At 57.8% G+C, this 134190-nt stretch overlaps 8 protein-coding genes across 8 annotated transcripts in view; 2 read left to right on the top strand and 6 right to left on the bottom strand.

Annotated features, from left to right (window-relative positions):
- Window positions 1-13599: 13599 nt before the first annotated feature.
- LOC128898921 (translation initiation factor IF-2-like) lies at window positions 13600-15223 on the bottom strand. The gene is made up of 2 exons (XM_054176565.1): window positions 14641-15223; window positions 13600-14292 (listed from the first exon to the last, which is right to left on the bottom strand). Exons 1-2 carry the CDS (start codon window positions 15209-15211, stop codon window positions 14150-14152), a joined length of 714 nt encoding a protein of 237 aa, XP_054032540.1. The 5' UTR covers window positions 15212-15223; the 3' UTR covers window positions 13600-14149.
- Window positions 15224-16359: 1136 nt separating this feature from the next.
- On the bottom strand, window positions 16360-21843 carry PI16 (peptidase inhibitor 16). Its single transcript, XM_054176296.1, has 6 exons — window positions 21620-21843; window positions 19032-19250; window positions 18152-18261; window positions 16929-17017; window positions 16466-16536; window positions 16360-16377 (listed from the first exon to the last, which is right to left on the bottom strand). Exons 1-6 carry the CDS (start codon window positions 21770-21772, stop codon window positions 16360-16362), a joined length of 660 nt encoding a protein of 219 aa, XP_054032271.1. The 5' UTR covers window positions 21773-21843.
- Window positions 21844-29244: 7401 nt separating this feature from the next.
- Window positions 29245-55129, bottom strand: C35H6orf89 (chromosome 35 C6orf89 homolog). The gene is made up of 8 exons (XM_054176579.1): window positions 55021-55129; window positions 49351-49558; window positions 46831-46996; window positions 33105-33259; window positions 32680-32801; window positions 31643-31769; window positions 30962-31085; window positions 29245-29692 (listed from the first exon to the last, which is right to left on the bottom strand). Exons 2-8 carry the CDS (start codon window positions 49537-49539, stop codon window positions 29607-29609), a joined length of 969 nt encoding a protein of 322 aa, XP_054032554.1. The 5' UTR covers window positions 49540-49558; window positions 55021-55129; the 3' UTR covers window positions 29245-29606.
- An 804-nt stretch (window positions 55130-55933) lies between these two features.
- Window positions 55934-74113, bottom strand: RAB44 (RAB44, member RAS oncogene family). Its single transcript, XM_054176297.1, has 16 exons — window positions 73904-74113; window positions 73240-73364; window positions 72841-72984; window positions 72450-72540; window positions 72222-72317; window positions 71405-71592; window positions 70591-70639; window positions 69790-69875; window positions 68717-68894; window positions 67066-67936; window positions 65827-66465; window positions 65213-65294; window positions 63487-63601; window positions 62120-62221; window positions 61712-61788; window positions 55934-56006 (listed from the first exon to the last, which is right to left on the bottom strand). Exons 1-16 carry the CDS (start codon window positions 74111-74113, stop codon window positions 55934-55936), a joined length of 3126 nt encoding a protein of 1041 aa, XP_054032272.1.
- A 4483-nt stretch (window positions 74114-78596) lies between these two features.
- CDKN1A (cyclin dependent kinase inhibitor 1A) lies at window positions 78597-82392 on the bottom strand. Its single transcript, XM_054176571.1, has 3 exons — window positions 82323-82392; window positions 79850-80239; window positions 78597-79369 (listed from the first exon to the last, which is right to left on the bottom strand). The coding sequence occupies exons 2-3, from the start codon at window positions 80229-80231 to the stop codon at window positions 79305-79307; spliced, it is 447 nt and encodes a 148-aa protein (XP_054032546.1). The 5' UTR covers window positions 80232-80239; window positions 82323-82392; the 3' UTR covers window positions 78597-79304.
- Window positions 82393-97913: 15521 nt separating this feature from the next.
- SRSF3 (serine and arginine rich splicing factor 3) lies at window positions 97914-104654 on the bottom strand. Its single transcript, XM_054176570.1, has 6 exons — window positions 104540-104654; window positions 103557-103764; window positions 102932-103066; window positions 100385-100423; window positions 99075-99161; window positions 97914-98824 (listed from the first exon to the last, which is right to left on the bottom strand). Exons 2-6 carry the CDS (start codon window positions 103760-103762, stop codon window positions 98797-98799), a joined length of 495 nt encoding a protein of 164 aa, XP_054032545.1. The 5' UTR covers window positions 103763-103764; window positions 104540-104654; the 3' UTR covers window positions 97914-98796.
- Window positions 104655-112839: 8185 nt separating this feature from the next.
- On the top strand, window positions 112840-114554 carry LOC128898890 (parathyroid hormone 4-like). The gene is made up of 2 exons (XM_054176298.1): window positions 112840-112928; window positions 114164-114554. Exons 1-2 carry the CDS (start codon window positions 112840-112842, stop codon window positions 114552-114554), a joined length of 480 nt encoding a protein of 159 aa, XP_054032273.1.
- A 3462-nt stretch (window positions 114555-118016) lies between these two features.
- STK38 (serine/threonine kinase 38) overlaps window positions 118017-134190 on the top strand; it is a 22412-nt gene continuing 6238 nt past the window's right edge. The window contains exons 1-9 of the mRNA XM_054176578.1: window positions 118017-118134; window positions 121655-121787; window positions 126323-126374; window positions 126529-126651; window positions 127832-127915; window positions 128747-128870; window positions 130562-130716; window positions 131863-131965; window positions 132867-132928. Coding sequence (XP_054032553.1) covers window positions 121657-121787; window positions 126323-126374; window positions 126529-126651; window positions 127832-127915; window positions 128747-128870; window positions 130562-130716; window positions 131863-131965; window positions 132867-132928 — 834 coding nt within the window. The 5' untranslated portion in view covers window positions 118017-118134; window positions 121655-121656. The remainder of the gene's footprint in view (window positions 118135-121654; window positions 121788-126322; window positions 126375-126528; window positions 126652-127831; window positions 127916-128746; window positions 128871-130561; window positions 130717-131862; window positions 131966-132866; window positions 132929-134190) is intronic.

The following is a 134190-nucleotide window of genomic DNA, read 5'->3' on the forward strand; positions in this document are numbered from 1 at the left end:
TTTTTAAGTGATTCTGCATTTCCTTCGGTAGCTTGGATGTCTTAGTTGCCACGTCTCTTCGTTCGTGGACGCTCGGAGGAGAGCAGATCTCCGTCCCGGTGGCACAGGGTGGGGATCGGGCTCTGATTGCCGTCGGTGTCGGGGGGGTGATCGTCCTGCCTTTCCTGGACGTCTGGTGAGAAGGAGACTCTCGGAGAGAGGAGCTGGGAAGGAGAGCAGAAAGAGGTGAAATCGCTTTTCTGGCACGGAAAGGTATTTGCCTCCATATCTGCTTGGCTTGCTTACGAATGGACAATGGAGCGGATTGCATGGGCGACGGTGGTCCCGGCGCCGGGGCGGCGTGTGTGGGCGCTGGGCGGGTGGTTGACATTGCAAATTAGATGGTTTTGATTTTTAGCCTAAATCTACCTTAGAGGTGGAGGTTACCTGCACACCTTTCATGAGCAGTGTTTGAACTGACCCTTGAGATGAAAAAAAAAACCCGTATTAATAGAAGAGTTTTTTTCGGGGGTATTGCAGCAAAAGGTCTTCTGTCTATAGGGTGTTGAGTTAGCCTATGGGATGGATATGGAGCAGGTAAATATAAACCAGGAAGATTTGGTGGTGTTTATATTTTTTTTCCCCCCCCTCTCACATTTCTTGATTCTTAATGTTGTGGAAATTCTGATAATACCAATAGTCCCTGGTTTATGACCCAAAAAAATCTGGGATTTTTTTTCCCCCTCTTCAAGGGAGGACCTGACCTAGTGTGAGGTGTCCCTGCCCATGGCAGAGGGGTTGGAACTGGATGATCCTTGAGGTCCCTTCCAACCCTAACAATTCTATGGCAAATTCTATGCTAATTTCCAGGGAAAACACACAACTATTTCCAAAACCCATTACCTTTGTGGCCACCTTTACTAACTGTTAATAAAAGACAACGGTGTAACAAGCAGGTTGCAGCTGCCTGTGCTAACAGAGAACGATACCCTCTTCCTTAATGACGATCCAGATGTTCCCAAACATCTGATAGGACTCCAGGCAGCCTCTCAGCTCTGCATTAAAATACCTGCTAATTGTTTAATAAGAAAGAAATGCCACAACAATGCCACCTACGTCACTCCAAGAGCATGGAGGAAAAGCATCGCTGAGAGACGGGGGCTGTCGCAGGAACGAGCTTTAAGCACCTTCTGGGGTTTTGTTTGCTTCCATTTCCCTTTCCCTATCCACAGCAGCACCTTTGAATTAACTCTTTGGCTGTGTGATCCGGATCAGGTGTCTGGGAGGACGGTTGGCTTTGCTTTGCCCAGAGGGTCGCCTGGTGTGTGGGAGAAGTTAAGAGCCAGTTGTCCTCATGGCTAGTTTGGGAAGTGTCATCGTTTGCTCGGTTGAGGTTTTTATTTTTTGGCTCTCCAGTGGCACCAGCTGTGTCAAGGATGGTATTTTTGGGCTGTTTACTGCTTTTTCCGGGAGCGGGTTCCTCGCCGCCAGTCGCCTGGCTCCGAGCGCTGAAGTAGGTTTGCTGCGCCCCGTCGACGCTGGGTGGCTACGGGAAACCTTCCCCCCCCCTCCCACCCCGTTTGGTTTCATTTGGGCTTAGTTTGGGGTTTGTTTTGGGGTGGGGGTTTTTTGTTGGTTTGCTTTTTTTGCTGTTTCTCCAGTCCAGCAACATGGCGAGGCGAGGCCCCGAGGTCGCTGCCAGCTCCTCTACAGGCAAAGCTAAGGGAACAAAATGGCCGACGGTCAGCCATTTTGTGCCAGCGCAGCCGGCTGGCTGCGCGCAGGCAGCATCTTGCCTGGAGCTGGTTCTACCCCAGCCCAGCCCCTGCTCCAGGAGGCTGAAAAGCCTCTCAGAGGCTCAGGGCCCTGATTTCCCGCTGGGAAGCCCTGCCTGTCCCCAGCACATTTTGGCACCGACGCACGGGACTGCGGCTATACAAAGGCTGAAAGCAGTGTCTGCTTTTAAAGGAGTGACTGTGTTGTTTTATGGTTTCCTCCTCCCTCCGTCCCCCCCCCCCCCCTCCATTTCATTCAGTGCTCCTTAATAAACCAGATCAGCTCCTCAAAGCTTCAGAGCCTTTCCGGCTACTCTCCAAGGCGGGCTTCGTGCCTCCGGGTTTCCAAGGCAGAGACTTGGCCGTGCTCAGGGCTCCTTGGTCTGTAGAGGCTTCAAAATGTGGGGGTACAGCAGCTTGGGTTGTCTGCTGGGCAGACAGTCTGCTGGTCATTACCAGCCTCCCTCAGCCCTGCTAACTGAGGAACAGTTGTAGGCCACTTCCCCCTCCCAAGACTGAGTCTGAAAGCCAGGCTGGAAATGCCATTGGTTTCTTTTTGCCAGCCTGGAGCATCTTGCTGGGAAGAAACACAAACACAAGAATCCTTTACCTGCCAGTTTGCCTCACCCCTCCAAGCACCTCTCGACAGCAGGGCTGTGGTGTGGCACACAGGACATGTAGGGCCACCTCTTGAAGTCTCTCATAGAGACTTAACTGAGCCTTCCCCCCCCCAAAAAAAAACCCTAATAATCAATTTTGGCTAATTTGGAAGGATTGTACGAATCTGGAAGGAGAAAACTGCAGTACCTTAAGGTCTGCACAGAGAATGGTGGCTTATCAAATGGGGTCCAGTTCTTAGCAGTCAGATAGCCTTCAAACCCCAGCTTTAAATAACTTGAAAAGCCGTGGGAAGCTTGGGGGTTTAAACTCTTGACTCCCACAGGCCCTGCTGGCTCTTTAATCCAGAATTCTGCAGGGCCACAGCACATCCAGGCTCTTGTAAGCCTAACCCTTCAGCAGGGATGTGCTGGAAGGGCAGGCTTGGTGTCTGGAAGGCAGAGTCTGGTGTCTGGAAGGATGTGCTGGAAGGGCAGAGCTGGAGCGCAGCTGACTTTGGTGATTGCTGTGGGATTTTTGCTGAGAATCTCAGAGTTTGCACAAATCTTCTGATTTATGACTAATTCATGATGCCTCTTTGTGAAGCCCCAGTGGGGTTTTGCCATTGAGCTGTTACCCAGCCTGTGTTATCAGCTCTCTCCCAGGACCTCTGATTCTCCTGCAGAGATTAGGACAGCACTTTCCCCCTCTCAGTCAGTCAGGAGAGTGAAATATCGACCTGGCCTAACCTGATTAGGCTGGTCCAGGTAAACCATTGCCCTGGCAGTGAGACTGAAGCAAGGCTACTTTCTGTGCCAGCCTCACCACGGGCTTGCTGAGTGACCTTTGGCAAATTTGGTCACCTCTCTGCTGCTGCTTCTTCTTCTTCTGGTCCCATCTTTTGTCTTGATGGTTTAGACTACAAGCCATCCAGGAGAGCACCCAGCACAAAGCAGTGTGAGAGCAATACTAAGGGTAGGATGGTCATAGTGACCCTCACCAGGCATTGATCCCCCAGCCCTAGGATGGTTTGGGTTGGAAAGGACCATAGAGATCATCCACTTCCAACCCCCTGCCATGGGCAGGGACGCCTCCCACTAAGGTTGCTCAAGGTCCTGTCCAACCTGGCCTTCAACACCTCCAGGGATGAAGCCTGGAGGTTGCCCTCGTGGATCCCAGCAAGAACAGGATTGCAGAGTCAGCAGCTGGGTATTGCTGAAACCTATCCTCATTAAGACAATTATTGAATCTCCTGTTTTCAAGATTCCACATGGAAGCCAGAAGGGATTTTAATCTGGTTTTTTTTTTTGGTCTCCTCTCCATGTGTAATTAGATCTATGTGAACTAGGAGTTATTTAATGTCATTTCCACCCACAGTTTGAGATTGGCCCAAAAGCCTCTTCTCTGCAATGTGAGGATCTTGGAAACGCCTGGCCTGGCTTCTGTGCTTAAAATAAGCCAGCAGGCAGGGAATTGCTCCTCTAGGTCAACTGCCAAGAGTCTCCTTGTGAGATGAGTGTCCTCTGCTATAGCCATCACCTGATGTGATCATCCAGGCCACCCAGCAACCCAGTCCTCTGCTGCTGCAGCAGCAGAATCACAGAATGGTAGGAGTTGGAAGGGACCTCTTGAGATCACCTAGCCCAATCCCCCTGCTTTGCAGCTTTGCCTGGGCTGCACAGGCTTTCCATGCCAACAGAACAGGAAAGAGATTTCCCACCAGAAGGCCATTGGGGATGCAAGGTGCTCGGCACTGTGCATGGACTGGGTACTTAAATGCTGCAGGGATCAGCCCTGCAACTTTGATTTGTTGACAGTGTTTGGACCCTGCTGTGGCACTAGGAAAGGTGTGGGCCACATGGCCTGGCACAGCAGGACGTCCCTTCTGATGGGTGAGACTGGCAAAGGAAGTGAAGAGAATTACCTGGGCTGTGTTGAGGTGGAGGGAGGTGAATCTTCCCCTCTACTCCACACCTGGAGCAGTGTGTCCAGTTCTGGAGCCTCTATTACAAGAAGGATCTGGAGGTGCTGGAAGGTGTCCAGAGAAGGGCCACGAGGAGGAGCAGAGGGCTGGAGCTGCTCTCCTATGAGGACAGCCTGAGAGAGTTGGGGTTGTGCAGGATGGAGAGGAGAAGGCTCCCAGGAGACCTTCTTGTGGCCTTCCAGGAGCTGCAGGGGGCTACAAGAAAGCTGGGGAGGGACTTTTGAGGGTGTCAGGGAGGGATAGGTCTGGGGGGATGGAGCAAAACTAGAAGTGGGGAGATTGAGATTGGCTGTGAGGAAGAAGTTGTTGGCCAGGAGGGTGGTGAGAGCCTGGCACAGGCTGCCCAGGGAGGTGGTGGAAGCCTCCTGCCTGGAGGTGTTTGCAGCCAGGCTGGAGGTGGCTGTGAGCAACCTGCTGTGGTGTGAGGTGTCCCTGCCCATGGCAGGGGCTTGGGGCTGGCTGAGCCTGGAGCTCCCTTCCAGCCCTGACAGTTCTATAAGTCTGTGAATGCCAGGGAGAAGGATCCCTGGGCTGCTCTGCAATGGAACAGGGCCACTGCCCAAACCCTGCTTCAAGAGATCCTTGTACCCAGCCCATCCTAAACTCTCATCTCAAGGGTCCCAGCTACAAACCTTAGGGAATCTCACTCATTTAGGTGGTTGCCTGTCAGCTGTGGAAGCAGAAAGCATTCAACAGCCTTTGTCTCTTTGGGGACTTCTGCCTTAGCTCGTGTCTCTCCCACCACAGCACTCAGCAGATCCTCAGGGAGGCTGGGGACCTCTCCTGCTGGGGCCCTCCTGGGAAGCCCTCCTTTGGGTCTCTGCTGAGCTGCACAAGCAGCCTGCTTAATGTGCTGCTGCTGGTGGCTTCCTTTTCATTACAGCTTGCTTTCATCTCCAAGGGGAATTCTTTCTCGTTGCAACAGAGCCTTGCAGGTTTCTTTTCAACTACCAGCTTAATACCTTGCATCTGTAGTTGGGTGTGCAGAGAATGGGGGGGGGGGGTGGGGGTGGAAGGAAAAGTCTCAGAAGGTGAGCCAAGGGCTTGGGGGGAAGCCAACGTGTCTCAGATCCACAGTAACGCTGCCTGGCTCTGCTGGAAGCACTAAAGGGCCACGGAGCCTGCGTGTTGCACTCATTTGTTTAGGAAATGAGATCTGCCTTGATGTACTCAATACCATTACAGCTGCAGCCTAAAAGCTTCCTTGTACTCGCTTATTTCTAATCTGCTCAATTCCCTGGAGCAGCTGAATTGATGGATTCTCTTATCTGGTCTGGCAGGTTTGTTCTAGATATGCTGTGTGCTCAGGAGGTGAGGTCAGCCCTGGCTGCACGGTGCTGCTGCTCCTGCAGCTTCAGCAGAGCTGCCTCAGCTGGGCTGCATGGGGCCTGTGTGCACCAGGGCAGGGCTTCTGCCTCCTGCCACCAGCCCTTGGCTGCACAGTGTCTGTGGCCGGTGGCGTTGCCAAGTGGACTGGAGGAGGCTTGAAGAAGGAAAGGCAGCTTCAGGACAAGGTTGGGTGTGAGACTGCTTTCTCCTAGCATCTGGGGCTGTTCAGCCTGGAGAAGGGGAAGCTCAGGAGAGATCTTCTGGCTCTCTACGGCTCCCTGAGAAAAGGCTGGAGGGAGGTGGGGGTTGGTCTCTGTTTTTCAAGTCATAAGGCAAGAGGAAATGGCCTCAGGTTGGGCCAAGGCAGGTTTAGGCTGGACATGAGAAACAATTTCTTCCTTGAAAGAGTTGTCCAGGCTTGGCTGCCCAGGCAGTGGTGGAGTCCCTATCCCTGAAGGGGTTTCAAAGCCCTGGAGATGTGGTGCTGAGGGATGTGGTTTAGTGGTGGGCTGGCAGTTGAGGGTTGGACTCAATGATCTTAAAGGTCTCTTCCAGCCTGAAGGCTTCTGTGATTCTCTGAAGTCTGTTGAACTTTGCTGCATTTCTCTCCACAGGAGCTGCAGAGCAGCCAGTGCCTGGATAAAGATCAGCTCACTGCCTTCAGCTGCCATGGTCCCAAGCTGTCCTTGAGGCTGAGGTAGTAGATTGAATAGTTGTGGAGTCCAATCCTCCCTTTGAGCTAACTATACAATCTACTGTCTTTCCTAAGGAGACAGTAAGGTCTTCAGCCTTTGTCATCTGCTTCAACACAAGCATGGAGGCAGGTGGTGGTCATGAGTCAGGCAAGCCCTCTGCTCTGCTCTGCTCTGCTCTGTGGAGGTGAGGTAGTAGGTTGTATAGTTTGGTGGGAGGGATTTTATCCCATTTCAGGTGATAACTATACAGTCTATTGCCTTCCTTAAAGAGCAGCAAAACCTCTGGAGAACTGGCCCAGCCACAGAGCCTCTGAGGCATCCTCTCTTCCCGCTGAGTGATCCCAAAGCACAGCCCAGGGGTGCTGAAGAGCTCAGTGGCTCTTCTCTTACAGCATCCAGCACTGCATTCTTCCAGGAACCTCTCCATGCCTCACTCAAATGCACAGGGATCCACCTGCTTGCAGAAAAGCTACCTCTGCTGCATGGGGGCAAGAGAAAATGGCATGAGCTGGGCTGCTCCAGCTCCTGGTGTTCAGCTCCAGGCTTGGTGTTTGGGGTTTTTTTTGCAGGAGATGGGCTCCAGTTGTAAAAGGTTTAAGTTTTCTTCTGGTCTGGCCTGGAGTCTGGAGGGGGCTGGGTGCCAGAGGCACTAAGGGGATGGATCTGAGCTTGTGATTTAAGTTTGCTGTGCCTTATTCTGAAGTTTGGCTTAAGAACCAGATCCAAGGCTGTGGACTCAAAGCCCTGGGAGCTGATTGGATTTGGCTGCTTGGCCCCTGCTCAGGAAGTGCTTTCTGCTCTGGACAGCTTCCCAGCTGTCCCCCAGTGCAGAGCTAGAGGCTGGTTCTTTCTTGCTGCTGTGCCAATCCATATCAACCCAGCTCACCTCTGTGCACAGCCTGGGGAGGAGAGCAGGGCTCCTGTGTGTTCACACAGAACAAACCCACAGCTCAGACTAGGGGAAAGGGGGAGATGTGAGCCTAAGGGAGCAAGCCCTAATCCTTCAGGGTTCTCCAGGCTGGCAGCACTCTCATCTGACAGCAGCCATGAGAAGACAGCATCCTCCAGAGCTCTGGCACTCGACAAGGGACAGGGCATTGCTGCCTTCTCCTCCTTCGGAGCAGCTGGGGACTGTCCCTCTGCTGTGCTCCAAAGTAAGCAGGATCTGTAACAGGATCAGGGCTGCAGCAATTCTCCAGGCCATCTCAGGCCATTATCACTGCCAGGGAGAGCTGAGCCCCTGGGGAGCGAGGGCAAGCAGGGGACACCTTCTCAGATGAAGTGGGAGGAAGAGAGCAGCAGAAAGAAATCAGAGCCTTGCAATTTCACCCCGAACAAGTGCTCAGGGAGACCCAGGCCTGGCTGCCTGGACCGTGGGAGTCCCCAGGCTGAAGCAGCTGGTTCAAGGCACCTCTGCTCCTTGGGCTGGGGCGTAGCTGCAGCAGGGCTGGGACGTGACTTCCTCAGGCTGGGCCACAGCTGCTGGGTGGGGATGCTGCAGCGTCTGGCAGTGAAGGAATGCAGCCCTCTCACCATAAATCTGGTTCTCCAGCAGCCCTGGCCACTTGCTGTGCAAAACTACAGCTTGGACCTCTCAGATGCATGATTATCCTCTCTAGCTGCCTGCTGAGGGGCAGGGCTCCTGCCCACAAATTGCTTGGAGGTTACCAAAATAGCCCCAGGAGCATGGGAACAGAGCAGCAGATCTGTGTTTCCGAGGTATCCTCCAGATAAGGACTAATCCTGCCTGTCCCAGCTGAAATTGGTTCTGTTCCCCTCCACTGCATCGATGTGGATGTGGAGATTCTCAAGCAGGGAAGCTGTGAGCTGGAAGCCATGAATAAAACATCAGGGAGATGTTCTCCTGTGAAAATAAACTTGCTTTGGCTTTTCTCACAGCGTCTGCTCTTTTTTTCCCCCTGCCCTGGAGCCAGCTTGCCAGCTGCATTTGGGACCTCTAGAAGGGTGGCCCACAGCCCTGACTCTGTCTCACTGGCCAGCTTCTCTGTCTGACCACAATCCTGAGCATGAAAGGGAAGCCACAGCCAGGACACCGTGAGGATGTGGGATAGACTGAGTCGGCAGAGCAGCTGAGTCCGTGTCCTCTGGCTGTCAGGAGGTGCTTGTGCTCTCCTGGGCTTCCCCATCATGAAGCCCTAACCTGCTTCCTTGCCCTGGGTCTGCTCAAGGGCTACAGGTTGTGCTCTTGTGGCCCAGGAGGAGGATGGTCTCCTGGGCTGCATCAAGAAGAGTGTGGCCAGCAGGGCAAGTGAGGTTCTCCTGCCCCTCCACTCTGCTCTATTCAGGCCACATCTGCAGTACTGGGTCCAGTTCTAACCTTACAAGAGAGACAGGGAACTGCTGGAGAGCATCCAGTTGAGGGCCACAAAGATGCTGAGGGGCCTGGAGCAGCTCTGTGAGGAGCAAAGGCTGAGAGCCTAGAGAAGAGCAGCCCCAGAGGGGAGCTAAGCAATGCTCAGCAAGGGCTAAAGGCTTGGGGGCAAGAAGCTGGGGCCAGACAAGGGGCAGTGGGCACAAACTGATTCCACCTGAACAGGAGGAGAAACTTCTTTGGTGTGAGGCTGCTGGAGCCTGGAGCAGGCTGCCCAGAGAGGTTGTGGAGTCTCCTTCTGTGGAGAGCTTCCAATCCTCCCCTGGCCATTGTGCTCCTGGGCAAGCTGCTGTTGGTGCCCTGCTGGAGCAGGGGGGGTTGGACTGGATGACCTCCAGAGGTTCCTTCCAACCTCCACCATGCTGGAATGCTGGGGTTCTCTCTGCCTTGGATAGCCCTCGCTAGAAGCATGCTTGTGACTCCCTTATCAGCAACAGGAGAAGATGGAGACTTCCAGGCTCCACAAACCCATAGTCTCCTCTCTGATAAATCACAACTGGGGCTCAGAAACCAGCCAAGACAATATTTACTTTCTCTAATGCTTCCTGGTGTAAGAGAAAGGGCACCTCTGCCCAGCAGGAGGGCTGGCTGCCCAGCTGAGCTCATGGGCATGGACATTTAGGGCCACCTGGCTAACTCCTGGCCAGGGTCCCACACCACATCTCAGGGGGGCAGCCACACTGTGCCAGCAATGCCCCCCCTGGCTGCAGTGGTAAAGAGGGGCAGGTACCTCCCTGAAGCAAAAAGCAGCCAGGAGGCAAGATGAAGCTAGGTGAGTCCCCAGCAGTACCCCCAGGGGCATGTGGGACAAGAGCTCTTCCAGCCCAAACACTGAAGGAATATTTCCAGCCAGCTGGATCCACCAGCAGAGCAGCCCTGGCTACAACTCCCCTGTGCATGGGGGACAGGCTTACCCCAACCCTTCTGACTCAGTGTGCTCAGGAGAGCTTCAGGAGGCCAAGCAGCCTCCTTTTGCTCAACCAGCACCAGACTCCTCTCCCTGCCCCAGGGATGGGGGGAAAGCAAGCAGGTGGGGCTGATGCAGCAACCAGACCTTATAAACACCACAACCCCTTCATCTGACCTCAGCTGCCCACAGCTGATGCTTCATGCCCTGCCCTCCTCCCCACCACACATGGCCACGGGGCTGCCAGCAGCAGGCCAGATCTTTGCTGGGCTCTTGGCTTCTTTTGACCTCTTCAAAGGCTCTCTCAGTGGGATGAGCATCCTTCATGCTAAGCCCAGGAACAGAGTGGAAATGCTGGAAAAGTCTCTCCCTTGGATCTTTTACATCCTCCCCTTGCCACGTGCTCACCCTCCCTCCTTCCCTGACACCTCCTCTAATGTAGAATTAAACCAAACCACCCCAAATGCCCCTGCTGGCAGGGCTCAGCCTTACTGGCAGGGCTCAGCCTTACTGTCCTGGGGTGAGGGAGGGGAAGAGGAGCAGGGATTTGCTTGCTGGGCTTGAATGCTCTGTTAGGAGGCTCTCTACAAACAGGTCCTTGCACAGCTGCCTGGCTCCAGGAGCCAAAACCTTCAGGAAAAGGGGGGGGGGAAAAACAACCCCTCAGTGTTTTCACAAGGGCTCAGGAGCTCTCCAAATCTTTTCCAACTGAAACAATTCAGTGATGCTATAAAATATTTAAATCCTGGAATTCTTTTGAAAGGCTTCTGCTAACCCTGGTAATGGAGCTCCATTGCTCCCAGCTCCATGATGGCCCTCAGCAGGGGGTGGGGGTGGGTCCAGCATTGCAATAAATCAGCTATTAACCAAAAGAAATGCTTTTCCTCCTCCTTCTATAGCTCATGGGGAATGAATGCTGCAGTTTCCTCCACCCAGATGGAAGAAAAAGGGAAAAAAAGTTAAATATATTCCCCCCCTCCCCTCCCCCTTCACCCAGATGGAAAAATATCACAGTCCTGCAAAGCTCCACCCCTGCCTGAGCCCTCTCCCCCTGCAGCAGACGAAGGGACTCCATCATCTGTCTCCAGCCCAAGGCTGGGTTGGGTTATCAGGAAGAAGTTCTTCACAGAGAGGATGGTGAGACCCTGGAACAGGTTGCTCAGGGAGGTCATGGAGGAAAGAAAGCTCCAGGGAGGCCTTGGGGCTGCTTTCCAGTACCTGAAGGGGCTCCAGGAGAACTGGGCAGGGACTTTTGACAAGGGCTGAGAGTGCCAGGACAAGGGGAAATGGCTTTGAGCTGGAAGAGGGGAGCCTGAAGCTGGAGATGAGGAAGAAATCCTTGGCAGTGAGGCTGGGGAGAGCCTGGCACAGGCTGCCCAGGGAGGCTGTGGCTGCCTCCTCCCTGGAGGTGCTCAAGGCCAGGCTGGATGAGACCTTGAGCAGCCTGGGCCGGTGGGAGGTGTGCCTGCCCATGGCACGGGGTTGGAGCTGGATGGTCTTTAAGCTCCCTTCCACCCCAAACCTTTCCATGGTTCCCCGAGTCTCTGATTCCCCGACAGCAGCTCAGCCGCGGGAGCTCAGCCCGCAGCGCACAGCAGCACCTGGCTGGGAGCTTTATTTTTAACCTGATTCTTAACTACGTCTGCTGCTCGTCATTAAATACAGCCCCGCAGGGCTCCGCAGGGCTCCGCGCAGCTAGCTGCGGAGCTGCCCGCAGCGCCTCCGAGCCTCCCCCACTGCCATCTGCCGGCCGCCGGCCACCGCTCCCCGCTCCGAGCCCGGCTCCGGCTCCGGCCCCGGCCCCGGCCTGAGAAAACGCCGCGAGGAGCTCCTGCTGCTGGGCTTCTGCTGCTAGGCTGTGGGGGAGAAGGGAAAGGCAGAGCCACAGGGCAGGAGACAACGGATTGAAGCTTGAGGAGGGCAGAGCTAGACTGGAGCACAAACTCGAGCAGAGGAAGTTCCATCTAAACGTGAGGAGGGTGAGAGGGATGGGAGCTGTTCAGCCTGGAGAAGGATCCAGGGAGACCACAGAGCAGCCTGCCAGTGGCTGAAGGGTCTGCAGGAGAGCTGGGGAGGGACTTTTGGCAAGGGAGTGCCAGGATGAAGGGCGATGGATTTGAGCTGGAAGAGGGGAGGCTGGGACTGGAGATGAGGCTGGGACTGGAGATGAGGTTGGGACTGGAGATGAGGAAGAAATTCTTGGCAGTGAGGGTGGGGAGACACTGGCACAGGCTGCCCAGGGAGGCTGTGGCTGCCTCCTCCCTGGAGGTGTTCAAGGCCAGGCTGGCTTAAGCCTTGAGCAACCTGGGAGGTGTCCCTGCCCTGCACTCAGCTGGGTGCTTGGGGAATTTCCTCTGTGTCATCCTCCATCTCCTGCAGCTTCTGCACAGCCTTAAAAGCCTGCAGTTGCAAACCCTGCAAAAACCAGCACCCAGATGCTTTTGTCACAGGCTGGTTTGGGTGGGAAGGGTCCTTTAAAGCTGCAGGGACATCCCCAACCAGAGCAGGTTGCTCACAGCCCCAAACAACCTGACCTGCACTGGTGCCAGGCATGGGGCAGCTCCCAGCTCTCTGGGCAGCCTGGGACAGGCTCTCCCCACCCTCAGTGTCAAACATTTCTCCCTTCTCTCCACTCTGAATCTGCCTCTTTTAGATCCAAACCATCACCCCCTGGTCCTGTCACATCAAGCCCTGCCCAAAAGTCTGTCCCCAGCTTTCTGCTTGCTCCCTTGAAGCACTGAAGGGCCATCAGAAGGTGTCCCTGGAGCCTTTTCTTCTCCAGGCTGAATGACTCCAATTCTCTCAGCCTGGCCTCACAGCAGAGGGCTTCCATCCCTCCCCCATCATTGCTGTGGCTCCCTCTTGGCCTGCTGGACAAGGCTGATGCCCTTCTCGTGCTGAGGGCTCCAGGGCAAGCCCCAAAGCCCCTTCAGCACCCCCCCAGGAGCTTCATTGTCTTTCAGTGATTCTCCTTTAGCACCCAGTCAAGAGCATTTTACAGACACAACAAGCAGGCCCCCGGCTTCCAGCCCCCCGCAGGAGACACTGCACACCCCAGCCTGGGCTTTCACAAGAGGATTTATTCAGTGCATGCTCCGGGGTTGCACAGCACACAGCAGCATGGAACACTAACAGGGGCCCTCAGCTCATTCTCCATTTCATCTGTTGATGAACTCCAAGGCTGCAACAACCTGAGAAGGGTGTGGGGAGGACTGGGGACTCCCAGTCCCTTCCAGCAGTCTGCAAAGCTTGTCAGGTATTGAACACACCTCGCTGGGAATCCTCAGGTGAAGGGAGCAGAGACCCAGGGGAATAAAACACACAGAGTCCCAGGTGTCCTACAGCAAGTCCTGGGAGCACAGTGACCTCCAACAGCTCTCACTTGGCTCTCCTGAGCTCAAGCTGTACCAGCACACGTGATGGTTTGCTTCTCCTGGACCAAGCTCCAGCACAGCCACAGTAAATGCCAGCCAGGACCTGTATCTAAGTTCCAATACACTGAAGCTATGCAAAGAAGGAAGCCATGCAGAGGAAAGCTGATGGAGCAGCTGGAGGCTCCTCTTGAGCACTGCAGGATTTTCTTCTGTGCAAGCACAGGGTGCAGGCACAGGCGTAAGGCAGGGCCAGGGACTAACTGTGGAGTGGGTGCATGCAGTAGGGAGCAGGGTGGGGAGGAGAGAGGCCAGGGCTGCAGAGGTGTGAGGAGGAGGAAGGGGGAACAGCTGGGGGTCCTGGCCACAGCTGTGCCAGAACCAGGAAGGAATCAGAAATCCTTGTGGGAAAATACAAAGCCTCTCTTTGGGGGCAAGGAGGGAAGAGCTGAAACTTCTCCCAGACTGGGGCACACAGACACAGTGATGGGGAGGGAGAAAGAACATTGCTGCTGGAAACTCCTCCTGAGGAACACCAACTCAGCCATCACATCTCATCTGCAGACAGACACCAAAGCCAGCCACCAAATCTCATCCACAGACACCAAAGCCAGCCACCAAATCTCATCCACAGACACCAAAGCCAGCCACCAAATCTCATCCACAGACACCAAAGCCAGCCACCAAATCTCATCCACAGACAAACCCCAAACCCAGCCACCAAGCCTCATCACCACTCAGGCTTCCAGGTCACTCTGCTTCCCCTGGGGACTCGGTGTAGCAGGGCCTGCCAACCACACAGGTCCTGGGATAGGTCATCACTTCCACCCTGGAGATGGCCCAGAAGCCCAGGAGGGCTGGGGAGAAAGGAGAAGCGTCCAAGGTCACCAGCATTATGGCAGACACCTTCCTGCCCTTGGGTCTCCTCAGGAAGGGGACCAAGTTCCCACAGGACTGCCAGCTGCCCTTGGCTCATGGGGGCTGGAGCAGGTAAGGCAGCATAAGAAGAGAGCATCAACCTGAATTGTCCATGGTGCTTCCCAAGCCTACCAGGGTCGTGGAACAACCACTGCTGAAGAAAGCCTTGGTGCCTGGGACAGGGACAGCTGGGAAAGACCATTCAAAGCAGGAGGCCCACCAGGATGAGACTGGGGAGGAGGAAGAGTGAAAGGCCCAGGCAGGCACTGGGGGCTCCAGCTGTGGGACCATCCATGCTTGTCTGGTCTGAGTTTGTCTCCAGTTCCTCAATGTCCAGGGCACCTGCTGGCAGAAGAGAAAGAAAGGTGGAGTCAGAAGGGGAGGGGTGGCCGAAAGAGAAGCTCCCACCCATGCAGGGCCATCAGTGACGTGCAGCGGGGCGCCGGGCAGCCGGCGCAGGCAGGGCACGGCCGGGGGGTTAGTGAGGAGCAGGCTGTAGACAAACTCATGCTGCACAGAGGAGACATCCAACCAGCCCCTCCAGGTTAGAGGCAAGAGTGAGGAGAAGGCTTTGGTGCCACATACAACAGGAGGATCCAAAGGACCAGTCTGATGCTGGTTCCTCCCAAGCGCTCTCCATGCTGCTTGGGGATCACTGAAGAGCTGCCAGGGCAGACCCCGCAGGTACCTTACCTGAGAGGGAGCTCTGGAAAGCAGGGCTCTGCCCTCTCTTGTCTTTGGAGGGTGATGTTAAGCGCAAGAAGGTTGGCTCCTCGGGGCTGAAAACCACTGACTTGGAGGGGGTCATGGGCTCAGCCTTGTTGAACCCTAACCTGAGCTCTGGAACAACTGGGCTGAGGGCTGGAGGTGGAGTGGAAAAGGCTGAGGTCTCTTTGCCATCCTCTTCCCCACCTTGAGCGGCTCCTGAGGCTGCTCTGGGGCTGAAGGCTGTGCCCATGCTCTCTAGCAGGGAGGGATCCTCTGTAGCTGAGAGGCTAAGGGGCTCTCCAGTGTCTACCTCTGCTTCTGGAGATACTTTATCACCCAGGTCTGATGTGGGCTCAAAGAACGGAGTCAGCCCAGCTGCCTCGGTGGCACCTGGGCCTTCTGTGGCAGCAGGCTCTGGCTTGCTGGTGTTGGTGGCAGCTTGTGGTTGTGTCTTTGCTGTTGTGGTTGGTGCTGCTGCTGTGCTGGAGAGCTTTGCCTGTGCTGATGCTGTAGTGGCAGGTGGTGGCTTAGCTGTGGTGGCTGCTGGCTTGGCCATTGGTGTGGTGGGGGTGGGCTTGGGGGAAGTGGTGGATGCAGGTGTGGTGGATGCAGGCTTGGATCTTGTGGTGGCTGTGGTGGTGGCTGTGGTGGTGGCTGTGGTGGGTGCAGGCTTGGCTGTTGTGGTGGCTGTGGTGGTGGCTGTGGTGGGTGCAGGTGTGGTGGCTGTAGGCTTGGCTGTTGTGGCTGTGGTGGATGCAGGTGTGGTGGCTGTAGGCTTGGCTGTTGTGGCTGTGGTGGATGCAGGTGTGGTGGATGCAGGCTTGGCTGTTGTGGTGGCTGTGGTGGGTGCAGGTGTGGTGGATGTAGGCTTGGCTGTTGTGGTGGCTGTGGTGGGTGCAGGCTTGGCTGTTGTGGTGGCTGTGGTGGGTGCAGGTGTGGTGGATGCAGGCTTGGCTGTGGTGGGTGCAGGTGTGGTGGGGGCAGGCTTGGCTGTTGTGGTGGCTGTGGTGGCTGTGGTGGGTGCAGGCTTGGCTGTTGTGGTGGCTGTGGTGGGTGCAGGTGTGGTGGATGTTGGCTCAGTGGCAGTGGTGAGCTTTGGTGTGGTGAGCTTTGGCTCTGCAGTGGTGGTGTTGGCTGCTGGCATTGCAGGTTTTCCCTTGGCTGGGGTTGCTGGGAGGATGGTGGCAAGTTTTGGCATGGCTGCTGTGCTGGGTGCTAGTGTAGGGAATTTGGGCTTGGCTGTGGTTGGAAGTGAAGCTGTGGGTGGTGGCTTGGCTGTGGTTGGGAGGGTAGTTGGTGGTGGTTTGGCTGTGGTGGGAGGCTTGGGTGTGGCTGTGGTTGGAAGTGTGGTTTTGGCTGTGGCTGTGGTGGGCACCGGGGTGGAGGGCACTGGTTTGGCTGTGGTGGGCACTGGGGTTGTGTGTCCTGGTTTGGCTGCGCTGGACACTGGTGTGGAGGGCACTGGTTTGGCTGTGGTGGGCACTGGGGTTGAGGGCACTGGTTTGGCTGTGGTGGGCACTGGGGTCGAGGGCACTGGGATGGCTGTGGTGGGCACTGGGGTGGAGGGCACTGGTTTGGCTGTGGTGGGCACTGGTGTGGAGGGCACTGGTTTGGCTGTGGTGGGCACTGGGGTCGAGGGCACTGGGGTGGCTGTGGTGGGCACTGGGGTGGAGGGCACTGGTTTGGCTGTGGTAGGTACTGGGGTCATGGGCACTGGTGTGGCTGTGGATGTGGTGGGCACTGGGGTCGAGGGCACTGGTGTGGCTGTGGCTGTGGTGGGCACTGGTGTGGCTGTGGCTGTGGTGGGCACTGGTGTGGCTGGGGTGGGTGGGCTTGCCTTTGTTGTCACAGGGGCTGGAGTGGTCTCCTCTACAGTGGGCTCTGGTAAGAGATGAAAAGTGCCATGGGTTAGGGCTGAGCTCTGCTGGCCTCCAGAGATCCCTGCAGGGAGCAGAGCCAGCAGAAGGCAGCAGGGGCAGAGCCCTCTGAGGTCGCTCTGGGCCATGTTCCCAACCTGCAGATCTCTCCTCTCCCTCACACAGCCTCCTGCACCTCAAAGAGCATCTCCATGGGGCTGGCTGAGGGGCTAGGAGGTCCTCGTCCGCCCCTCCTCATCTCAGGGCTGCTGCTGCACCTCAAGTCTCTCGGTCCAGCCATGGAACTGCTGCTCCAGGCCTTCCTGGTAACTCCAGGAGGGATCAGAGCTTGGAGCCCAAGTCATGTGTGAGTCCCAACAGCCTGTCAAGGGACACATAACCCTGTGCTGCACTCACCACACAAGGAGTTGACGCAGACTCTGCCCTCAGGACACTGGGAGCATGAAGGTCCTTCCTTGTATGGCTTCCGCCCTTTCATGTTCCCCCTGGAAGCAGCAGACACCAAGAAAGAGAGGGGCAGGGTGAGGGAGAGCCCAGGGGGGACCTGATTCAAGGGGAACATCCCAGCCCAGACTAAACTCAGGACTAAGCACACAGCAGCCCTTGCTCTTCTGCCACTGGCTGTCAGTGCTCTTCGCTTCATGACCTCAGGGCTGCTCAAGCCAGGGGAGACTCCTCCAGGGACCAGAGCCTTCTCCACCCCTCGCAGCAGATCAGTCCATGGACATCTGGAGGTGTCTCCCTTCTGCTCAGGGCTGCTAAGGTGGTCTGCAGTGCCCACCCACTCTGCTTGGTCTTGCCAGCTCCAAGCAAGTGGTCTGCAAGGCTACTCCAGGGCTTTGCAAGTGGGCTCCTACCTCTCCTCCTATGCCCAAACCCTTCCTGCTGGTGCAAAAGTGCTTCCCCACCCAGGTGGCCACTGCTGCTGGTGGGCAAGAACAAGGCACAGACCAGGGAGCTGTTGCTTGAACCCTCAGCTGCAGCAGCACCAGCCTTGGGCAGGAATAGCACAGGATAGAATTAACCAGGCTGAAAAAGACCTCAGAGATCACCAAGTCCAACCTCTCCCCCAGCACCATCTGATCAACTCAACCATGGCACCAAGGGCCTCAGCCAGGCTCTTCCTAAACCCCTCCAGGGATGGGGACTCCACCACCTCCCTGGGCAGCACATCCCCAGGGCCAATCTCTCTTGCTGGGAAGAATTTTCTCCTCCCCTCCAGCCTAACCCTCCCCTGGCACAGCTTGAGACTGTGTCCTCTTGTTCTGGTGCTGCTTGCTTGGGAGAAGAGCCCAACCCCCACCTGGCTCCAACCTCCCTTCAGGGAGTTGCAGAGAGCAAGAAGGTCTCCCCTGAGCCTCCTCTGCTGCAGGCTAAGCAACCCCAGCTCCCTCAGCCTCTCCTCTCGTAGGGCTGAAGGTCCCTCCCAGGGCTGTGGCAATCAGGGGCAGGGACCAGCAGGCAACGCTTCCTTCCTGAGTGACCAACCCAGGGCCACAAAGACCTCTCTTGCTGCTATTCCTGCACAAGCTCAGCTCCTGCTGTGCCCTGGGGAGCCAGAGGAAGGCCATGTGCCGGCCGGGGAGGCGCCCAGGCGCAGGCAGGGCTGGCAGGCTTACGGTGGGTAGTAGTTGCAGACCAGGAGGTGCATGCCCTGCGTCTCCAGGCCTTCGATCTTCTCGCAGAACTTGGCCCCGCAGCCGACCTGGTGAGTGCTGGCCCACACCACCTAAGGCAAAGGGCAAGGGGAAGGTGGCTGCTGGAAGGCAAATGCCCTGTTGGCAGCCTGGCACCGCACCAACGTCCTCTCCAGATCCCACGGCCCCAGCTTGCAGGATCCTGCCCCTTGCCCGTCTCTGGGACCCTGAGGTCCTTGTCCAACCCTCCTCATCTCGAGGCGGTCCTAGGGGCTGCTGTTGTACCTCGTGGCTCATGGTCCAGCTGTGGAACTGCTGCTCCAGAGCATCCTGGTAGCTCCAGGAGGAGTCAGAGCTTGGACCACAAGCCTGAGTCCCCACAGCCTGTCAAGGGACACTTAAGACTGGCACTGCTGCCCACTCATCCAACCAGGCAGAGAACCATCACAGAACCACAGACTGCTTTGGGTTGGAAGGGGCCTTTAAAGGTCACTTAGTCCAACCCTCCAAGCATCTTTGTTTTGGTCTTGGAACCCTCCATCCATCCATCCTCACATTTCCCTCCTCCTCCATCCTCACACCCTCCACCACCATCTCTGCTGCTCCTTGCTCCCACCCAAGCTGTGAAGAAACACTCAGACCTCACATCCCTGCCTAAGCCAAGCTGGAACCCAGCTCTGCAGAGGAGCCAGACAGAGTTTCTTTAAAGCAGGGCTTCTCCAAAGGCTGCCCATGGCTGGCACCATACCCAGGTCCCTCATCGCTGGGGCTCCTGCCTGCTTCCCCACCCCTTCTGCAGGGGAGGCGCTGGGGCACAGCTCCTTTCTCCCAGCCCCATCTCTCCAGCCCATCAGCCTGGTACCTGGGTGTAGTGGCCACACATCTGCCCAGGCACGCAGCTGGAGGCTGTCAGGTTGTAGTACTTCTCCTCCCCGTTCCAGTCCTCCACGGCGAAGTCGAGGTCCAGGGTCGGGGCCATAGCAAAGAGGTTCTCCCCCCTCCGGCCCCGCTCCTTGTTGTGGTCCCAGATGCACTTCTCGGCATAGGCTTGGGCAAAGGCCTCCAGCTCCGGGTCCCAGCTCTGCAAGGAGCTCGGTGTCAGCACACAGAGAGGGGCACCAGGCCCTCTGGCACAGGCAAGGACACGTGCCGAGGGCCCCTGGGCTTCCTGACCACAGCTGCCCTGTTCCTGAGTGAAATTCAAGCCTCGAATCCCTACCCAAGGCAGAGGGGAGCTCCACTGTCAGTCCCAGCACAACCCAGACCTTGGCTCAGGGAAGGTCACTGCATCAGCACAACCCTCACAACCGTGCCTGGAGCATCCTCAGGTCAGCATGGAGAAGCTGGATGGAGGAAGGTGGGAAGCTCCCCCTGGGTCACATCAGGGGGCCTGGGGACAGTCCTCTTTGACAAGGGTGGGGATGGGAGGAGGAGACACTTCCCCCAGCAGCTGCACAGAGCCTGGGAGCTCCTGGGAGGCATCATCTGTTTGCCTGGATCTGAGACGTGCCAGGCTGCCTGCCAGGAGTCCTTCTGCAGCAGCAGCCTCCCCACCAGCTGAGCCCCCTGCCCCACCGTCCCCTCTGGCCACACTGACATGCAGGAGGAGGGGGAGAGCTCTCCTCCCAGGGAGGGACCCCCACTCCACAGCTGTTTGGATTGTCCATGTGCCATTTGAGGGAGCCAGCAGCTCTGGGCTGGAAGGCAGCCCAGCAAACAGGGAGAACCTTCCTGGTGGGAGCTCAGGGGCCAGAGCGTGGCCCTGACACAGGGCAGGTCACCACTGGAGTGTTGAGGGGATGTGGATGGACCCCTGAAGAGCAGCTCTGAGGGGCCAGGGGGAAAGGACACTGAAATAGCTGGGTGGGGGCACAGAGTGTTGGTTGCCCTCCCACCGTGGCCCCAAGCCAGGCTGAGAGTGGTGTCTGGGAGCCCAGTTTGGGGAGCTGCTGCTGCTCCCCTCTGGCATGGAGCTGGGCTCCACACACAGGGGCTTGCACCTGCAGGCTTTGCCTCATTAAACAAGAGGCTTCAGGCAGTGTGACCCCCCCAGATCACCCAGCTATTGCCACAGCAACCAGCCCTGTCCCAAACAGAAGCGTGGGGTGAGCTCAGCCAGGCACAGTGCCACAGCAGCAGGTGAGCTTGGAGCAAAGACATCCCAGGAGGGAGGAGAGGAAGAGGCTCCCATGGAAAACCTCCACCAGGACATCGTCAGGGCTGCTGCTAGCTAAACATTTGTTGTGCTTCAAAGGGGAGGAAAGAAAAAAGCCTTTGGCTGGGGACTGGAGCAGGCCCTGTGTGTTTAAGCAGAAGCAAAGCAGCTCTGTGGAGGGGAGCATCTCACAGCCCAGCATCTGCAAGCAAAGCTTCAGGGGGAGCAGCAGCCTCTGCTTTGTAACTGCTGCTGACTTAAGGACCCCCAGAGACTCTTCCCCTCAGGTTTTCTCTAGACTTTGTCTCCAAACCCCTTACTCTCCAAGTTTTCCCTGCCTTGCCTTGGTGAGTGTCCCTAGAATTGTGATGCTCAGGGTTCTGGCTCTGTTCCCTCAGAGTCTAAAGTCTCTGGTCAGATCTCCTAGCACTAAACACAGCTTTTTGCTTCATTTTCTCATTAAACTCCCATTTTCCAACCCAGAAAAGGTTTAATTCAGCCTGGGCAACTTTGGGGCCAGGCAAGGAGGCCTCCTACAAGCACAGTGGGACCAAACCAGCAGAGCACTCTGACCATCCCTGGCAATCAGTTGTCCTCCTCCTCCTCCTCTAGCACAATGCAAACAGTAAGACAGCAACAAAACTTCAGTGAGAAGGCAACAAAACCTCAGTGAGAAAGCAACAAACCCTCATGTGGTGCAAGATAAACCACAAGAGCCAAGTGTTAATCAAACCAAGGGGTTAGAGACGACGAAGAGCAGCAGCTTGAGAGGTTGAGTTGGCTCCTGCTGCAGCCCCAGGTGATGGGGGGCACCTGGCAAGCAAAATGGGGATCCCTCACCTCCAAACCAGCCATGCACAAGTTGTGGTGGGGAATCAGGAGTGTGATGGAAAGCTCAGACCTGGTTGTCGTGGTTGAAGTCGGTGTTGCCTCCTGCAGCTAACAGCTCATTCACCTGAGAGGCTCAAAGCATCCCCACAGAGCAGGATCCCCCCTCCAGCGTGGGGCACCTGCCCATGGCACTCCCCAGCCTGAGGAGCTCTAGTGGCCACTCACACGAGCAAGAGCATCAGGGGACTCAGACCACACTTGGGAACTTCCAGGAATGATCAAAGACAACTCCTCAGGTGAAAGGAAGCCTCTTTGGAGGCAACCTCAGCATCCCCTCCACTGCTACCTAGTTGTAGCCCTACACAAGGATTGCTCTGCAGAACCCCCTGGTCCCTCCCAGCACCGAGCTCAAGGCTTGCACTCCACAAACCTTCTCCCATCCCCCTGTGACCAAAGCCACTCACCATTTTCAGCATGTCCATAGCAGGAGGAGACACCTGGGAGCGGTATTTGTTGTGCCCATCCAAGATGATCTTCTTCTCCTCATCGCTCAGGGACCAGCTGAGCTCCAGCACCGTCAGCAACAGGACCAGAGGAGGAAGACCTGAGCTCAGCATCGTGCAGCCAGCTTCTGCTCTTAGCAGCCCACGGCTCTGGCAGTCAAGATTTAAAGCACCTCCCCAAAGCAAGGAACACCCAACAGCTCCGAGCTCGGGGAGGAAACATTGCTTGATGAGAGCAGCGTGCCGGAGCCCTACAGCACACACCCAGCCCGCAGCTCAGCCTGCACGGACGCAGGGACCCCTCCCCAGGACACCTCTGTCCCCGAGTGCTCATCCCTGGGCTGGCAGCTTCGGCCAAGCGTCTGAAACTCTGACATCCCCTTTGCCCTCAGCTGTGGCTCTCCTGTCTCTTTTCTTCCGAAGGATAAGGACAAGCCCAGGCTGACACCGAGGTGCTGCCCTGTCCCTCGTAGGCAGCTGTGTCTAGAGACGATGGCAACAAGATGCAGCTGGGAGCAGTTGGCAGCACAGGAACTGCCCAGCCCCGGGCCAGAGCCCACCACGGCCAGCCCCGTGTCCATGCACTGGCTGTGCCGGGGGGAAATCAGCAGCCCCCTGGGGCTCCCTTAGCCTGCTGGGGACAGGGATAAGCAGAGGAACACGTCCCTTGGCTGTGCCACCGGGAGAAAGGTGAGCAGGAGAGGAAGAAGAGCATACAGAGCTGAAATTGCCCGCACAAAGGAGCAGCTGAGGGCTCCAGCTGCCTTCGGGGCTGGTGGAAATCATCAGCCAGCAGCTCTGCCGTGACAGGCTGGGGTCCCCCCACAGGCAGACACCTGGAGGCTCGACAGCAGGTCGTCCATCAGACACCTTCCAGTTTGTCTGCAGCTTCTTCCTCCCCGTCTGTGGTCGCGCCACGGCCCCGGCCCTGCTCCAGGAGGTGCCCCGGGAGCTGCCGGCGCTCAGAGCGGCTCCGCGGGTGGGCAGCGCCGGCCGGCGGAGCGGAGTCACTGCCGCTGCCGGCTCGGCTCCCGCTCTCCCCTCCCGGCTTCCCCCGCAGTGCTGCACCGCTTTCCTTTTTGCTCTGGACCCCGCTGAGCATCTTCCCTGCCCCACAAGCTCTCCTGCTGCCTCCCTAACCTCTCACCTTCTCCCTCATTAGGTCCAGGGTCTACAAACTCTCAACAGCCCAAAGAGTTCCTTCCACCAGCAGGGGCTGAGGCTGACGTCTCTGCAGGGTATCTTCAGCTCAGCTGCTCGGACCAGCGGTGTCCATTTAGTGCTAAGAGCTGGAAGGCTGCAGGCCTGGAGTCTGGGTCAGGACAAACTTGTCTCCATCAAGAGACACCTCAAAAGCTCTGCTGCATCTCCAGAGACGTGGAGAAACTGCTGGGAAGCAGAGAATTGTTCTGGCTGGCAAAGCCCTCCGAGGTCATTGACTGCAACCAGCAACCCAACCCCACCGTGGCCACCACACCATGGCCCCAGCTGCCATGGCAGCAGCTTGCTTGAACCCCTCCAGCCATGGGGACTCCACCACCTCCCTGGGCAGCCTCTGCCAGGCCCTGACCACTCTTGCAGCAAAGACATTTTGCCTCCTCTCCAACCTCAGCCTCCCCTGGCACAATTTCAGGGCATTTTGTCTTGTTCTGTCACCTGATAGCAGGGAGAAGAGGCCTGCTGAGCCTAGCTGGGAGGTGTCCCTGCCCATGGCAGGGAGGTTGGAGCAGATGATCTCTAAGGTCCCTTCCATCCAATTCACAGCTCCCTGCAGTCCTCAGCCTAACCTAACCCTCCCCTGGCACAATCTCAGGCCATTTCCTCTCCTCCTATCACCTGAGACTAGGGAGACCAACCCCCACCTGGCTCCAGTCTCCTTTCAGGGAGCAGTAGAGAGCAATGAGGTCTCCTCTCAGCCTCTTCTCCAGGCTGAAACACCCCAGTTCCCTCAGCTGCTCCTCCCCAGCCCTGCTCTCCAGACCCTTCCCCAGCCTGGTTGCCCTTCTCTGGAGCCACTCCAGCCCCTCAGTGTCCTGGTTTTGGAGCAGGGCTCAGTGTCAGTGATCCAGGGCAGAATGCTGGTGGCCTGGGCACAGCTCAGCTCATCCTCATGCTGCTGTCACCCAGCACCCCCAGGTCCTTTTCTGTTGGGCAGGTTCCAGCCACTCTGCCCCCAGCCTGGAGCATTCATGGGGTGGCTGTGACCCACGTGCAGGACCTGGCCCTTGGCAGCCCTGGCTCCAGCTCTTGTTGGCAGCTCATCACAGCCTGGCTCATGAGGAACGCAGCAGTGTCCTGGTCCACAGGGCCTGTGGCACTACAGCATCCTTCCTGAGCCTGCCAGGAGAGTGCCCAGCAGCAGGGATTAAGGCAAAGAGGACACAGGGAGATTGTGGGGAAGAGCAAACAGCCCTGGAGGAGTCACACCCAGGGCACACACCTGAGGGGGAAGTGCCAGCAGGAGCTGCTGGGTTTGGCTGGCAGAGGGGGTGCAGGACCTCTGCTCAGCTCCCCAGCCTGCTCTGTCTGGAGCCAAGGTAGGTCTGAAGCATGGAGATTAGCTCTCCCCTCAGGCTGCTCTTTTCCAACCTAAAAAGCCCCAAGTTCTCTCAGCCTCTCCACAGCCTTCTTCTGCACCCTCTCCAACAAGTCCCTGTCCTTGCTGAACCTTAAGGAAAAACTGTCCCTGTGAGGCTGCTGGAGCCTGGAGCAGGCTGCCCAGAGAGGTTGTGGAGTCTCCTTCTCTGGAGCCTTTCCAGCCCCATCTGGATGTGTTCTGTGTGACCTGAGCTGGATTGTATGGTCCTGCTCTGGCAGGAGGGGGTTGGAGTGGATGATCTGTACTCAGCACTGGTTACTGGTTAGGCCACACCTTGAGTCCTGTTTCCAGTTCTGGGCCCCTCAATTTAAGAAGGACATTGAGAGACTTAAAGGTGTCCAGAGAAGGGCAACAAGGCTGGGGAGGGGTCTGGGGCACAGCCCTGGGAGGAGAGGCTGAGGGAGCTGGGGTTGCTTAGCCTGCAGGAGAGGAGGCTCAGGGGAGACCTTCTTGCTCTCTGCAACTGCCTGCAGGGAGGTTGGAGCCAGGTGGGGGTTGGGCTCTTCTCCCAGGCACCCAGCAGCAGAACAAGAGGACACAGTCTCAAGCTGTGCCAGGGGAGGTTCAGGCTGGAGGTGAGGAGAAAGTTCTTCCCTGAGAGAGTGGTTGGCCATTGGAATATGCTGCCCAGGGAGGTGGTGGAGTCCCCATCCCTGGAGGTGTTCAAGAGGGGCTTGGATGTGGCACTGGGAGCCAGGGTTTAGCAGTCAGGAGGTGTTGGGTGACAGCTTGGACTTGATGGTCTCTGAGGTCTCTTCTAACCTTGTTGCCTCTCTGATCTCTTTGGGTCCCTTCCAACCCCTGACATCCTGGGACCTTTTTACTCAGCATCCCTTCCACTTAGCACAAACAAAACCCCCCCCACTGCCCTGGAGAGGATTAAATCCCTCCCCCCCAGCAGCAGCTGGCAGGCCCCAGGAGAATGACTCAGGAGAGGGGCAGAGGTGCAGGAACATTTCTCTTTAATTGCAAAAAGTAAAAACTTTTGGGGTTCTGTTGTTTGGTTTTGGTTTCTTCTTCTTCCATACAAATCTCCATTTATTTACACACTTTACAGCTTCCCCTCCCCCACCCCCCGCCCCCCCCCCAAGGTATTTACAAAGGTTTCAATATATTAAATTAGGATCCCCCCCTCCCCAGCAGTCTGCAGGGAGTGCATATTTACATTCTTCTTTTGTTGCTTGTTTACCCACCAAGGACTGGAGAAGTGTTCAGCACTCAAACAGTCTTGAGGCAGACAAAAGCTTCCCTCCCCAGCACCCCCTGAGCCTGCCTGCCACAACCTCCTCCCTGCAGCCACACAGAGAGAGAACCCTCAAAAGAAATCACCTGCCACTTGTTTGACCCTCCAGAGCAAAGGGGGAAAGCTCAGCAGGAGAGTGAAACTACCCTGTGCAAGGAGGAGGTTCCTGAAGAGGAGAGGAGATTGTTCTGCCCTAAAACAAGAACTTACAAAGAGGAGGAAAGTTTGGTTTGGAGGGAGCAAAAAGCTCTTTGTGCAGCCACCACGAGGCTCAGTGGAATGGCTTCACCCCACTGGAGAGGTCTCCCCCCACTGAAGGGGTCTCACCCCACTGAAGGGGTCTCCCCCCACCAAGTGCTTGGTGCTGCTGAGGGCCCTGAGGCTAACCACTCACCAGAGCCCAGGACTGGGCAGATGCTGCCACCCTCCCTCCCTGCAGCAGGGCTCCTGCTGTGCCTCTGGGGTTTGGAGGCAGGAGGATCTCCTTCCCTCCCTGCTGGAGGCTCTAGAGCTCATCTCTCTAGCAAGGAACTGCTCTCTTGCTCCTCAGCTTCTCTTGCTGGAGGGGCTGCCGTGCTGGGAGTGGGGACTTGCTGCTGGAAAGGCAGCCAGGAGAGCAGGGAGATGCTTCCAGCCAGCTTCCCTGCCAGACCATTACAGCAGGAGCAGCGCTGGGAGAAGCTGCAGCCCCCAAGCCTCCCAGGAAACCTCAGCCTAGAAAGCCCTCTGGGGTGTTCTTGGGGCTGGGATCTGCAGAGCTGCCTCAGGGGGAATGCATTGTGTGCAGTGCCAGTGGGGAAGGGAAAACCAAACCCAAGAACAAAGCAAGCAAGCAAAAGGAGGTGGCAGGTGGCTCCTGCAGGAGATGCTGCTTGCCTGCAGCTGCAGGAAGTTCCCCTGAGTTCAGCACTGACTGAGCCTTGAAGCAGGACCCTCTCTGCCCATCTTGGGGGTGCCAGCCCCTCCTTCCTGCCCAGCTGGGGGCTGCCAGCCCATCTTGGGGGTGCCAGCCCATGGGCCCTCAGGTTGTCCTGGTTCCTGCACCTTGCTGCTGTGATTTCAGAAGAGCTTTGCAGCCCCTGGGGGGTCAGGGGGGAGCAGGACTCCACCTCCCAGCTCTCAGGCAAAGAGCTCTGAAGGTCACCAACACACTTTACAAGCTGGCTGGCACACACTGACTGGGCACCCCCCTGGGCTGGCCAGGGTGGGGAGTGAGGATTGTCCAACCCAGCACCTGGGGAGCCACAAGTGCTGAAGTGAGGCTGGAGCCTCACCCACAGCCCTTTGGCCAAGGTATCAAAATCCTTTTTTGGGTGGGCCAGCCCACTTCAGCCTCACCTCCAAGTTTCCCACCCTGGGTCCTTACCCCCTGTGACAAGAGCAGCACTACCCAGGCTGTCAGCACTGCTCCTGTGGCAGCCCAGGACAGGAGCTGCTCTAGAAGCTGTGCTGCAGAGCAGGGCTCTGCCCTCAGCAGCAGCTAGGGCCAGGACTGGCTCTGGAGCAGCAGGAGGATTGCTCTCCCGTTTCAGGTTAGCAGCTAATTCCTTACAGCCTTTGGAAAAGGAAGGGAAAATAGGCTGGGAGTTTAAAAACAAATGATGCAAACTCCAAAGGGAGCAAGGCTGGGCTGCATGCAGAGCCCAGACACAGACCTGGAAACTCATGCAGAGGCCAATAAAGTGCACTTGGAAAGCTGCTCTGCAAGCAGGCCAGAGCCAGCATCTTCTGTCCCACCAGCTGCAGCTGGTGGAGGAGGGGAGCAGCCACACATGAGAGCTCTTCTGCTCAACAGCCACCAGCCTGCCCTCCAGCACCCCCCCGTGCCCCCACCCCCAATCTAAACAGCAACTGTAAAGAGATGCAATTTTCTCTGCTCCTTCCCAGAGCAGCCAGGCAGCCACAATGGCTTAAGAGGGACTCACACAACAGAGGCATTTCACAGACACTTGAGAATTGTCTCCACAGCTTTTACAAGTTACATTCAAGGGCACTTAGAAGGAAGAGCATCAGCAAACCACCAGCAGTCTGAGCAGGTTCCCTCCTCATCCACCTCTGACCACACACTTGAGGGAAGTGGCTCAGGTACAAAGGCAGGGAGGGGTGAGGTAACCTTGTTAGCCTTCCAGTTTGGCCTTGAGAAGCTGCCAGAGTGTAAAGAGCAACAGTCACTACCCAGGCTCCAGTTCTGCCACCTCCTAGCTCCCCTGTTTCCATGAACTAAGACCCAGGCTCTGAAGAGAGGGAGAGGGGAAGGGTCTGTGTGTCTTGGCATGGAACAGGTTGCAGGTAGTGTCAGCAGTGTGCAGCACCCCCCAGGCATCGACCCTACCAGCAGAAGCCTTCTCCACCCAGTTCCCTTCACTGTTTGGCTACAAACTAAAGCAGTCCTTCTCTGCCCCGAGGGAGTTAGGCTCTCCCTCCTCCTGGGTTCTGTGAGCTCTGGGGCATGCTGGTCAGTGCCATGCATCCTGACAAGGGTGCTGGGGTTGTTCTTACTCATCTACAGGAGAAAACAAAGGTGCTGGGATTGTTCCTCTTTGTTTACAGGAGAAAGGGGGAGGGGGAAACCCCAAGCAACCCCAAAGGTTATGCATAGAAATGTTTGCAGTGTCAAGGCCTCAGACTGAATTCTTTGGAGCAGGAACTGTCCTCTGCCTTATCCTTGTAGGGGAGCCAGGCATGGTCATCCCACTTGGCAGCTTCTGTCAGAGCCTAATGAGATGAGCTGGATGTTTGCTCCCACTTCTCCTGGTCCTGCTCAAAAGCCAAGGCTGGACAGACACTTTCCAGTCTCTCACTCTGACAGTACCTCAAACATTGACAGAGGAAAGGTTCTTGCTCCTCAGAGCAGCTCCAGTTTGCCTTCAAACAAAACCTCCTCCCAGCTCCATATTAACAAGTGTGAGAGTATGTCCTGAAGCCCAGCCCTGGCCTATGAGTTCAGCCTGACACATCTGCAAGTGATCTCCAAGAGCAGGATCAGACCCAAAGGATCAGGCTTGGAAGGGGCAGCAGCCTCCGCAGCCTGCACACAGCGAACCTGAGCCTCTCCCAGGGCATTGCAGAAGGCAAGGCTCAGGCAACAGGAAGGCTGTGAAGGCAGCTTGGAAAGGACCCAGGAAAAACCAGTGCTCAGAATGAAGACAGAGATCCAGGTCTGGAAGGAGGCAAGGCAAAAAAAATGCCAGGGATGAGGAAGCTTTGGGGTGCTGCCATAGGCAGGCAGCAGCTCTCCAGGCAAGGGTCAAGCAGAAGGTGCTGCAGCCCTGCTGCCTGAGGGCACAAAGCAGAGGGGGAGGCTCCCACAGAGCTGCTCTGCACCCAGCCCCATCTCCAGGCAGGGCTGCAGCACTCTCAGCACCATCACCACCAAAGCACACTTGGGGGTTGTGCAGGACAGGAGGTGGAGGGAAGGCAAAAGCACAGAACTGTTGGGCTCACCACCTGCAGACAGAGAGCTGCAGAGAGCCATCACAAGACACAAAGAGGAGGCCTGAAGAGGTTCTTCTGGTGCAAGAAGGACGTGGTGGGGCTCTGCCCCAGGCTGCAAGGCTGCTGTCAGCCCTGGAGCATGGGGCTGAGCTTTGTGGGGCACACCACTGAGGCACACAGCTAGGTATGTGATGGAGGGCTGGGGGTGGGACATCACCCATCCCCTCCCTTTTGAGAGCTGGCCTGGCCAGACAGGCCTGAAGCCTCCTCCTCAGGAGGAATGTACAGAGAAGAGTCACCCCCCCTGCCCCTTCCCCCCTCCCAAACCCTCCAGGAAGTCTCTGAAGTGCCATAACCCACAAAGGACACAAAGGTGAATCTCATCCTGAGCAATCCCTCTGCTGCTCCTGGAACAACCCAACCAGGCCTCTGCTGCAGAGCCAGGGCTGACCTGAGGGCCAGAGGGAAGGTCAGAAATAGCTTCTCCCAAAAGTACATTTGAGGAAAGGCAAAGAATCAGCTCAAGGGTCAGGAAAGGTCACTGTGAAACACTGTAAACATGCAGGCTGGCAAAGCTGCCTGCCCAACTTGTCCCAGCTCGAGGCTCTGGCTTCCAAGCTGAGAAGTCTTCTGGTGCTGGGCAGAGCTGTGAGGTGCCAGCCCCAGCAGCCTTAGCTGGCAGCTCCGTCACAAACCACGGCCGGCTCGCTGCCCCTGGCCACGAAGCTCAGGCTCCAGTGATCCGTGCTGGCAAAACCTTGGGGAGAGGCAAGAGGCCAACTTAGGGGAACCCATGGAACCTGCTGGGCTTGCCCCCTCCCTGCAGCTCTTCAAGGCCAGGCTGGATGAGGTCTTGAGCAAGCTGGGCTGGTGGGAGGTGTCCCTGCCCATGGCAAGGGGCTGGAACCGGATGAGCTTTAAACTCCCTTCTGACCCAACCCATTCTGTGGCTCCCCAGGGACTGCTCCCACTTAGAACCACAGAGCTCTCAGGGCTGGAAGGGAGCTCAAGGCTCAGCCAGCTCCAAGCCCCTGCCATGGGCAGGGACACCTCACACCACAGCAGGTTGCTCACAGCCACCTCCAGCCTGGCTGCAAACACCTCCAGGCAGGAGGCTTCCACCACCTCCCTGGGCAGCCTGTGCCAGGCTCTCACCACCCTCCTGGGGAGCAACAGCAGCTTGAAGGTGGGAATGGCACACACTCAGATGGCAGACAGAGGAGATCCAGCTGAAAGCAGCCTCCTGTCTCCAAGGGATCCCCCAGATGCTGCATGGTACATCTTCACTGATGATCTGGAGGAGGGCATTGAGTCCAGCAGCAGTGAATGTGCAGATGGCACCAAGCTGGGGGCAGGAGCTGAGCTGGGCAGAGGGCAAGGGCAGGAGATTGAACACAGCCAAGTGCCAGGTTCTGCACTTTGGCCACAGCAACCCCAGGCAGTGCCACAGGCTGGGGGCAGAGTGGCTGAGAGCAGCCAGGCAGAGAGGGACCTGGGGGTGCTGGGGGACAGCTGCCTAAACATGAGCCAGCAGTGTGCCCAGGGGGCCAAGAAGGCCAAGGGCAGCCTGGCCTGCAGCAGGAAGAGTGTGGCCAGCAGCAGCAGGGAGCACATCCTGCCCTGTGCTCAGCACTGCTGAGCCCACAGCTGGAGTCCTGTGGCCAGCTCTGGGCTCCTCAGGTCAGGAAAGAGGTTGAGCTGCTGGAAGGTGTCCAGAGAAGGGCAACAAAGCTGGGGAGGGGTCTGGGGCACAGCCCTGGGAGGAGAGGCTGAGGGAGCTGGGGTTGCTTAGCCTGCAGGAGAGGAGGCTCAGGGGAGACCTCCTTGCTCTCTGCAACTCCCTGAAGGGAGGGAGAGAGGTGGTGGAGTCCCCATCCCTGGAGGTGCTTAGGAAGAGCCTGGCTGAGGCCCTTGGTGCCATGGCTGAGTTGATCAGATGGTGCTGGGGGAGAGGTTGGACTTGGTGATCTCTGAGATCTTTTCCAACCTGGTTAATTCTGTTCTGTTCTACAGCACCAGTACTCACCCAGATCTCCAGCTTCCAGCTCCACCTTGAAGGCCTCACAGTGTCCTCTGCACTTGTCTGGAGGTACAGCAGTCAGGGTGAGCTGCCCACTGCCCACGGCGAAGAGGCTGTGCAGGCTGTAGCTCTGGCAGGGGAGGAGAACCTTTCTAAAGCCTGGGAAGCCTTTCCTGGCTCTGCCTGAGCAAGCAAGGGGCAGCAGTGTGCCCAGGGGGCCAAGAAGGCCAAGGGCAGCCTGGCCTGCAGCAGGCAGAGTGTGGCCAGCAGCAGCAGGGAGCTCATCCTGCCCTGTGCTCAGCACTGCTGAGGCCACAGCTGGAGTCCTGTGGCCAGTTCTGGGCTCCTCAGGTCAGGAAGGAGGTTGAGCTGCTGGGGGTTGGGCTCTTCTCCCAGGCACCCAGCCCCAGAACAAGAGGACACAGTCTCAAGCTGTGCCAGGGGAGGTTTGGGCTGGAGGTGAGGAGAAAGTTCTTCCCAGCCAGAGAGATTGGCCCTGGGGATGTGCTGCCCAGGGTGGTGGTGGAGTCCCCATCCCTGGAGGTGTTCAGGAAGAGCCTGGCTGAGGCCCTTGGTGCCATGGCAGAGCTGATCAGATGGTGCTGGGTGAGAGGTTGGGCTGGATGAGCTCTGAGGTCTTTTCCAACCTGGCTAATTCTGTATTCTGTCTGGGGATGAATTTCTTACCTTGTTCCCCAGCTGTGGCTGCTGGATGAGGAAGCAGCTCTCCAGGGCCACTGCCTTGGGGAGGGACAGCAGGGAGGAGGAGGGGAAGAACTGCTGCAGGATCTGAGTTCTGTTCACAGATTTGTTCCTGAGCAAAGGCAAAGAACTCCTGTGAGAGACACAGCACACACCCAGACAATGCTTCCACTTCACAGGCTGCTTCCAACACCACCACTGCATGCCTGGGGTGGTGGGTTGAGATTCCTCCCCCACCATGAGCTTTGCCAGCCCAGCCCAGTTGGAGGCAAATGAAGCTGCTCAGAATGATCTGTGTTTCCCTTTGCCAGTGATTCATTCACATGTCCCTGCTTTCCTGCTCAAAATCAGGGCAAACAATGTCAAAGGCATCATTTGAAAGGCAAAGACCCTGCTGAGAGAGGAGTCCTTAGGAGCTGAAGGCAACCTCTCAGCTTCTCAAGCTCTGCTCCTTCACATCCTCCTCTCAGTGCCTGCAGCAGGCCCATGCAGATGGGGGAGGGAGGGGCAAACAGACCCTCATGGATGTCTTAAGTTGATTTCCTTCCCTTCCTTCCTGCAGATGATCTGAGCCAGGGATCAGATCCACCCACTGCAGAAGGTGCAGAGAGGTGGCAGTGGCACAGCCCCAACTGAAAGCACATGGCACAGAGGGGGGAATCCAAGGCCATTCCCTAGGCCTGGGAATGGGACTGGGAAAGGCTCTGTCCAGTGGCTGGGCATGAGGAATCCTGCTGCACCCTGGCCATGCATCCACCAGTGCTGTGGGCAACAACTGCAGCAAGAAGATCCTGAAAGCCCAGGCTGGTTTGGGTGGGAAGGGATCTTTACAGCCCCTCCAGTCCAGCCCCCTGTGGGCAGAGGGACAGCTGCAGGCAGAAGCCTTTACAGCTCACTCCTGCTGCCCCTCTCTCCAGTTAAAGAGCACCCTGCAGGCTCCTGGGTGCTCTTCCAGGCAAAGAGCCTGGGCCCAGCTGCAGAAGAGATGCAAACATCTGCCCCCTGCTTTGCCCTTGACTCACCAGGGAAAGAAAAATGGGCAGCTCCACAGCTCAGCTGAGCTCTCCTCTATGATAACCTGTGCCAGGGCTGGATCCTGGGACTGCAAATGCTTCAGTTCCTCATAGGAAAGGTGCTGCCCTGTCTTGAACGACACCAAGCAAAGGTAAAAGCTCTGCAGCCTGGGACTCTTCCCCCTCTCCAGCCTCCACCCCCCCAAACAACACCCAAGAGTGAGGGCCACCCAGATTGGCAAGTCCCCAGCCACATCAGAGCGAGGTCCTCACCCCCTGACACCTTTCACCTGGGGCTAAGTGTCTCAGGTCTGTGTCCTGCCTCCACCAGCACTTCGAGTTTGTGGCTGAGAACCCTGGGCAGGGGTTTTTAGCTGGTGCTGGGCAGGAGTTTGGAGTCATCTCCCAGCCTGCCCCAGCCCTGCTTTCTTTACCTTGATTAGAAAAGGCTGAGACCTCTGGAGCTTTTCTGACAGCTCTCCAAAGTCTGTCACCAGCTGAAGGCTTTTCACAGCAGCACAGACTGTGCAGTTGGCAGGAAGTGTGGAAGTGTTCTGCCTGCAGCCTGCTGCCCACCAGTCCTGGCATTCTGGGGAAGAAACAAGAGAAACTTGCTTAATGAGAGCAAAAAAAAGGACATGCCAGGTGCCCAAGAAGGCCAAGGGCAGCCTGGCCTGCAGCAGGCAGAGTGTGGCCAGCAGCAGCAGGGAGCTCATCCTGCCCTGTGCTCAGCACTGCTGAGGCCACAGCTGGAGTCCTGTGGCCAGTTCTGGGCCTCTCAGTTTAAGAAGGACATTGAGAGACTTGAAGGTGTCCAGAGAAGGGCAACCAAGCTGGGGAGGGGTCTGGGGTACAGCCCTGGGAGGAGAGGCTGAGGGAGCTGGGGTTGCTTAGCCTGCAGGAGAGGAGGCTCAGGAGAGACCTTCTTGCTCTCTGCAGCTCCCTGAAGGGAGGTTGGAGCCAGGTGGGGGTTGGGCTCTTCTCCCAGGCAAGCAGCAGCAGAACAAGAGGCCACAGTCTCAAGCTGTACCAGGGGAGGTTTAGGCTGGAGGGGAGGAAGGAATTCTTCCCAGCAAGAGAGATTGGCCCTTGGGATGTGCTGCCCAGGGAGGTGGTGGAGTCCCTGTCCCTGGAGGTGTTCAAAAAAGGCTTGGATGTGGCACTTGGAGCCATGGTTTAGCTAGTCAGGAGGTGTTGGGTGATAGGTTGGCCTTGATGATCTCTGAGGTCTTTTCCAACCTTGTTGATTCTCTGAGTCTATGAAAAGGGCTGCCAAGGCCTGGGCCAGGCTGCCCAGGGTGAAGTCCCTGCCCCTGGAGGGGGCTTCAAAGCCCTGGAGCTGTAGTGCTGAGGGCCATGGTTTAGTGGTGCCCTGGCAGTGCTGGGTTAAGAGTTAGGCTCCATGAGCCTCAAGGTCTCTCCCAGCCTGAAGGGCTCTCTGATTCCCCACTTCTCCTGTAAGTGATGAGCAGCAGTTCCTAGGACAGCTCTTGGTTTCTTTTTCCCCTTCCAACCTCTGCAGCAGACAGTGAGGAATGCTACAGAGGCTTCCATTTCTGTGGGACCTAACAGCAAGGATTCATTCTGACTTTTTTTTTTTCTTCCTGAGCATTTCAAATCAACTCCCAGATGCTGCAGTTCCCACCCTGCTGCTGGGCCCTGGACTGAAAGGGATCAGGATGCAGTTCCCACTCTTCCTGCAAGGCCAGGGGAGTCCACCCTGCTTGCAGGGGAAGGGCTGAAAAGGCAAAGTGTAAAATCCTCCTTGCAAGCACAAGCCCCACTCCCATGAGAAACTGCTCCAGCTCCCTTTCCCTCCCTGCTCACAGGAGGGAAAAAGAAAAATCTTTGTTCCACTGCCTGGAGAAAGCTTCAGTTTTACAACAGCAGCAACAAAAACCTCTCAGCTCACAAACCCCAGCTGGTCAGCGGCAGGAAACAAAAGGCTGAAAGCTCTCAGCAGAGGAAGGGCAGTTGGCATGAAGAGAACAAGAGCAGCTCTCCTCACCCAGGCAGCAGTGATGCTATCAACCCTCTCCAGGCAACCCCCAACCCAGAGCAGCAAGCGAGCACCCCCTTGTCCCCACATCCTGCCCCTCTGGGCTCAGGGCAGTACCCCAAGGCAGGGGATGTTAATCAGCCTGGCAGTGCAGAGCTTCAAGCCCTCCTTCGAGGCAGGCTGAGCTATTTGCATTCTCAATTGCTTGCTTCAGGAGGTTTATTTCTTCTGCCCATGAATAAGCCCCAGCCCAGCAGGGCTGAGATGCATTTCAAACGCCACAAGTGGGGCTGGGGGATTGGTGCTTGGGGTGCTTGGGTTTTGTTTGCTCTTTTCTTTCCCCCCCCCCCCCTCCATCCTCCTCCTCCTCCCCCCCCCCCTTTTTCTTTTTGGTAATTAATCTTTTAGATCGATTGTGGAGGGTGTTAGTCTGTGCAGCAGCTTGTGTGTGACTGGCATGACAAGTGCAGGCAGCCAGCAGAGCCTGCCCTTCCCGGGGAGGGAGGGGAGCACAGGCGCAGAGGGCACAACACGGCCCACGGGGGAGCAGAGAAGGAGTCTGAGGGAGCAAGGATTTGCTTCTGCCTCCCTCTCCCCTCCCTGCATTCCTTTCACATTATCACCCTGCCCAGACACCCCGGGGACTGCCTTGCTTTGGGTCGAGCTCGGGGTCTGTGCTCAGAGCCCGAGCAGAGCGCTGCGCCGGCCCCGGCACCACCCGGGGGGCAAAGAGCTGCCTGCGGGGGGTCAGAGCCTGGGGGGGGTCAGCGCCTGCGGGGGTCAGAGCCTGCGGGGGGGTCAGAGTCTGCTGGGGGTCAGCCTGCGGGGGGTCAGAGCCTGCGGGGGGGTCAGAGCCTGCGGGGGGTCAGCGCCTGCGGGGGGGGTCAGCCTGCGGGGGGGTCAGAGTCTGCTGGGGGTCAGCCTGCAGGGGGTCAGAGCCTGCTGGGGGTCAGAGCCTGCGGGGGGGTCAGAGCCTGCGGGGGGGTCAGAGCCTGCGGGGGGTCAGCCTGCGGGGGGGTCAGCCTGCGGGGGGGTCAGAGCCTGCGGGGGGTCAGCCTGCGGGGGTCAGCCTGCGGGGGTCAGAGCCTGCTGGGGGTCAGAGCCTGCTGGGGGTCAGCCTGCGGGGGTCAGAGCCTGCTGGGGGTCAGCCTGCGGGGGGTCAGAGCCTGCGGGGGGTCAGAGCCTGCGGGGGGTCAGAGCCTGCGGGGGGGGGTCAGCCTGCGGGGGGGGGTCAGCCTGCGGGGGGGGTCAGCGCCTGCGGGGGGGTCAGAGCCTGCGGGGGGGTCAGAGCCTGCGGGGGGGGGTCAGAGCCTGCGGGGGGGGGTCAGAGCCTGCGGGGGGGGGTCAGCCTGCGGGGGGGGGTCAGCCTGCGGGGGGGGGGTCAGAGCCTGCGGGGGGGTCAGCCTGCGGGGGGGGGTCAGAGCCTGCGGGGGGGGGGGGGGGTCAGCGCCACCTGCAACCACCCCTGGGGCCCCCTCCCTGCAGAGAGAGTGCTCCTGGGCAGCCTGACCTAGTTGAGGATGTCCCTGCTGACTGCAGAGGGGCTTGGGCTGGATGACCTCTAGAGGTCCCTTCCAGGCCAGGCCCAGCTCACCTCAGACACACTCACAGACTGCACTGGGTTGGAAGGGAGCCTCAAAGGTCATCTTGTCCACCCCCCCTGCAGCCAGCAGGGACATCTCCAACTAGATCAGGCTGCCCAGGGCCACATCAAGCCTGACCTTGAATGTCTCCAGGGAGGGAGCCTCAAGATCCCTGGGCAGCCTGTTCCAGTTTTGCCACCCTCCTCTTGGGTTTCTCATCCCACTTTGAGGAGCAGCCTTTGGTTTGCTAAGCAGAACCTCAGCTCAGTCATAGCCACCTGATCACACACAATCACCAGGGCTGGAAGAGACCTCAAAGATCATCAAGTCCAAGCTGTCACCACAGACCTCCTGACTACTAAACCATGGCTCCAAGGGCCACATCCAATCCCCTCCTGAACACCTCCAGGGATGGGGACTCCACCACCTCCCTGGGCAGCACATCCCAAAGGTTAACAACTCTTTCTCCTCACCTCCAGTCTAAACTTCCCCTGGTGCAACTTGAGACTGTGTCCTCTTGTTCTGCTGCTGCTTGCCTGGGAGAAGAGCCTAACCCCCACCTGGCTCCAACCTCCCTGCAGGGAGCTGGAGAGAGCAAGAAGGTCTCCCCTGAGCCTCCTCTGCTGCAGGCTAAGCAACCCCAGCTCCCTCAGCCTCTCCCCAGCCTCCTTGCCCGTCTCTGGCTCTGTGCTTTTATGCCTTATGAGTTTCATAGATTCATAAAACAGTTTGGGTTGGAAGGGACCTTGAAGGCCATCCAGCTCCAACCCCCTGCCAGGGGCAGGGACACCTCCCACCAGCACAGCTTGCTCAGGGCCTCATCCAGCCTGGCTGTGAGCACCTCCAGGGAGGGGGCAGCCACAACCTGGGCAGCCTGTGCCAGTGGCTGCCCACTCTTCACTCTCAAGATCTTCTTCCTCATCTCCAGTCTCAGTCTGCCCTCTTCCAGCCCAAAGCCACTGCCCTTCATCCTCTTACTCCAAGCCCTCATCAGAAGTCCCTCCCCAGCTTTCCTGCAAGCCCCTTGTGAGGTCCAGACGAAGAGCTCTCTTCAGCGGGCCAGGAGGGCTGCCAGCAGAGCCAGGGCTGGGGATCTCCGGCTGCTGAGCTGCGTGCTGCAGGCCAGCTGTGATTCATGCTGGGGGAGCTGGTGACTCTGCTCTCCCCTCTGCAGGGAAACAGCTTGCAACTTCCAAGCAACGTGCAGGCAGCACCGCGCCCTCCCTGGCCCCGCTCCCGGAGGCTCTCCCAAGCCTCTCGGCTGCCCGCAGGCCTGCCGAGGGCTGTGCACACCGCCCCGGAGCTGCTGGGTGGGGATGGTCAGCTGAGGGGCGAAGGGCTGAGGGGCCTGGCTCTGCTTCTACTCCTCGCAGCAAAGCAATCAAAACCTTCTGGAGGCTTGCCCACAGATCTGAGAGCAGGTTCCCAGCACCAGCCCTGGGCTCTTTAGGGAGCAGCTGGAGGGCAAAACGCCAGCCAGCCACTGGCAGCAGGCTCCAAAGCAGCCCTGAAGCAAGGGGACACAGCGAGGCAAGGGCTGCTCCTCACCCTAAGTGTGGGGCTTGGGCTCTTCTCCCAGGCAAGCAGCACCACAACAAGAGGACACAGTCTCAAGCTGTGCCAGGGGAGGGTTAGGCTGGAGGGGAGCAGAAAGTTCTTCCCAGAGCTGTTAGCCACTGGGATGTGCTGCCCAGGGAGGTGGTGGAGTCCCCATCCCTGGAGGTGTTCCAAAAAGGCTTGGAGGGGGCACTTGGAGCCATGGGGTTAGTCAGTCATGGAGTTTTGGGTGATGGGTTGGACTTCATGATCTCTGAGGTCTTTTCCAACCTTATTGATTGTATGATTCTAAGATCTAAAGCCTCCTGCAGGAAGAGCTGCAGGTGCTGAGGCCCTTGGCTTGCTCCCACCGAGCTGGTTTGCTCCCAGCACTCAGGGTGGGAAGCAATCTCCAGCTAGGTCTGCACTAGGAAAGTCTGGTCCAGGGGATGGTCCCCTAAGGTCTCCTGTCCTTAGGGGGTGTCACTGCCAGCCATGAGAACCGGGAGGAAGCTCCCCAGAGGGCACTTGGAGCCATGGTTTAGTTAGTCAGGAGGTGCTGGGTGATAGGTTGGACTTGATGACCTCTGAGGTCTTTTCCAACCATATTGATTCTATGGACCAAGGAGCTCCCCAAGCTGCAAAGGTTAGCTCCAGCTCCCCTGCTCCTTTCTCTGAGGAGGAGACAGTTCATGGATGCAGAGATTCAAGAGACTCAGTCACAGAATGGTTTGGCTTGGAAGGGACCTTGAAGCTCATCCACTTCCAACCTTCCACCAGCCCAGGTTGCTCAAGGCCTCATCCAGCCTGGCCTTGAACACCTCCAGGGAGGGGGCAGCCACAGCCTCCCTGGGCAGCCTGTGCCAGGCTCTCCCCACCCTCACTCTAACCAGATCCTCAGCTCCTCCTCACCTTGAGCTGTTTTGTAACTCTGGGTATGTTAAAGCTCTTCATGCCAGGAGAGGAAAGCACCTCCCAGTTTCAGTCACAGCATTTTCAGGAACATCTTGCATCAAACTGACAGCTCCAAATGAAGCCATCCAGAAACTCCTCATTCTTGTTCTGAGTTTGAAGTCCACAGCTCCAAGAACTACTCCTTCATTTCACTAATGGGGAAGGGCTGGTCAGACAAGCAAAGGCTGATTAGTCAGTCTCCAGGAAAGCACAAAAATGGCTTCAAGCCAACCAGACATTGTGAAATCAGGGTCTGCTTGCCCTAGCCCAAGAGGAACTCACAGTCTCTGGGGTGATGGAGCATTACTGCGCAGCCTCAGAGTGGCAGGGGTTGGAAAGGGCCTCTGGAGATCAAGCCCAACCCCCCCCTGCCAAGAAGCAGAGCTCTCTGGTTCTCTTGCTTCCCCTCAAGATCACACAGAACACATCCAGCTGGGTTTGGAATGCCTCCAGAGATGGAGACTCCACAGCCCCTCCTGGCAGCCTGGTCCAGGGCTCCACCACCCTTCAACAGAGTTCACTGATTCACAGAATGGGTTGGGTTGGAAAGGACCTGAGTGATCACACAGTTCCACCCCCCTGCCACAGGCAGGGACATCTTCCACTTGGAAAGGTTGCTCATGGCCCCATCCAGCATGTGCTTGAACACCTCCAGGGAAGGGGCATCCACAGCCTCCCTGGGCAGCCTGTGCCAGTGTCTCACCACACTCACTGTCAAGAATTCCTTCCTGATCTCCAGCCTCAGGCTGTGCTCCTCAAGCTCCAATCCATTGCCTCTCATCCTGTCACTCCCAGCCCTTGTCAAAAGTCCCTTCCCAGCTCTCCTGTAGTCCCCTTCAGGTACTGGAAGGCTGCTCTGAGGTCTCCCAGAGCCTTCTCTTCTCCAAGCTGAGCAGCCCCCAGCTCTCTCAGCCTCTTCATGTTTAGAGGGAGCTTCTCAGACTCAAGTCTGTGCCCATTACCTCTTGTCCTGCCACTGAAGAGAGAGAGATCTGCACCTACCAAGCTGGGAAACTGAGGGCAGGGACCAAGCTGTCAAGAAAGTGCCAAAGTCCACTGGTTAGGTGCCCCAGAAGGCAGCTGGTGCTGCCCTGGCACACCTATGTCTGTGTGAGTCCACAGGAGCAGCCTGGCTTGGGGGAACAAATCCCTCCCAGCTGCTGCCACTGGTTTGATGGTGGCTGCAGCCTGGGAGAGATGTGACTTGTCAGCACCAGCAGTGCAAACAGGGCTCTGCTGGGTGCCTCTGCAGCACACCCTGCCTCCAGGGCAGCAAACCCAGGGTGGGAATCCACTGGCTCTGCAAAGGAGGAAAGGAGAAAGTCTGCAGGCATGGAAACAGAGAAGCAAAGGGAAGAGTTTCCCCCTTCTGGATTAGCAGAACAACTTGGAGTTAGCTCACTGTCAGCAAATCCAAATACTCAGCTCTCTGCTGAGCAGAGGCCAAAGTAAAGCAGGGGATGAAAATAGCTTGGCACCACCTGGCACTGCCAAGTCAGCCTTCTTCTGTCCCCCTTGCAGGAGCCAGCACACGTGGCTGTTGGTGACTCCTGAGTCACAGATGTCATAAAAGCTGGGGAGGGGGCTGGGGCACAGCCCTGGGAGGAGAGGCTGAGGGAGCTGGGGTTGCTTAGCCTGCAGGAGAGGAGGCTCAGGGGAGACCTTCTTGCTCTCTGCAGCTCCCTGAAGGGAGGTTGGAGCCAGGAGGGGGTTGGGCTCTTCTCCCAGGCAAGCAGCAGCAGAACAAGAGGACACAGTCTCAAGCTGTGCCAGGAGAGGTTTAGGTTCAGGGTGAGGAGAAAGTTCTTCCCAGAGAGAGCTGTTTGCCATTGGAATGTGATGCCCAGGGAGGTGGTGGAGTCCCCATCCCTGGAGGCGTTCAAGAGGGGACTGGATGTGGCACTGGGTGCCATGGCTTAGTAGTCATGAGGTCTTGGGTGCCAGGTTGGACTTGATGATCTTTGAGGTCTTCTCCCAGGGCTGAGTGCATGCATACAGCACAGCTCAGCTACACTGGGAGCTGTTGGGTGAGGGGAGGGAGCCCTGCCCACAGCTGCAGCTCACATCACCCTGACACACACCAGAGTGGGGGCAGAACCTGCACCAACACAACAGCAACCAGCCCTCTGCTTAGCAGGAACACAGGAAGATCCTCTGGGAGCAAGAGGAGAAGGTCCTGCTGAAGGCAGCAAGCAACTGGAAATCAAAGAATCATTGAGGCTGGGAAAGACCTTTCAAGGCCAACCCTTAACCCAGCCCTGCCAGCTCACCACTAAACCATGGCCCTCAGCACCACATGAAACCCCTCCAGGGATGGGGACTCCACCACTGCCCTGGGCAGCCTGAGCCAGGCCTTTACAATCCTTTTGGGGAAGAAATTGTTCCTCATGGCCAAGCTGAACCTCCTCTGGTGCAACCTGAGGCCATTCCTGTCCCTGGGAGAAGAGCCCAACCCCCACCTGTCTCCAGCCTCCTTTCAGGGAGTTGTAGGCAGCCAGAAGGTCTCCCCTCAGCCTCCTTTTTTCCAGGTTCACCAACCCCAGTTCCCTCAGCTGCTCCAGAGAGACCTCAGAGCTGCCCTCCAGTACCTGAAGGAGCTACAGGGGAGCTGGGGAATGACTTTTGGTAGGGCCTTGTAGTGCCAGGATGAGTGGCAATGGCTTTGAGCTGGGAGAGGGGAGACTGAGACTGGAGAAGAAATTCTTGACAGTGAGAGTGGTGAGACTCTGGAACTGGTTGCCCAGGGAAGTTGTGGATGCCTGCAGGGGAGAGGGAAGTGCTGGTGCCTGCACTTTGCACCAGAGAACTGAAACCCAGAGGGAATGATTTGTCCACTCCAGCCTATGTCAGAGAAGAGAAACAAATCCAGGTCCCACAGGCCCCTGGAACAGCACTGGAAAGCCTTCAGTTACCCCTTGTGTCAGCCCTAAATCCTCTGGTAGAGCCCAGGGCTCTGCAAACCCACCAGCTGCCCAGGGGCTACATGAAGCACTGCTGTCCCTGCTGCCAGCTGCAGGCTGTGGAGGTGAGAGGCATCCTCTATGCCCAGAGCAGGGAGTTCACAGGCTGTGCACAAACATGAGCTCAGGACAGAGCAAATGCAAACCACATTTCTGCAGAACTCTTCCCCAAGTGAAGGGACTTTGGTTCACAGCTCTGGGAGAACAGCTGGAAGAGAGGCAGCGCTGCCAGCCCTAAGGGTCCAGGAGTCAGCTTTGAAGAAACAAAGGCTGGGAACATTTGCTGTAATCTGGGACTTGATCTGGGGGAGAAGGGCAGCAAGCAGCCCAGCAGAGAGACAAGCAGGAAGGAAATTTACTTTGGAGCCAGTCCTACAAACTTAACACAAGAGAGAACCTTGGGGACACTGCTCCTCACCTCAGCCGCTCAGAGGTCCACCCACAGCCAGCCCTGGTCAGCCACAGCACAGCTCCCGGGGTGGAAGGGATGAGGCTGAAGGGGAGGGGGAAGGCAGGTCACCCTGAGCTGGAGGGAGAGAGGAGCAGTATCCTGGCACCTCTGCCCCTCCCAAAGCCTCAGCACCACACTCCTGTGGGGCTCTGGCTCTCGGGGTGGCAGGCAGCCGAGCTCCCCTGGCCGTCCAACACAGACCCGGCTGCTCAGCCCACACCTACCAGGGGACGAGGCTCCAACTTGCAGGCCCGGACACAGGAAGGCTGCCCCAAGCCCACAGCTCACAGAGCAGGCTCAGGAGGGACAGCACAGCCCCTGACCACAGCCCCAGGCAGGCAGGTTGCCTCTCTCAGAGGAAGGGAACCGGTCCACCCCCGCGGCCGGGGCCGGCGCCGTCCCCACCACGCCGGGCGGTGTGGCCAGGGGCCCCCTGCCAGCACTGCCGGTGGCCAAGGCAGCCTCCAAAGTGCTAACAGGTGGCTTGCAGCAGGAGCAGCCCAGGCTGTGCTTGAACTGGTGCCCGAGCACAGCAAGCTCCAAGTTCCATCCTCAGCCCCCTCACGGTTTTCCTCTCCCAGGATCCACAGAAGGAAAGGAAGAGGAGGCTGCAAACAGCCCCTTCAGCAGAGCCCTGCTCGGCTGCTCAGCCTCCCTGCCTGCTGCCCTGGCCTCTGCAGGGCTGCTCAGCCTCCCTGCCTGCTGCCTTGGCCTCTGCAGGGCTGCTCAGCCTCCCTGCCTGCTGCCCTGGCCTCTGCAGGGCTGCTCAGCCTCCCTGCCTGCTGCCCTGGCCTCTGCAGGGCTGCTCAGCCTCCCTGCCTGCTGCCCTGGCCTCTGCAGGGCTGCTCAGCCTCCCTGCCTGCTGCCCTGGCCTCTGCAGGGCTGCTCAGCCTCCCTGCCTGCTGCCTTGGCCTCTGCAGGGCTGCTCAGCCTCCCTGCCTGCTGCCTTGGCCTCTGCAGGGCTGCTCAGCCTCCCTGCCTGCTGCCCTGGCCTCTGCAGGGCTGCTCAGCCTCCCTGCCTGCTGCCTTGGCCTCTGCAGGGCTGCTCAGCCTCCCTGCCTGCTGCCTTGGCCTCTGCAGGGCTGCTCAGCCTCCCTGCCTGCTGCCTTGGCCTCTGCAGGGCTGCTCAGCCTCCCTGCCTGCTGCCCTGGCCTCTGCAGGGCTGCTCAGCCTCCCTGCCTGCTGCCTTGGCCTCTGCAGGGCTGCTCAGCCTCCCTGCCTGCTGCCTTGGCCTCTGCAGGGCTGCTCAGCCTCCCTGCCTGCTGCCTTGGCCTCTGCAGGGCTGCTCAGCCTCCCTGCCTGCTGCCTTGGCCTCTGCAGGCCTGGCCCAGAGGTCACCAGACCTGCTTGCAAGACCTCCTGGCCTTCTGCTAACAAGATGTAGCTTTACCCCCCCTCAAGGTCACAAGGTCAAAACACAGCATCATGCACAAGGCAGGGCTGAAACAGCTCAAGAGACCACAAAGCTCTTGCTGACCCCTGCCCAAGGGCTCTGGCAGCCAGCAGCAAGCTGTGAAGCTGACATCAGTGCTACTGGGACACCCCCCAGGAGGCTGCAGCTGCCTGCAGGGAACCCAGGACAGGAGGGATTCCCACAGGAATGCAGCCAAGGTTCAGGCTGGGTGCTGCACTCTCCCAGTCTAAGAGCCAGGGACTAGTCTGCTTGGCTTTGCTGAGGCAGGAACAAAGCCACCCCGGCCACCCCTCGTGGATCTGCTAACTGGGACATGCTGTGGTTTCCACCACATCCTAATACTGAGAGAGAAAGTCCTCTCTGCACCTCCTCTCCTTTCCACAGAGCTGGCTTCCTGCCCACCCTATTGCTCATCACTTCAGATTTCTGGGCCTCATGGAAGTGTGAGGGATTTTAAATGGATTCAAACAGCAACCTCCCCTCCTTCCTCCCCATCCCTCCTTCCTCTCCATCCCATGTTTCCTGATCTCCTCCTCACTCCTCTGCTTTCCCAATCAGCAGCCCCAGAGGTGTTCCTGCTCTTAGAATCACAGAATCACCGAGGTTGGAAGAGACCTCAAAGATCATCGAGTCCAAGCTGCCACCACAGACCTCATGACTAAACCCTGGCACCAAGTGCCACATCCAATCCTCTCTTGAACACATCCAGGGTGACTCCACCACCTCCCTGGGCAGCACATCCCAAGGGCTAACAACTCTCTCTGGGAAGAACTTTCTCCTCCCCTCCAGCCTAAACCTCCCCTGGCACAGCTTGAGACTGTGTCCTCTTGTTCTGCTGCTGGGTGCCTGGGAGAAGAGCCCAACCCCCACCTGGCTCCAGGCTCCCTTCGGGGAGTTGCAGAGAGCAAGAAGGTCTCCCCTGAGCCTCCTCTCCTGCAGGCTAAGCAACCCCAGCTCCCTCAGCCTCTCCTCCCAGGGCTGTGCCCCAGACCCCTCCCCAGCTTTGTTGCCCTTCTCTGGACACCTTCCAGCAGCTCAACCTCTTTCCTGACCTGAGGAGCCCAGAGCTGGCCACAGGACTCCAGCTGTGGCCTCAGCAGTGCTGAGCACAGGGCAGGATGAGCTCCCTGCTGCTGCTGGCCACACTCTTTCTGCTGCAGGCCAGGCTGCCCTTGGCCTTCTTGGCCCCCTGGGCACACTGCTGGCTCCTGTTCAGCTGCTCTCCACCACTACCCCCAGATCCCCCTCTGCCTGGCTGCTCTCAGCCACTCTGCCCCCAGCCTGTAGCTCTGCCTGGGGTTGCTGTGGCCAAGGTGCAGCCCCTGGCACTTGGACTCCTGTTGGCCTCTGCCCCTCTGCCCAGCCTGTCCAGGTCCCTCTGCAGAGCTCTCCACCCCTCTAACAGCTCAACTCCTGCCCCCAGCTTGGTGCCATCTGCAAATTCACTGCTGATGGACTCAATGCCCTCATCCAGATCATCACTAAAGATACTGAACAGGCTGGGGCCCAGCACTGATCCCTGGGGCACACCACTGGTGCCTGGCTGCCAGCTGGCTGTGGCACCATTCAGCACCACTCTCTGGGCTCAGCCTCCAGCCAGTTCCTCACCCAGCTCAGAGAGCTGCTGTCCCAGCCAGGGGCTGACAGCTTGGCCTGGGGTTTGCCAGAGTTTAAGGGAAGGGATGGACAATGGGGGATCCCCTGTCCCACCCACCTGAGCCTGAGCCAACAGAAGTCTCTTGCCAGCAGGAGAGAGGGAGACACAGAGAGCAAAAGCAGAAGGGAGCTGGCATCCCAGGGTGCCCCTTTTAGCCACAGCAGGAAGGTCAGAGCCAGCACAGACCACTCCAAACAATGAGCTGCCCAAGCTAAAAATAAACCCAGGGAGGGCAGGGCCAGAGGGGTTTGTTTTTACAGTGAGCTGACAGATGATCAACATTGTGCCACAGCCCTGCTCAGAATAATTCACAGCAGCAGCAGGGTCACCCTTTGTGTTTTATCAGAGAGGCAGAGCCCCTGCTCACACCCATGTGCCAGCCTCAGGCAGTGGAAACAATTAACTGGGAATGAGAAACACTCAAACTTTTCCACTGCTATTATGCTGGATTAGGAAATCTTATTACAGGCTCCCAGAACCCCAGCATGGTGTGGGTTGGAAGGGACCTCTGGACATCATCCAGACCAACCCCCCCTGCTCCAGCAGGGCACTCACAGCAGCTTGCCCAGGGGCACAAGGGCCAGCTGGGTTGGAAGCTCTCCACAGAAGGAGACTCCACAACCTCTCTGGGCAGCCTGCTCCAGGCCTCCAGCAGCCTCACACCAAAGAATTTTCTCCTCCTGTCCAGGTGGAACCTCCTGGGTTCCACTTTGTGCCCATTGCCCCTTGGCCTGTCTCTGAGCACCACTGACAAGAGTCTGGCCCCAGCCTCTTGCCCCCCACAGCTCCTTTAGCTCTTGCTGAGCATTGCTCAGCTGCCCTCTGGGGCTGCTCTGCTGCAGGCTCTCAGCCCCAGGGCTCTCAGCTCCTGCCAGAGCTGCTCCAGGCCCCTCAGCAGCTTCCCAGCCTCCCCTGGACTCTCTCCAGCAGTTCCCTGTCTCTCTTGAACTTGGGGGCCCTGAACTGGACCCAGGACTCCAGCTGCCATGATGGGAAGCACCTCATCAGGGAGCCACTTGTCTAACCTCCACACACCTTCCCTTCGCTGTTAGGCGAGGTGCTGCAGACACCACCACTCTCACCCCCACAGCCCTTTCCCAAGGCACCACTTGCCAAAACCTACTTTTCCCTCAACCCAGGTCACATGTGGAGGTTTCTAAACTTTGCTCACAGATAGCAAGATCTGGTTGACAAACTGGTTTTGCCTCCTTGCTCAGGGGGAAAACATCAAACAGGTGCCATTCACCCTGCAAGGCTTTCACAGTACAAGTGGCAGAGTGGCAGATTTTGAGGGGAAGAGGAACTCCTGTGGAGGAACAACCCTGAGAGGTGTTAAAAGGAAGGAGATGAGAATGTGCAAGGCCAAAATGATGCAGTCAGAGATAAAATATGCCTCAGCCCCAATGAAGGGAAGGGAAAGAGCCTCAGCTAGAAGTCAGGATGCTATTTTTAAGCACAGTGGTAAGGAAAAGAGAAACCCATGGTGCCATGCCAGTAACACATTTGTGATTTGGGGCCCAGGAGACACTCAGATGATTTCCAGGCTTGGTATTTCACTTGGTATTTCTTGCTAGGCTCCTGTTGGAGCAGAGAAATGGTTCCTTACTCTCAAGCATGTACTTCTTGGCAATGGGCAGAGAGAGCAGCCGGATGTGACCGATGAGGGAGCCCCAGGCGTGGGCCCTGGAGAGCGGAGCTTCGGGTGGCAGAGGGCTGTAGGGCTGGATCACAAAGTAAACAGTCAGCAGGACCAGTCCCAGCGTGAGTAGGGCCTGCAAGAGGAAACAGGCACCTCGTTAATTACACTGCAGTGGGCTGATGTGTCTTCAGAGCAGGACACACCTTCTGGCTGCTGTCGAAGCCCCGTGGCTGAGCGCCGGCTGAGGAGCGCTCCCGTTCTCGCTGTGGCTGTGGGATGCTCTCACTGAGTATTTCTTGTTAGGGCTGCCCAAGGACAAAATTCATCAGCCTTCAAACTGCAGCCACAACTCTGCTCTTGTGTCTTCAGCGCTGCAAACAGCCCAGGGCCAGAGCAGCGAGGACCATCCGCAGACGCTTCCGCTCCCTCCCCCCAAAGCAAACAGCAGCCTGCACGCCTGCCATGCCTCTTACACAAGGTTTGGAAGGCAAATATCCACCAAGCCTCCAAACACTCTGGCAGAGTTGGCAGCAGCTCCCTCCTCCACAGAAGAATCCCAAATAAGCCTTAAAGAGGTGACATGACACATTTCTCCCCCCAGCCACAGTCAAAGGGAATCGACAGCAAAAGAGGAGAACAGAAGCCCAAAGTTCAGTTCCCGGTTTCCTGTTCCCCTGCCTCATGTCACAGTTTCTGGTAGGGCAGGAGGAAAAAAGCTTCATTGCTGTGATGGTTTTGTGAGGATGACACTGAGATATTCCTGACTCTTGCTAACAGAATAGAATTAACCAGGTTGGAAAAGGCCTTCGAGACCAAGCCGTGGCTGCGAATGTGCCCTCGGAAGCGAGCGGCAGAGAGCTCAGTGAAGAGTTTATTGCTCTATGTACACACTCTGCAACAGGGTATTGACAGCCCCCCTTCCCAGGTATGGACATGCAGTCGGTGGAACTCCCTCTACAGGATGTTTATGTATGGGCACTTCAAACAAATCAAGTGATTCCTAGAACTCAGAATCGAAACTGATTCGGGGAGGGGTTGGCCAGTGACCGGCATCCAGCCTAAACCTCCCCTGGCACGGCTTGAGACTGTGTCCTCTTGTTCTGATGTTAGGAAGAAGCTCTTCACAGAAAGAGTGGTTGGCTATTGGGATGTGCTGCCCAGGGAGGTGGTGGAGTCACCATCACTGGAGGTGCTTAGGAAGAGCCTGGGTGAGGCAGTTGGTGCCATGGTTTAGTTGATTAGATGGTGCTGGGTGAGAGGTTGGACTTGATGATCTCAAAGGTCTTTTCCAACCTGGCTTATCCTATCCTATCCTATCCTATCCTATCCTATCCTAATTCTGTGTTGGTTGTGTGGGAGAAGAGACCAACCCCCACCTGCCTACAACCTCCCTTCAGGTAGCTGTAGAGAGCAATGAGGTCTCCCCTGAGCCTCCTCTTCTCCAGGCCAAGCAACCCCAGCTCCCTCAGCCTCTCCTCCCAGGGCTGTGCTCCAAACATCCCAAATCTACCTGACAACAGCAACCTTTCCACCTGCTTTGCAAAACTTTTTACAGTGTCTTTTAGTCAAGGGTCTCAAAACCATTTCCCACCACCAAGCATCAAGGCATCAGGTTTATTTTATAGACTAGAAGGAGAATAAAGAAAGGTAGAAGCTTGTGACAGGGTCAGACACAATCTGGATCTCTTCATTATTCAGCTTTAAGAATCTCCTTCCTGTCTCACTTCCCCACTGAGGGTGCTGAATCTTTGCCTGAAGGATCAACCCATGCCTTAACTCTTTAACAATTTAAGGAGAGGAAAGTGTTGACACTTCAAACTTCCCCCACACATGAGTGCCTTCAAATCAGGGTCAACTGTCTCCTGTTCACAACCCAGCTCCTGGGACAAAGGGAGGAAGCTTCACAGCTTTTCTAGTGAAGAACTTGGGGAAAATGCAATGGGAAACTTGAGAAGGACATTGAGACACTTAAAAGTGTCCAGAGAAGGGCAATGAGGCTGGGGAGGGGGCTGGAGCACAGCCCTGGGAGGAGAGGCTGAGGGAGCTGGGGTTGCTTAGCCTGCAGAAGAGGAGGCTCAGGGGAGACCTTCTTGCTCTCTACAACTCCCTGAAGGGAGGTTGGAGCCAGGTGGGGGTTAGGCTTTTCTCCCAGGCAGCCAGCACCAGAACAAGAGGACACAGTCTCAAGCTGTGCCAGGGAAGGTTTAGGCTGGAGATAAGGAGGAAGTTCTTCCCAGAAAGAGAGATTTGCCCTTGGAATGTGCTGTCCAGGGAGGTGGTGGAGTCCCCATCCCTGAAGGTGTTTAGGAAGAGCCTGGATGAGGCACTTGGTGCCATAGTTTAGTTGATTAGATGGTGTTGGGTGATAGGTTGGACCTGATGATCTCTGAGGTCTTTTCCAACCTTATTGATTCTATGATATAAAAGGCTCAGCTGCAAGAGGAGGATCTGCCCCCTGCCCCAGTGATCTGTGCAGAGACACCTTACCTTGTAGAGAAGCACTAAGACAGGGTAGCGTGGAGGTCCCCTTTGGGGTTCATTTCTTTCCAAGAGCTGCTTGATGAACCTCTCAATGGCTTTTTCTGACATCCCACACTGGTGGCCTGTCTGCCTCACCAGGTCGATTGTCTCTGAGAGCTTGTCATAAATGCTGAGCTCGTTGGCCGAGAGCTCCATGGCCTCCGCTCACAAATCCCTGTGGAGAGACCCAGGGGGTTAACAGCAAGCACGCTGCAGCCACACAGCCCAGCACCAGCCCTGCAGGCAGGGCAGGAACCTCCTGGTGTCTCGGCAAGGAGGGAGGCTCCTCTGAGGCAAACCTCTTCACAAAGCCACGGTATTTAGCTCCAGTCCCAACAGTCTCTGCCGGGGACCAAAGCAGCGTGAAATTTCCTGACAAGAGAAGCAGCAGCCCAGATTCCCAGCTTAGGGAAATGAACAAAGCCCCCCCCCCCAGAAATCAGGGCAACTCCATCTCTTCATCTCCTCCAAACAAATCCAGCCCCTATGGGGATTGCTCACCAAGCCCAAGAGCCAGCAACACGAAGCTGCTCATCCCAGGCAGCGGCCAGGCTACAGCTCTCCCTGCGCTGCCACTTCGCTCACCTGCCTGGCCAGAGATTCGCTTCCATTCAACCCTCTGTCAGCAGCGGGGGGAGGACAGAGCAAGGAGCAGAAGGTGTGGGGCAAAGTTCAACAGTTTACACTTTGTCGAGACTTTCGTAACCTAACGTCCAGGCCAAGAGAAGATTGAGTAAGAGCAGCGTGGAGAGCAGCCCTGCGCCGCCGGCAGCGGCAGCAGCCCCCAGCGGCAGCAGCCCCCAGGCCACACCTGGAGTTTGCCTGCAGGGTCACTCACAGGAGGGGACACAACGTAACCCAACACTGCCAGAGGAGAGGAAACGGCATTGGAGAGCAAACTGCTTCCCTCCCGCCCCTGAAACTGCAAAGGGAAAGCCCTGGTTAGGCCACAGCTGGAGTCCTGTGGCCAGCTCTGGGCTGCTCAGGTCAGGAAAGAGGTTGAGCTGCTGGAAGGTGTCCAGAGAAGGGCAACAAAGCTGGGGAGGGGTCTGGGGCACAGCCCTGGGAGGAGAGGCTGAGGGAGCTGGGGTTGCTTAGCCTGCAGGAGAGGAGGCTCAGGGGAGACCTTCTTGCTCTCTGTAACTGCCTGGAGCCAGGTGGGCGTTGGGCTCTTCTCCCAGGCACCCAGCAGCAGAACAAGAGGACACAGTCTCAAGCTGTGCCAGGGGAGGTTGAGGCTGGAGGCGAGGAAAAAATTCTTCCCAGCAAGAGAGATTGGCCCTGGAGATGTGCTGCCCAAGGAGGTGGTGGAGTCACCATCCCTGGAGGTGTTTAGGAGGAGACTGGCTGAGGCCCTTGGTGCCATGGTTGAGTTGATCAGATGGTGCTGGGGGAGAGGTTGGACTTGGTGATCTCGAAGGTCTTTTCCAACCTGGTTCATTCTATTCTATTCTAGCTTGTTAAGAGCACACCTATGAAATGGCCTCGAGTTGCACCAGGGGAGGCTTCATTTTGGAGAGCAGAGTAAACTTCTTCATGGAAGTCTCTGCCCAGGGAGGTGGTTGGTGGTTGAATCTCCCTTCCCTGGAGGTGTTTTAAAGAGGCAGAGACGTGGTGCTGAGGGATATGGTTTAGCACCAACCTTGGTAGAGCTAAAGAATGGTTGGACTCAAATCACCAAATGGCTCAGGTTGGAAGGGACCTCAGAGATCATCCACTCCAACCTCCCTGCCATGGGCAAGGACACCTCTCACCTAGACTTGGTTGCACAAGGCCTCATCCAAGCTGGCCCTGAACACTTCCAGAGAGGAGGCAACCACAACCTCCCCAGGGCAACCCATTCCAGTGTCTCACCACCCTCAGACTGAAGAACTTCTTCCTACTCAGCTGCAAACCCTTCCCCCTTGTCCTGTCTCCAGACACCCTCATGGAAAGTCTCTCTGCAGCCTTCCTGCAGGATCCCTTCAGGTACTGGCAGGCAGCATTAAGGTCCCCCTGGTGTCTTCTCCTCTCCAGGCTGAACACCCCCAGCTCCCTCAGCCTGTCCTCAGAGCAGAGCTGCTCCAGCCCTTGGATCATCTTTGAGGCCTCCTCTGGACTCCCTCCAACCTCTCCATCTTAAATCTTAAAGGTCTTTCCCAACCAGAACAATTTCTGTGAGCAATCAAGAGGCAAAAAGGAATAAAAAAAGGAAAGAGAACTGTGCTCTTCCACCACTCCCCCTGCCCACCACAAAGGCCTCTGCAGTACCAAGAGCAGCAGATGGGCTGAAGAAAAGATGTAAAGAAATTGCTGGATGAGTTCCTAGCTGCCAACGTGGGAATCCCATTGTCAGAGAGAGATTTCACCTCAGAAAAGCACTGCTGGGGGAAAGGGAGCATCTGTGAGGGCCTTGGTTTGCCTCTTGTTTCTGAGCTGGGAAAACTCTTAACCTGGATCAAACTGGGAGGACAGCTGAAACTTTGGTGGGGAGGCAAGAGGTCAGCCCTGAAAGCACAGCCTGAGGAGCACCATTCACAGAGAGAAGCAGCAGGAGGGATGCAGCCAGCTCCCAGCAGAGAGGGGAATCCATCTCCCTTTCTCTCCAAATGCTACCTGACACAGGAAGCAGCTCACACAGCCAGCCTGCTGCTTCTCCCAGCCCACCACTCTGAAGCCTGTGCTGCAAGAACTGTGGAACTGCTTCCCAAGGTCTTTCCTGCACAGACCCAGCAGCTCAGCCTGCATTCCAAAAGCTCAGATCCATTCTGCTCACCAGAGAAGCAGCTGAGCAGTACTGTGTAACGTTCTGCCTAGACTCAGACTGGCTCTGAGCTAACCCCCTCTGGATGCTCCCACAGGAAAGGTCAGCCATAAATGTGTGTAGAGGTCAAGGAATCACAGAATGGCTCAGGAAGGGACCTCAGAGCTCATCTACTCCAACCTCCCTGCCATGGGCAGGGACACCTCACAGCTAGACTCAGCTGCTCAAGGTCTCATCCAACCTGGCCTTCAACACCCCCAAGCAAGGAGGCAGCCACAGCCTCCCTGGGCAGCCTATTCCAGTCTCACCACCCTCGTACTCAAGAACTTCTTCCTCAGCTCCAGTCTAACCCTGCTCTCCCTCTGCTTCAAACCATTCCCCCTTGGCCTGTCTCCAGACACCCTCTCTGCAGTCTTCCTGCAGGACCCCTTCAGGTGCTGGCAGGCAGCTCTAAGGTCCCTCTGGAGTCTTCTCCTCTCCAGGCTGCACAGCCCCAGCTCCCTCAGGCTGTGCTCACAGCAGAGCTGCTCCAGCCCTTGGAGCATCTTTGTAGCCTCCTTTGGACTCACTCCAGCAGCTCTGTGTCCTTCTCATGCTGGGGACACCAGCACTGGGGGCAGTACTCAAGGTGGGGGTCTCAGAAAGGCAGATAAATAAGATGCCTTGGTTAGGCAACCAAGCATGAAACCTGATTTGCCTTTAGAGCACTGGCTGCCACCTCTCCTCCTTAAACCAAGGGCTCCTACATGTCAGAACAGAACAGAACAGAAGTGGGTTTCAGGCTGAAAGCACCCAAACCACCAAACCCTTCTTTAACAGGACTAGCAGCCTCAGCCATTGCTGATCTTCTCCCAGCTCCCTGCTCTGCTCTTGCACATTTGTTTACATGGTCACATGGTGAATCAGACCAGGAAAATGATCTGGCTGAAAAACAACTCCGCCCCCCCCCCCCCCCCTTCCCAACGTGTTTGGTCAGCAGCTGCCTGAGCATCCAGCTCAAGCAGTGCATGTCAGATGTTATATTAACATCAGTGTCAAATTTCCCAGCCACAGCCTTAGAAACACCAAAAAGGGTCAAATGCCAAATTAAAACCTAACCCCCAAGCACACAATGAGAACATGATGCACTACAGTGCCAGCTTAATTAGCTCCTGGCCCCATTCTAACCACATTCCTTGCACTCCATGCAAATATTTGTCCCAGATCTCTCCATCTGAGCAGCCCCATGGGTTGATCAATAATATCTCACCAAGGATCCTAAGCTCTCCGAGGCAGGGACTTACTCTTCTCATCTGTAAAGCACCTGGCACGCTCTTGACTCTCTGACAAACAATGCATTGCTTTACCCTTTCATTTATGTAATACCCTGATTCACATACCAAGCAAAGGCCAGCACATCTGCAGGGTATTAAATGCCTTCCCCCTCCCTGCCCCCCCCCCCCAGCTTTTATGATTCCCTCCAGTTGCCTTGATGCTGCAACTGGTGTCCTGAATGGCCTGAAAGGTTATCTTGCTTTCCCTGGCTGCCCTGTGCCAAAGCTTTTGCCTGTGCAGCTCTCCCGTGCCCGGTTCCAGCAGAGTCAGCAAGCTTCCCCTGCTCGTAGAATGTGCCTGGAACAACTCAAACCAATTATCCCTTCAGAGGCACTGTCAGACACGGTGATTCCCCCCGCTTCCCAAGCAGCAGAAGCATCCTACTACAAGAACATGCAGAGATCCAGCCCAGTTCTCCCTTTGTGGACTACAATCTACTCAACTCTCAGCAAACACCTTTGCAGACACAACCCCTGGAAGCCACAGACATTAAAACCCCAGCTCAGCTCCTCGATAAACTCCAGGCTAAGCCAGGTCCTCAGCTAGGAGATAAGGCACTGGGGCTCCTGCATTGTTCTGAGCACACAGGAGGCCTTAAAAAACAAATAACAAGCCATTATTTCCCTTCCTATCACCACAATACAACCGACAAAATCATAACAACAGGCTACTGTACCCTCTTGGCTGTGACACAGGGATCCCGAGCGAGCCTTATTCCCTTGCAAACAGAGCCAGGCCTCTTCAGCTGGGCACCCAGATGTTCTTGCTGGGCTTTGATGAACTCCAGCCACCCCAGGAGGAAGCTGCAGCTCTCTCCACGAGCAGCAGAGGCTCTTGGCCTGAAGGGTTTCCTCCTCCCCGGTGCTCAGCTCCCCCCAGCTTACAGCCAAGCCGTGGACCCAGGCTCCAGCAGGGCAAAGGCTGAGAGCAAAACTCTGCTGTCCGAGGAGCCTTTAAAGGGGAAAGGAACCTGTGTGGCACGTTCAGCAGATCTTTTCCCACAGAAAAGTAGTAAAATGTAAACAAATCACTGCTGGGTGTTAAAAAGGAAAATGAAGGTAATCCTAAACAACCCCGGGGGGGGCGGTGGGGGGGAAGGTATCGACCATGAGGCTGAAACACCGATACCCATCAAAAGCACATCCTCATCACCCAACCCTGCGCTCGCAGAGGCAGGCAGCGACGGGAATCGATGATCTGAAAGGTAATGTTCCAGCCGACACCGTTCCGTGGGCTGCGCTGATGCCCTCCCAGCTGCCTGCCCCAGCTGCCTGCCCCCCAAGCCCCTCCGCAGCAGCGCCTGCGCCCCGCGCCGGTCTCCCCGGCACAGGAGCTCCCCCCGGGAGGTTTATTGCTTTCAAATCGGTAAAATGAAGCAGAGAACAGCCCCCCCACACACCCCCCCGCAGCTGGGCTCCTGGCAAGGCCCTGGCTGGAGCCCTGCAGACCTCCCCCACCAGGGCGCAGGCAGCGCCTCCCGGCCCGGCTGCACCGCGAGGGGCCGAGGCCAGCCGCGGGGCTCCCCTCGGGCCCCCCGCCCCGTTCCCCCCACCCCCCGCCTCCACCGCCCCTGGCCTCACCCCGGCGGCCGCCCCGCTCCGCCGCCCGGCTCCGGGCTCCTCCCGCCCGCGATGGAGGCGGGCCGCGGGGGGGCCGGGCCGGGCCGCGCCGCCGCTTCCTGCTTCCGCCGCGGCTCGGCACGGCTCGGCTCGGCTCGGTACGGCGCGGCACGGCTCGGTTCGGCCCGGACGTGGCGACACCCCCGCGCCGTACCTCTGAGAGCCTTCCCCCAGCACCCACCGGAGCCCTGAACGCCTTGAGAGCAGCCCCACAGCACCTGCGTGGCCTCCTCCCTACCTTCCGCCCCTGCCTAGCACCCTCGGACCCCCATGCACCCCCCCCGCACCAGCCCGACCCCCCTAGATCCTCTCCTAGCTCCCCAGCACCAGCCTGACCCTCCTCAGACTTCCTGAACCCCCAGCACCAGCCCGACCTCCCCCCCAGACCCCCTCTCAGCCCCCCAGCACCAGCCTGACCCTCCTCAGTCCTCCCTGAACCCCCAGCACCAGTTTGACTACTCCCCTCAGACCCCCTCTCAGCCCTCCAGCACCAGTCTGACCCCATTCCAGGACCCTCAGACCTCCCCAGCACCCACCTGAGCCCATGAACACATTGAGAACCCCTGCATGGACCACTCCCCATTACCTTCAGACACTCACCCAGCACCCTCAGGCATCCCCCTGCTAACCTTAAAACCCTCTCCTAGCACCTGCCTGAGACCCCAGCACCCACCTGCACCATCACTACCCTTATAACACTCACCTGAACCCTTAGCACCTTCAGACACTCTTCCCCAGTAACCTTAAGAACACCCTCCAGGACCTGCCTGAGCCTACAGCAACCCTGAGAGCTCCCCAGCACCTCCAAAGCCTTTCACAGCCAGATCCCACAGCACCCCCTCCAGCCACAAGTCCCCAGCATCCCCCCCAGCTCTCACTCCTCGCTCCCTACAACCCCATCTGTCCCATTCAGCTCCTCCAGCTCTGCTGAGCTGCTCTTGTGCTCCCTACCAAGACCCACCCCTCTGAACCCCGCTTACCCTGAGCCCCACGGGGACACAGATGCCCATTCCTGCAGCTAGGGTGACAAGTGGTGACCACACCTGGGCTGTTAGCCCCCTAAAAGCTTCCAGAAGTAGAAGGCTGGGAACCATAGAATCAGAGAGTTGTTTCAGCTGGAAAAGGCCTCGAAGATCACCCAGTCCAACATCAACCCAACCCCACCACGGCCACCACACCATGGCCCCAGGTGCCATGGCCACACCTTGCTTGCACACCTCCAGGCGTGGGGACTCCACCACCTCCCTGGGCAGCCACTGCCAACCCCTGACCACTTTTGCCTCAAAGAAGTTGTTCCTAATCTCCAACCTAACCCTCCCCTGGCACAATTTCAGGTCCTCAGAGCCACCCCTCAGCTCAGGACTCTCAGCCTCACCCAGCTCTCAGGGCTGGGCTTCAGTCCCTAACTGCAATTGAAGGCATTTGAGCTGGTTAGGGCTGTGAGCAGTGGGTTTGGTATCTCTCTGGTCTCTTGTTTATGTTCTTGGACTCAACAACTTCCCAGGGTGATGAATTCTGCAGTTTAATTAAACACTGGGAGCAAAAGGATTTCCTTTTACCAGGTCTGGATTTCCTGCCCCATCAATCCCAGCATGGGCAGTGGGATGCTCTCCACATCCCCATTTTGCTCTCCTCTGAGGGGAAGGGGGTGAAATCCTGGGGTGAGACCCAAGAGCTGGTGTGGCTGGAGTGCTGAAGGGTTTGGCTGATGCTTTGTTCCAGCTCTTCAGGAGCTTGTCCAGGTTCTCTACATTCATGGTGGACACATCAAAGTGAGATGGTTTTAAATGCTTAGTGACTTTGGGCTGGTAGCTGAGACCTTCTGCAGTCATGGCTTGGCTGGGGCAGCTAGTCGAATTCCCTTCAGGAATTACAAACAGCTCAGAGGGAAACAACCTTCCTTTACAGAGAATTCCTGTGGTCCAAACAAATCCACACTGCCCCATTGCTAGCACTGTCTCAGACCTTGATCCTCCTCCAAACGTTGGGGGAGGGGGGCATTTAACAGCTTGCAAATAGTTCAACCAGGGCAAGTGTAGGGTCCTGCCCCTGGGGAGGAATAAAACCCTGCAGCAGTACAGGTGAGGAGGGACCTGCTGGGAAGCAGCTCTACAGAGAAGGGCCTGAGAGTGCTGGGGGACAGCAAGCTCCCCATGAGCCAGCAAGGTGCCCTTGTGGCCAAAAAGCCAAGGGTGTCCTGGGGGGCATGAAGAAAAGTGTGGCCAGAAGGTCAAGGAAGGTTCTCCTCCCACTCTACTCTGCTCTTGTTGGGCCACATCCATAGTGCTGGGTGCAGTACAGGGCTTCCCACTTCAAGAGAGACAGGGAACTGCTGGAGAGAGTCCAGCTGAGGGATGTAAAGCTGCTGAGGGGCCTGGAGCAGCTCTGGGAGGAGCAAAGGCTGAGAGCCTGGAGAAGAGCAGCCCCAGAGGGGAGCTGAGCAATGCTCAGCAAGAGCTAAAGGGGGCAAGAGGCTGGGGCCAGACTCTGCTCAGTAGTGCCCAGGGTCAGGACAAGGGGCAAGGGGCACAAAGTGGCTGCCAGGAGGTTCCACCTGAACAGGAGGAGAAACTTCTTTGGTATGAAGGTGCTGGAGGCCTGGAGCAGGCTGCCCAGAGAGGTTGTGGAGTCTCCCTCTCTGGAGAGCTTCCAACCCTCCTCCTGGGCATCGTGCCCCTGGGCAAGCTGCTGTGGGTGCCCTGCTGGAGCAGGGGGGTTGGACTGGATGATGCCCAGAGGTCCCTTCCAAACCTCACCACAGAATCAATACGGTTGGAAAAGGCCTCAAAGATCATCAAGTCCAACCTGTCACCCAACACCTCCTGACTACTAAACCATGGCTCCAAGTGCCACATCCAACCCCCTCTTGAACACCTCCAGGGATGGGGACTCCACCACCTCCCTGGGCAGCACATGCTGGGGCTCTGTGAAATGAGAGATCCCTTTGATGCTGGCAGGGATCCTACTGCTGGGAGCAGGAATTATTCCAGGTGAATGATGCTTCCAAATGCAATGCACTGACCATGGTTTCCCACGTTCTTTGTTTGCCTTCCTGGTGTTCCTCTCACCCTGGCAGTGAAAAGCAAACAAAAATAATCAATTCCCAAGTTTGGAGCAGGGAGGGGAAGGTTTGGGCTGGCTTGGCCTGGTTTATACAACACTTTTGTGCACAAGCTCAATCTTTTCCTCGAAATGAGATTGCTAGTGGAATCAGACAGACGTTGCTTGGGCTTTGCTGTCCTGGGAAGCCTTCTCTTGTGCAGATCTCTCCTTTGGGCTCCTCTCGGAGCTCCCTGCTCTGTCTTTGCAGCAGCAGCAGTTGCAGTTTGGAGGTCTTGCTGCATCTGCTGCCATCTAACGGGAGAACTCAGCCTCGGCTCTGACTTTTCGAGCAAATCAAAACCTTTTCCTGCTCGATCCTGCTGCTGCTCAGCAAAGCAGCATCTTCCACCTCTCATCCCAGCAACTCAAGGCAAAAGGATGACCTTAAAAGTCTCCTCCAACCAACATTAAGGGCAGCAAAGTCGGGGAGGGGTTTGGAGCACAAGCCCTGGGAGGAGAGGCTGAGGGAGCTGGGGTTGCTTAGCCTGGAGAAGAGGAGGCTCAGGGGAGACCTTCTTGCTGTCTACAACTACCTGAAGGGAGGTTGGAGCCAGGTGGGGGTTGGGCTCTTCTCCCAGGCACCTAGCACCAGAACAAGAGGACACAGTCTCAAGCTGTGCCAGGGGAGGTTTAGGCTGCATGTTAGGAAGAAATTCTTCTTAGAGAGAGCAATTGGCCATTGGATGTGCTGCCTGGGGAGGTGGTGGAGTCACCATCCCTGGAGGTGTTTAGGAGGAGACTTGATGGGGTGCTTGGTGCTATGGGTTAGTTGACTAGATGGTGTTGGGTGATAGCTTGGACTTCTTGAAGGTCTTTTCCAACCTGGTCTGGTCTGGTCTATCCTATCCTATCCTATCCTATCCTATCCTATCCTATCCTAATGCAATGATTCTGTAACTCCAGGAGAAGATGCTTAGGGATGGGAGGTTTAGTGGTCCAGAGGTGCTGGAGCATGGAAATGGGGCACACAGAAAGGAGAGAATTCATAGAACCACAGAATTGTCAGGGTTGGAAGGGACCTCAAGGATCAGCCGGTTCCAACTCCCCTGCCATGGGCAGGGACACCTCACACTACAGCAGGTTGCTCACAGCCACATCGAGCCTGGCTGCAAAAACCTCCAGGGATGAGGCTTCCACCACCTCCCTGGGCAACCTGTGCCAGTGTCTCTCCATCTTCAGCTCCGAGGCTTTGAAATTCCTGCATCATTCTACCCTACCTGGTGCAGCTCACCTCTCTAATCTTTCTGAGCAGAAGCTTGGCCCATCAGTGCTGTGTTTTCATCTCCACCTGCAAACCAGCCTCACCTCCACAAGCCAAGCCTGAGGCTCTTAAAGATCTTTTCCAACCTAAATGATTCCATGAGGAAAAACTTCTCCACTGTAAGGGTGATATGGCCCTGGAGCAGGCTGCCCAGGGAGGTCATGGAGTCTTCTTCTCTGGAGACTTTCAAGACCTCTCTGGATGTGTTCCTGTGTGACCTGCCCTGGGTGATGCTGCTCTGGCAGGGGGGGCGTTGGGACTGGGATGATCTCCAGAAGTCCCTTCCAGCCCTCACCATGCTGGCATTGTGTGATCTATTCCATCTCTTTCTCTTCCCCTAGGTGTGCTCTGGGGGGCTTTTGAATTTATTCTGAGCTGGTTTTAGAAGTTCTCTGTCACCAGTACTGATTCCTGGCACAAGAAAGCAGCAAAGAGGGGGGAAAAAAATACACCAGCTTTGCTAACTGGGGGGACTTTCAATGTGCAGTTAGGGATACACTGGATATTTCATTGCTCCAGATCAAACCTCTTCAGACTGTAAAGTCCCAGCAGCACCAGCAGCCCCAGACCCCTTGTTTTATACATCAGCCTTCAGCTGACTCCTGGGATTCACTTCTTCAATCCTGAGACTGGAGTTTGCTCCCTCCTGCTTCCAGCATCTTGGAGCCAGCTGGGTGCCTTTGCTGTTTCTTTCCTTCAGCTGTTTTGTTTCCTTCAAAAGCAAGCAGTGGATTTTCCCAACGAGTGTGCTGGAGGTCTGCTGTGCTCTGGGATCAGTTCAGGAGATGATGGATGCAGGAGGGGCCAGGTGGCAGCCAGCTCCCCTGCAGCAGCTTTGGCTCTCAGCACCTGAGGGACATCAGCAAGGCACACACATGGAGAGTGGAGATGGTGTCTGAGGGTTGGGTTTGTGCTTTGGTTTTTGGGCTGTCCTGGCAGTTTCAGGTCACAGCAGGTGGGGCTGTCCATCACCAGCAGCAGCCCTTTTTCTTCTGAGGTGACTTCCCTACCTCTTCTGCCTGATGTTTTAATTCATCTTCACGATCTTTGAGCAACCTGAGAGAAAGGGAAGGAAGTTAGCCAGGTGTCCCCCTGTGCCTCTCATGGCTGAGCTCTTTGTGGGGACAAACAGCAGCAAAGGAGGCTCAGCAGGGCTGTCAGAAACCAGGAGGAGCCTTCCAGCTCCAGGGGGGTTGAGAGCCATGGGCTCTGCTAAAAACCCCAACCTAAGCTGGGGGTTTCCTTAGCAGCCTCATAGCCTCTGCTGGACTCTCTCCAGCATTTCCCTGTCCCTCTTGAACTGGGGAGCCCAGAGCTGGACTCAGTACTCCACATGTGGCCTGACAAAAGCAGAGTAGAGTGGGAGGAGAACCTCCCTTGACCTGCTGGCCACACTTTTCTTCATGCCCCCCCAGGACACCATTGACCTTCTTGTCCACAAGGGCACCTTGCTGGCTCATGGGGAACTTGCCGTCCCCCCAGCACTCCAAGGTCCTTCTCCATGGAGCTGCTCTCCAGCAGGTCCCTCCTCACCTGTACTGCTGCAGGGTTTATTCCTCCCCAGGGGCAGGACCCTACACTTGTCCCAATTAAACTATGTGAGTTTCCAGGGAGCTGGGGATGCTTAGCCTGGAGAAGAGGAGGCTCAGGGGAGACCTTCTTGCTCTCTGCAACTCCCTGAAGGGAGGTTGGAGCCAGGTGAGGGTTGGGCTCTTCTCCCAGGCAAGCAGCACCACAACAAGAGGACACAGCCTCAAGCTGTGCCAGGGGAGGTTTAGGCTGGAGGGGAGGAGAAAGTTCTTCCCAGAAAGAGAGATTGGCCATTGGAATGTGCTGCCCAGGGAGGTGGTGGAGTCACCATCACTGGAGGTGTTTAGGAAGAGACTTGATGGGGTGCTTGGAGCCATGATTGATCAGATGGTGTTGGGTGATAGGTTGGACTTGATGATCTCAAAGGTATTTTCCAACCAGGTTTATTCTGTTCTAGCCTAGCCTAGCCTAGCCTATCCTAGCCTATTCTAGCCTAGCCTATCCTATCCCATTCTATCCTATCCTATCCCCTCCACCCAGCTCTCCAGCCTGGCCAGGTCTCACTGCCTGGGGGGGGATGTCACCATTCCTCCCAGTTTTGACCATCAGCAAACTGGCTGAGGTTCCACCCTGTCCCTTCATCCAGATCATTGATGAAGACATTGGACAAGCCTGGGCCCAGCACTGACTAGAGTTAAAAAAGCAGGAAGGAGCCCATTGAATCCAGGACAGCTGGCAAGATCCAAAGCCATGGCTCACCTGACTAAGCTGGCCATGGACTCAGAGACATTGTGGCCTGAGGCAGCACTGCATTCATAAAACATGAGCTGGTGCTCCTGGAAGACAGAACCCAGAGAGAAATGTCATGTTCTGGTGCTGGGAGGGAGTAAATAGCCATGGAACAGCCAAGGTCAAGGGGAAGCAGGAGGGACTCAAGGAAACTCTTTTACTGGGGTGGTGCTGAGTCAAGACCGAGATGGTGAGGGGAAAGCAAAGCAGGGAAGGGTGAAAGGTGGGTTCAGAGTTCACTTTTGCTGACAATTAAAGCACAAAAGCTAAGTTAGGAGCTTTCACTTCTTCCCAGGTCCTCATGCTGGTGGCATCCATCCACAGCTGTCCTTGCCCAGCTTGGGTGGACCACTTGCTTCAGCAGGGCTGTGCACCTACCTTGGCCAGGCGCTCGCCCTCCTCCCTGGGCACCTGCCTCTCTGCAGCACAGTCGGTTTTGTTCCCCAGAAGCAGAACAGCAACTCCAGCTCCTGCTCCTTCCTGGGCAGGTAAAGAGGGGAGGGGATCAGGAGTGTGTCTGAATCTCCCTTGACTCACAGCCAGACACATCCTGGAGCACCACAAAGGATGCCCATGGATTTGGGATAGCAGCAAAGCCTTCAATTCCTAATTGAGCACCAAGAGCAGTTAAAAAGTGGTTGGCTTTGGGTATTTTTCCCCCCTTAAATCATCTGTCCTGCTCTATCCACAGGACAGAGGTACTCTTGTAGTGAATTCACTTTGTGTTTGGCTTCAGGAACCCTCCAGAAGATGCTGTGGTTGGGCTTTACAGGCACTGGCCAGGGCACATCCTGGTTTGTTCCAGCATTTTCACACCCTGGCTTTGTGCTGGAGTGGAAATCTCCAACGAGTAGTTTTCAACAAGACACAAGTTGCCTCCTCTGTCCTAGGGCTCAGCTCAGACCACTCTTCATTTAAAAGTGTTATCAAAATCACTTCCAACGTTGTCCCCAAGTGATGGGACAAGAGGAAACAGCCTCCAGTTGGGCTAAGGTAGGTTTAGCTTAGCCTTGAGGAACAATTTCTTCCCCAAAAGGGTTGTCCAGGCCTGACCCAGGCTGCCCAGGCTTAGTCCCCATCTCTGGAGGGGCTTTAAACCCACGGAGATGTGGTGCTGAGGGCCATGGTTTGGTGGTGCCCTGGCAGTGCTGGGTTAATGGTTGGACTGAGGAGAGGCTGAGGGGGCTGGGGAGGCTGAGGGGACTGGGGTTGCTTAGCCTGCAGAAGAGGAGGCTCAGGGGAGACCTTCTTGCTCTCTGCAGCTACCTGAGCAGAGCTTGTAGCCAGGTGGGGGTTGATCTCTTCTCCCAGGCAAGCAGTGACAGAACAAGAGGACACAGTCTCAAGCTGTGCCAGGGGAGGTTTGGCCTGGAATTGAGGAGAAAGCTCTTCCCAGACTGAGAGATTGGCCCTGGGGATGTGCTCCCCAGGGAGGTGGTGGAGTGTTCAAAAAGGGATTGGATGTGGCACTTGGTGCCATGGTTTAGTTGTCAGGAGGTGTTGGGTATCGGGTAATAGGTTGGACTTGATGACCTCTGAGGTCTTTTCCAACCTGGTTGATTCTGTGGTTCTAAGACTCAAAGGCCTCAAAGGTCTCCTCCAGCCTAAACAGTTCCACGTTTCCGTGGTCAGTCCCAGACGTCCATCCCTAACCAGCAGGCAGGGAAACACTGACCTCGGAGTGACCACCTGCTCCCAGAGCTTGGGCAGGGGGGGACAGGAGAAGGTTTTCCTGCTTCACCTACCTGGACACAGCTCAGCCAGTAGCGCAGGTCCAGGAAGGAGTACTGGGAGGTGAGGTCATACATCAGCACCACGCCGTCTGCCTTGCGGAAGAACTGCCTGGTGACACTGCGGTACCTGTGCAGGCAGAGCAGCGCTGCTGGCCTCGGCAGCCCCTGGCAAGCACTGCTCTGAAGCCACAGGGCCAAACCCCAGGGCCAAACCCCAGGGCCAAACCCCAGGGCTTGCTCTTGTGCAGATACACATGAGGGGGAAAAGGGAAAGGGAGAGGGGGAGAGGGGGGGAGGGGGAGAGGGGGGGAGGGGGGGAGGGGGAGAGGGGGAGAGGGGGAGAGGGGGAGAGGGGGAGAGGGGGAGAGGGGGAGAGGGGGAGAGGGGGAGAGGGGGAGAGGGGGAGAGGGGGAGAGGGGGAGAGGGGGAGAGGGGGAGAGGGGGAGAGGGGGAGAGGGGGAGAGGGGGAGAGGGGGAGAGGGGGAGAGGGGGAGAGGGGGAGAGGGGGAGAGGGGGAGAGGGGGAGAGGGGGAGAGGGGGAAAGGGATTAATCCGGTTGGAAAAGACCTCTGAGATCACCGAGTCCAACCTATCACCCAACACCACCTCATCAACTAAACCATGGCACATTGGCCACAACAACCCTATGCAGAGCTACAGGCTGGGGGCAGGGTGGCTGAGAGCAGCCAGGCAGAGAGGGACCTGAGGGTAGTGGTGGACAGCAGCTGAACAGGAGGCAGCAGTGTGCCCAGGGGGCCAAGAAGGCCAAGGGCAGCCTGGCCTGCAGCAGGCAGAGTGTGGCCAGCAGCAGCAGGGAGCTCATCCTGCCCTGTGCTCAGCACTGCTGAGGCCACAGCTGGAGTCCTGTGGCCAGCTCTGGGCTCCTCAGGTCAGGAAAGAGGTTGAGCTGCTGGAAGGTGTCCAGAGAAGGGCAACAAAGCTGGGGAGGGGTCTGGGGCACAGCCCTGGGAGGAGAGGCTGAGGGAGCTGGGGTTGCTTAGCCTGCAGGAGAGGAGGCTCAGGGGAGACCTTCTTGCTCTCTGCAACTGCCTGAAGGGAGGTTGGAGCCAGGTGGGGGTTGGGCTCTTCTCTCTGGCAACCAGCCCCAGAACAAGAGGACACAGTCTCAAGCTGTGCCAGGGGAGGTTTAAGCTGGAGGTGAGGAAGAAATTCTTCCCAGCAAGAGAGATTGGCCCTGGGGATGTTGTGGTGGGCCAGGCAGCTCTAAGGTCCCCCTGGAGTCTTCTCTCCAGGCTGAACCCCCTCAGCTCCCTCAGCCTCTATGCTCACAGCAGAGCTGCTCCAGCCCTTGGAGCATCTCTGTGGCCTCCTCTGGCCTCACTCCAGCAGCTCTGTGTCCTTCTCCTGCTGGGGACACCAGAGCTGGAGGCAGGATTGTAGGTGAGGTCTGAGCAGAGCCAAGGGGCAGAATCCCCTCTGCTGCCCTGCTGCCCACCCTGCTCTGGCTGCAGCCCAGCACACAGCTGAGGGCACTGCTGGCTCCTGGGGAGCTTCTGAGCACCCCCCTCCCCCAAGCCTCTTTCTTCAGAGCTACTCTCAACCTGCTCTGCACCCACCCTGGATTAGTGCCTTGTCAGATCACACACTGCACAGAGCCCCTCCTCAGACCACCTCTCCTTTGCTGGGCAAAGTCAAGGATGTTCATTTCCACTAAACCACCAGGGAAACAAAGAAGGCCACAGGCTGCTCCCCTTGAGCAGGGAGCTCAGCACCTCACCTTTCCTGACCTGCTGAGTCCCACAGGCGGAGAGTGAAGTGCATGTTGTCCACAACGAGGGTTTTGACCTGATAATCCAGTCCTAGGAGACACAAGGAGAGCTATTGCCATGCTGTGGAGTCCATCCCTGCCCCAGAGGATGGCTGGAGAAGGCACACAGGCTGCAGGGATGGTCTCAGGCTGCAGCTCAAAGCCTAGTCCCAAGCTAATCTCCATCTTTACTGGATGGCTTTTCAGAAGCTCTCCAGTTTGGGAAGGAACAAAACCAGGTTGGTTGAGAGGGGAGGACAGAGCTGAAAGGTGAAGCAGAGACAAGCACTAGCACTGGGCAACCTGAGCCAGCTGAGGAGGTCCCTGCTGACTGCAGAGGGATTGGATGCCCTTTGGAGGCCCCTTCCAACCCAGGCCACTCTGTGGTTCTGTGGCCATGAGGAGAAGGAGGTCCAGCATCAGCTGCTCAGCACCATCCAGGTGTGTGAAGCTGGTTTGGTGGCTGGTGTGAGCTGTAGCCTGTGCAACGACCACCAGCAGCTTGTGGGGTGCAGGAAAGGCAGCTGTGGAGGTGACCCCAGCAGGTGCAGAGCCCTGCTGGAGGGGAGCTGGAGGGCACCTACCTACTGTGGCAGCCAGCTGAGGGTTGAAGGTGTCGGCGTGCAGCCGGTACAGGAAGGATGTTTTGCCCACGTGGGAGTCCCCAACAAACAGCACATTGTAGAGGTGGTCTGAGTCCGGGGGGGCTTCAGGACGACCCCTGGGGGCAGCCGCTGTCACAGCCCCTGGCTCTCCCGGGCTGGGCTCCCCTTCCCGGCTCACTTTGTGCCCAGCCTCCTGCTGCTTCTCCCCCCGCTGGCCAGCGCTGCGGTCGTTGCTCTGCTCCCCCGAGAGCTGCCGCTGGGGCTGCTGGCTGCTGCGGGCTGCGTCCCCCAGCGAGCTGCTCCCCAGCACCATCCCCAGCTGATCGTTCCCAGCATCTTCCTTCTGCTGGATCCTCGTGTGAAGGGTTGGCACTGCTGGGATCCCTTGTTCTGGAGGCTCGGCAGGGCTGGCAGCTCCCTGCTCTGCTTCCCTCACCTGCAGCGGCTTCTCCTCCAGCCGCTGGGGAGCAGTGTGAGGCCTCACCCCACCTGCCTGTGCTGAGACCTGCTCCCGGGGCTCCCTTGGGGCTGCCTGTCCCGAAGCACCTAGCAGCTGCACATCTGGAATGAGAACATCCTCCTGCATCATTGCTTCCAGCTTTAGCACGCTGGTTTGTACTGCCCCCTCAGAGCCCGGGGTGCCCAGTACGGGCACACCGTCCCCACGGCCCTGCCCCAGCCCTGGACTCTGAGGTTTGACTAAACTCCTCAGCCCTGCCTCCAGCCTCTCTCCCTGCACCGCTTCCAGACCTTGAGCTCCATCCAGAGGCTCCTCTGCAGCAGCCTTCTCTCCCTGCAGTATTCCCAGTGTCTGGCTGTCCTCTAGGACACCTGGGCCAGGGAATGGTCCCTGCATTGCTTCCAAACCAAGCTCCTCAGGGGCAGCAGCGTGCTCAGGATGTGAGGTGGCTTCAGCCAAGGAGGACACACAAGCACCAGCAGCTCCCTCCCATCCCTCTGTGCTGGCAGCTGCACACAGACCTGAGTCCCCTCCCTGCATCCCAGCTGCCCCCAGGGGTGAGAGATCTGCCTCTGTGCTCCCTCCTGGGGTTGATTTGAGCTCCTTCACCTCTGCAGTCAGATGCACCTTGGCATCAGTGCTCTGGTCCTCCAACACATCCAGGTTTTCAGCCTCCTCAGGGGCCCCAGGCCTCTCTCCCTCTGTCATGGCCTCTCCATGGGGGTGAAGCACAGGCTCATGTGGCACCTCATGCTCACTTTGCCCTTGTGTCTCGTCCTCAGCCTCCTCCACAAGATGCACAGCTCCATGGTCTCCTCCTCCCTGGGAGCTTTCTAAGCTGACATCCCCCCACAGCTGCATCTCTGCCTGGGCATCCTCTGCCTTCATTCCCACCAGCTCTGCTTCATGCACCTGATCCAGGGACTGCTCATCTGGAGCCCTGTTCCTTTCCTGCTCCATCCCCAGGGAGCCAAGCTCACTCAGGGGATGAAAATCTGGCTCAGTGCTGTCTCCTGGGGTCAGTTTGGGCTCACCTCTCTCCACAGCCAGCTGCCCCTCAGCACCAGGGCTCTGGTGCTGCAATGTGTGCAGGATTTCAGCCTCCTCAAGAGGCTGCTCCTCTGTAACTGCTGCTTCTCCCTGCCTGACTCCAGCAGACTGCAGGTCAAGCCCAGGCTCATGTGGCAGCTCAGGCTTGCTCTGTCCTTGTGCCCCATCCTCAGCCTCCTCCATGAGCTGCATGGCTGCTTGGCACACCCCTCCCTGGGGGCTTTCTGGGCTGGTACCCCCAGGCAGCTGCTTGTCTGCCTGCAGATCCTCTGCCTCCACCAGTTTTAGTGCCTGAGCCTTAGCCAGGGACTGCCCACACAGGTCTGAGCTCTCCACAGGTGATCCTGCTGGGGAAGGTCCCTCACTGTCCCCCACACCAGTGCCCATTTCCTCCTCCAGCCCTAACTCTGGTTCATCCTTCTCCAGTGGCTGCACCTCTGGAGCCAAGCTCCCTGCCTGCTCCTTCCCCAGGTCTCCAGCATCTCTTGGGGGCTGCACATCTGCCTCCAGCTGTGCAGGCAGCTGCACCCTGGCATCATTGTTCTGGGCTTCCAGTGGTTGCACATCTGCTCCACCTTCCTGCACATCAGCAGGTGGCACAGCCCCCAGCACCTCTACACCCTCAGCCCCTGCTGCACCTCCACCCCCAGGCTCATCCCATGGCTGTGGCTCTGCCTCCCTGGGCTGTGTTACCTCCACCTCCTCTTCCTCAGCCTCAGCTCTGCTGATCCCTCCATGCTGATCTGGGGCTGGTGAGACTTCACCATCTGAGGCCTCTCCTTGGGTCTGCACCTCCACACCAACAAGCTGCTCACCCAGCTGCCATCCTGCCTGCCCAGCCCAGGGTGGCCCCAGACCTGCTTCCAGATGTTCTCCCTGGCTCAATGCCTCTTCCTCAGCTTCTCCTGGGGGCTGTGCTTTTTCCCAGCCTGTTTTATCCTGCATCCATCCTTCTCCCTCTGCCTCCACCAGCACCTGCTCTCCCTCCATGCTCTCTCCTGCTGCTCCTTGCGGTTGCTCAGCCACCTGCAGCCTGAGCTCCTTCACACCAGGACCCTTTCCCTGCTGGAATAACAGCTTCCATGCTTCCTCTGGGCTCTCTCCCTGCTGTGCCCCGTAGTGCCCAGCCCCCATGGACCCACCAGCCTGTGGCCCCTCTGGAGCAGGAAGCTCAGCTGCCACTGGGCCCTCTCTCAGGTCTCCTTCAGGCAGCTCATGACCGATGGTGCTGGGGACAGTCTCTCCCAGGACCCCAGGAGTTGTGCCAGGGGCTGCAGCTGCCTCCAGCCCCGCTGGGGGCTCAGCATCATCCGGGGGGTGCTGGGCAGAATCAGCTGGTGCTGAGGGTGCACCCAGTGCCTGGAGCTTCAGATGTTCACTCAGAGCTGCTATGGCATCGTTCATCTCCCTGAGCAAAGAGTTCTGGTCAGAGAAGCCTTCCTCTTTCAGGAGCTCTGGGAAGGGCTCCTCCTCCACCGAGCTTGCTCCCAGCGAGGCTCCCAAAAGGCCTTTGTCTGCTGGCAACACTTCCCAGACTCTGGAAAGGGCAGAAAATGGGAGGGTTGGTCCAGTTCCCCAGTCAGGCTGCAGCTCCCTGCCATCCACCCCAGCTGGCACTGGGAAGGGTCTCTTCACCACCTCACCCCATCCATCCCAGCTGGCACTGGGAAGGGTCTCTTCACCACCTCACCCCATCCGCCTGAGCTGGCCCTGGGAGGGGTCTCTCCTCCACCACCTCACCCCATCCACCCCAGCTGGCACTGGGAGGGGTCTCTCCTCCACCACCTCACCCCATCCACCTGAGCTGGCCCTGGGAAGGGTCTCTCCTCCACCACCTCACCCCATCCACCTGAGCTGGCCCTGGGAAGGGTCTCTCCTCCACCACCTCACCCCATCCACCTGAGCTGGCCCTGGGGAGGGTCTCTCCTCCACCACCTCACCCCACCCACCCCAGCTGGCACTGGGAGGGGTCTCTCCTCCACCACCTCACCCCACCCACCCCAGCTAGCCCTGGGAAGGGTCTCTCCTCCACCACCTCACCCCATGCCTCTCCAAACCCAGCTCTGTTACCCTCTGGCTGTACTGGAGGTTCCCACCAGCAGCCATGGGGACAGGGCAGAGGGGGATGCACACCCAGGGAGCCAGACCCAGGGCTGAATGCTGTCCAGTGAGCTTCTCTCCAGCCTCCATCCTCACATTCTCAGAGACAAAAAGAGCTCTTGGCCAGGTGTGGGGAGCACCTGAGCCGAGGGAGCGATGCAAGGCGATGAGGTGGGGCAAGAGAGCTGATCTCCAGGACGAGGGATGGGTGGGAAAGGAGCACTGATAGGAATAAACATCAGGTGTGCCTGGGGAGGGTGGGGGGCTTGGCAGCAGCTGGCAGATGCTGAGGGCATGAGCTGAAGCAGCAGCTGTTGCCCAGGACCCCTTACACTTGGTGAATGCTCTTGGCTTTGGGCTTGCTGCTGCGGGACCCCAGCCTGAGCCGCATCTTGGAGCGCTGCTTCTCCAGACTCATCTGCAGCAAACAGGGTGGAAGAGCAGACAGAAAAGTGTTTGGAGATGGAGCATCTCCACCTGAGAGGATGCTGAACCACCCAAAACTTTGAGGGTGCCAGAGCTGAGATGCTGCTACTCGCTCCCTTTGAGTGGTAGAAGGGGAAATGGCCTCAGGTGAAGGGTGGGATCTAGAGCAGGTGGGGACTGACCACAGCAGCAGGAGGCAGTGGGAGAAGAGGGATTGGATCCTGCCCTACTTCTCTACAGCAACCTGAAAGGAGGTTGCAGCCAGATGGGGGTTGGTCTCTTCTCCCAGGGACCAGAGGAAATGGCCTCAAGTTGCCCCAGGGCAGGTTCAGGTTGGCCATGAGGAACAATTTCTTCCCCCAAAGGGTTGCCAAGGCCTGGCCCAGGCTGCCCAGGGCAGTGGTGGAGTCCCAGTCCCTGGAGGGGTTTCAAAGCCCTGGAGCTGTGGTGCTGAGGGCCATGGGGTGGTGGTGCCCTGGCAGTGCTGGGGTAAGGTTTGGACTCCATGACCTGAAAGGTCTTCTCCACCCCAAACTATTCTGTGCTTTGGCACCGTGCTGAGCCTTTGAGAAAGCCTTCAGGGCTGACTCTGCCTGTGCTGCAGGAGCAGCCTGTGCTCTTGGGCTCCCCAGCACTCCCAAACTGAACAGCACGAGGCTCTGGAGCATGGTGACCCCATCCTGTCCCCACACACCCAGCACAAGTACCTGTGGGGACGCTGGCATCTCACTGGGCAGCTCTGGCACTGCTCTGTCCCTGCAAACACAGAGCACAGGGAACACAATGGCAATTACAAACCCTCTGAGGAGAGGCTGAGGGAGCTGGGGTTGCTTAGCCTGCAGCAGAGGAGGCTCAGGGGAGACCTTCTTGCTCTCTGCAACTCCCTGAAGGGAGGTTGGAGCCGGGTGGGGGTTGGGCTCTTCTCCCAGGCAAGCAGCACCAGAACAAGAGGACACAGTCTCAAGCTGTGCCAGGGAAGGGTTAGGCTGGAGGTGAGGAGGAAGTTCTTCCCAGCAAGAGAGATTGGCCCTGGGGATGTGCTGCCCAGGGAGGTGGTGGAGTCACCACCACTGGAAGTCTTTAGGAAGAGCCTGGATGAGGCCCTTGGAGCCATGGTTTAGTTGATCAGATGGTGCTGGGTGATAGGTTGGACTTGAAGGTCTTTTCCAACCTGGTTTATTCTATTCTATTCTATAACTGCATCCTCCTCACCATGCCCATCCCTGCCCCAGGCTTGTCCCTAGCCCCAGAGGGGCTGGAGCAGAGCAGCAAAACCCACGACCCTTGGCTCAGTCCTAGCTGGGTGCCTCTGAGCCCATCTCTGCTGGCACTGCCCTGCTGGGGCACTCTCAGTGTGTGCTGCTGCCAGGCCTGCCTCTTTTTTTCCTGAGGTTCTTCACCTCAGCCCATGGAGACCACTGAGGCACCACCATGGCTGAGACCCACCAAACCCCATCCCCTGCAGCCCCCAGGAGGGGACCACGTTGTCTGCAGAGGGAGACGCCGGCCTCAGCTACTCACCCAGGCTCCTCCACACGCTCCCAAGCCACTGCAGCCCTTGTTGCCTGCAGGTTCCTGTGGGTCTGCTGCAGCTGCTGCTGGAGGTGCTGCAGGTGGTCCTCCAGCACCCGGTTGGTCTCCTGCAGCTGCTGGTTTTCAGCACTGGCAGCTTGTTGTGTGCTGCGCAGCCTGTGGCACCGCGCCTCCAGCTGGGGGGAGGGTGGCAAGCACGACAGTCATGCCCCACCAGGACCCCCAGGAGACCCAAAAAGAGTGATGGATAACCCTCTCCTCTAGACCTGGGGCTGAATCTTATCCCCTGAGGATGGTGGGTGGAAAACTCAGCTTGGAGCCTCCAGGGATGGAGGGGAGTGTGGGCAGGGGGGTGGCAAAGGTGGGGATGCAGGCCCCGTGGGACAGCCTCAAAGGAGGCTGGAGGGAGGGGAGGGCTGGTGTCTTGTTACATGAAGCAAGTGCCAGGACGAGAGGAAACAGCCTCAGGTTGTGCCAAGGGAGGTGCAGGTTGGATATTAGGAGCAATTTCTTCCCAGCAAGGGTTCCCAGGCACTGGCAGAGGCTGCCCAGGGGGGTGGTGGAGTCACCATGCCTGGAGGGGTTTCCAGGACCTGTGGATGTGGTGCAGAGGGGCATGACTGGGGTGGGGTTGTGAGCTCTGGGTGTGTGGTTGGACTTGATGACCTCCAAGGTCTCTTCCGACTTCAGCAGTTCTATAACTCCATGAACCTGCACCGAGGGCTGGTGTGCAGCATCCTCTGCTGCTCCAGCGCAGCCCGGAGCCCTCAGACACCCTGGGGGAGCAGGGTCGGGGCCAGCTCACCTCCCTCTGCGCCGTGACCAAGCTCTGCACCTCCCTCTCGCTGGCGTCCAGCGCTCGCTGCAGCTCCATCCTGCGCTGCTGGCTCCGGGCCGCGCTCTGGGATGGCAGCGAGGACCTCAGCAAGGACATCAGCACCACCGCCCCCCCGGGAGCCCCCCCAGGGGCTTGGGGCTGCGGGCTCCCCTCCCAGGGTGGGTGGCAAGGGGAGAGCAGCAGCTGGTGACCAACCTCCTGCTCCAGCCGCTGCCGTTCCTGCTCCATCTGCCGCTCCAGGGTCTCGCAGAGCTGCTGCACCTTCTGGTCGTGTTCAGCCACATGCCTGCCGGGGACAGCAAGGCCAAGGGGTGGTGAGACCCTGCTGCGGTGGGTGCAGGTCCCTGGGATCCTCCCCGCTGTTGCCAGCAGCCCGAGTCCGGGGCTTTTGTCACCTCCTGCGGGGACTGCAGAGGGAGCCCGGCCCCAAGGCTCGGCTCGGAGCGAGCCCTCTGCTCCGGCCGGCCCCGGAGGTGCTGCACGGGCTCAGGTTTCTCCCTCCTTGGGTGCATCCCCACGGCTGGGAGCCCCATCCCTGCCCACTTTCTTCTCATCCCGTCCCTCTCCACCGCCCCGGGTGACTCACTTGTTCAGGGTCACCTCCAAAGCCTCCTTCTTGCTCTTGGCTTCTTGGATGCGGCTCCCCATGGTGGCCAGGAAGTCCTCCAGGCTGCCCAGGAGCTGAGGCTCGTCCTGCCGCAGCTTCACCCACAGCTGCCACATCTCCTGCCTGCAGGGGCAGGGGTGACTCGTAGGGAGCACCTCCCCCCAAAAGTGGGGCCAGCAGTGGGGCTCCCAGGTCCCTTGGCTCACACCCTTTGGGATGTGTGGTCCTGGGGGACAGGTGACCACGACCCTGTCCCCTGCTCCTGTGCTTGGGGCAAAGAGACCTCCAAGCCACTTCTGGGGGTGTCCTGCTCCAAGCCTTTCCCCCTCCACCCCAGCCTGCAGTACACTCACGGGTGCTGGGCGGGGGGGGGCTTACACTTCAGAGGCGCTGTCCATGCCCAGCTGGTCCATGAAGGCAGCAAAGTGTCTCTGCTCCTCACTGCCCACCCCCTCCAGCGCTGGGCTGGGGGGGGCCAAGGGGACCCTCTGGGACGCTGCATCCTGCCGCCAGTGGTGGTCCCTGGCAGCTTCGTGGGGGCTCGGGAGCTGCCCTGCCAACAGACATCCCAAACCTTCTCTGCCTGGCCAGGGTGAGAGCAAAGCCCAAACCCCACCACCTCCCACCCCTTGGCTTCCCCAAGCTGCTGCGGTACGACAGGACCCAGCACCAAGCGGCCATAGGCTGAGGGCATTGGGATCCAGGGCATTGGGACCCCGGCATGGGGACACTTCTGGGGACATCAAGTGCCACCCAGCCAGGAGAGCATTCCAGGTTCCTCCTGGGAAGCTCTGGGATGGTGTCCAGGCTCAGCTTGCCAGCACTTACGGAGCCTGGCAGTGAACTCCTCGGTGCCTATCCGCCCGGTGCCAGCAGCATCCAGCCCATCAAAGACGAGCTGCAGCTCCTCTCTGCTGCATGGGAAACCTTCCTCCTGCAGCTTCTGAGAGCAAAGCAGATCAGAGGGAAATCACAGGGTCCTGGAATGGTTTGGGCTGGCAGGGAGTCGAAGATCATCCAAGAGGATGCATCCCTCCTTTACCTGCACGTCTGAGCGGGTGACAAACCCTCTCTGGTCCTTGTCCTGCTCCCTGAGGAAGTCCTGCGCCCTCTGCACTACTTGGGATGCCCACAGCGGGTCCTCCCCGGGGCCGGGTTGCACCACGGGTGCCTCGGCAGCGCCCTCCCGGAGCTGCCTGCGGCGGCTGGAGCCCAGGCGCCGGCTCTTGGTGCCGGCCCTGCGCTCGGCCATGGCTCGGTCCTGCGGAGGGGGAAACCGCTGGGTGCTGAGCCTCACCCAGCTCTGCCTTCAGTGCGGTGGGGGCCGGCAGAGCAGCACTGAGCTGTTCCTGCCGGTCGGTGTAAGGGGCCCCAGGTGTGGCTACGGGAGGAGGGACCACAGGGTGCCAGCAGAGCTTGGACCCACAGCGGGCAGCGGCTGTCCAGGCTGGCTGCCAGCCCAGCACCCCCGGGGCAAGTGGCCTCTCCTGCCACCTACCAAGCACCCAGCCCAAGTCTCATGGAGTTATTTTGGTTGGCAGAGACCAACCATTCACCCAGCACTGCCAGGTCACCACATCTCCAGGGCTTTGAAACCCCTCCAGGGATGGAGGCTCCACCACCTCCCTGGGCAGCCTGGACCAGGCCTTGGCAGCCCTGTTGGGCAAGAAAATGTCCTTCACATCCAGCCCAAACCTTCCCTGAAGCAATCTGAGGCCGTTTCCTCTTGCTGTAGCTCTTGTTCCTTAGAGAGCAGCCCAATCCCCACCTGGCTCCAGCCTCCCTTCAGGGAGCTGCAGAGAGCAATGAGGTCTCCCTCAGCCTCCTCTTCTCCAGGCTCAACCCCCTCAGCTGCTCCTCCCCAGCCCTGTTCTCCAGACCCTTCTCCAGCTCTGTTGCCCTTCTCTGGACACCTCCAACCCCTCAATGTCCTTCTTGGAGTGAGTGGTCCAGAGCTGACCCCAGGACTCCAGGTGCAGCCTCAGCAGTGCTGAGAACAGGAGGACAATCCCTGCCCTGGTGCTGCTGGCCACAGCAGTGCTGATGCCAGCCAGCAACCTCCCCCTGCTCTGCCCTGGCTCTGGAAGATGCAGAGGACATGGGCACTGCCAGGGCTTGAGGGCTCCCCAGGAGATGAGAGAGCCAGGAGGTAGCACCAGCAGAGGACCAGGCAAGGCAGTGCTGGAGGTCTGGGTGAAGCGTGGTGGTTCCCCCCCTGCTCCCTCAGAGCTCAGCAGCAGCCTTCAAAATTCCTCCCCCAGTTTTCACAGCCATGAGTCACCCCCAGGCAGAGCTGAGTGAGACCCCAGGGGAGGCTCCATTACACCTGCTCCTTCAGCCCAGCTTGTGGGGGGCTGAGCACAGGAACCTCTCACTGCCTCCCTCCCTGTCCTGGGGGGGTTGGCAGTGTCCCCAGCAGCCACCACAACAGCTCCCTGAGGGGCTCAGCATGGCAAAGCCAAAAAAGCAGTGAGGAGGAAAGCCTGGCCTTGGAGAGAGGCTGCTGGAGATCCTGGGCCATGCTTGAGCAGTCTGATGGTCACAGTCTGATGGTCAGAGTCTGGCTTTCTGCTCCCAGCCTGGGGACCTCCCCCAGCTGCCCAGCCCTTTGCCCCTTTCCTTCTGCAGTGGGGACCAGCAACTAAATCCTGGGGTGCACCAAAACCATGGGAATGTGCCCCAAACCTCCCCTGCCCCTTAAAGCACAATACCCACCAGCACTGCCCAGTAGCAGGATGTTGACACAGGAGGGTCTTAAGGAGTCACTGGAGACCCTCCCCAGACCCCCAGAGATCCAGGGACAGAAACTGGGTGACTTTATGGTGGTCCCAGTCCCAAAGGCAGCAGGTCTGAGGGGTGATTTGAAGCCTGGGGAAGCCCCCAGGTCCCTACCACAGCCCCAGGGCTGAGCTGATCCCCTCACACCCCAAAGCACACAGCGAGGAGGGGGCCTGAGAGGGGAGCTGTGCACCCTCCAACTCCCTCTGAGCAGGGACCCCCAGGGCACCACCAACCCTCTGTGACTTCTGTGTCCCTCCCCCCTGCCCCAACAGCCCACACTGCTCTCAGCCATCAGCAAACAGCCCCCAGGTACAGCAAGCAAAAGCCCCCTCCCCACTCTCCAGCAGCAGGACCCCTCCCCTCCCACCCCTCTTCTTTTCCTTGCCTTTCCCTTTCCAAGGTGCTGCAGGAGCAGCAGGGGGGGCAGCAGCTCTTACCTTGCCCACCCAGCGAGGGGCACCCTCAGTTTCAGGGTGCAGGGGGGGTCCCTGTGCTGTGCTGAAGGTGTCTGACCTGCCCTGAGCTCTGCTGCTGCTCTTGCCCAAGGCTCCTTTTCCGCCCGGGGGTTGCACCCAACCGCTGCTGCTCACACGTTTCCTGTTTGCTGCCTTGCAACTGGGGTGCAGGAAGGGCCCATCCAGAGGGTCAATATCCACACACCTCCCCCCCCAGGACCCCCAGACCCCAAAGCTGGTGTCCTCAGGCACTGCAGCAGAAGCCTCTCCATCCTTTCCCCATTTGCAGCGGTCCCCAGCCAAGGGGTTTGGGGCAGGGGGAAAGCAGCAGAGGAACAGCAAAGGTCACAGAATGTGTGGGGTTGGAAGGGAGCCTCAAAGGTCATCTTGTCCAACCCCCCTGCAGTCAGCAGGGACATCTCCAACTCGAGCAGGTTGCTCAGGGCTACATCACCTTGAATGTCACCAGGGATGGAGCCTCCACCACCTCCCTGGGCAGCCTGTGCCAGTGTCTCCCCAGCCTCACTGTGCAGAGCTTCCTCCTGCTCTCCAACCTAAACCTCCCCTGCTCCAGTTCCAGACCCCTGCCTCTCACCCTGGCTCTCCCAGCCCTTGCCAAAAGTCCCTCCCCAGCTCCCCCTTCAGGTGCTGGGAGGCTGCTCTGAGGTCTCCCTGGAGCTTTCTCGAGGCTGAACAGCCCCAGCTCTCCCAGCCTGTCCCCACAGGGGAGGTTCTCCAACCCTCTGATCATCTTTGTGGCCTCCTCTGGAGCCTCTCCAGCAGTTCCAGGTCCTTCTTGTGCTGGGGGCTCCAGAGCTGGACACAGCAATCCAGGTTGGGCCCCACAAGAGCAGAGCAGAATCACCTCCTGTGGCCTTAGAGGAGTCTTGCACATTTTTGCTTCACTTCAACTGCAAGATTGGAGATTATAAAACCTCAAGCAAAACCCTAAAACAGCACCAAGAGGAAACCTCAACCACTGCCTTCAGGTTGTGACCAGAGCCACCATGCCCAGGCTCTTGGGGCAGGAGCTGTGGGGTGGAGGCTGGTGCCCTGCTCACCTCTCCCCATCCCAGCAGGGTGCAGGCACTGCCCTGGGTGTTTGTGTGCTGGGTGTCTGAGCTGGAGGCTCAGAAGCCTCTGCTCTGTTCCCCCAGCCTGGAGCAGCCCCACAGCCAGGCTGGCTGCTCAGATTGCAAAACCCCTCTCTGAGCTCACATTTGTCACCACCTCTCACACCCCCTGGGGCTGTTTGCCCCTGCAGGAAGGCTGAATTTTGGCTCTGCTGTCCCCGGGGATGCTGCTGGGGGGGGTTGGAGAACTCCTAAACGTTCCCAGCAGAGCTGATGGATTCCTGCCCTCTGCCAGGCAGGGCTCCAGGAGGAGAGCAATGGGATGGCACCAGCTTGCCCCTGGCTAATGGCCACTTGGAGTCATGGAACTGTTTTGAAGAGACCTCCAAGGTCAAGCCCAACCATCAGCCCAGCACCACCATGGCCCTGAGACCATGTCCTGAGCTGCCACAGCCACACCTTCCTTGAACACCTCCAAGGGTCAGGAGCAGGCTCCCAGCAGGGCAACAGGAATGATGTGGGCAGGAGAGGAACCTACCTTCACCCAGGGGGCAGTGGCTGCTGCTAGGGGACACGGTGACAGCAGCAATCCTGCACCCAGGTGCACAGCAGAGAGCTGTGCCAAGAGCTCAGGGCTAGGCAGAGGACTTGTGGGGAGGTTTTGTGCCTCTCAGCCCTCACACAGCTCCTCTCCTCCTGCTGCAGAGTCACCCAGGGCTGGGGCAGGCAGGGTTGGTGCTGGGCTGGTGCTGCAGCCACCCCAGCTCCCAGCCCACCCAAGGGCAGCTCCCAGCTCTGGGCTGCACCCTCAAACCCCTTCCATTCCTCCTCCCTCTCCATCACTCCCACCAGGCAGAGATGTCTCCTCACCACACAAGTGTTTATTCCCCTCACCTGTACAGAGCACCAGGCACCTCCTCTCCCCCCACCCCTCACTCCAGAGCATTATTTACTTTAATATAAATAAACATTTAGTGCTGGGAGCTTCACCCCCAGCAAAGTGCTTCCCAGTGCAAGGCAGAAGGCTGGCCTCCATCCCTCCTCTGCCTGGGACCATCTTGCACCAGTTTCCAGAGTCCAAATCCAGCAGAGCAGGAGATGAACTCCACCAAAGTGCTGAGACCTGACAGTGTTGAGTGCCTGCAGAGCAGGGACTCATCCTTCAGTGCTGGGATTGAGCAGCTCCAGGGCATCCCTGGGCCCCAGAAGCGACCAAAGCCCCTCAGGCTCTGCAGAGCCAAGTGCAGGACCTCACCCACACCGACCTCAAAGGAGACAGCCTAGAGGGAAACAAAAAAGCTACCACCTCATCTTTTGGTGCCAGCCTTGCTGGGCAGCAGGACTCCTTCCAGCTGAGCTACAGCAGGCAGCTCTCCAGCCTGGATCAGTGCTGGAAGTGGCAGAACAGAGGGCGAGGAGCAGCCCACAGCAAGCCCCAGACGAGGGCAGAAAGCGGAGTCTGGGTCAGCAGGGGACCCCAAAGGCTCCCAAGGCAGGTCCCACAATGAGCTCAAGCCCTAGGGACCTGCAGAGGGTTTGTCACCACCTGCAGCCCATCTGATGGCACTGGTGAGTCACCCAGAGGAAGGGCTGGCCAGGGAATGCTGCTTCCTCTTCCAAGCAGCCCTCAGCTCTCTGCTTCCACAAGGGTTTGCCCCTGCTGGCTCCATCCAGCTCGGAAGGAGGCCACCCCCATGCACCAGCAGCCAGGCTGTCCTCAGTGCCAGGCTGCTCCAGGGCTCCACAATCCATGCTGGTGGCTTCCTGGTGCCACCAAGAGTCCTTCCATGGGCAGGCAGGGGAAGGACCACAGCTGGACAGCAGGATGCTGCCAGGATGATTCTTGGTGCTCCTCTTCTCTGCAGGTAGAGCGAGGCCTCAGTCCCACCATACCCATTCCAGTCCTCCACCATCTCCAGGGGGGCTGCAAACCTCAACATGGGCTACTCCTAGACATTGCACACAGAGGAGGTCCCTCAGGACCCCAGAGCTACTCATAAATAGGGAACTACAGACTCTACATTGCTTCATACAGACAGCTTACACAGGGCAGTACGGGGGAAAGAGCCACCACACCTCCAGGGCACATCAGCAGCAGCTGTCCCCAAGGGCAGAGGGGGGCAGCACAGCCAGGTCATGGCTTGGGCTTGTCAGGCTTGGGCTTGTCAGGGGTGAACCTCCTCTTGGAGCTGTAGAAGTCTGCAAGGTAGAAACAGAGGGTTGGCAAAGTGCCTCCAGGCACAGGAAGAGGGAGGTGCCCCCAGGGAAGCTCCCAAACCTCAGCACAGGTAGGCTCCATCTTAGAGCCACCCACCCAGAGCCTTGTGCTCCTGGAGAGCAGAGCCTGCAGGTCTCCAGCTCTTCATGCCCAGCCCCTGACCTTAGAGGAAAGGCTCAGGACATGGGGATTGAGGGTGGAGTATTTTGGGGCACCCACAACACAGCTCTGCAGCCCACAAGCCCAACATAAGCTCCCCCCTAACCCTCAGCAACCAAAAGGTGCCCAAGGCTGTGGCCTTTTCCCCTGGGAAGCTGAGCTCTGCTCCCTCAGGAGAGACATGCCTGGGCTATGGTCCCCTCCCCATGCCCACAAGCCAGGCAGGGCTCCTGCACCCAAGCCCCCTGCCCCTTCCAGCAGAGCCATGCCACCACCAGTGCCACCAAGCCTCCAGCACTCACCTTTGATGGTGGTCTGCCCCCGTTTCAGGCTCTGTGGAGCACCAGCCCTGTGGAGCCCTGAGCTCTGCTGAGAGCCCTCGGGGCAAACCCTGCCAGGGTGATCCCTGGAGCCCCTCTGCTCGGTCCTGATGGCACTGACCAGGCTGTGGGCTTCCTGGGTTGGCTGCTCAGCCTGGAAGACCCTCTCCCACTTGAACTGTCCATCCAAGGGAGTCTCTGTCTCAAAGTTGAAGTTCCAGCGCTGCTGAGCCTCCTCCAGGTGCTGCCTCATCAGGTCCTTCAGGTCGTTCTGGAGCTGCTGGTGGTCCAGAGGGCCAAAGAGGTTCCTGCAGACCTTGCTGCTGCATGGCATCTGCCCAGCCCTGCTCTGAGCCAGGGGCATCGTGGCAGCTGGGAGGGAAGCAGAGCAAGTTACTGGAGGGCTGGGCAAGGCCCAAGGGCCAGCACACGGCAGCCAAGGTGGCACCAGCTGGGTTGAGCTCTGCAATGAGGCAGCCCAGAGGGGACCTCCACTTGGACCCAGAGATTTCAGTGCCAGTGGTGTCCTGGGGCAGAGGCTGGAGCATGACTGAGGTCAGGACAGTGCAGAGGATGGGGCAGGTGTGCACATTGCCCATTCCTCCTCCAGCAGGTAAATCCCCACCAGGGCAGAGCATCCTCAGTGGTTTCACCCACACCCCCACTTCCACAGGGGCACAAAGCAAGTTGGCACAGGGGTGAGTGAAGCAACAGGAGGGTTGTCTGGGCAGCTCCTTCCTCTCAAGCAGCCAGGCTCAGTGGCAAGGAAGCCCTTTAAGCAACTGTAAGGACGTGCCACAAGCTTGACCACTTTGTTAACCACCCTCCTTATCTGCCAGGAGCTGTTGGGTAAGCAGGGAGAAGACTTCTGCTTGTTTTCAAATCGCTGCCAAGAGCTTTGACTGCTCCCAGCAAGTGCCAAAGCCCCTCCCCGGCACAGGTCCTCCCCCTCCCACAGGTGTGGGGCTGATGGAGCCCTCACAGCACTCTGAAGAGCCTCTGAGGAGCCTCCTTATCAGAGCACAGCAAACACCACCCTGGGATTTGACAGCTTGACCCTGCTGGGAGCCACACTCCTTTAAGTCTCCTGCAAAAGCCAGATTCACCACGTGAAAGCCCCCGAGGGAGCAGCTTCCTCCTCACCCACCCAAGGCTGGGACCCCTCCAAGACAAGCCCCCAGCAGATCCTCAAGCTTCAGCCCTGCACATCTGGGGTCCTCAGCCTCTCAGGGGGAAAGTCTTCTACCTAAGTTCAGCCTCTCCGGGTCTCCTGTGCCACACTACCAGGCACCCACCGGCACGGTGGGGCCGGAGGGGCCACCCCAAGCCTGCGCCCTGCCCCAGCCCAGCTCTGCTCCCAGTCCAGACTGAGCATCCCGAGTAAAAATAGCGACGCAGCTTCCTATCTGCTGGCAGCGGGAGTGCACCGAGGCTGACCTCATTGCAAGGCAAGTCCCAGCATGTCCAGGCAAGCCCTGGCAGGTAGCAGGCAGGGGACACGTTTTGACACCCCGTCTGGACACCCTCCAGCTCTCCCTGCCTGTGTCAGGTGACAGTCTCCCCATCCTCAGGCCACGGCCGAGCCCCAGGTGCCACCCTGGACTCCCACACCTTGAGATAACAGCTTGGCCCTGACTCATAGCTGCAGACTGCAGGAGCCAGCGAAGGAGGAGAGCCCAGGGCCGGCTCACAGTCCCCTCTCACGGGGCTGGTGTCGCTCTGGCAGCCTCCCGAAAGCTTCGAGCCAGCCGGAGAACCCCGAGGCTTGGCCACAGAGCGGCTGCAGGTGCAGGGATGCGTTAAAACCTCACCCAGCCGGGCCGGGAGCTGCAGACACTCCCGGGGACACCCACACAGCCCCACAGGCACCTGCGACACCCAGGACCAGTTACACCAGTCGTGGGGAAGGCTTGGGGAGCAGGAGGAGCCAGCAGCATCCACGCCCGCGGGTGGGGATGGAGCCGCCGCCGGTGCCCTCCCGCACCAGCTGCCTGCCGGGGCGGCGAGCGCGGGGCACGCCCAGCTCACGACACCCCTGGGGCTCCGCAGCGCCGGGGGTCGGCACCGGGATCCTCCGGGATGCTCCGCGGCTGCCCGGCCGCGCCCCGCACCGCTCCCCACCGCCACCGGGGGGCGAGCGCAGCCCGGGCCGGGGCTCCGCCACCTCCCGGGAGGGGCCGGGGGGGTGCTCCGGGAGCCGCCCCCTGCCCACCGCCCGCAGCTCACCCACCCCCGGGCCCGGCCACCCCGGCCGCGGCCCCGCTCCCTCCCCCGCCTGGGGACGCGACCCCCGGGGCGGAGCCGCCGCCCCTCTGCTAGCCGACCGGCGGCGACCTCCTCCCGGTGACAGCCGCGCGTTGACACCCCCCCGGCCCGGACAGAGAAGAAACGGCAGGGACCGGGAGGGGACCGGGAGGGGACCGGGAGCCGCCCGGCGCCGCCGCGCTCCACTCACCGTCGCGTCGCGTCTCCGGCGGCCGGTGCCCGCCGCCTCTCCCCCGCTTTATACCGGGGCGGGCGGAGCCTCGCTGTGTCGTCCGGGATTTCCCCCCCGCCCCTGCCCCGCCCCGCAGCGGCCCGGCCCCCGGGGCAGCCGCCTCGGTCCTCTGTCCTCTTCCTCGGTCTTCCCCTCCCCTCCCCTCCCCTCCCCTCCCCTCCCCTCCCCTCCCCTCCCCTCCCCTCCCCTCCCCCCCCCTCCCCTCCCCTCTCCTCCCCCCCCTCCCCTCTCCTCCCCCCCCTCCCCTCCCCTCCCCTCCCCTCCCCTCCCCCAATTCCGGGATGCGAGCGGGGCTGCGGGGATCCTCCTCACACGGTGCGGGGACCCCCTCCCGGCGGGGTGCGGGGACCCCGCACCAGGGGACACAGGGGATGTTGGGAGGTACAGGAGCAGCCATCCTAGGGGAGTGCTGGGACCATACATCAGGGCATCCCCCTCCCCAGGAGCTACAGGGACCCCCTTCCTGCGGAGGGTGCAGGGAGCTCCCATCGAGGAGCAGAGGGATCCCCGGCAGGGACTCTTCCCGGGGCAGGTGCAAGGATTCCCCCATCAGGGGATCCAGGGGTCCCCCATTAGAAGGATCCCGTTCCTGGGGAGGGTGTGGGTGCAGGGACTCCCCTCATCAGGGGACACAGGGACCCCTTTCCTTGGGGGGCATGGAGGGAGCCCCTTCCTAGGAGAATGCATGAATGGAGGGAGCCCCACCAGGGGAGGGAGAGACCCCCTCATCAGGGGTGCCAGACCCCCTTGATCAGAGGATGCAGGGACCCCCTTCCTAGGGATCCCTAGGGATCAAGGGACACAAGGGTGCCCAGTCCCAGCTGGGAGCTGCAGTCAGTGTAGAGAGCAGCACTAAGGCTGGCTGGAGGGGATCTCCCCACCCCACCCAGGGGAGATCTCCTCACCCCACCCAGGGGGTCCCATCCCACCCAGGCTCTTCTCCCCACCACCTGACTGTGGGAAGGGGACAGTGGATTCACGTAGGAGCGGCTCAGCCCCTCGGGATGCTCACCTCAGATCCACACAGGGATGATGCTCCCCTGCTCCTCAGGGGACTGCTTGACCCTGTCCAGGTGGCCCCAGGCCTTTCCCAATGGATTTCCTTCCCTGGGCCTGGCTCTGCTCCATCAGCTGAACCCCCTGCACCCACCAGGGAGGTTTTGGGGAGGCTCTGCTGGTGTGAGTCCTGCAGGCTCCTGGGCAGGGGTGAAGAGGAGGAACAAGTCTGTGCATGCCCTGCAGGAACCTGCAGGGAGGATCTGCAGGGATCCTTGGCTGGGAAGCACATCCAAATCCACGGCCAGGAAGGGGCTGAACCCAGGGCAGCTTCTGCTGGGGGCAAACTGCAAGGCCAGGGGGCACCTCCCCACCGTGCTGCAGAGGGAGCTGGGTCAGTGGGTCTGACACTGCCCCATGGCACAAGAGCTGATGCCCTTGGGGTCACCCTTACCCCATTGCAGGGGGGGAGGGCCATGTTCTGCAGCACCCTCCCATCAGCTCCCAGGCACCTTAAGCATCCCAACAATGGACAGCAAGGGTCTAGATGTGATGTACTGTGAGGCACAAGAAGGTGAGGGCACACTCCAAGGTGACAAAGACCACATTAAAGTGGTCCCTTGGGAGTGCCAGGCGCCCTGAAAGGCCTCTGGAGCTGGTGGGTGCTGAACAAGACCCCCAGGGTGCAAAACATCTGCGTGTTTCCTAGCTGCACCAGCAGCTCCCCAGCAGCCCCAGCAGCTGGAGGATATGTTTGGGCATGTTTGGCTGGAGCCTGCCACGGGCTGCAGCAGCCTTTGCCATCACCAGGCCCCCTCCTGGCTTGGCTCATGGCATTTGGGTCATGGGTGGCTGTTTGGCTGCCTCCAGAGGGGCATGGTGTGAAAAGGAGGAGAGGTGAAAGGAGGAGTGTGGAGGAGGAGGATGCTGGAGAGTGTGGCAGCATCCTAAATCGATCCTGCACACGGCAGAGAATCCATCCTGGTGACACTGGGGATGCTCCCACTTCCCTTGGTAAGGGCAGGGAAGGGAGGAGGTGAGCAGGAGCAGCCTGGCCATGCCGGGGAGCTGTGCCTGGTGCTTCCAGGAGGGGAGGATTCCAGCTGGAGCAGCCTGGCCATGCCTGGGAGCTGTGCTTGGTGCTTCCAGGAGGGGAAGATTCCAGCTGGAGCAGCCTGGCCATGCCTGGGAGCTGTGCTTGGTGCTTCCAGGAGGGGAAGATTCCAGCTGGAGCAGCCTGGCCATGCTGGGAAGCTGTGCCTGGTGCTTCCAGGAGGGGAAGATTCCAGCTGGAGCAGCCTGGCCATGCTGGGAAGCTGTGCCTGGTGCTTCCAGGAGGGGAAGATTCCAGCAGGAGCAGCCTGGCCATGCCGGGGAGCTGTGCCTGGTGCTTCCAGGAGGGGAAGATTCCAGCTGGGGCAGCCTGGCCATGCTGGGAAGCTGTGCCTGGTGCTTCCAGGAGGGGAAGATTCCAGCTGGAGCAGCCTGGCCATGCCGGGGAGCTGTGCCTGGTGCTTCCAGGAGGGGAAGATTCCAGCTGGAGCAGCCTGGCCATGCTGGGAAGCTGTGCCTGGTGCTTCCAGGAGGGGAAGATTCCAGCTGGAGCAGCCTGGCCATGCCTGGGAGCTGTGCCTGGTGCTTCCAGGAGGGGAAGATTCCAGCTGGAGCAGCCTGGCCATGCTGGGAAGCTGTGCCTGGTGCTTCCAGGAGGGGAAGATTCCAGCTGGAGCAGCCTGGCCATGCTGGGAAGCTGTGCCTGGTGCTTCCAGAAGGGGAGGATTCCTCCTCCCGGTTGCAAGGAGCAGCTCCCAGCCACGCTGCGGAGGGCTTGGCTGCATGGCTGTCATTTCCTCACCAACCACCAGCTCTGCTCCACATGCAGCTCGTTGGTTTGATTCCTCTGGATGCAGGGAAGGTGTGATGGGCATGGAAGGCAAGGAGGATGCTATGGGCATCTTCCCCTGGTCCAGGCAGCCTGCAGCTGTGAGCTGGGGCTGGAGCTGAAGGGCTGGAGCTGAAGCAGCCTTTAGCAGGAGGATGCTCACTGCTTGAATGAGCTTTCATTTCTTTTTCCTCCTGTAAAAGCTGCCTGGAAACACAGAAGGAGGCAGGAATGTCACAACCAGCAGCTTCTTAAATCCAAACTAGCACCCAAAGGGGCAGAGGAAGGAGTGGCCTTGCTTGTGCAACCCACAGCGAGCTCCAGCTGATGCAAGAGGGGCCTGGGAAAGCAAAGTGATGGGAGACTGAGAGCAGCCTGGCTGGGGAGAGTTACAGGGGGACAGGCTCAAGGTGAAACCAGCCAGAAGATACATCAGAGATGGATGTCCCCTCAGGACAGTTACTCCATCATTATCACTTTGTGGGGGTTTTGGTTCCAAAGGAGCCTGCTCCCCGAGGTGGGGAGGGGGCAGGTTTCTGGCCGTCCCCTGTTCCCCTGCCCCGGGAACCAGGCAGCTCCAGCTGCACCAGCATCAGAGGAGCCCTCAGGGAAGTGGCTTACTGGAAATGGGAAGTGGGGAGAGGGAGGGTGTCAGGGAGTCCATGGTCAAGGCTGCAGTGGCATCATCAGAAAGGAGAAAATGAAGGGTGATTAATGCAGAGGCAGACAGGAACCTCAGACCTCCCAAAGGTGACTCACCCTGCTCAGCCCCAGCGAGGCGGAGGAGGAGGAGGAGGTCAAAGGGCTGGGCTGGGGACAAGCATCAGTGTTTCCTTCTCTCCATTTATAGCCACCAAGGGGGAGCTGTCACCTCTCCCATCCCAGGCTCGCCCTCCCCGAGGGGTGTCCCAACCCCCCACCCAGGAGGGGTGAGCCTGGGAGAATCCATCCCTGGAGCTGGGAAAATCCATCCCAATGCCTGGGAGCAAAAGGAATGCAGCAAAGGGCTGCACAGCAGCCCTGGTCTCATCTCCCAGGCAATCAGCAGCAGAACAAGAGGACACAGTCTCAAGCTGTGCCAGGGGAGGTTCAGGCTGGAGGTGAGGAGAAAGTTCTTCCCAGAGAGAGCTGTTAGCCATTGGAATGTGCTGCCCAGGGAGGTGGTGGAGTCCCCATGCCTGGAGGTGTTCAGGAGGGGCTTGGATGTGGCACTGGGTGCCATGGTTTAGCAGTCAGGAGGTGTTGGGTGAGAGCTTGGACTTGATGATCTTTGAGGGTTTTTCCAACCTTGTTGAGTCTCTGATTCTATGGTTCCCAGGGGCACTGAAATACTGGCTGGGTACATATGGCTGTGGGGACCCCACAGACACCTGGGGAGTGGGGAACCTGCTGGGACCCCACAGGAGCATTCCCTGGGCAGGGGCTGTCCCTGAGCAGGTCCCAGGAAGGCACTGCAGGCAGGGCTGCAGCTTGTTCAGGGCGGGCAGGGTCCGTGTGTGACTCAGCTCGTCCTCAGCTTCCGCCAGGGGAATGTGCCCAGGCACGTCCCCTCTGACACCAGGCTGCATCCTCCCTAGGGACACAGGCAACAGCATCCCCCAAAGCCAAAGGGATGGGGCTGGGAGCTTGGTTTGAGCTGGAAGAAGAAATCAGGGCTTGGATGGCCCTGCCTTGTGTGAGGATCACCCTCGTACTCAAGAGCTGCTTCCTCAGCCCCACTCTAACCCTGCTCTGCCTCAGCTGCAAACCCTTCCCCCTGTCCTGTCTCCAGACCCCCTCAGGAAAAGCCTCTCTGCAGCCTTCCTGCAGGATCCCTTCAGGTGCTGGCAGCAGCTCTGAGGTCCCCTTGGAGCCTTCTCCAGGCTGCACAGCCCCAGCCCCCTCAGCCTGTGCTCAGAGCTTGTCCTGCCTGTTGGACAACCACAGCTTGGGAGGGCTTGGGAGGGACCTCCAGAGCTCCTCCAGTCCAAGCCCCCTGCCAGAGCAGCATCACCCAGGGCAGGGCACCCAGGAACACATCCAGGGGGGGGTTGAAAGTCTGCCCAGAAGGAGGCTCCACAGCCTCTGGGCAGCCTGCTCCAGGGCTCCAGCACCCTCACAGCAAAGAAGTTTCTCCTCATGTTGAGGTGAAACCTCCTGGGTTCCAGCTTGTTCCTTGTCCTACCACAGGGCACCACCAAACAGAGCCTGGCAGCTTCACCTTGCCCCCCAGCCCTCAGATATTGATAGGCATTGATCAGATCCCCTCTCAGCCTTCTCCTCTCCAGGCTAAACATCCCCAGGACTCAGCCTCTCCTTGTAACAGAGATGTTCAAGTCCCTTCATCATACTTATAGCCTCCCCTGGACTCTCTCCAGCAGGTCTCTGTCTCTCTTGAACTGGGGAGCCCCAAACTGGCCACAGGATTGCAGGTGTGGCCACACCAGGGCAGAGTGGAAGGGGAGAAGGTGAGGAAGGGAGCAATGTGGCTCGGTGGAGCCGTGTAAGGTAACCCTGACCCCAAAGCGAAGAACCCAATGGTGTGCCAAGGAGAGATCTCAGCACATTGGATGGGGATCAGCTGCTGAGGTCCAGCCCATCCCCATCACAAGTGGTTTGATGCCCACAAACACCTCCATGTAAGGACTTCATCAAGGCTGGCTGTAAAATGCCTTTAATACACAAGCAGGTGGTGACCTGGAAACCTTTTCCCAGATGGAAGCCTTCCAGGAAACACAGCCATGAAGCAGGCTGCATGGTTCCTCAGCCAGCCCTCCCTACAGCAGGATGGTTTGGGCTCTTGGTTGTCTGAGGTGCACATCAAGTGGTTTTTTGGAGCAGAAAATGCACAAATCCTGACAGAGCAGCCAGGGCAGGGCTAGGAAACAGCAAAGGGTCAGGCAGAGGAGCAGCACAGAGCCCTGGAATGGGTTGGGTTGAAAGGGACCTTAAAGATCATCCAGTTCCAACCCCCATGGTCTAGTCATGAGGTCTGTGGTGCCAGGTTGGACTCGATGATCTTGGAGGTCTCTTCCAACCTTGGTGATACTGTCAGACTGTGATACTAAACCATGGCTCCAAGTGCCACATCCAATCCCTTCCTGAACACCTCCAGGGATGGGGACTCCACCACCTCCCTGGGCAGCACATCCCAATGGCTAACAACTCTCTCAGGGAAGAACTTTCTTCTCACCTTGAGCCTGAACCTCCCCTGGCACAGCTTGAGACTGTGTCCTCTTGTTCTGCTGCTGCTTGCCCGGGAGAAGAGCCCAACCCCCACCTGGCTCCAACCTCCCTGCAGGGAGCTGCAGAGAGCAAGAAGGTCTCCCCTGAGCCTCCTCTCCTGCAGGCTAAGCAACCCCAGCTCCCTCAGCCTCTCCTCCCAGGGCTTGATGCTCTGTGATGGTTTTTTTCCCTTCCTCCATCACCTTCGAGGGGCAGGAAGCCCCCAGGCAGGTGTGAAATCCCTGGGTGCAGGGCAGCCGAGCGAGAGCCGCTCAGTGGACGTGTAAGAGGCTGTGCTGGGGACAAAGCCCTGCGTGCTGAGGCACGAAAGCCTCTCCTCAGCCAGCTTCAAACCTCCAGGATTTCCCCCCCCCACACTTCCCCTTTTTTATTATCTCTGCTAACAAGCTTTTTTCTTTTAAGTGGGAAACGTGAAGGCTCTTAATGGAGCACTCAGGCTCCAGCAGCAGCCTAAATGAGCCTAGTGTTCAGCTGAAGGCCGTTTACATCCCGGCTGAGGCTGTTTTCCCATCAGCTCTTTGAAGTGCCCAATTAAGTGATTTTATCCTAATAGGATTTTCCCAGGGAAGAAAGACAAGAATGACAAAACGCTGAATGCTTGATTAACTCTGCCCCTCCAAGAACCGGGATCGTGTTAATTGACTGCTTCCCTGCCATCCCCCAGCCCTTGTTTTGCTCCATTTATGAAGGCATTTTGATGAGACACCAGAGCCAGCAGAGTGGAAATAGAATCCCACCGAGCACGAATGGGAAGAGGGGGCTGGGGGCGGGGGGGGGTGGGATGAGACAGTCCCCGAAACGAGGCCTTTGCTTACTGGAAATATTCCTGGGTGCAGGGCTATGAATCAGCCTCTTCATTCAGCCCCTCACTCATTTTCGTCCACCACTGGGTTCAGCCCCATCCGCGGTCATTAACGTAATTGCTCCACTGACTTTCCCTGGGCAGCTCTGGAAGCTGCCTGGGGCTGGCTGAGGGTTTTGTGTGTCGCTGGCAGCAAAGGGCCTCATTGTTCAGTACCTGGCTCCAAACCCCTGGGCTTGTTTGCCTGTTTATTTATTTGCTGCTTCACCTCATTGACTACGACCCGAGAGAGGGCAGGGCAGGACCCATCAGACGGCTGGCACCCGCGGAGCAGGCACGGGCACCCCGCTGGGGACCAGGGCCAGCGGCTCCAGTGCTTGCACGGCTCCCTGTGGGCGGGAAGGGCCTTCCAGAGAGGCCACAGCCAGCTCATGGAATCATGGAACCACGCAGTCGTAGAGCTGTGTTGGTTGGAGAAGACCTTTAAGATCATTCAGTCCAGCCCTTAACCCAGCACTGCCAGGGCACCGCTAAACCATGGCACTTGGCACCACATCTCCAGGGCTTGGAAACCCCTCCAGGTCACCTTGCCCATCCTGATGCCTGCCTGCTTGCCCATCCCAGTGCCTGCCTGCTTGCCCAACCTGCAGCCTGCTTGCCCAACCTGCAGCCTGCTTGCCCGCCCAACCTGGAGCCTGATTGCCTATCCCAGTGCCTGCCTGCTCGCCCATCCGGGTGCCTGCCCACTTGCCCATCCGGGTGCCTGCCCATTCACCCATCCCAGTGCCTGCCTGCTCGCCCATCACACTGCCCACCCAATGGCCCATCCCGGTGCCTGCCCATTCACCCATCCTGGTGCCCACCTGCTTGCCCATCCCGGTGCCCGCCTGCTTGCCCATGCCAGTGCCCACCCCCTGGCCCATCCCGGTGCCCGCCCGCTCGCCCATCCCGGTGCCTGCCCGCTCGCCCATCCCGGTGCCCGCCCCCTGGCCCATCCCGGTGCCCGCCTGCTCGCCCATGCCAGTGCCCACCCCCTGGCCCATCCCGGTGCCCGCCTGCTCGCCCATGCCGGTGCCCACCCCCTGGCCCATGCCGGTGCCCACCCCCTGGCCCATCCCGGTGCCCACCCCCTGGCCCATGCCGGTGCCCACCCCCTGGCCCATCCCGGTGCCCGCCTGCTCGCCCATGCCGGTGCCCACCCCCTGGCCCATGCCGGTGCCCACCCCCTGGCCCATCCCGGTGCCCGCCTGCTCGCCCATGCCGGTGCCCACCCCCTGGTCCATGCCGGTGCCCACCCCCTGGCCCATGCCGGTGCCCGCCGGCGCTGCCAGGCGCTGGCTGCCGGTGTGTCAGCGCCTCCCGGGATCTCCCTGCTCGCGGCAGGTGTTTGGGAGCCGTGCCACCCACCCCGGCCACGGGGCTCTGATTCACTGCAGCCTGTGCTGGGCGTGGGGCAGAGCAGAGGGAAGGGGCAGAGGATCAGCCCCATGGCACCTGAAACGGCATCCGCAGGAGGGCAGTGCCCGGATCGCAGGCCGGACAGCCGGCTGCCTTGCAGGGTGCTGCGGGCTGCTGCTTCTCGCCGTGCGGGGCGGAGGCGGCGGCAGGGGACAGCTGCGAGGGTGCCGCTCCCGCTAAGGCCCCGGGGGACGCCGCGCAGCCGCCGCCGGGTGAGGCTCGGTGGCGCTTTCCCTGCTCCGTGCCGCTGCTGCGCGGTGTTTGCTGCAGCGGGGGGCAGCAGCTGCACCGAGCCTCCCCGGCCTTCACCCCCAGCAGTGACACAGGGCTGAGCCATAGGGATGGTTGTGGGTTCCACCAAACGTGGCTGTGAGCTGGGCAGGTCCAGGGGCCACCAGAAGCCCTTTTCCTTTTGGTTTCAGTCTCCCTTCCTTCTTCCTCTGCCCTGCTTACAGGAAGCCACAGGGCAGCAGGGGAAGGGAATGTGCTGCGTCTTGGAGCTGCTGTTCACAGTGATGCTGGGAAGAGGTTAGAGATGTCCTGTGCTCCACCTGCCAGCAGTGATGCTCCTCCAGGGCCCTTCCTGCCTCCCCTAACTAACACACCTGAGCTTTGCAGAAGACCAAATGATTTCTTGGTGACCAAATGTGACAAGTGACAAAGAAAGCAGGAGGGAGGCACAGAGAGAAGGAGGCTGTGAGACGTGAGGGTTTCCAAAAGCAGCCCACCAGAGGCCCCTACCAAACTGACCCTGTGCAGGGGGAACATCTGACTCCACATCCAGTGAATGCTCAGCCATGGGGCTTGGAGCAGGACTCATCAACCAGGAAGCAAGGATCTCAGAATGGGTTTGCTTGGAAGAGACCTTTGAGATCATGGAGTTCAACCTTTAGCCCAGCACTGCCAGGAAACCACATCCCTCAGCATGACATCTCCACGCAGGGATGGGGATTCCCTGGGCAGCCTGGGCCAGGTTGTGACAACCTTCAAGGGAAGGAAGTTTTCCCTCCTCTCCAACCTAACCCTCCCCTGGGGCAATCTCAGGCCATTTCCTCTCCTTCTATCACCTGAGACTAGGGAGCAGAGCCCAACCCCCACCTGGCTCCAGCCTCCTTTCAGGGAGCAATGAGGTCTCCTCTCAGCCTCCTTTTCCCCAGGCTCAACCCCCCCAGCTCCCTCAGCTGCTCCTCCCCAGCCCTAATCTCCAGACCCTGCTCTGTTGCCCTTCTCTGGCCCTGCTCCAGCCTCTCAATGTCCTTCTTGGGGTGAGAGGCCCAAAACTGACCCCAGGACTCGAGCTGCAGCTTCATCAGCACTAAGAGCAGGTGGACAATCCCTGCCCTGGTCCTGCTAGAAGAATTCCTGCTGGCAGGAGCAGCTGGTACCACACCTGAAGCCTATCTCTCTAGCTGGGGCAACCTCCTCCCCAAAAGCTCATAGCAGTAGCAGATGAAAAGCCAATCAATCCAGCAGGGAGTGGGGGCAGGAAGCAGGACACCCAGCCCAGGCAGCAGGCATGGTGTGAGTCACCAAGGGGACTGAGGGGATCCTGCAGAGGGATTGGAGAGCATAGAATCATGGAATTGTCAGGGTTGGAAGGGAGCTCAAGGCTCAGCCAGCTCCAAGCCCCTGCCATGGGCAGGGACACCTCACACCACAGCAGGTTGCTCACAGCCACCTCCAGCCTGGCTGCAAACACCTCCAGGCAGGAGGCTTCCACCACCTCCCTGGGCAGCCTGGGCCAGGCTCTCACCACCCTCCTGGGGAAGAGCTTCCTCCCAACATCCAATCTCCACCTCCCCACTTCTAGTTTTGCTCCATCCCCCCCAGTCCTGTCACTCCCTGACAGCCTCCAAAGCCCCTCCCCAGCTTTCTTGGAGCCCCCTGCAGCTCCTGGAAGGCCACAATGAGGTCCCCTGGGCTCCTGTAGAGGGAGTGGCAATCCTGTAGAGGAATTGGAGATCTTGTAGAGGGGCTGGGGATCCTGTAGAGGGATTGGAGATCCTTCAGAGCAGAGCCCAAGAGCAGGGGTGGGGGAAGGCTGGGAGGAGCAGTGGGGCTTCCCCTCCAGACACCACTGAATATTCATGGGCAAAGCAGCCTCTGCCAGCAGCCCAGATAAGGCCTCTGCCACAGCTGGCAGCAGTGATCTCCCAGCTGGCTCCACAGTGACACCCAGGGTGACAGAGGGCCTCGCCCTGATAAAGCTGCTCCACCCTGATACTGTGGCTACCAAGGGAGGGCTGCAGCTTGCCAAGGGCCTGCCACAGCACGCTGCAGGTCACCAGGCTGCTGTGCCAGGCTGTCTGCAGGTGCTCCCAAACATCACAGCCTGCTGGGGTGGCTGTGTGGTGGCCAGCAGCGTGCCCAAGGATGGGACACGGTCTGCAGCAGGGTGAACCCTGGAGCACCACAAGCAGATTTTGGAGCACCACCACTGAAACTGGTGGCAGAATCAAGCTGGGAAGGAGGCTTTGGGGTTTTTTCTGCCCCCCCCCCCGCTCCCTAGAATGACAGAGTGCATCAGCTTGGAAGGGAGCCTTGAAGGGCATCATGTCCAGCCCCACTGCAGTCAGCCAGGACATCTCCAACTAGATCAAGGTGCTCAGGTCTGATCTGGGATGCACCCAGGGGTGGAACCTCAAAAACCTCACCTGTTCCAGTACTTCCCCACTCTCACTGTGCAGAGCTTCCTCCTGATGTCCAACCCAAATCTCCCCTGCTCCAGCTTCAAACCACTGCCCTTCATCCTGTCACCACAGGCCCTTGGAAGGAGCCCCTGCCCAGCCCTCCTGTAGGACCCTTCAGGTATTGAAATGCAGCTCCAAGGTCTCCCTGGAGCCTTCTCCAGCCTGACCAGCCCCAGCTCTCTCAGCCTGTCTTCACAGCAGAGGTTCTCCAGCCCTCTCATCATCTTTGTGGCCTCCTCTGGACCCTCTCCAGCAGTTCCATGTCCATCTTGCGGACCTGTGACCTTTTAGTGTGCCTGTTGGGATGGCCTCCCACAGAAAACCTGACAGCTCCAATTACTTGGGGAGTGCAGCAGCAGCAGCAGCACCACTCGAGTCCCTGTGAAGATTTGTTCATCTCCAGAGTTATGTCAGCTGCTAACTAATTGAATAAGAGATGAATGAATCACTTGGGAACATAGTGTTCCTCCTGCATAGGCCCTTTCCCATTGGTCTGCATCCCCTGGTTATTTTAGTCCACAACAGCATTTGTCTGAAGGGCACTGACAGAGTGGAAATATTGCTGCTGGTGCAAGCTCCAGGGATGAAAGAGCAAAGCAAGGCAGTGAGAGTGTTTGGAGGAAGCCAGAAGGCTTGGTGCTGGGGCTGCTGCAGCTGCTCAGAGGGACTTCAAGAGCTGCCAAGTGAAGAATGCCTTCAATTCTACCCACTTGGGGCAGGCTGAGGTGTGAAGCACAGAGACACAGAGTGCTAGGGGCTGGATGGGACCTGCAGAGATGACCCAGTCCACCCCCCCTGCCAGAGCAGCATCACCCAGGGCAGCTCACACAGGAGCACATCCAGGGGGGGTTGGAAAGTCTCCAGAGATGGAGGCTCCACAGCCTCTCTGGTGGCCTGCTTCAGGCCTCCAGCACTCTCACAGCAAAGTTTCTCCTCCTGCTCTGGGGGAACCTCCTGGGTTCCAGTTTGTGTCCACTGCTCCATGTCCTGTCACAGGGCACCACCAAACGGAGCCTGGCAGCTTCACCTTGTCCCCCCCCTCAGGTATTGATAGACATTGATCAGATCCCTTCTCAGCCTCCTCCTCTCCAGACTAAACAGCCCCAGGGCGCTCAGCCTTTCTTCACAGCAGAGATGTTCAAGTCCCAGATCATCCTGGTAGCCTCCCTTGGACTCCCTCCAGCAGATCTCTGTCCCTCTAGAGCTGGGGAGCCCCAGGCTGGACCCAGGTGTGGTCTGAGCAGGGCAGAGTGAGAGCAGAGCTAGCTGCACTGCAGGCACACCAGCAGAAACCGGGAGCCACCTCTTTATGGTGCTGTGTGGGATCTAAGGTCGCAGGGGAGCGACTGGAGCTGCACTTTGGCCTGGTGTTTGCACAAGGGGCTGATGCTGATGCTCCTCTTGTGCCACTTCTCTTCTCCAGCTGAGCTATATCAGCACCAGAGCAGGGAGATGCTGCTGCTGACCCCAGCTCGGACTGTGGGACAGTGTTTCTGGGTAGGCTTTGAAGGTCGGTGTGGGGACAGGGAAGGAAAGCAGCAGGGATGGGCAGCTGTGGGCGCCCAGCTGCTTTGTGGAGCTGTGCGTCCGGAGACTTTGAGACCTCTTGTGGCGGTGGGGCGGAGAGGCAGGCTGGGAGCGGAAAAGAGGTGATGCTGCTGACAGCAGCACAACGAGCTGCAGAACTGCTAGGGCAAGGAGATAAGAGGTGGAACCTGCCCTTCCAGGCAGTGCCAGGTGCTGCAGGGACACCCAGGGACAGGGTGCAGCACCTCGCACGGCTCCTGGGACTGCAAGCAAAAAGAAATGCAAAGGGAGAAAGCTCAGAGTGCAGAGAGCACAGAGTGCAGGATCTACTGTCGAGACACTGAGGGCTGGAGGGGTCCAGAGAAGGGCAACCAAGCTGGGGAAGGGTCTGGAGACCAGGGCCGGGGAGGAGCAGCTGAGGGAACTGGGGGTGTCCAGTGAAGGGGAAGCTGAAGGGAGACCTCCTGGCTCTCTCCAACTCCCTGACACTTGTTACTTGGGAGAAGAGCTCAACCCCCACTTCACTCCAACCTCCTTTCTGGGAGTCAGAGAGATACTCAACCTCTGCATTTTCCCAGCACAAACCACATTCTTACAGTGACCTTCTCTGCTGTAAACAAAGAGCAGCATGGACATCAAGAGAAGGCAAAAACCAACCCAGTCCCAATCCCTTTCTTCCCCAAACCATTTGCACACAATGCTGTCCCTGAGGAGAGCGAGAGAGAAGAACAAACCACACAGAAGCCGAGGGTGCTGACGTCGGGGATGGCGCCCCCCGGGACGGCGCCCCCGGGATGGGCTTCGACGCCACGCTGAGGAGGAACTCGCGGAGCATCAAGCTCAGGACGCTTCGGAGGGGAAGCCCAAGGGAAGCTAAACCACTCCCCCGAACCTCCCCGAATTACACACGCAGCTCAGCACGGCAGCGCCGCGAAAACGGAGCCTGAAACAATGCCGAAAGCGGCAGACAGCAGAGATCCTCCCTCCCGGCCGCCGTCAGCCGGAGGAGGCTTCAGAGCTGGGCTGTCACTGAGGACGGGGCACGAACCACCCGGGGCACGAACCACCCGGGGCTGCCGGCGTCTGTCCTCCGCTGGCCAGCACAGGCTGCTCGGCTGCTCCTCCTGCTTTAAGGTCTGTGAGGAGGGGAGGAATGTCCCTGGCCTTACAAGGTCAGCACAAGCATCTCCTCATAAGTTTGACTTCACACAGAAGCTCGGCCTGTGGATGGTGCTCCCAGGCTGGTGCCCCTCTGGGCCGGTGCCCCTCTGAGGCTGCCTCCAGCAAACTGGGAGCCTTACAAGTGTGGCTGCATTAGAAAGAGCCCTGGCTACTTGTACCCTGCTCACAGGCAGGATTGAGACATTTCCCATCTTTCTCTGGAAGCTGCTCATTTGGTTCCTCCACCAAACCCCACCTGATGACATAAACCCTGTGAAGCAGCAGACCTCATCCAGCTGAAGGGCACCAACTTCCTCCTTCAGCTGAGGAGTGCAGGATGAGGTCAGCAACCTGAACCTGAGAACTCTTCTGCAGACTCCCCCGTGCACAAACCCCACATCTTGCTTCCCCACAGCCTACACCACCTCCAGCACTGCGGCTTTCCTTCCCTCCTTTCCCTTTCATGGTTGAAACCGAAGGCCACTTGTCCCCCAGTAGCGTCACCACAAGAGGAACCCATGCCAGCAGAGAGGGGCCCCTGGGCACCCAGCGCTGCCATCCTTCCCCACAGCCCTGGTGGCAGCACACGCCAGGAAAGGGCACACAGCTGCCTGTGGCACAGGACAGCAGCTCAGCCCTTGGGAGCCTCTCACGGAGCACAAAGAGCCTCGCAGGAGCTGCTGTCAGCGCTCCGAGGCCGGAGCTAGGGAGGATTCAACAGCGCAGGAGCTACGGCGGCTGGCGGGGCCGCACTGCCCTCTGCTGGCCAGCGGCGGCAGCGCACGGCAGGCGGCTGCGCTGTGCCCACGCCCGCAGCGGGAGCCCCGTGGAGACCCCACGGGAGGGAGTAACCAGCTCTGTGCCAACCATCGCAAGGCCAACTTCTACCTCGAGGTGCTCTAGCAGCTGCGCTATCAAGCATCACCTAAACCCACCCCGAGCAGGTCAGTAAAGAGGATCTGGCTTCACCTTTGGCTCACTGCCCCGCAGATGGTCCAAGGCTGGTTGTGTCTCACACCACCGGCAGCCTTCCTGCTCCCCACTGAACGCAAGGCTGGTTAGGAGCTGCCTGGCCCAGCGGCTGTGTAACTCCTAGTCAAGAGGATCACAGAAAGGTTGGAGACATTTAAGGTCCCCCAGTCCAACTATTAACAGTACTCAGGAGTTAGGGTAACTTCAGCAGCCAAGATGGTAACACTTTTGCCTCAGCTGCTAGGGCATGAGGCCTCTACCATCCACACTCCCCCTCCCACCTAGCTGCTGCTTCCCCTGCCTGAAGCAGCAGCACCTTTCTTACCCTTGGCCAGAACCGTGTCCCCACCTGGATACAAGTAAAGGCAAGCAAGACAGGAAGCTGCTCAGCATGATGGATTTAATGGAAGCACACACAAAGGAAGCTGCTGAAGCTCATCTTCTCTTGGGCAGAAGGAAAGGAGGAGATGTGGAGGCAGGCTGGGAGCTCGAGTGGTACTCAAGCCACACCATGGTTTTGCACTCCAAGTGCACTCACTCGGGTGAGGTTCCAACTACAGAACAGCAATTGTACACGACTGACAGTGATGAAGAACACCTTCAGTGCTCCCAGCCCACACCCAGGCTGCCAACACTGTGACCCTTTCCATCTGCAGCTGGTTTCCTGAGCAGGCATCATGGAGCTCCCTGGTAGGCAGGAGTGAAGCCAGCAGCCCCCCTAGGCTGTGCTGGGAACAGTGCAGTCAAACCCTGCCTTGAGACACAGAGCAGTCACAGGCAGAGCCCTGCAACTCCCAGCAGCACACCAGCAGGTGTCACAGTGAGACGTGCAGAGCGTCACCTCCCCCTGTACCACCAAGCAGAGCCAGCTGGAACCAAGCTGCACCCCAACCCTGCTCCGCAAGGCATCCGAACGCAGGCAGCAGGGACTCAAACATTAAAACCAGGAGTTGTAACCAAAACTTTAATCCCAAGGATCTCACAAAAGACATTTTACAAGTGACATGAAAATTCTTGTACAGTAAAGAAATGTTGAGTTCGTTTTTACAATGTACCATCCCACACACAACACACCCACTCCAGCTGTCAGTTCTGCTCTATTTGGTCTGTTTGGAGGTTCTGGGGCAGACGGTGGATCACACTTGCCTAGTGACAAAGGATCTGACCCCAAGGCTAAACATCTCCGTTTTACATCAAGCAGCTCAGTTCTGGGTACTGGAAATCAGAACTAGAGCTCTGGACAAAGCTGCAGCTCAGTCACTCCCCTCACACACCCCTGGGCTTGACATTCCTGACTATTCCCAAGAACTGGACTAAGGCAGCGTCTGCATCTTGCTCTGCTGGCTGAAGGCCCTGCTCGCAGCCACGCTCCCACCCCCCTGCAGAGCCCCCCCGCACACATCCCCAGCACAGCAAGAGCAGACACACCTCCAGGCCCACAGCAGCCAGCCTGCTCCCCACTCAGCACACGCACAGGGCTGTGCAATGGTACATTGTAAAGGGATTGGTATCACAAACCAGAGCTCAGAACCATATACAGATTCACATCTTTACATCTGCCACCTGTTACAAGATACGAGGAACAAAGCAAGTTCGACAGCTAAAACATCTTAAAAATGCACCAAGCTTTATGAAGTTCCAAAACAAAACAATGTTCTGTACATACTCCTCCTGTCCTCAGAGCTAATGACTTCCTGTACACAGCTCCTTCCCAGAGTCCTATTTCCTCTCATTTGACCTGGAGCGACTGAAGGAGAACACAGAGATGTGGTTAGCACCCAGCTGCCAACAGCAGGCTTGGCTTCAAACCCTCCCCAGCCCAGCAGATGGTAATGAAGGGTTCAAAGATGTTGTTCCTTTCATCAAGCTGAGTATTTCCTTCTCCAGGTGAAAAATCTCTCAAGAGAGATGATTCTCCACCACAACCCTCTCTGGTATTACCCAGCCATGGAAACCATCAGTTACCCAGAACTTGTAACCATGGAGACTCCTCCTACCTGCGAGACCTGGAGAAGGAGCGAGAAGGCTTGTGATTCCTCTCCCGTGAGAGTGACCTCTCTCTTCTTCTGTCTCTGGAGAGGGACCTGTTCAGGATTACAACACAAGGTGATGACCCTGCCAAAGCTGCCTTAGCTTGCACTGCTGGCTGAAGAAATCTCCCTGCAGCAGTTCAACCCCTTAACTGCCAGCCAGGGGAAACCTGCTCAAGCTGATGGGATGAACCCTTCCTTCAGGTACCAATTACCATGGCTTTGTCGGGGTTGGAAAGGACCCCCAGAGATCATCCAGCCCAACCTCCCTGCCAAAGCAGGGTCACCTAGGGCATGTTGTGCAGGAACACATGCAAGTGGGTTTTGAAGGCCTCCAAAGAACACTCCTCAACCTCTCTGGGCAGCCTCCCTCCAGGGCTCCAGCACCCTCACAAAGAAGTTTCTCCTTGTGTTGAGGTGGAACTCCCTGTGTTAATACCTGCTCTTCCTCGCCCTGTTACTGGGCACCACCAAAGAGACTGGCACCATCTTGAGCCAAACACAGCCTAAGCAGCGCTGCAGAGGGGCATCCGCTCCTCTGCAATTTGTATGCCTGGAGTCAGACTGCAAGCAGCTCAGTGTGTCCCTGTGCACCCACACCCTGACAGCAAGGCAGCACCTGGTGCTACAAGACATAGCATGAGATGTGGAAGCTTCAAAGATCCCAACAGCAAGCTGTGTTACACAGCTGTGTCACCACCATCCAACCCTGCAGTGTGTAGCAGCAGAACATGCTCCCTGTCTCATCTGTGCTTGTGCTCACTAGCTGGAGGAGCAGCACATGAACACAAGCTAAGGGAAAAGCAGCAGGAACCTGGGACAGCTGCAGAGCTAAGTACTGAATTCCCTTAATATCCTTCCTAATAACCCTAGGATCTTGAACAGCTGTGGAAATAAACTGCAGGTCAGCAGTACTGTAGAGTGCTTTAGAGTGAGACTCTCTAAAGCCATCAAGTCCAGTGTGACAGAAGCAAACCCATTTCTCCCTGCTCCAGAAGTCTCTTAATGCCCACACCCCAAACAGAGATGTCTGAGTTTCTTTTCACAGAACCATAGAATGGTCTGGGTTGGAAGGGGCCTCCAAAGGTCATCTAGTCCAGCCCCCCTCTGCAGTCAGACTAGATCAGGTTGCCCAGAGTCCTGTTAAGCCTCACCTCGAGTATCTCCATGGACAGGGCCCCAACCACCTCCCTGGTCAACCCACTGCAGTGTTCCAGCACCCTTGTGGTGCAGAGCTTGTTCTTTACCCCCCCAGGCCGCAGCAAAGCGATGCCTACCTGCTGCGGCTCCGAGAGAAGCTTCTCCTTCGCGGTGATCTAGAACCAGAAAGAGGAGATGTGAGGCTTTCTACCAGCTCTGTCAGCAGTAACGGGGCTGAGGCATTTCCCAACTTGTCAAACTCACTGTTGGGCCCAGGGAACGTGCCAAGAAAAACTGGCATCCACCATCCAGTCAAAGGCATGGAAAAGATTAGGCAGTAAACCAAAGCTCAGTGTGAACAGCACCTTTCCAACCACGAACTGCCTTTAACTAAGAATGCTCCATAGCAGAGTTGTCCAATGCAACACTTTCCATTTCCACTACATACACTGCCCAGAACACACCAAAGGCCCACAAAGTGGTGCAAAAAAAAAAACCAAAACAAGGAAAAAAAACCACTAAAGTAACAACAAAAAATAAAGATTCAAACAAAACCAGCACAGACCAAATGTTTTGGAACCCATGCAAGCCAAAAGGTCCAGAACAAGGCATAAAGAGATACCAAGTGGATACAAGAACACCAAAGTGAAAATGAGCTCAGTGTCAATATCGATGCCATTAAGTGCTACATTAGGACTGCAAAGTGGTGGTTTGTCACTTTCTTTTCTTTCAATGCCATTAAGAGGGTGTTTAGACTATAATTTCCTTAAAAAAAAAGAAAAGAAAAGAAAAAGAAACTTAAGCTCAGCCCAAGTTCATCCCCCAAAACCAGAAACACCACCAGAAATAAAAGTTAAAAGTCATTCAGTTTTGAAAACTTGTTAGTAAAACCATTTAAAGGTGATAGGACTTTGGTTGTTTTGGTTTGTTGTTTGTTTTTTTTTTTTTGGTAGTAGCAGTAGGATTACTTTTGTTTTCTGGCAAGGAAAAGCTTGAGTTTGTTAAGAGCTTCATCACAAACGCCCCTTTCCCCTCCTCCCTCCCCCCCCCCCCCCCAGGTTTTAGTTTGGCATCTCACATGCAAATATCCTGGATGGTTTGGTTTCTTTTTGGTTTTCCAAAGTTATTCACCGTTTTAAGAGCTTCCTTATCACCCTTAAAAGTTTTCTCAAGCAACATAGGTAAACGTTACCACTCAATTATGCACAGCCAGCCTTTGATTGAGAAAAGTAATTACTTATAAGCCACTTACTCCTTTTTTTTTTTTAACTTTTTTTTTTTTTTTAACCAGCAGTAAACTGTATAAGCAGGAAAAACTTACTAGTTTTTTGGGGTTTCAACAAGCTAGAAATGGTGAGGTGAGGCTGCCGGACTGACTGCCAAGAAGAATTTGCTGAAAAGGTTTTGCCAGATGTTGCGGTGGATTTGGTTGGTTGGCGAAGGGGGTGGTGTGGATTTTTCCTGCTTTTTTGTTAGCCGAGGGCTGCTGCTGCAGTTGTTGTGAAGACACATTTGGTAAATAAACAGCTGAGCTGATTGGCCGGGAATGTGTGGGCGGTCGAGGTGGCTGCTGCCGATTTGGTTAAGGTTGGAGAGAAGGCTGAGAGAAAACAGCATGCTCGGGAACCAAAGGGCGGTGCAACCTGACGACTGGCCATGCCTGGGTCATGTGAAACGACACCAGCCAAGCTGCGTGGGGCGCGCTGGTCACATGACGCTGAAAGGGCTGACTGGCTAATGCAGACTCAGAGGGTGGTGAGAAGAGACATGATGGTGACTCTGTAACGGGTTCATTTTTATTAATAGATGGACCAAAAAAGCATAAAAAAAATGAAAAACAAGCCATCAGTACAACCATCTAAGTAGCTAACAAATAACTCCTACTTTGTGTTATTTTTTTTTTTTTTTTTAATGGGTTTATGGGTGGGTTTTTTTTGCTCCAACCCCCTGAGACTCGGGAGGACTTCACTCACCTGCCACAGGTAAAACTCAGTCCTGCAAAAAGCCACCTTGCAGACTGAAACGGCCAGACAGAGCTAGTCTGGGTCCAAGAAGGTGTCAGTTACCAAAAATCCTGCTAGAGTCTAGAGCTGGGTTTGCAAACCTCGAGTGACAACGATGGTCACACACTGCTTCAGCTCCAAACTAAGGCTCAAGTGTCAAGACTCTGGATGTCTAGAGTGACTCTTACTGCAGCAATTAAAGACTCTGGATGTTTAGAGCAACTGTTACTGTAGCAATTATTCAACAGCTGCCTAACTTGAAAAGGATTTAAATAGTGCAAACAAGGCAGAGAAACATCTGCATGGAAATGCTAAGCTGCTGTATGTCATGTTTTGCCATTATGGAATAAAGGAAAGGAACAGCCTAAGTTGAAGTATGGGGAAGAAAGTGTGACTAGAAGATGAGCAGATTTTAAGAGGAACAAGGGTAAGTCCAGGACAGAGGGCACTGACTACCAACCTGCACAGTCACCTAAGGACAAAAGCCAACATTCAACACAAATTCACCTCGAGTTTGGGGGTGGGGGGTGTTGGTTTGGGCTATTTTTAGCCTTTGCCATCTCCAAATTGTGATCAGATAGAGGAACGTTATCCATCAACATGCTTTTAAAAAGCCTGCTTCTAGGATGCTAAGTGGCAACAGTGCCAACAGCTCTACAGGTGTACTTGGACCACAGGTACCTGCGACGAGGAGGAGGACTTCTCCTGCGGTAGTCATCTCGAGGACGCCTGCCCCAGGATGGAGGTGGCCCACGGTTCCGACTCCGCTTCTCGCCATTGGAGAGCTCCACTCTGACACGGCACCCACACAGGGTCCTGGCAACAGAGATGGGCAGCAGTTAGCGCTTTCCAGGGACAGAAGGAAACCTAGACTCAGCAGAAGCAAAAAGAAGCAACCAGGTGAAAAGCTGTCTAGAGACACTAGCCAAGGGACACAGTATTCAGAGCGGAGGAAGACTCCGAAAGGTCTGGACCCTTCTGCAAGCCTGCCAGGGAACTAAAGCAGGCAGAGAAGGAATCAAGGGAGAGTCTTCCTCATGAGTTTTGCCCCTTTACAGTAACACCATCTTTAAGTGATACACATGAAGAGGTCCAAGTCATGTCCCATTTGAGAGTCCACTTTGAAAACGTGAAACTAACCATCCCAACGCCATTCCTGCACTATTCAGGCGACCCTCACACCACCATAAATACTGCAGAACAAATGGGCTTTAAGTTGCTGGTTCTGCCGGCTGAAGCTTCCCCATTTGAACCCCATCACTCCCCACAATTCCTCTTCACCAGGCACACAAGAAGCACACTTTACCTTCCATCTAATTCTCTTACTGCATCAGCTGCATCTCGTGGATCTTCGAACTCCACAAAGGCAAACCCGGGAGGATTCCTTGCCACCCATACGCTGCGCAGTGGTCCATAGTAGCCAAAGGCTCGCTCTAGTTCGGTTTTGTTGCCATTGTTGCCAAGGTTACCCACATAAACCTTGCAGTCCAGCGGACAAGAGTCACGATGCATAGCTAGGACGAAACAGAAAGTTTATGTACGCTGATCACACAGCGAGTGCACGTCTGGCAATTCTGATCGCTGCTTTTCCCATAGACTTCAGCAGTGACACGATCCGACACGACAGAAACGTTAATCTGTGTCGAAAGGATGGGGGGTAGTGAGGGAAGGAGAGTGCTTAACACCGAACGAAAAACAATCTAGCTGCTAAACAGCGGTTAGAATTCACAGCTGGAGTGAAATTCGTTTGTTTTAAAAGCCCCCGACTTTGAAGGGGGTGCTCCTCCGGGGCTCTCTTCCGGCGGGGGCCGGGCCTGCAGAGGGAGCTGCGCGGGAGCTGGGCTCCATTGTTCTCGGAGCGGAGATAGGAGAAGGCTGCACACGCCGGGGGAGAACCAGCGCCATCTCCGGCAGAGACCACGTCGGGAGTGCTCGGGGAATCCCTCCGGAGCGTCTCCTCCACGCTGCCTGAAGAAGCAGCGCTGCCCCGGAGCAGGCGGGAAAGGCTTCCACAACCACCCCCGAAGCACCTCCCGCCCAGCCTCGCCTCGCTGACCACGGAGAAAAGGCGGCGAGCGGGCTCTTCAAGGCAATCCGTGGCCTACCCGCCTTCTCCCCACCCGGCTCTCCTCAGCGTAACGGCAGCCACCGCCCGCGGCCCAGCTTTACAAAATGGCGGCTGCTCTTTGTTCGCGGCCACCGGGCCCCGCCGCTTCCATCCGCCCTGCCGGGGTCCGAGACCGCGGGTGCCGCCTTCCCCCCCCCACCCTCCGAGGTGAAGATCCTCACCGATGCTAAGAGGGAGGGTGCGCGAATGGAGCCCGCGCTATATTCGTAGCCGACTCGACCCTCCACGAGACCCGCGCTCCGCTTTTCCTCACTGGACAAAATGGCGACCGCCGCCTACCCCGCCCGCCTTTATATAGGGGCAGCGCGCGCCCATGTGACGCAGGGCGGCAGCAAATCAGAGGGCGCCGTTCCGCTGATTGACACCTCGCCTCGTCCCGCGCCTCCGCGCGGTCCCGAGCGGCGGTGCGGGGGCGGGCGGGAGTCTCCGGGGGGATGGCGGCGGCAGCGCTGGGGCCGCCCCGCGGGCCCGGCCCCGAACTTCTCTTTGGACGCTGATTATCGAAGCGGGACTTCAGACCCGTGAAGTCGAGAGCCGGCAGCACGCCCACGGAGGCTGTTTTGCTGTTTAAAAGGCGGGGGGGGGGGGGGGGGGGGGGGGAAGGGGAAAGGGTTCTATTTTCACGTGTTTGTGACGCGGTGGGATACAGCCAAGCCATGAGCGATGCGCGCCAGCCCCTCCTCGCCCCCTGGGCTTTTACACGCAGGAGAGCTGCCGCTCGCTCACTCACCGCTCTCCACAGGGGCTTTAAATAAATCCTATAGTTTTGGGGGGCCAGGGAGGGTCTTGGTGTGGCCGGGAGTCGGGGGGGGGGTGTCTTGGGGTGGCCAGGGAAGGTCTTGGGGTGCCCAGAGAAGGTCTTGGGGTGCCCAGAGAGGGTCTTGGGGTGCCCAGGGAAGACCTTGGGGTGCCCAGGGAAGGTATTGGGGTGCCCTGGGGTGGCCAGAGAGGGTCCTGGGGTGCCCAAGAAAGCTCTTGGGGTGCCCAGGGAGGGTCTTATTTTGTGCTAGGGCTTCCTCCTCCTGACACATGGAAGAGGGAAGTGATTTATTTATTTATTTCAGTAGAAAATGGAGATGATTTGAACTGAGCAATCCTGGTCACAGAGGGCAGAGTGGTGGTGACTGCTTTACTAAACTCTTATTTATTTCAATAGGATGTGTAAAATAGGAGTTAAAAAAAACCCCAAACTTGGACTTAGGCCAATCAGCCACATGTTGTAAAAAGCACTTCATCAAATCCTGACCCATTTTCAGTTGGCTTTTGACAGTCTAAAGAAACTGAAGGCAGCACCTAACTGTGGCAAAAGTCAGAGGTCATAACAGAGGCAGCTGCATTCAGCCCCAAACCCAACCTACTTCCAGCAGATGGTTTTAGGATGCCCCAGCACAGCCATCCAGCACTTGAGTAACTCAAGAGTCCTCATTCTGATTGTCCTCCAAGAGATGATAGCCTGAGCCAGCTCTGAGCAGCACTGTGTGTGCTCACATGAAAGCTGTGCTCTCTTACATTGCTTGGAACAGGCTGCCCAGGGAGGTGGTGGAGTCCCCATGCTTGGAGGTGTGCAAGAAATGTGTGGCCATGGCACTTGGGGACGTGGTTTAGTGGCCATGGTGGTGTTAGGTTGATGGTTGGACTTGATGATCTCTGAGGGTTTTCCCAGCCCAAACAATTCTGATTCCAAGCTTGTGAGATGGTATCTGAACCTTCCTGCTGCACTGCAATGCTCTGGCATTTACAGTATGAAAATGCTGAACTTCTGCAGTCATTGCATCTTCCAGGAGAGGAAGGACCCTACAAACAAGATCAGATCTCCTTCAAACCAAGACTAGGTGGAAAAGGCACCTCATACCCATGCAGTTACAGAGGAGCACAGGTGCCTGTTGGGAGCAGAATCCATTACATCAGTAAGGTGTTACATTCAGACTCCTACCATTCATAGACTCACAGAGTGGTTTGGGTTGGAAGGGACTTCAAAGATCATCCAGTTCCAACCCCCTGCCATGGGCAGGGACACCTCCCACCAGCCCAGGTTGCTCAAGGCCTTATCCAGCCTGGCCCTGCACACCTCCGGGGAGGGGGCAGCCACAGCCTCCCTGGGCAACCTGTTCCAGTGTATCCCCACCTTCACTGCCAAGAATTTCTTCCTCATCTCCAGTCTCAATCTCCTCTCTTCCAGCTCAAAGTCATTGCCCCTCATCCTGTCACTCCCAGCCCTTGTCCCCAGCTCTCCTGTAGCTGCCTTTCAGGTACTGGAAGGCTTCTCTAAGGTCTCTCTGGAGCCTTCCCTTCTCCAGACTGGACAGCCCCAACCCTCACAGGCTCTCCCCACCCTCAGGGTCAAACATTTCTCCCTCCTCTCCACTCTGGATCTGCCTCTTCTAGTTCCAAACCATCCACCCCTTGTCTTGTCACTACAGGTCCTGCTCAAAAGTCTGTCTCCAGTTTTCTTTAAGTACTGCAAGGCCACCAGAAGGTCTCCCTGGAGCCTTCTCTTCTCCAGGCTGCACAATCCCAACTCTCTCAGCCTGGCCTCCCAGCAGAGGGCTTCCAGCCTTTGCATCATGTTCGTGGCCTCCTCCGCTCCACCAGGTCCCAGCCTGTGCTGTGCTTCGGTCCTTTACCACTTTGGTCTGTGCCTGGGCACCCCCTTTAGCACGAAGCCCTCCAGCCTGGGCACAAGGTAGCCGATTCTCGGGCAGGACTTAGAGGTCAGCATCCCTCTGCCAGCTCCTCCAAGCCACACCAGGCTGTGGGCACCAGATGGCGGCATCCTCCTCCGGCAGGGGCAGATGCCAGCGAGCTGCTCTGCAGGGGGAGCAGCCCCACCGCAGTGGGGGGCACAATCCTGGGCCTGGTTTCTGCTCAGTCGAGGCTCTCAGCCGAGCTCTCCAGGCTCACTGCCACGCTGTGGAGCCGGGGACAAGCTCACAGAGCCCAGAGGGTGTAACAGTAGCAGCTCAAGGGACCAGAGGCTTTGTCTCAGCTTCACCTGAGTTTGTTTTGCACGCACAAAATATTCCATCTGGAGACTATTTGGGGAAGGAAGGAGTCAGCCCCAGGCTTGGCTCCAGGGCAGGTTCTGCAGGACAAAACACTTCCCCTTGCTCCTGTATTCAGACACTTTTGTAAATCTGGCTTGAAATCAGCAAATGGAAAATTCAGCCGGGCAGCCTGACTCACTGCTGCTCCACTCCAGTTTCCATCCTGGGAAGATAGCAGCTCTCTGAGCCCTGGGGCTTCTCCAGTGCCTACTGGAGCAGGGGACTGCCCACACAGTCCAGACGCTGGCCCTGGAGCCATCCCTTCCACATCTCCAGACTGCACAAAACTGTCCCCCCGCAGCCATGAGGGGGTGTCACCGAAGAGCTGTAAGCACCCAAGACGAGGGGAAGCCTGCAGCCCGCTGAATTTCACCTCCTTTGAATGGTAACCCAGGCGAAGCCGCAGCTGGCTCCCTCCTGCCGGGGGGCAGAGGGCTGGGGTGAGAGGTGGGCGCAGTGGCACTGGAGCAGCCTGGGGGGGTTGCTGCCAGGTGTCATTTCCTCTGCATTAGGGAGGCCAGGAAGGGAGAGCAGCCATTCATTAGCAGCTGCTCCACCAGCAGCTATATTTACTCTATTTACCATCCAAGTGTGGTCAAACAGCTTCCTCTCAGCAGGGCGGTGTCTTGCTTTGCACACACCGTACCGCACAGCTCACATCCATTTCAGCCTGGTAGGGGGGGAAAGAAAAAACCCCAAACAAACCCAAATAACAAAACAACTGAAAAAAACCCCACCCAACCCCAAAGTAGATTTGACATCAGAGAAGCACGAAGCCTCCTGGAGCCCACACTGCTGCTCCTGGGGAGTGACAGAGAACGTGGAAAGAAATCCTCCTCCCTGCAGATGGAGGATGCCTTTGATGCAGCGCAGTCTTTGTTTGATGAAGTTCTCAGCCCCCGGGCAGCAGGCTCCCCCTGCCCTAACGAGGCTGTTCGCACATGTGCTGTCTGTTCCCTCCCCCATCCCTTCTTTCCCCCTCCACGGGGCCTCCGGGCTCTCTCTTTCCTTTCCTTTCAGGCTCTGCAGCAAGCCTTATTCCCTTCCTCCCCCACCTGGCTCCCCGGGGAGCGGGCTGGAAAGGAAAACAAAAGAACCACTCACTGGGAAACAACAACTTGCAGAGCCCTCCCGCTCCGGCGCTCCCACTGCCGAAGGTGATTGACCAGCGAAGGCCTCCGGTGACAACTTGAGACCAGGATGAGCCAGAGGCTGGGAGCGAAAGCTTTGAAGCCGAGGCTGAAAACCTTTGCTGGCTCCGTGTGCGCTTGGAAGGGGGCCCCGAGGCAAGCAGGCTCCAGTCAGCTGGGGATGGTGGTTTCTGCCCTGGCTAGATGGGCTCTTAGGGCTGCGGCAGGGCTCCTGCAGAGATTGGCCCTGACCAGTTAGAAACACCACCTGGCAGTGCTGTTCCTGCAGCTCCTCCTTGTTCCCACCTCAGGCAGAAATGTTAACTGCTGTTAGCTGCCACACCACCAAGAGAGGTGGTGGATGGAGTTAACTCCAGTTACTGGCCAGTCACAACTGCTGTCCTCAGGGCTCAGTATTTGGGCCAGCTCTCTTTAATCTCTATCCATGACCTCGATCAGGGGACCGAGGGCACCCTCTTTAAACTTGCAGATGACACCAAGTTGGGCAGGAGTGTTGATCTGCTGGAGGGTTGGAGGCTCTCTGATGATCTGAGGCTCAACGAGGCACCTGGGTCACAACAACCCCATCAAGGCTGCAGGTGTGGGGCAGAGTGGCTGGAAAACTGCCTGGAGGAAAAGGACCCTGGGGCATTGGTCAGCAGCAGCTGCAGATATGCCTGAGGGTGCCCAGGTAGCCAAGAAGGCCACCAGCATCCAGGCCAGCAGGGCCAGGGAAGTGATTGTCTTCCTGTTCTTGGCACTGGTGAGGCTGCACCTCAAATCCTGGGTTCAGTTTTGTGCCCCACTCCAAGAAGGACATCGAGGGCTGGAGCAGGTCCAGAGAAGGGCAACAAAGCTGGGGAAGGGGCTGGAGACCAGGGCTGGGGAGGAGCAGGTGGGGGAAGTGGGGTTTGATTTGCCTGGAGAAAAGGAGGCTGAGGGGAGACCTTCTGGCTCTCTACAACTCCCTGAAAGAAGGCTTGGCCAGGTGAGGCTTGATCTCTTCTCCCAAGGAACAAGAGATAGGATAGAAGGAAAGAGCCTCAAGTTGAACCATGGGAGGTTTAGGCTGGACTTTTTTTTCCCCAACCACTTCTGGAACAGGCTGCTCTGGGCCTCATGCCTGGAGTGGTTTGAAAGCCATGGAGATGTGGTGCTCAGGGACAGGGGTTAACAGCAGACCTGGCTGGGTTGGGTTAATGGTTGGACTCGATGACCTTTAAAGATCCTCTCCAGCCTGCATGACTCTGTGTGGTGGCTGTAGCACAAGCTGTGCCATCCACACATTTCTGTTTCCTTTACAAATGTTGCACCCCACGGAGCTCAGGCCCTGCAAACATCTCTTCCCTGCTGCGCCCAGGAGACACCTATCAGAACTTCAGCACAGTCTGTCCTCACATAGTCCTCATGGGGAGATGACACAAAGTCACCTCCAGGGTTATTGTGACTTCTTCAAGTGGAAAGCAAGCCCAGGTGGAAGCTCGTAGCCATGGCAGTGTGGCTTGGCCATTACAGAATGCTCCAAGGGCCTCTTTACCCATCCCATGTGAGGTCTCTGCTGCGAGGCAGTCACTCAGGTTAATGCCACCTTAGTTCTTGCAGTGGAGATGCTGGAACTGCAATTCAGCCTTGAGAAGTTCAAGGATGAATCAGAGCAGGTGTTTTGGACATGACTCTGGCCAGTGCTTATTAATCCTTGAGGATGTAACTAAGGAACCCTGGTCTCTGGGCGGATAATTCAGTGGAGCTGCAGCAGAGCTGCTGCCTGGGCAACCAAACTGGGCTCAGGCCCCTGCTTTGCCAGCATTTAACAAATGTCACCTTTAATTGGTGACACACTTTGCTCTCTTTAATGAGTGACACTCTCCTTAACAAGTGGCAGTCCCATAATGAAACAGGAACAGCTGTTTGACTGCTCTGGAAGAGTGAGGCTCAGAAGAAGCTGGCCATGAAGGATGCCTTAAAGAGCAGTTTGGTGTCCATGGAAGGTGCAAGAAGAAATGAGGTGGTGGCAGCACTGCCAGCAGGGCCTGTCTGCACTTGGACACTCTGCATTCACCTGAGACTGGGACATATGGTTGGGCCTATGTGAAAGGAATCAGCAGCTTCTGATGGCACTAAGCCAATTCTCTTCCAACCTTTCCAGGAGGCCTTTCCTCAGAGATGACAAATAGATGCACTTTCTGTCACTCTGAGAAACAGGAACTGGCTCTCTTCAGCAGACCAATGGTCCAGCCTACTGCTCCAGCCACATCCTCAGATGCCACTGCTGGGATATGACCTGGTTAGACCTTCACAGAATCCTAGAATGGTTTGGGTTGGAAGGGACCCTAAAGATCACCAGCTCCAATCCCCCTGCCATGGGCAGGGACACCTCCCACTAGCCCAGGTTGCTCATCCAGCCTGGCCTTGAACACCTCCAGGGAGGAAGCAGCCACAGCCTCCCTGGGCAGCCTATTCCAGTGTCTCCCCACCCTCACTGCCAAGAATTTCTTCCTAATCTCCAGTCTCAGACTGCCCTCTTCCAGCTTCAATCCATTCCCTCTAGTCCTGTCACTACAAGATAATGAAGTGAGTATCAGACCTCACACCTTGTAGGGTTTAAAGCACATCAGGATCTGCCTTTGTGCCTGAGCTGCTCACTGCATTTGTTTAATCAGTTGATAAATCTGGCCAGATCTCCCCAGTTTCCAGGATCTAAAGCAATCAGTGGGTTGAAAGTTAAACACTGAATGTTAAACCCCAGCAGGATCTTATTCACCAGCTCCTCTCTCAGAGTTTCTGTGAGTAACTGCTCCAACTTGCTGAGTGAGAAGTGGCCTTGTAGAGTTCATCAGTGTCAGTGATTTAGATTTCTCCTAGACAACCTCAGTTGCTTCCATGAGGCTGGGAGGTGTTGGCCTCTTCTCCCAAGTAACTAGCAACAGGACAAGAGGTAATGGCCTCAAACTGCACCGGGGGAGGTTTAGGTTGGCGCTCAGGAAGAGTTTCTTCGCTGCAGGAGTGGTCAGGCTGTCCAGGGAGTGGAACAGGCTGCCCAGGGAGGTGGTGGAGTCCCCATCCCTGGAGGTGTTCACAAAACAAGTAGATGTGGCACTCTGGGGGATGGTCCAGTGGTGATGGAGGTGTTGGGTAGGAGGCTGGACCTGACAAGATCTTTTTCAACCTTAATGATTCTATGATAGCGAAGGAGGAGATCTTTTTCTGTACACACCATTTTTCCTGATCAACCCCAGAACAACAGGTTCCAATATCCCCTTCCCAACACCCTGGGGCCAAGGATGCTGTTAGTACACAAAGTTCTGACAAAACAGCAGGGAGGGCAAAGGGGGCAGAAGCTGTGCCCAGAAGTGTGAATCTTTTCCTTAGTCACAGCTGAAAAGAACATTTTAGAACCCAAGATGTTTCACTGCTGGCAATGGGAAGCTGTCTGATTTCACTGGCATGAGAGGAAAGGTCTTAGTCACAAAGTGCTGGAGAGATCCTTCCCATTGTTTCTGTGACTTCTGAGCAGCTATAAAAGAAGGTGGAAGCCACTGCTGCTGCAACCTCGCAACAGGACTGGCAAGGAGAACACAAGTGTGCAGCCCAGCCCTTCAGCCTGATCTCTGCAGCATCACTGGTGAGTTGCTGATGTTAATTTGGAGCTGGAGGATGCTTTGGACTAAGTCCCTGGTTTAGTGTTGATCATCAGAGGGAAACCAGAGCACTATGTGTGAGCAGCTCTGCATCAGCACAACCTAAAGCACAGCAGAGAAAGGCACTGATAGCTCTGGCTATGGTTCTGTTCATTTAATATTGTTAAGCTGGAACTAGGAATGGAGATGTGGGTCTGAGGGATGTGGTTGAGTGCTGGCTTAAAGGTTGGACTGGATCTTAAAGGTCTTTTCCAACCCAAACCATTCTGTAATACCTTTCTGGTTAGGACTTGATGATCTTAGAGGGCTCTTCCACCTGAAACAAGTCTATGGTTTGTTCTTGAATGTCTCATTTAATTAGAAGCTATTATCCAAGGGAATGACTCACGAGTGAGCAGAACGGACTCCTTAAGAGCAAACTCAATTGTTACAACCTAAGGAAGGAAATGGAGAAATATCTATGAAATCTCTTCACCACTTACTGCTCTGTGTCACACACCTGATGCTGTAGGGGGTCCTGGGATGGATGCACCAGAGCACAATGCTCCACTTGTACCAGGGCTCAAAGGCTGAAATTCATTTTGTCAGGTGAAAGAAGGCACAAAGAGTTTTTGCTCAGACTGTGGAGCAGATTTAAAGAAGAGAGAAAATGTTCCTGCCCCAGAGAGCTCTGCAGCTGCTGACATTGTTGGCAGTTCTGTTTTTTGCCTGTTTTGCAACATGTCAAGACACAGAGAGGTAAGCAAAGCTCATCCTTTACTTAATAGCAGCAGTACTCAGCTCGCCTTTAACAGGCTGTGTGCTCCACAGCTGTCATTTCCCCCAGGGCACGGTGGGAGGGAAATTCTGTCCATTTGGTCCAGCCACACTCTGCATCCCCCTCTCCACAGCACAGAATGAGACCAGTTGGGGTTGCAGATGTGTCCCATCCACCACCGTTCAGGTGCCGCTCTGAGCCCCAGTGCAGCAAACCCTGTGAGGTTCCACACCAGCCCCGAGCAAGCCACAGGCTGCAACTCCACCCTGAGGCTCCCATTCAGATTCAAATCTGCACTGGGAGCCTCCAGCTGCAGGAAGCTGTCATCTGACCAGCCTGATACCCAGAGATGTTTGCATCCCAGAATTAGCCTGCCCACCCCAGGCAATATCTGGCTCCCAAGTTCTGGTTTATCTGAAGAAAAGGTGGATTTGGTTTTGATCCCATGGATTGATTTCAGTTAAATTAGTCCTGGCTTACCAGCTCTGGATGAAAAGGAACAATCCCAACGATGGCAAAACACTAAGGTCATGGCAAAAAAAAGAGAGATGTGTTCTGGTATTTAAAGCTCTGAAAAGACCTCAAATTTGGGAAGGATCAGACCTCTGCTAAGGTCATTTTGTGACTGTCTCCCTAGTGCTCACGCTCCAGGCTCTGCAAGGAGCTGGTTGTGGGCACCAGCCTCAGGGCTCTCCTCCTCCTCCTCGAGTCACAGAATTGTTTTGGTTGGAAAAGGCCTTTGGGGTCACACAACCATCCTCTAACTCTGCCACGGGTGGTGTTAAAGCATGGCCCTCAGCACTGCATCTCTGCAGCTTTTGATCTCTTTCAGGGCTGGGGACTCAACCACCTCCCCTGGGCAGCCTGTTCTAGCCTTTGAGAACCCTTTCAGGGAAGAAGTTTCCTCTGATATCCAACCTAAGCCTCCCCTGGGGCAGCTTGAGGCCATTTCCTCTTGTCCTGTCAGCTTGTTCCTTGGAAGACGAGAGCAACCCCCACCAGTCCCCAACCTCCTTTCAAGGGAGAGCCAGAAGGTCTCCCCTCAGCCTTTTCTCCAGGCTGAACCACCCCAGTTCCCTCAGCAGCCCTGTTCTGCAGACACCACCAACTCTCCTTCCTCAGCCTAGGGAAGCACCTCAGCGCGGCGGCCGCCTCGCTAGGAGCTCAGAGCCCTCGGTGCTGGGTTCCTAACTGCCCCTCTCTGCCCTTGCCGCAGGAGAGCAGTGACGGAGCACCAGCTGATGCACGACAAGGGCAGGGCGTTCCAGGGGCTGAAGCGGCTGCTGTGGCTGCACCAGGCCCTGGGCAGCGTGCACACGGCCAGCAGCAGGGACGTTCCGCTCGCGGATGCCCTGTGGGATTCGCGGGCCAGCCAGGATCCCTCGGATCAATACAGCCTCATCGACAGGGAGGAGACTGCAAGACTGAGGAAGCTGCTGCAGGAGCTGATGGAAGAGGAGCAGGGCTCCCCCCGGCTAAAGCAGCTGGAGTATGTGAAGACCCCAAAGGCTAACTGGAACCCACAAGACCTTGTCGACCTCCTACAAATCAAAGAGCTGGGCAGCAAGAGAGCTCCTGTGAGCCAGCCCCAGCACTACTCCCACTAGCCTCCCCACAGCTCTGCCCACCCACTGCCTTAGGTGAGTGATGTGAGGAAAAGCTCTAGCACAAGTGAACTGCAACAGCAAAGCAACCTCCCTTGTGTTCCTTAACTGCTCCTAGGCTGATAGATCCATAGGATGGGTTGGCTTGGAAGGGACCTTCAAGATCATCCAGTTCCAAACCCCTGCTATGGGCAGGGACACCTCCCACCAGCCCAGGTTGCTCATCCAACCTGGCCCTGGCCACCTCCAGGGGAGGAGGCAGCCACAGCCTCCCTGGGCAGCCTGTGCCAGTGTCTCCCCACCCTCACTCTCAAGAATTTCTTCCTAATCTCCAGTCTCAATCTGCCCTCTTCCAGCTTCAATCCATCCCCTTGTCCTGTCACTATAAGGCCCTTTTAGGGACCCCCAGTTCTCTCCTCAACAGGCAGCCAGAAGCCTCTTTCCCCAGCAGCCTCCCCCCTGTTTGTCTGATACTGCAGGGCTGTGGCAGCTCTCTGCAGCTCCTGCAGCAGGAAGTTGGGGTCATTGCTCTGCATATTCCCAGGCTCACTTTACTTGATGCAGGTTCTCTCCTATGTCACACCTGCCTGCAGTTCTGCCCTGCCCTGCATGAATGACTTTCTTTACACTTTAGTATCACAGTATCATAGAATCAGTCAGGGTTGGAAGGGACCACAAGGATCAGCCAGTTCCAACCCCCCTGCCATGGGCAGGGACACCCCACACTAGATCAGGCTGCCCAGAGCCTCATCCAGCCTGGGCTTAAACACCTCCAGGGACGGCGCCTCAACCACCTCCCTGGACAACCCATTCAAGGGCTTCACCACTCTCATGGGGAAGAACTTCCTCCTCACACCCAGCCTGAATCTCCCCACCTCCACCTTCATTCCATTCCCCCCAGTCCTATCACTGCCTGAGATCCTGAGCAGTCCCTCCCCAGCCTTCTTGTAGCCCCCTTCAGACACTGGAAGGCCACAATGAGGTCACCTCGGAGCCTTCTCTTCTCCAGACTGCACAACCCCAGCTCCTTCAGTCTGTCCAAACATTTCTTCTCCAGCACAAAGGGTGGGTTGAAGGCTTTCATCTCTCAGTTGCTTTGTGTTTTTTTTTCAGAGTGGCAAAACTTTTGCCAGGCCACAAAGGGAGAAGTTGGCAGCGATCCTCCCCTCAGACATTCACCTGATGAGAATCAGCTTCCCGGGTCCCCTACTGAAACCTGTTGTTTCAAGACCTTTTCTTTGTCATGTGTGGAGTCCTCCCCAAGAGCTCCCATAGCGTATCAGGTTCTCCTGGCAGAAAACCAGCTTCAGGAGGCCACCTGTGCTTCCTGAAAGAGGCTGCAGATGATTTGGCTGGTAACCTTTCATATTGGACTGCCTGGCTGTGGTAACCTTTCTCCTACCCCTTGGCTCTGCCTAAGCAACATCAGCTCTTGCAGAAATGCAACCTCTGTCGTGTGTCACAAATCCATCATTTGCCACCTTTCAGGACACCAGCTGAAGCTCCTCTGCTGCTGCCAGGCTCCAAGCATGTGTGCAGAAGCTGACTGAAGCCCAAGAGCTCCTTGGTGTTGTCAATCATCAAAACCCTTTTCACCTTTTTGGTATTTTTTTCTTGGGTGGGAATGCAAATAAAGTGAAGCAGAATCTCCTTCTGCCCATGTCTCCACGCATTTGGGAATAGGGAATTGCATTTCTTTCATCGTGCCTCCCCATCAGAGCTCCCCATTAGATTCCCAAGGCCAATTGATCTGACCTGGACAGGCTGGAGAGGTGGGCACAAGCCAACCTCAGGAGGTTCAACAAGACCAAGGGCAGGGTCCTGCAGCTGGCTCGAGGCAATCCCAGGCACAAATCCAGGCTGGGCTTGGCTGGAAAGCAGCCCTGAGGAGAGGGACTTGGGGGTGCTGGTGGAGAAGCTCCCCAGGAGCTCTCAGTGTGCACTTGCAGCCCGGAAAGCCAACCAGAGCCTGGGCTGCAGCAAGAGAAGTGTGGCCAGCAGGGCCAGGGAGGGGATTCTCCCCCTCTGCTCAGCTCTGCTGAGACCCCACCTGGAGTACTGCCTCCAGCTCTGGAGCCCCTATTGCAAGAGAGATCTGGAGGTGCTGGAAGGTGTCCAGAGCAGGGCCAGGAGGATGAGCAGAAGGCTGGAGCACCTCTCCTGTGAGGACAGACTGAAGGAGTTGGGGCTGTGCAGGCTGGAGAAGAGAAGGCTCTGAGGTGACCTCATTGTGGCCTTCCAGTATCTGAAGGGGGCTCCAAGAAGGCTGGGGAGGGACTGCTCAGGATCTCAGGCAGTGATAGGACCAGGGGGAATGGAATGAAGCTGGAGGTGGGGAGATTCAGGCTGGGTGTGAGGAGGAAGTTCTTCACCATGAGAGTGGTGAAGCCCTGGAATGTGCTGCCCAGGGAGGTGGTGGAGTCCCCATCCCTGGAGGTGTTCAAGAGGGGATTGGATGTGGCACTTGGAGCTATGGTCTAGTAGTCAGGAGGTGTTGGGTGTCAGCTTGGACTTGATGACCTCTGAGGTCTTTTCCAACCTTATTGATTCAGTGTAAAGCCCAAACCCCTCTGTGTCCTGCTCAGCACGTTGACTGTGCTGTCCCCTTGGACTCAATGACCATTTACTGAGCCCAGGGAGGCTCCCAAATGGCTCCTTTCCTCGGTGTGCAGAGCCCAGCCAGCACAGAGGAGCTGCTCGCTTTGTTTCGGGGCTGCAGAGGTGGCTGCTGAGCGAGAGAGATCACAGAGGCAGCCCCTGGGACCTGCGGGGCGCTGAGCCTGGAGGAGGCTGAGCCTGGAGGAGGCTGAGCCTGACCTCACCGCTCTCTACAGCTCCCCGAGAGGCACTTGGAGCCGGGTGGGGTTTATTGGGTTAGCCTCTCAAGGAACAATTGACAGAACAGGGGAAAAGGTCCTGAAGCTTCTCCAGGGGAGGCTTAGGTTGGACATCAGAAGAAACTTCTTCCCTGACAGGGTTCTCGAAGCCTGGCACAGGCTTCCCAGGGAGGCGGCTGAGTCCCCATCCCTGGAGGTGTTGCGATGTGGTGCTGAGGGGCACGGTTCGGCAGCAGCCTCGGCAGGGGCAGTTAATGCTGAGTCCCGAGGACCTCGGAGGTCTTTCGGAGCCGAACGGACCCCGCGGCTCGGCGCCTCCCGGCCGCCCCAAAATGGCGGCGGCCTCCCCTCCCGCCGCGCCATGCGCACGCGCCGCAGCCCCCCGCGCCCCCCGCCCCAGGCCTCGCGGGCTGCACCCCGCCCCGCTGCGCGCGCGGGTGGTGGCAGTGGGCGGGGCGCGGAGGCTCCGCCCCGGGGGGCGGGGCCGGGCGGCGGGCGGCGCGTGCGCGCTGCCCCCGCGCTCCTGGGGGTGTCTCGTCCCGTCCCGTCCCGTCCCGTCCCGTCCCCTCCGCTGTCGGTGCGGGGGGCGGCAGTGGTGTTGCGGTGGCTCTGGTCGCCCCGTTACCGTTCCTGACTCATTCACCGGCTCCGCTCTGCCTCTCCGCGGCCGCTTCGCCCTGCTCCGTGTTACCAGGATCCCGCCGTCGCTTTCAGCTCCTCGCCTCCCCCCCTCCCGGGGGGCTCCGGTAAGCAGCTCCCCCCCCCGCTTGTTGCTGTGGCGATCCCCGTGTTTTCCCCCCACGCCCTACTCCCCACCCCCTGCGGCGGTCTGCATCGCCTCCGTGCCCTCTTCCCTCCTCCTGGGGCCCTTCTGTTCTCCCGGGGCGGGGGGAGTAGGGAGAGGCCCCCGTGTAGCCCGCGGGTCCGGTGGGGTCTGGTTGGGAGACGCTGCGTTCGGGGTCCGTGAGGTCCCCGCTGCCCCGGGGGTCGGCGCTGCGGGCCCAGAGCGGCGGAGGTCCTTTCTTCTCCTCTCCCTTGTCTGCGGAGCTCAGGCTCCTTTTGTCTGCTCCCGGGGCTGCCGTCCGGCTCCTCCGCCAGCGCGGCGGGTCGGGGCCTCACGAAGGGCCGCGGAGCCGCCGCCCCCGGGCAGGCTGCCTCTGGGTCGGGTGCCGGTGCCGGGAGCATCCTGCTCCGTCACCATCGCAGCGCCGCCGTGGGTGTCGGTCGGCTCTGAGCGCCGGTCCCTGTAGGGAGGGCACCCGGGCACCAACAGGTGGTTGGCACTGCTGCTGCCAGCCCCGTCCCTTCTTCCTTCCCCTTCTCTTCCTTTGTCCGCACCCCCTTGGAAGCAGCCCCTGCCGGGTGATTTTCCCTCTGCTCTCTCGCAGCTGAAAGGCAGGGGCTTGGCTTTCACACTTACCTGGGGGTGCTGTGCCATCTCCTCGGGGGGTGCATGGAGAGTGCCACCCGGCCCTTGCGTGGTGTCACTCGGAGCCGCTCCTCCATCCAGCTGCGATTCCATCTCAGACCCACCCAGCTGGAGGGCTCCGTCAAGGAGGCTGTGACTGCAGCAGGCAAACCCCTTGGTGTCTGCAGAGGAGGTGGTTGGTGAGGGCACAGCTCTGGTGCCTTGGAGAGACCTGCACAAAGTAAAACAGAGAAGAACGACTGAAAGCCTTGGTGGCACCTGGGCAGTGTCAGAAGGGGAAGTGTCCAACCTGCCCTTGTCTGCAGTCTGGAGGGCTGGTTGTGAAACCAGGTTAGCTTACTGTGAGTTATCATCAGAGGATGGCTCAGGTTTGAAAGGACTTCAGAGATCATCTGCTCCATCCTGCCCATGGCAGGGACACCTCTCAGCTGGACTTGGCTGCTCCAGGCTTCATCCACCCTAGCCTTTAACACTCCCAGGGAGGAAGCATCCACAACCTCCCTGGGCAACCTGTTCCAGAGTCTTGTGTTGAAGAGCTTCTTCCTCATCTCCAGTCTAACCCTGCTCTCCCTCAGCACCAGACCTTTCCCCCTTCTCCCCTTGCTGGACACCCTTATGAAAAGTTATCTGGTGACCAGGAGAGCAACCTTGAAGAAGTTGTTTTACACTTCAGATCTTTGATTTTAGAAAGCAGAGCTGGGTTGTCACAGATGCCCTGAGGATGTGCTGCCAGCTGGGCCTGGGGCACTCCCATCTGTAAGAGAGTCCAGCAGAGAGGAACATGGAATCACAGAATTGGTTTTGGTTGGAAAAGCCCTTTAAGAGCATCAAGTCCAAGCCTTAATCCAACACTACCAGGTCACCACTAACCCATGTCCCTCAGCACCATATCTCTCTGGCTTTTCAATCCCTGCAGGGATGGGGACTCCACCACTGCCCTTGGCAACCCTTGAGAGGCAGAAATTGTTCCTCATGTCCAACCTAAACCTCCCCTGCTGCAACCTGAGGCCATTCCCTCTTGTCCTGTCTCTTGTTCCTTGGGAGAAGAGCCCAACCCCCACCCGGCTCCAGCCTCCTCTCAGGGAGCTGTAGGGAGCAATGAGGTCTCTCCTCAGCCTCCTTTTCCCCAGGCTCAACACCCCCAGCTCCCTCAGCTGCTCCTCTCCAGACCCTCCCCCAGTGCTGCTGCCCTTCTCTGGCCCTGCTCCAGCCTCTCAATGTCCTTCTTGGAGTGAGAGGCCACCAAGCCCAGTGTGTGCCTGTGGGAGCCTTGCAGGAGGCTTGGGTTTTACTCACTTTGAGCTCCATCTCCTGCTCTGTGCCTCTGGATTTTGCCAGGTTTCTGTGTGAGAGCAGCCAAATGCCTCTCTCCCCACAACTGCTCTGTCACCAGACAGCTTCCAGAATCTTGATATTCCACAGGGGAGGAGGCAGCAGGCAACTGATGGAGTCATGTCTGCAAGGGTCACAGGAAGAGGAACTGGATTTGATGTTTCAGTTGTGATATTTCTGGGGTTTCAGCATTGGTTAGGGCTAGAATCTATTGGGAGAGAGAAACACTCAACAGCACTGCCTGAACTTGTGGTTTCTGAGGCATCATGTTTCTTAAGTTTCCTTCCCTCTTATTTTCAGATCAAAAAAAAAACCCAAAAAAGATGTTCAAAACAGGAAGTTTGACTTCATACCTTTTATTTTGTAAGACTGTTCCTTACTGAGGCTTAGCTCAGACACCCAGGCTGTGTTTGCTCATCCAACCTGGCCCTGAACACCTCCAGGCAGGAGGCAGCCACAGCCTCCCTGGGCAGCCTGTGCCAGGCTCTCACCACCCTCATGCTGAAGAACTTCTTCCTCAGCTCCAGTCCAACCCTGCTCTCCCTCAGCTCCAAACCCTTCCCCCTTGGCCTGGCTCCAGACACCCTCATGGAAAGTCTCTCTGCAGCCTTCCTGCAGGATCCCTTCAGGTCCTGGCAGGCAGCTCTGAGGTCCCTCTGGAGTCTTCTCCAGGCTGCACAGCCCCAGCTCTCAGCCTGTGCTCATGATCAGCCCTTGGAGCATCTTTGTGGCCTCCTCTGGCCTCACTCCAGCAGCTCTGTGTCCTTCTCCTGCTGGGGACAGCAGCACTGGAGGCAGGATTGGAGGTGAGGTCTGAGCAGAGCAGAGCCAAGGGGCAGAATCCCCTCTCCTGCCCTGCTGCCCACCCTGCTCTGGCTGCAGCCCAGCACCCAGCTGAGGATCCTGCTGGCTCCTGGGGAGCTGCTCAGCACCCAGCACTGGAGGCAGGATTGGAGGTGAGGTCTCAGCAGAGCAGAGCCAAGGGGCAGAATCCCCTCTCTTGCCCTGCTGCCCACACTCCTCTGGCTGCAGCCCAGCACACAGCTGAGGGCACTGCTGGCTCCTGGGGAGCTGCTCAGCACCCAGCACTGGAGGCAGGATTGGAGGTGAGGTCTCAGCAGAGCAGAGCCAAGGGGCAGAATCCCCTCTCCTGCCCTGCTGCCCACACTCCTCTGGCTGCAGCCCAGCACCCAGCTGAGGGCCCTGCTGGCTCCTGGGGAGCTGCTCAGCACCCAGAACTGGAGGCAGGATTGGAGGTGAGGTCTCAGCAGAGCAGAGCCAAGGGGCAGAATCCCCTCTCCTGCCCTGCTGCCCACCCTGCTCTGTCTGCAGCCCAGCACCCAGCTGAGGCCCCTGCTGGCTCCTGGGGAGCTGCTCAGCACCCAGCACCCCCAAGGCTTTCTCTTGAGGGCTGCAGGAGGCAGCTGAGCCGACAGCAGCTCTGGCTTGAAGGTTGCTTCTCCTTTTTAGCATTCAATATTTCCTCCCTTGCTCTTTCCTGACAGCCATGGCAATGACAGGCCCAACACCCTGCTCCTCCATGAGTAACCACACCAAGGAGAGAGTTACCATGACCAAGGTGACCTTAGAGAACTTCTACAGCAACCTCATTGCGCAGCACGAGGAGAGAGAGATGAGGTAAACAAAGCCCTTCCAAACCCCTCCTTGCTTTCTGTCCAGAGTTGGGTGAGAGCCAACCACACATTAACTGCATGCAGCTTTCTGCAGCCAAAGCTACAATGGACCAGTTTGGCTGAGTGGGTACCTAAGAGATGGGCACCTGGGTGAGGCTTGGCATGGAGGCCTTCAACAAGGGCTTGGAGTGAAAGGCTGAGGGGCAAAGGCTTTGAGCTGGGAGAGGGCAGATTGAGGCTGGAGATGAGGAAGAAATTCTGGAGAGTGAGGGTGGGGAGACACTGGAACAGGTTGCCCAGGGAGGCTGTGGATGCTTCCTGCCTGGGAGGTGTTCAGGGCCAGGTTGGATGAGGCCTTGAGCATCCAAGTCCAGGTGAGAGGTGTCCATGCCCATGGCAGGGGGGTTGGAGCTGATGACCTCTGAGATCCCTTCCAGCCTGAGCCATTCTGTGGTTCTGTCATTCTGGATCATCAGTTTCAGTTTGGGTTATACCATGGGGTGGAGATGACTGACCAAGGATGAGGCTTTCCAGGCACTGAGGGGTTGCTGTGAGGAATCCACTTCCCATCTGTGTCAGCTGAACTTGGGGATCTCTTGAAGTCCCTCACTCAGAATCTCACAAGTGATCCAACACAGAAGTCTTGCTTCTACCTTCCTCTGCCCTAGTGAGGCTACAGCTGGAGTGCTGGGTCCAGTTCTGGGCTTCCCAGTTCAACAGAGACAGAGAACTGCTGGAGGGGGCACAGCAAAGGGCTGCAGGGGGCTGAGGGGACTGGAACAGCCTTGATAAGGAAGGGCTGAGAGAGTTGGGGCTGTTCAGTCTGGGGAAGAGCAGCCTGGGGGGGATCTGATCAGTACTGAGCAATACTGCCAGGGGGGGGGTCAGGAGGATGGGGCCAGGCTTGGTTCAGTGGTGCCCAGGGAGAGGACAAGGGGTGAAGGGCACAAACTGAACACCAGAAGTTCCACCTGAACATGAGGAGGAGCTTCTTTAATTGAAGGGTGGCAGAGCCCTGGAGCAGGCTGCCCAGAGAGGTGGTGGAGTCTCCATCTCTGGACTCATTCCAAACCCACCTGGATGTGTTCCTGTGGGACCTGTAGGTGACCTTACCTCACCAGGGGGGGTTGGACTCAATGATCTCCAAGAGGTCCCTTCCAACCCCTACCATTCTCCATCTTTCCTTCACACTTCAGCTTCTTTCAGCCAAACCTTGGGGGCCAGAAGATGATCAGTTCCTCCAGAGCTCCTAAAAACAGGCAAGAGGAGGAAAGAAAGATCTTGCTCCCAGCAAAGCAAGGCTGGAGCCTTCCCAGGCCCCAGCAGAGCAAGGCTGGAGCCTTCCCAGGCCCCAGCAAAGCAAGGCTGGAGCCTTCCCAGGCCCCAGCAAAGCCATCCTGTGCAAGCTGCTGTGGGTGACACTGCTTTAGCCAAGGGGGTTGCAACAGATCACAGTCTCACAGTCTCAGAGTATCACCAAGGTTGGAAGAGACCTCAAAGATCATCCAGTCCAAGCTGGCACCACAGACCTCATGGCTAGGCCATGGCACCCAGTGCCACATCCAATCCCCTCTGGAACCCCTCCAGGGATGGGGACTCCACCACCTCCCTGGGCAGCACATTCCAATGGCTAACAACTCTCTCTGGGAAGAACTTTCTCCTCACCTCCAGCCTAAACCTCCCCTGGCACAGCTTGAGACTGTGTCCTCTTGTTCTGCTGCTAGTTGCTAGAGAGAAGAGACCAACCCCTTCCTGGCTCCAACCTCCCTGCAGGCAGTTGCAGAGAGCAAGAAGGTCTCCCCTGAGCCTCCTCTGCTGCAGGCTAAGCAACCCCAGCTCCCTCAGCCTCTCCTCCCAGGGCTGTGCCCCAGACCCCTCCCCAGCTTTGTTGCCCTTCTCTGGACACCTTCCAGCAGCTCAACCTCTTTCCTGACCTGAGGAGCCCAGAGCTGGCCACAGGACTCCAGCTGTGGCCTCAGCAGTGCTGAGCACAGGGCAGGATGAGCTCCCTGCTGCTGCTGGCCACACTCTGCCTGCTGCAGGCCAGGCTGCCCTTGGCCTTCTTGGCCCCCTGGGCACACTGCTGGCTCCTGTTCAGCTGCTCTCCACCACTCCCCCCAGGTCCCTCTCTGCCTGGCAGCTCTCAGCCACTCTGCCCCCAGCCTGTAGCTCTGCCTGGGGTTGCTGTGGCCAAAGTGCAGCCCCTGGCACTTGTTGAATGCCATCCTGTTGGCCTCTGCCCATCTGTGCAGCCTGTCCAGGTCCCTCTGCAGAGCCCTTCTGCCCTCTGACTGCCCAACCTCTGCCCCCAGCTTGGGGTCATCTGCACATTTGCTGCTGGCTGACTCAATGCCCTCATTCAGATCATCAATGAAGATGTTAAAGAGGCTGGGGCCCAGCACTGCTCCCTGGGGCACCCCACTGGTGCCTGGCTGCCAGCTGGCTGTGGCACCATTCACCACCACTCTCTGGGCTCAGCCTCCAGCCAGTTCCTAACCCAGCTCAGAGTGCTGCTGGTGCTCTCTGAAGGTCCCTTCCCACCCCTACCATTCTGTGACTCTCTGAGGTCTAATCCAGAGAGAAAATAATCACTGATTTAAGTCCTTCCTGTTCTCTCCCCCACCCCCCCCATAGCTTTTTATTCTGAGTGCTCTTTGCTGCTGCTTAAAACCTCAGGGACAGAGTTGGGGCTGCCCAGGATCCAACCTTGGGCTGAGCAAACTCAGTGGGGTGTCTGAGTGAGGCTGTGTTGATCAGGAGGAGTGCCTGGGGGTGGGTGATCAGGAGGTGAAGTGGTGTTGGCCAAAGTGCAGCTGGGGCCCACTGAGGATATCCTGGGGGAATCCTGGCATTGCTGGCTCCTGCTGAGCTGTTCCCTTCTGGGTCTTGCAGCAGCTGAGTGCAGAAAGTCTGAGCATAAGGAGGCCTGGAAGCACTGAGGTTGGCAAAGCCCTTCCAGAGCATGGCTGGGCTGGGCTCACTGGGCACCAGAGTAAGGGCAAAGCCTTTTCCAAGTGCCTGGTTGTGGGAGTGATAACCCAGAGCATTTATCAGGGCACAGCAGCTGTGCTGTGGGGCAGGGGACAGGAAGAGGATCTTGTGAAGACTGATGTGCATGAGGAGAAGGAATTTGTGTGGTGTCTGCCTTGTGTTCACAGCACTGAAAGCACACAGGGAGCAGAACCAGAGAGCTGTTGAGCTGGGAAGAGAGCTCTGAGGTCATCCAGGCCAACACTCACCCACAGCTCACAGGCCCACCACTGCTGCTGAGCCACTGCCACTGCTTGACAGGATGCTTGGTTGCATGGTTTAGTTGATTAGGTGGTGTTGGATGATGGGTTGGACATGATGATCTTGAAGGGCTCTTCCAACCTGGTTTGTTCTGTTCTGTTCCATTCTATTCCATTCTATTCCATTCTATTCCATTCTATTCCATTCTATTCCATTCCATTCCATTCTATTCTATTCTATTCCATTCTATCCTATCCTATCCTATCCTATCCTATCCTATCCTATCCTATCCTATCCTATCCTATTCCATTCTATTCCATTCTATTCCATTCTATTCCATTCTATTCCATTCTATTCCATTCTATTCTATTCCATTCTATTCCATCCTATCCTATCCTATCCTATCCTATCCTATCCTATCCTATCCTATCCTATCCTATTCTATTCCATTCTATTCCATTCTATTCCATTCTATTCTAAACCCCACCCTCAGCACCACATCCATGCAGCATTTAAACCCCTCCAGGGATGGGGACTCCACCAGGTGTCCCCTGAAACCTGTATGAGGGCTCTGGCCTGGCTGTCAGAGAGAGAAGTTCTGGTGTCCCCAGCAGAAGGAGGACACAGAGCTGTTGGAGTGTGCCCAGGGGGCCAAGAAGGCCAAGGGCAGCCTGGCCTGCAGCAGGCAGAGTGTGGCCAGCAGCAGCAGGGAGCTCATCCTGCCCTGTGCTCAGCACTGCTGAGGCCACAGCTGGAGTCCTGTGGCCAGCTCTGGGCTCCTCAGGTCAGGAAAGAGGTTGAGCTGCTGGAAGGTGTCCAGAGAAGGGCAACAAAGCTGGGGAGGGGTCTGGGGCACAGCCCTGGGAGGAGAGGCTGAGGGAGCTGGGGTTGCTTAGCCTGCAGGAGAGGAGGCTCAGGGGAGACCTTCTTGCTCTCTGCAACTGCCTGAAGGGAGGTTGTAGCCAGGTGGGGGTTGGGCTCTTCTGCCAGGCACCCAGCCCCAGAACAAGAGGACACAGTCTCAAGCTGTGCCAGGGGAGGTTTAGGCTGGAGGTGAGGAGAAAGTTCTTCCCAGAGAGAGTTGTTAGCCATTGGGATGTGCTGCCCAGGGAGGTGGTGGAGTCCCCATCCCTGGAGGGGTTCAAGAGGGGCTTGGATGTGGCCCTTGGTGCCATGGTTTAGCCATGAGGTCTGTGGTGCCAGCTTGGACTTGATGATCTCTGAGGTCTCTTCCAACCTTGGTGATTCTATGATGTTCCTGAAACACCATCAGTGGCTCAGTCTTTGTCTGCCTTGTCTCTGCTCTAGACAAAAGAAGCTGGAACAAATGATGGAAGAAGAAGGCTTAAAAGATGAAGAGGTAAGGCCTGTGGGGGGTGGCCTTGCTCCAGGTGGGTTTCTCCCATGAATGGAGAGTTGCCAGCTTGATGTGGAGCTGCTGTGCTCTCTCTGGAGCCCTCCTTGCAGAATTCTCATTGTGCTTTGGGGTTTTTTTCCCCCTCCCTAACCTCCAGAAGAGGATCAGGAGGTCAGCACATGCCCAGAAGGAGACAGAGTTCCTTCGCCTGAAGAGGACCAGGCTGGGCCTGGAGGACTTTGAGTCGCTGAAAGTGATTGGCAGAGGAGCATTTGGAGAGGTAAGGCCTGGAGGGATGACTCAGAGCATTGCAGGGAGCTGCCTGGGAGAGTCCAGCACAGAGCTGCTGCAGGCAGTGCAACATCTGCCTGTGAGCACAGCCTGAGGGAGCTGGGGCTGGGAGCAGAGGAGCCCTGAGGGCTGCCCTCGTGGCTGGGGATAAAGAGGGAATGGGATGGGATGGAATGGAATGGGATGGGATGGAATGGGATGGGATGGAGTGGAATGGAATGGGATGGAGTGGGATGGGATGGAATGGGATGGGATGGGATGGAGTGGGATGGAGTGGGATGGGATGGGATGGAGTGGGATGGGATGGGATGGAGTGGGATGGGATGGGATGGAATGGGATGGGATGGGATGGAGTGGGATGGAGTGGGATGGGATGGGATGGAGTGGGATGGGATGGGATGGAATGGGATGGGATGGGATGGAGTGGGATGGAGTGGGATGGGATGGGATGGAGTGGGATGGGATGGGATGGAGTGGAATGGAATGGGATGGAGTGGGATGGGATGGGATGGAGTGGGATGGGATGGAATGGGATGGGATGGGGTGGGATGGGATGGGATGGGATGGAGTGGAATGGAATGGGATGGAGTGGGATGGGATGGAATGGGATGGGATGGACCAGCACCAGATGTGCAGGGCTGGAGCCAGGCTCTGCTCAGGGATGCCCAAGGAGAGCACAAGGGGCACTGGGGGCAAGCTGGAGCAGAGGAGCTGCCAGGGGAACAGGAGGGAAAACCTTGTCCCTGTGAGGGTGCTGGAGCCTGGAGCAGGCTGCCCAGAGAGGCTGTGGAGCCTCCTTCTGTGGGGCCATCCAAACCCCCCTGGCTGTGTTCCTGGGTGCCCTGCCCTGGGTGATGGAGCTCTGGCAGGGGCTTGGACTGGATGAGCTCTGGAGGTCCCTTCCAGTCCCTGCCATTCAGAGATGCCTGGCACCACTGCAGGTCAGGTTGCCTGGGGCTGTGAGCAGCTGAGGATGTCCCTGCTGAGGGCAGGGGGTGGACTGGGGGAGCTCTGGAGGTCCCTTCCCAGCCAGGGCCCTCTGGGGCTGTGTGTGGTCAGCAGCAGCGGCGCACAGCAGGGCCCACAGCGATGGCATCCAGGGCCTCCACCTCTGTCAGCAGCTGTGCTGCTGATGCTCTGCTTGGCTTCCCTCTGTGTTTGCTCCCTAGGTGAGGCTGGTGCAGAAGAAGGACACAGGCCATGTCTATGCCATGAAGATCCTGAGGAAGGCTGACATGCTGGAGAAGGAGCAGGTGAGAAGCAGCCCTGGGTGCTGCTCTCTGGCCCCCAGTGTGTGCCCATTGCCCCTTGTCCTGGGCACCACTGGCCAGAGGCTGGCCCCAGCCAGCTCCAACTCTCCCAGCCTTTCCCCACAGGGGAGGTTCTCAGCCCTCTGCTCATCTCTGTGGCCTCCTCTGGAGCCTCTCCAGCAGCTCCAGGTCCTGCTTGTGCTGGGCCCCCCAGAGCTGGAGGCAGTGGGGGCTGAGCAGAGCAGAGCAGAGGGGCAGAATCCCCTCCCTGTGCTGCTGCTCTCCCTGCAGCTCAGCACTCAGCTGGCTCTGGGCTGCCAGGGACCACTGCTGGCCCCTGGGGACTTTGGCACCACCTGACACCCCCAGGGCCTTCTCCTCAGGGCTGCTCTCAGCCTCTCCTCCCCCAGCCTGGAGTTGTGCCTGGGATTACCCTGAGCCAGCTGCAGGACCTTGGCCTTGTTGAACCTCCTGAGGTCTTGGGCTCAGCTTTGCAGCCTGTCCAGGTCCCTCTGGAAGGCAACCACACTGAGGGGTGAAAGGGGGTTGGTGTGGGGACAACCCCCCCCAAGCATTCTGAGCAGGGAAAGCTGAGTGCAAGCTTCTGCCTCTTGTTCTCAGAAGCAGCACTTTGGGCTTGGATTTGGGACAGGCTTAGCCATGGAAGGCTTTAACTCTGGAGGGCTTGCTGGTGGTGTCTCTGCCCTCCTGCAGGAGCCTGGCTGCTAGCTGTGCAACGTTTGATGCTTTGCAGTGCAAGATCTGAGTTGGCTGTGAGAGAGATCTTAATCCAGCTGCAGGCCTGGCAGGAACCCAATCCTCTCTCCCCTGCAGGTTGGCCACATCCGTGCAGAGAGAGACATCCTGGTGGAGGCTGACAGCCTGTGGGTGGTGAAGATGTTCTACAGCTTCCAGGACAAGCTAAACCTCTACCTCATCATGGAGTTCCTGCCTGGAGGTAACTTGCCTCAAACCAAGAGGCTGAGGCCCTTCTGTCTGTGGAGTTCTCACTTGGCTGCAAGTGCAGGCTGGGATGGATCCAGATGGGATGTGAGGAAGAAGCTCTGCCCCAGGAGGGTGGTGAGAGCCTGGCACAGGCTGCCCAGGGAGGTGGTGGCAGCCTCCTGCCTGGAGGTGTTTGCAGCCAGGCTGGAGGTGGCTGTGAGCAACCTGCTGTGGTGTGAGGTGTCCCTGCCCATGGCAGGGGCTTGGAGCTGGCTGAGCCTGGAGCTCCCTTCCAGCCCTGGCAGCTCTGTGATTCTATGATCCTGGCCTGCAGCAGGCAGAGTGTGGCCAGCAGCAGCAGGGAGCTCATCCTGCCCTGTGCTCAGCACTGCTGAGGCCACAGCTGGAGTCCTGTGGCCAGCTCTGGGCTCCTCAGGTCAGGAAAGAGGTTGAGCTGCTGGAAGGTGTCCAGAGAAGGGCAACAAAGCTGGGGAGGGGTCTGGGGCACAGCCCTGGGAGGAGAGGCTGAGGGAGCTGGGGTTGCTTAGCCTGCAGGAGAGGAGGCTCAGGGGAGACCTTCTTGCTCTCTGCAACTCCCTGAAGGGAGGTTGGAGCCAGGTGGGGGTTGGGCTCTTCTGCCAGGCAAGCAGCAGCAGAACAAGAGGCCACAGTCTCAAGCTGTGGGATCCTCAAGGTCCCTTCCAGCCCTGACCATTCTCTGATCCTCTGGAGTGGATTTGGTTGCCACACTGGAGCACAGCTCACTGCAAAGCTTCCTGCTCTGGGGTGCTCTGAGCTGCTGTGCTCATGCTCAGGGATATCTGCTTGGGTTGTTTTGCTGCAGGTGTTTGACACTTGGCCTTAGTGATCTGCTGGTTCTTCTCCCCACCATGCACTGCCTGGCTGTAGATCCATGGCATCAGCAGCTCTTGCTCTTCTGACCTTTCCCTCCTGGCTGCCTTGCAGCAGAAAGAGCTTTAAGTCCTCTCTTTTCCTTCCCAGAGGCTGCTGCTGCTGTTTGTCTCCCAATGGTCACAGAATCAGAGAACCATTTGGGTTGGCAAAGCCCTCTTGGATCACCCAGGCCAACATCAGCCCAACCCCACCATGGCCACCACACCATGGCCCCAGCTGCCATGGCAGCAGCTTGCTTGAACCCCTCCAGCCATGGGGACTCCACCACCTCCCTGGGCAGCCTCTGCCAGGCCCTGACCACTCTTGCAGCAAAGACATTTTGCCTCCTCTCCAACCTCAGCCTCCCCTGGCACAATTTCAGGGCATTTTGTCTTGTTCTGTCACCTGACAGCAGGGAGAAGAGGCCTGCTGAGCCTAGCTGGGAGGTGTCCCTGCCCATGGCAGGGAGGTTGGAGCAGATGATCTTTAAGGTCCCTTCCATCCAATTCCCAGCTCCCTGCAGCCCTCAGCCTAACCTAACCCTCCCCTGGCACACCTTGAGGCTGTTTCCCCTTGTCCTTCTTCCCTGTTCCCATCTCTGAGGCCCACTCCAGCCCTCTGTGAGGAGAGACTGCTCCAGGGTTTGGCACAGGGCTGCTGGGGGAGCTGCCTCGAGCTGGATGTGAAACCACTTTGGATTCCCTGAGGCTTCCAGGGGCTTGGGTTTCTCCTTGGGGACATCCCAGCCTAGCAGGAGGGGAGTTTGTGTGCCTGTCTGTCCTGACCTTTGCTGCTGTGGGGGCTTTCCAGGGGACATGATGACACTGCTGATGAAAAAGGACACCCTGACAGAGGAGGAGACTCAGTTCTACATCGCTGAGACCGTGCTGGCCATCGACTCCATCCACCAGCTGGGCTTCATCCATCGAGACATCAAACCAGACAACCTCCTGCTGGACAGCAAGGCAGGTGCTCCCCACTGCCCAGGGGCTGGGGAGGGAGCAGGCCTTGTGCTTTGCTGCCTGAAGAGGAGGCAGGGCTTGGAATTTTGAGTGCTGACCTGGAGGGGTTCAGGGCCAGGCTGGATGAGGCCTTGAGCAGCCTGGGCTGGGGGGGAGGGGTCCTGCTCCAGGCCTCCAGCAGCCTCACACCAAAGAAGTTTCTCCCTCCTGTTCAGGTGGAACCTCCTGGCTGCCACTTTGTGCCCCTTGGCCTGGCCCTGGGCACCACTGAGCAGAGTCTGGCCCCAGCCTCTTGCCCCCCAGCCTTTAGTCCCCACAGGGGACCTGCTCTGCTCCAGGCTCAACAGCCCCAGGTCCTTCCTCACCAGACAGATGTTTCAGTGCCTTCATCATCCTCATAAGCCTCCCCTGGCCTCCCTCCAGCAGTTCCCTGTCTCTCTTGCACTGGGGAACCCAAAACTGGACCCAGGGCTCCAGACAAGGTCTCAGCAGGGCAGAGTAGTGGGGGAGGAGAACCTCCCTGGCCCTGCTGGCCAACCCCTTCAGGCACCCATGCTCCTTGAGCTCTTGCTGAGCATTGCTCAGCTGCCCTCTGGGGCTGCTCTGCTGCAGGCTCCCAGCCCCAGGGCTCTCAGCCTTTGCTGCTGCCAGGGCTGCTCCAGGCCCCTCAGCAGCTTTGTGGCCCTCACTTGGACTCTCTCCAGCAGTTCCCTGCCTCTTAACCTGGGCAATGCTCAGGATGCTCAGAGCAGTTCCTCTGGCACTCTCACAGAAGCTTTTCCTGTCCCTTCATGATCTTTAAGGTCCCTTCCAGCCCCAACCCTTCCCTGAGTGTCTGAATTTAGTGTGTTCCTTCTCACCCACTGAAGTCAAGGCACAAGGCAGGGCCTGCAGCTCCCTCTGCAGAGCTTTGCTGTTCCCTCTGCAGCAGTCAGGAGCTTGCAGGAGCAGCAGGTGCCTGAAGCCAGCAGCTCCTGGGCCTCTCTCTCTGCATGCAGTGGATGCTTGAGCCTCTGTTGCACACCCAGGGTGCAGCCAGGAGAGCTTTGGTTCCTGGTACAGGATAAAGGCAGGGGGAGAGGCAGCAGAGCTCCTTTTGCTGTGCTGCTGCCTCAGGCTGGGCTTGTCTCTTGGTTTGTTGGCTTCCAGGGCCATGTGAAGCTCTCAGACTTTGGTCTCTGCACTGGCCTGAAGAAAGCTCACAGGACAGAGTTCTACAGGAACCTGAACCACAGCCTCCCAAGTGACTTCAGTAAGTTGGTTGCCTGCAGCAGCTGGGTGCCCCTCAGCAGGGCAGCTGTGCACTGACAGCCCTCACACCACTGGGAGGCTGTGGGAGGCCATGCTGGGGAGGGTCTCAGGGTGAATGTGGCATCCTGGGCTGTGATTCTGTTTGTCTGTAGCACAGCTTCAGCAAAACCACTCCACTTAGTCCAACCTGCCCAGGAGGTCTCCTTCCTGTGTGCAGTAAAGCTTGGATGGAGCCTCAGTGGGGCTGGGGAGGTGCTGGCTGGGCCCTGTGTGCTGCTTGGATTCCTCAGGGAGCACAGAATGCTGGAATGCTCATTCCAGAACCCTGGAATGCTCAGGGATTTTCTCCAGGGGGTTGGAATGGTTTGGAGCTGGAAGAGGCAGATGGAGAGTGGAGAGAAGGAGAAATGTTTGGTGCTGAGGGTGGGGAGAGCCTGTGCCAGGCTGCCCAGAGAGCTGGGAGCTGCCCCAGGGCTGGCACCAGCGCAGGGCAGGTTGGTTGGGGCTGGGAGCAGCCTGCTGTGGTTGGGACAGAAGCTCAGAGCCAACCCAGCTCCCCTTAGAACCTTCTCCAGGGCAATTCACCTCCCCAGAACCCAAAGGGGATCTCTGGACCTGAGGCTGCCTCTGCTCCAGGTTTAACCCTCTGCTGTCAGCCACTCAGCCTCTGGGCTTCAGGGCTCAGAACCTCTGCTGGGAGCTGCCCCAGGGCTGGCACCAGTGCAGGGCAGGTTGGTTGGGGCTGGGAGCAGCCTGCTGGGGCTGGGGATGGCCCTGGGGGCTGCACTGGAGGAGCTCTGCAGCTCCCTTCCCAGCCAAAGCATTTTATGAGTCCCTGATCCTGTGGTGCACTCTGAGCAAGGCTGCAGCAGGGCTCAGTGATGCTTCCCAACCTCCTTCAGCTTTCCAGAACATGAACTCCAAAAGGAAAGCAGAGACCTGGAAGAGGAACAGAAGGCAGCTGGTGAGTCCCTTCCACCTGCCTGGAGGTGTTCCCTGCTGGGCTGCTGCAGGCCAGGGGGGAGAGGCCTGGGGGGCAAGGGGGAGAGAGAGGCCTGGGGGGGGAGCAAAGGGGGGGGAGAGAGGCCTGGGGGGGGAGCAAAGGGGGGGAGAGAGGCCTGGGGGGGAGCAAAGGGGGGGAGAGAGGCCTGGGGGGCAAAGGGGGGGAGAGAGGCCTGGGGGGGAGCAAAGGGGGGGAGAGAGGCCTGGGGGGGAGCAAAGGGGGGGAGAGAGGCCTGGGGGGGAGCAAAGGGGGAGAGAGAGGCCTGGGGGGGAGCAAAGGGGGAGAGAGAGGCCTGGGGGAAGAGAGAGGCAAGGGAGAAGAGAGAGGCAAGGGGGAAGAGAGAGGCCAGGGGGAAGAGAGAGGCCAGGGGGAAGAGAGAGGCAAGGGGGAAGAGAGAGGCCTGGGGGGCAAGGGGGAAGAGAGAGGCAAGGGGGAAGAGAGAGGCAAGGGGGAAGAGAGAGGCAAGGGGGAAGAGAGAGGCAAGGGGGAAGAGAGAGGCCTGGGGGAAGAGAGAGGCAAGGGGGAAGAGAGAGGCCTGGGGGGCAAGGGGGAAGAGAGAGGCAAGGGGGAAGAGAGAGGCAAGGGGGAAGAGAGAGGCAAGGGGGAAGAGAGAGGCAAGGGGGCAGGGGGGAGAGAAGCCTTGAGGGCAGGGGCAGAGGCCTGGAGCCCCTGCTGAGCTCCCAGCAGTGCTGCCATGAAGGCTTCCCTGCCCTCCTGTCCAAGGGAGCAGTGCCACCCCTCAGGCCTTCTTCTGCTGCCCCCCAGCTGAGCCCCAGCTCTGGCCACACTCAGCACAGCACAGGGGCTCCCCAGGCCACACACAGAGTGCTGCCTTGCCCCTGGAGGCAGTTCAGGACTCCCTCCTGAGAGCTGAACCTGGAGGGGCTACAAGAAATCCAGGATGGGACTTTGGGCAAGGGCTGGGAGTGGCAGGAGAAGGGACAATGGCCTGGGGCTGGGAGAGGGCAGACTGAGACTGGAGAGGAGGAAGAAGCTCTTGAGAGTGAGGCTGGGGAGAGCCAGACCTCATTGTGGCCTTCCAGGATCTGAAGGGGGTTCCAAGAAAGCTGGGGAGGGACTTTGGAGGGGGTCAGGGAGGGACAGGACTGGGGGGGCTGGAGCAGAACTGGAAGTGGGGAGCTGGAGATTGGCTGTGAGGAAGAAGTTGTTGGCCAGGAGGGTGGTGAGAGCCTGGCACAGGCTGCCCAGGGAGGTGGTGGAAG

Source organism: Dryobates pubescens, chromosome 35 (genome assembly GCF_014839835.1).
Source record: "Dryobates pubescens isolate bDryPub1 chromosome 35, bDryPub1.pri, whole genome shotgun sequence".
NCBI lineage: Eukaryota > Metazoa > Chordata > Aves > Piciformes > Picidae > Dryobates > Dryobates pubescens.

What these genes read in the sequence shown, in the direction of transcription:
- LOC128898921 (XM_054176565.1), bottom strand. Translation starts at nt 15,211, where the DNA reads ATGGCCAAGCCAGCAGCCACCACAGCTAAGCCACCACCTGCCACTACA. An exon ending in TTTCCAGAGCTCCCTCTCAG is followed by an intron (nt 14,293 to 14,640) that starts GTAAGGTACCTG and finishes CTCTTCTGCCAG; the next exon opens with CAGGTGCCCTGGACATTGAG.
- PI16 (XM_054176296.1), bottom strand. Translation starts at nt 21,772, where the DNA reads ATGCTGAGCTCAGGTCTTCCTCCTCTGGTCCTGTTGCTGACGGTGCTG. An exon ending in CTATGGACATGCTGAAAATG is followed by an intron (nt 19,251 to 21,619) that starts GTGAGTGGCTTT and finishes AGCTCCTTGCAG; the next exon opens with AGCTGGGACCCGGAGCTGGA. An exon ending in GTCTGCAACTACTACCCACC is followed by an intron (nt 17,018 to 18,151) that starts GTAAGCCTGCCA and finishes TGCTGCTTCCAG; the next exon opens with GGGGAACATGAAAGGGCGGA.
- C35H6orf89 (XM_054176579.1), bottom strand. Translation starts at nt 49,539, where the DNA reads ATGGAGCTCTCGGCCAACGAGCTCAGCATTTATGACAAGCTCTCAGAG. An exon ending in TCTTAGTGCTTCTCTACAAG is followed by an intron (nt 46,997 to 49,350) that starts GTAAGGTGTCTC and finishes TTCCTCTTGCAG; the next exon opens with GCCCTACTCACGCTGGGACT. An exon ending in AGCCACAGCTGGGGAACAAG is followed by an intron (nt 31,086 to 31,642) that starts GTAAGAAATTCA and finishes CTCCCCTGCCAG; the next exon opens with AGCTACAGCCTGCACAGCCT.
- RAB44 (XM_054176297.1), bottom strand. Translation starts at nt 74,113, where the DNA reads ATGGCCGAGCGCAGGGCCGGCACCAAGAGCCGGCGCCTGGGCTCCAGC. An exon ending in GAGCGTGTGGAGGAGCCTGG is followed by an intron (nt 70,640 to 71,404) that starts GTGAGTAGCTGA and finishes CTGTGTTTGCAG; the next exon opens with GGACAGAGCAGTGCCAGAGC. An exon ending in GGACGAGACACAAGGGCAAA is followed by an intron (nt 66,466 to 67,065) that starts GTGAGCATGAGG and finishes CTGAGGGGGCAG; the next exon opens with TACAAACCAGCGTGCTAAAG.
- CDKN1A (XM_054176571.1), bottom strand. Translation starts at nt 80,231, where the DNA reads ATGCCCCTGGCTCAGAGCAGGGCTGGGCAGATGCCATGCAGCAGCAAG. An exon ending in GGGGCAGACCACCATCAAAG is followed by an intron (nt 79,370 to 79,849) that starts GTGAGTGCTGGA and finishes TCTACCTTGCAG; the next exon opens with ACTTCTACAGCTCCAAGAGG.
- SRSF3 (XM_054176570.1), bottom strand. Translation starts at nt 103,762, where the DNA reads ATGCATCGTGACTCTTGTCCGCTGGACTGCAAGGTTTATGTGGGTAAC. An exon ending in GTAAGAGAATTAGATGGAAG is followed by an intron (nt 103,067 to 103,556) that starts GTAAAGTGTGCT and finishes CTCTGTTGCCAG; the next exon opens with GACCCTGTGTGGGTGCCGTG. An exon ending in AGTCCTCCTCCTCGTCGCAG is followed by an intron (nt 100,424 to 102,931) that starts GTACCTGTGGTC and finishes TTCTGGTTCTAG; the next exon opens with ATCACCGCGAAGGAGAAGCT.
- LOC128898890 (XM_054176298.1), top strand. Translation starts at nt 112,840, where the DNA reads ATGTTCCTGCCCCAGAGAGCTCTGCAGCTGCTGACATTGTTGGCAGTT. An exon ending in ACATGTCAAGACACAGAGAG is followed by an intron (nt 112,929 to 114,163) that starts GTAAGCAAAGCT and finishes CCCTTGCCGCAG; the next exon opens with GAGAGCAGTGACGGAGCACC.